This window comes from Pelodiscus sinensis, chromosome 1 (genome assembly GCF_049634645.1).
Source record: "Pelodiscus sinensis isolate JC-2024 chromosome 1, ASM4963464v1, whole genome shotgun sequence".
Taxonomy (NCBI): Eukaryota; Metazoa; Chordata; order Testudines; family Trionychidae; genus Pelodiscus; species Pelodiscus sinensis.
The window spans coordinates 227,976,597-228,103,003 of NC_134711.1; the positions used below are offsets into that span (position 1 = coordinate 227,976,597).

The 126,407-nt window shown below is 42.4% G+C and overlaps 1 protein-coding gene across 6 annotated transcripts; it reads left to right on the forward strand.

Annotated features, from left to right (window-relative positions):
* The first annotated feature begins 20,524 nt into the window (after window positions 1-20,524).
* On the forward strand, window positions 20,525-110,119 carry UBE3A (ubiquitin protein ligase E3A). 6 transcript variants are annotated; one of them, XM_075916491.1, is made up of 15 exons: window positions 20,525-20,896; window positions 59,168-59,236; window positions 60,677-60,769; window positions 62,376-62,522; window positions 64,198-64,313; window positions 68,515-68,559; window positions 77,449-77,759; window positions 84,975-86,227; window positions 90,347-90,491; window positions 96,833-97,038; window positions 98,382-98,546; window positions 105,626-105,781; window positions 105,875-105,948; window positions 107,995-108,138; window positions 108,452-110,119. In XM_075916491.1, exons 5-15 carry the CDS (start codon window positions 64,294-64,296, stop codon window positions 108,570-108,572), a joined length of 2,640 nt encoding a protein of 879 aa, XP_075772606.1. In that variant the 5' UTR covers window positions 20,525-20,896; window positions 59,168-59,236; window positions 60,677-60,769; window positions 62,376-62,522; window positions 64,198-64,293; the 3' UTR covers window positions 108,573-110,119. The 6 variants fall into 6 exon arrangements, with proteins under 6 accessions (XP_075772606.1, XP_075772624.1, XP_075772600.1 ...); XM_075916509.1 differs by lacking the exon at window positions 60,677-60,769 and adding an exon at window positions 64,794-64,859; XM_075916485.1 differs by lacking the exon at window positions 60,677-60,769.
* Window positions 110,120-126,407: the final 16,288 nt, after the last annotated feature.

Genomic DNA, 126,407 nt, shown 5'->3' on the forward strand with positions numbered 1-126,407 from the left:
AACATAGTAGATGTTTTTAACCTCATGTCCTTTAAAAAAGAAATAAACTAGGTCAGGGGTCAGCAACCTCCGGCACAGGTGCTATTTTCCTTGGCATGTGAGGTGGGAGCTCAGCCCTGCCTCTCTTCCCCCAGCAGCCGGGAGCCTGTGCCATTGTTCCTTTAATGTGCATGCCTATGTGGCGGCACACAAAAAATCTAAGCCTGCCCACCTCTGCAGCAGCACTCACTTTCCTTCTGCTCCTGAAAGGGATGGCCCAGGGCTCCATTGGGAAGGGCGGGCGAGTGGGTAGAGGACCTAAGAAGGGGGTATTGCAGCAACGGGTGGCCAGTGCTATGCTGGAGACTAGCTGCTGCTGGGCCTGAGGCTGCATTGTGGAGAGGACAGTGATTCAGGCCTAGAACATGTGGTAGCCAGGCAAGTTGCTGCCATGGCATGTTTTGAAGCCAGGGACGGCTTGGGGACTGAAAAGGGAGGGGTTTTGAAACTGTGAGTGGCCTGGGAACTGGAGGGGGGGTTTTGCAGCCACAGGCAGCCAGTGCCATGTTGGGAGCTGTCTGCCACTAGGGCTGAGGCCACATTGTGGGGCAGACGGCAATTCGGGTCTTGAACACATGGCGGCTGGGCGAGTTGCTGCTGCAGCATGTTGAAGCCGTAGCCAGGCGGGTTGAGGACCAGGGGGTGTTGAAGCTGAGGGCAGCGTAGAGATCGTAGAGGGGGTGTTGAGGCCATGGGTGGCTTTGGGACCGGAGGGAGGGTGTTGCAGCTGTAGGCAAGTAAGTTGCTGCCGTTGGGGGTTGAAGCCAGGGGTTGGATATGTATTGCATATCCTGAAAAAACTATTGCTGTTTTCATATGCACAGTGCTGACTAGAAAAACTATCGCTCTTCGACTATCTCCTGCTTCCCCCAGGTGCACTAGCCTTGTGTTATTCTGAGGAAACCAAAGCTGGAGGGAGAAGAAGCAAATCCATCAAATTAGTAAATAAAAAAAAATTACATATATCCTGAGAGCAAGAAGAATTCATTCTCAGCAACTAATGGGATACCATCTCTGTGAACTATAGGGGCAGTGATTCTTGTGGCCATTTCTCCCAGGTATTCCCAGGTTCTGCTCATATTAACCCCATGTGCAGATAGTATACTTCTGACCCTACTAAAAACCGAGTATTGTTTTCCACAACCTGGACTTACCATACTGTTTTTTTGGAACATTTTCATTCATACCCACCCCCAAACCCAGACTGTAGGAAAATGGCTGAGGTCCAGTCCCCCTTACCAACACCCTAGATGGTCAGGATATATCTGAGCTTAAGAAAGCAAAGTTAGATGTTCGCTCATTTCAGCCTTCTTGGACAGACAAAGACAGATTTGTTCAACATAAAGATCATGCTGTTTGTGTTCTATGTTGTAAGAGAGTTTGCTGCACATCAAGTGTCGAATGACATTTTCAAAGCATGAGAATCACTTCAAGGATGAGGCGGACAAGGCTGAGTCAATCAAATAGGCCATCACAAGGTTCAAAAAGCAAATCAGTGTCTTCACTAACTTCTCTGTTATTAAATATCAAGCCACAGAGGGAAGTTACAAAATCGTACATTGTGTTGAAAAACATGGAAAGCCATTTACAGACGGAGATTATATAAAAGAGGCTTTTCTCAGTTGTTGGGATATTTTGTTCAATGTCTTGCCCAGTAAAGACATAATCATCTCCAGAATAAAAGACTTGCCTTTGTCTGCCAGTTCACTGGTGAGGTGCATAGGTGAAATGGCAGAAAACGTTAACAAACAATAGATGGTGGAACTAAAAGATGCAGTGGTATTTAGTGTTGTGCTTGATGAGTGTGTGGATTTAAGTGATGTACCACAGTTAGCACTTCTTGTGAGATGCTGTGCCTCAAACAAAGTTCAGGAAGAGCTATGCTGCCTAAAACCCATGCATGGCTCAACAACAGGAGAAGATATAGTGAAGATGTTTGTTAATCATTTTGAGGAAAGAGATATTGACATCACAAAAATATTTTGTGGGACAACCAACACTGCCCCTGCTATCGTCGGAAAACGGAAGGGATTTGTAAGGATCATTGAGGATCATATTGGCCACCCAACAGTAAATTTTCATTGTATTATTCACCAAAATAATCTTTGTGCCAAGATTTCTAACTCTGAGCTTAATAATGTGAAGACTACAGTGGTGAAGATTGTGAATGTTCTTGTTGCTCCATCTTCCTTGATGCATCAGCAGTTTCAAGCCCTGCTTGAGGAAATGGACAGTGATTATAAGGCCATTCTGCTTCACAGCAATGTTTGTTGGTTAAGCCATGGGAAGGTTTTGACATGCTTTGTAGATGTTTTGATGCAATCAATATATTTTTACCTTTTTCTGACAAAAACTACCCAGAACTGGATGATAACAAATGGCTTATGCAATTAATGTTTCTAACCGACATCACCATGCATCTAAACAAACTCAACCTCCGTCTGCAGGATGCAGGCCAAACTGTTATGGGTCTTTTTGAAAAATGGAAGGCATTTGTTGTAAAATGCCATTTTTTCTCAGGACATTGACACCTCGACTTTCTGCTATTTCCAACATCTTAAAGAACTATTGAAACATCACACCATCAGTGTTGCTAAGATTAAAATGTACATGCAAGAACTTGCATCAGAATTTTCTGTCCGAGTTCAAAATTTCCAAAGGTTTTGGCCCAATGTTTTCCTTTCTGATCAAACTAGACAACTTTGCTGCCAGCGACATGGATTCAACAGTGTTTCAGTGAATGAGTGTTGAGGATTTAAAAATGCAGCTCATTGAATTGCAATGCTTAGAATTATGGGCCTCAAAGTTTAGGGATCTGCATCACACACTTGAGACTACCAAGATAGATCATGGGGTCTCTATTGGAATTCCTGTTGGGATTCCCTGCCTGTGAAATTTGACTAGTTGAAGAAAGTGGCATTTTCACTGATCTCAGCCTTTTTATCTATGTACTTTTATAAACAGATATTTTCACATATGAAGACTGTTCTTTGTCCATCCCAGAGTCAGTTAACGACTGAACACTCAGAGGCTTGTGTGCTGCTTAAAGTATCAAACTATGAGCCCAAGATCAGAGAATTCAGAGAGGCAAAGCAAGGCCAATGGTCACACTAAAAGGTAAGATCTGCATCTTAATTTATTTTTTAATGAAGCTGCTGTAAGTAGGACTATTATTGACTTTAAAAAGTATCACCGGCACTCGGACCTGTACATAAAGGTGAATAAGTCAAATCTCGGCATTCACCGGTGAAAGGTTGCTGACCCCTGAACTAGGAAATGACATAGAAAAGCACCTAAGCTCTTTGAACAGCTTTTTGTTCTGTGTTTGTGCAGCACCTTGCACAATTATTATGGCTCTTGATCCATACATGTTGTTTCAGTATGAAAAATAATGATACATCAATGTTATTTTGTTTGCAAAGTGACGCACCCATCAGGAAAACAAGACGTATGGCTCGGATGAAACCTTAAATTCTATCCTTTGTGTGACTTCATTATGATACAGGTTTTAATCCACAGTATGTTCACTGAATGCAGAAGGGACCAAATTAAAGTTGCACAGGCAACAGTAAATCTGGCATTCCCTAATTTATGAGCCCTTGACTTGATGTCCTTGATGGGATTTTCAGTGGCTCCTTTGCTAAACTTCTGCAACCAAACTGAAGCAATGATTGTGATGAGTTCACTGCTGAAGATGAACAGTATCCACTTTGGGGATATAGCTTAGGCTATGTCTAGGCTATGGTTTTATTGGAAAAAGGTACGCAAATTGCACTTCGTAATTTGCGAACCTTTTTCCAATAGTTTTGTCTGAAGAGGCTTTTCCAAAATTTGGCCTGTCTACAATGGGCCAACTTTCAGAAAAACCTCCTCTTTCAGAAGAGCCCTTCTTCCTCATGGAACGAGGAAGACAGGGCTTCCAAAAGAGCACTTCTGCTCTTCTGCAAAAAAAAAGCAGAAGAGCAGACGCATTCCCTGGATGCAGCAGAGTTTTTCTGGGATACTTCTGGTAGCTCAGGAAAACCGTGTAGTCTAGACATAGCCTAAATCATGCCAGATTTTGTTTCAATTATTTTTTGTCTTTGGAATAAACAAGGGTATGTCTACACTACAGCGCTAATTCAAACTAACTTAGTTCGAATTAGTTAATTCGAACTAAGCTAATTCGAACTAATGCATCTAGAACTAAAAACTAGTTCGAATTATCATTTTGCTAATTCGAACTAGCATGTCCACATTATAAGTGGACCCTGAACCGGGGTTAAGGATGACCGGAAGCAGTGCCGGCAGGGCATCAGAGGAGGACTTAGAGCATGGAGCTGCTGCTTCAGGCTAGCCGAGGGCTGTGCTTAAAGGGACCCGACCCCCACCCCGGACAGACAGTTCTCAGGGGTGCCCCGCTTGCAAAGCAGTCCTGGCTTGGAGTGCCCTAAGTGCCCACACTGGGCACATCACAGCAGTTGGCCATCAGACCGGCTGCACTTGCCGCAGGCTGCCATCTGGGGAGAGAGGGCAATTGGGGGGGTGCAGGAGAGCTTCCACCCCCAGAAGCCCGCAGAGCCAGCCCAGTCCTCCCCATCGGGGGCTCGTACCCCATTCCTCCCTCACCTCCTTCCACTTACCCTTCCCTAGCCCCCCTTCTTATTGATGTACAAAATAAAGATAATGTTTCTTCCAACATTGACTCTGTCTTTATTGAACAAAACTGGGGGAGACTGGGAAAAGAAGGTGGGAGAGGGGAAGAGAAAGGCTGGGAGAAGGGAGGGCAACTAAAATGATCAGGGGTTTGGAAGAGGTCCCATATGAAGAGAGGCTAAAGAGACTGGGACTTTTCAGTTTAGAAAAGAGGAGACGGAGGGGGGACAGGATAGAGGTCTCTAAAAGCAGGAGTTGGGTGGAGAGGGTGCATACAGAAAAGTTCTTCATTGGTTCCCATAAAGAAGGACTAGAGGACACCAAAGGAAAGGAATGGGTAGCAGGCTTCAATCTAGTAACAGAAAGTTGTTCTTCACAAAGCAAAGAGTCAACCTGTGGAACTCCTTGCTGCAGGAGGCTGTGAAGGCTACAACTAGAACAGAGTTTAAAGAGAAGTGAGATAAAGTGATGGAGGTTGGGTCCATGGAGTGGTATTACCCAGGGTGTAGGAGTGGTGTCCCTGCCCGAAGTTTGTGGAAGGCTGGAGAGGGATGGCACGAGACAAATGGCTTGGTCACTGTCTTTGGTCCATCCCCTCCAGGGTCCCTAGGGTTGGCTGCTGTCGGCAGACAGGCTACTGGGCTAGATGGACCTTTGGTCTGACCCAGGACGGCCATTGTAAGCTCAGGGCTCAGAGTCGGGGGTCTCAGTAGACCCCCTTGATTCTCTTGCACACCTGCTCCTGGGTGGCCAGGCTGGCAGCTCTCCTTCCCAAGCCGGCCACTTTCCTGTGCCTAGTGTGGAGATCGTGGACGTGGTCCACAATGTCCGCACTAGCCCAGGCGGGTGTCCGCCTCTTGCGGTCCTGGGCAAGCTCCCGGGAGCCGCCAGCCTGGTCCCGGGAAGAGGGGGAGGGCTGGGGGGCATCGGGTGGGTGGCTCGATCCGTGCCAGGTGCAGGGTCTGCTGGCTGGGTGCTGGCAGGCTTGCACCTGGCACGGGCACCGTAGCCAGTCCGTGCCCCTTTAAGGGGTCCGGGGCCGGGAGGGGGGCAGACGAGTTTCCCTGGTGTTGGCCAGAGTGGCCACCAGGGAAACCTGGGGAGGGCTAGCCTCCCACTAGTTCGAATTAAGGGGCTACACACCCCTTAATTCGAACTAGCTAGTTCGAACTAGGCTTAATCCTCGTGGAATGAGGATTACCTAGTTCGAACTAAGCGCTCCGTTAGTTCGAATTAAGTTCGAACTAACAGAGCGCTAGTGTAGCGCCTATGAAAGTTAGTTCGAACTAACGTCCGTTAGTTTGAACTACCTTTGTAGTGTAGACATACCCAAAAAGGGTGTTATAAGGAGGAGGGAGAAAAATTGTTCTCCTTGGCTTCTGATGATAGAACAAGAAGCAATGGGAGGGTTAAGTTGGACATTAGGAAAAACTTCCAATCAGGGTAGCTAGCCACTGGAACAAAATTGCAGTTTTCAAGTATCTAAAAGTGTGTTACAAGGAGGGAAAAAATTGTTCTCCTTGGTCTCTGATGCTAGGACAAGAAGCAATGGGTTTAAATTGCAGCAAGGGAAGTTTAGGTTAGACATCAGGAAAAACTTCCTGCCTGTAAGGATGATTAGGTACTGGAATAAATTGCCTAAGGGAGGGTTGTGGAATCTCCCTCACTGGGGATATTTAAGAGCAGGTTATACAGACACCCTGTCATGGATGATCTAGACAGTGCTTGATCCTGCCATGAGGGCAGAGGACTGGACTCGATGACATCTCAAATCCCTTTCAGTTCTAGTGTTCTATGATTCTTTGATGATATGATGTTATGTTATCAATATACTATGTATACTTTTCAGAAACATGGTGTAAGCATTGCCAGCAATAAGTGCAGATGAATGTGTTTCTTTACCACCCTGATGTCTCCTTCCTTGGTTATAAGACAATGTCTTGTTTATTTTATTATCATTTTAATAGGCAAACAAATGAACATTTCCCATTCCTTCACCTCTCCACACACAATCCTGAAATAAGGGTTTAATCACCAGCTAAGGGGAAAGAATGCTGTGAGAACACTTTGTTGAAATATTGGCAGTACATCAGGGCTGTCCTCTGATAAAATGCTTTTATATTTACATAGCGACTTTCATCTAGCTGCATCCTAAAATATGTCTGTTAATTGATTTTTATGAACTACAGGTCAGATCATATCTAGCCTTCCCATTTACACATCTCGGAGCAGAATCAGGCTGATTTACATGAAGGAAGGCAGTAGTGTCAAATTGTCATCAATTCCCCACTCACCTGCTTTCAAATCAGTACATGATTTTCCATGCACACACCACAGGGTTGGAGCTCTGGCTTTGATGTGAGGGGACGTGGCCAACTGGAGGCAAATTAAGTCTGCTGTCAGCACACTGTGCAACTTCATTCCCCAGTCATTTCAAAGAACTTAAATGGGAAATTCCAGCTGGAACTTAATACTGACTTTTCCTGTATAAAATCTTCCTCTTTTGGAGGAAAGGGTAAGTGCAGGCTGGTAGTCTGTGATAGTATGACTGTTTAAAAAAAAACCTGGCTATCACATGAGAGGGTGGCCTAGACAGCAGTTGAGGGTGACTGATTCATTTTCTACGTAGATGCCCTAAGATCCATGGACTTTTTCCCACAGAACCTGAGAACTGCTTATTTATGTACACATGTAAACTCCTTTCCCCTGTGGGGCTGATGTCCTGAGAACTCTGTGCTGTTTGCCCCCACAGAATTTCTCAATAACTTCTCCCTATCTTTCAACCCCCCCTCCAAGATTTCCCATAGAATGGGACAATTTAATCATATTATTCATGACTGAATTACAGGCAACTAACCTACATGAACTGGGGCCTAATATGGGAAAACAAGACTTTGGCACTCTTCCAAAAGTTTGCTAATTCTCTTCTTGAGAATTCTAGTCACCTCAGTTGACCTACCCTGGCAATGTGCTGTATGTGCTTTTGGCCTTGAGCCATATTCCTAGGAATGATTTCTCATGCCACAGAAGATATTAGTTAACTAGAGATTGTCATACACTAAATAACAGGCTTATAAATCTATATTGGGGACCCTAATGGTGTCAACCTTATTCATGAGAGTAGCCCAACTGACTTCAGTGAACCTACTGGTGTGAGTGAGCGCTTTCCAAAGAGTGTAAGGGATGAACAAATCATGAACTTATTATTTTTTAAAATAGTGTAAAGTTCAACTTTGCATTGCTGAGGTTGGACACCAGAAATAAAATGAAGGAACTTGTCTTTCCTCTGTTACTTAGGGTTACCATATTTCTCTATGCTGAATATGGGACACCTGGTAAAATTAGTCATATTCATGTGAGTTCAACTGTAGTCAATCAAAACTATACTGTACAAGCATTCAAATTAACATTAAGTTAACTGAGCCCCTATTAAAAAAAACTACATAATTCGATTATTTTTGTTTACGCTCTTATCTTTAAGGCATCAGGGTTCAGAAGGGGAGAGGTGACACACAGGTGATAGTCAGCTACCAAAATTTGTTTGACAAAGTCTATGATATGTTGCATGACTACCACCACATGCTCCCCTTCAAATAACTTCTAGAGAACATATACTTTTACATAAAACTTCAAGAAACAGAACCTCTGAAGACAACAGTAAAATAGCCTCCAATAAAACCATGTGCTAGCATCAGACCTCTTCAACATATACACCAATGACCAGTCTGCATAGAGCAATACAAGGAGCTTCATATACGCCAATGATCTATGCATCATGTCACAGGAGAACTTTGCCACTGTCAAGAACAAATTGTGAGCACCTCACAACCTGAGGTTATGGAATGAACGCCTATGTGCAGTTTAATGCACTGAAACAAGTCTGGAACCCCAGGAGGATCTTTCCAGAGGGGTCATAAAACTGGTCAATGTGGCAATGGCTGAACTGCCTGTGCATGCAAACTGGCAGATTAAAGACTAACATGACCAAATGGGGCTCCTCTAATATAAAAAATACATGTGGGTGCAGTAAAGTGCAGACAATGGAGCACCTGGGCATTTGCCAGCTCCTTAGGGAGACCAGTACAAAGGAGAACCCTGCTGCAACAATGGAAAGAGTCATTGCTTGTGCACAGTGTCAGCAAAAAACATCTAGTTTGTGACAAGGACATGTGAAGAAAAATGGACTCGTCAGTGGTTTCTGGATGTTGAGACAGCAGTAGTAACCAACATTGTTTTTATCGTTTATATTTGTTATGGGCATTCTGAGCTTTTCTTTGAGATGTAACCTTTGCCAACTAGCCATGGTTACTGCAATGTACTTAACTTCGAGGTAAAGACCATAGCTATTTACTTGTGATACTGATACCCATTTACTTGTGATGTCTCTCACAGGGACCACATTATAATAATACAGTAATTCCTCATTTAACAATATAGATATGTTTCAGAAAATGACCGTGTTAAGTGAAAACGTGTTATGTGGGGTCAATTTTTCCATTGAAAATAATGGAAAAGGTGGGGGTTGTGTTTCAAGCGGTGGTGTCTGTTGGGACCAGGACATAAGATTGGGGGAGAAAGGGGACTGGGTTACAGCAGGGAGGGGAGGTGTTTGGCTCTGGGGATGGGAAGGGGAGGAGACAGGAGAGGGATTGGATTGGGAGGATGCCCCTGTGACGGGTCTGCTGGGACCTGCACTGCATCCAGCGAGGGGGGGGTCACCGGGGAACGGCGCGGAGAGTGGCGAACCCTCCGCCGCTTTGCAGGGAGGCGGGGAAAGCCCCACGCAACCGCCGGCGATGGGCCAGCTGGAGAAACCCAGCTGCCAGCCTGCAAGCAGGGGCAGAGGAGAGGGAACAAGGCATCTGGCGAGGGGGAGTCAGTGTGGAATGGCGCGGTGAGGGGCAAACCCTCCGCCGCTTTGCAGGGAGGCATGGGAAGCCCCGCGCAGCCGCCGGCAATGGGTGGCTGGGGAAATCGTGTTATTCCAGGGACGGTCGTGTAATTAAAAAAACGTTCCCTAAAAAAAAATTGTGCTATCGCGAAAACGTGTTAAGCGAGCATGTGTTACACGAGGAATTACTGTACTCCATGGACTTTGCTAGTTTCTACTGTATTTTCCAGGTGCAAATCAAAAAGGTGGTTTTGATCTGTCAAGCACTGTAAGCTAAAGTGCTTACTTAGGTGAAAGCCTAGGATTAGACTACAAATCCTTCCTTATAACTCGAAGCCCAAATTTGAAACAAGTCTATGTGAATGACTAGTGAGTTATTCTACTGGCCCACTAGACCATAGTACCATAATAACCTGCTGGATCAGTTAAACCATGACATGTTAATTAAATGTTAGCAGACATTGTTTACTAAATGCTTGATAATAGAGTAAAACTGACCTCTGTTGTCCACATGCATTCTTCTAGTGCGCTTAGACTAACATTTTCAAACATATCTTTTCAAATATTATGGTTCAACCTGTTTGTATTTCATGTATCAAAATGAATACAAAAGTTAAAAATAAAAAACAAGGTAAAGATAAAAAGTTCTTCATAATTTAGTGAAAGAAATAAACATTTCAAAATAAGGCAATAGCTACATCAAACCCAGCTCTCCACACCTTGTAGGACTGCTTGCCTAAGAAGGAAAATTTGGCTCAGGAAGTTGCTGCATATAACAGAATTTTCACTTAAATGAACTCATTTCAAAAGAGTCTGAAGTTGTCATGGCCTACATATACAGTCTCTTGTTAAACTGGCATGTTATATTGCACTTGCCAGGCTAACTACACTTTTTCATTGAACAATACAATAAATGGTAATGTAGAACGTAAATCAATTGTCACTTACTGAGATGCTCTGTTCACTTTTCTCTTGGTATAAATAACATGTGACTTCTATGAAAAGGAAACAAAGGTTGTTTGCTTTGTGGGGTTTTTTTAATGACCAATGTCAATGATCTTTTGTTTCTTTTGTGAAAATTCTAGATGAAGAATTCTTCCATTGTCCTTTACTATCCTCCAAAGTGGGACTGAGGGTACGTCTACACTGCATCCCTAGTTCGAACTAGGGATGCAAATGGAGACAATCAAAGTAGTTAATGAAGCGGGGATTTAAATATCCCGCGCTCCATTAACATGATCTCGCCGGCGCGCTAGTTCGAATCACAGCTGATTCGAACCAGGAAGTGCGCGCCGGGACGCGTTAGTTCGGACTAAAGCCCTTAGTCCAAACTAATGTTACTCCTCAAAAAATGAGGAGTAACATTAGTTCAGACTAAGGGCTTTAGTCCAAACTAACGCGTCCCGGCGCGCACTTCCTGGTTCGAATCAGCTGTGATTCGAACTAGCGCGCCGGCGAGATCATGTTAATGGAGCGCGGGATATTTAAATCCCCGCTTCATTAACTACTTTGATTGTCTCCATTTGCATCCCTAGTTCGAACTAGGGATGCAGTGTAGATGTACCCAGAGAGTAAGATCAACAACTGAGGTAAATCTGCATAGCACAGATCTGGCCCTGAGTTTTTAACTAATTTTAATAAACAATATCAAAATTAGTTTAAAATGGCCTTCATTGTACTGAGGTACTCCATTCAGGATTTCTCATGTTGACCATAAATTCTCTTTATGAAGAATAATTTCGGTATGACAGATACAGTATTTTGGATAAGTATTTTCCTATCTAGTAGTTAATCCATAGGGCTCACTTACAAATACTGTATCTAAAAAGTATTGATGCCAACATTAAAAAGTAAATAGTGTTACATAGTACCCTAACAGTATGGGTACAGCTACACAGCAGGGCTAAAGTCAGAATAAGCTATGCAACTTTATCTACGTCAGTTGCGTAGCTGAAATCAAAATAGCCTGTTTCAGCCTTTGGCGCTGTCTACTCAGCAGGAAGTCGAAGGGAGAACACTCTTCCTTCAACTTCCCTTACTCCTCATAAAATGAGGGCTACCGGAGTCAGAGTAAAAAGTCCTCCAGCTCGACATTATTTCAAAATAAAGGCTTGTAGTATAGACAGGCTCTTTGTTACTTCAGAATAACATCCGTTATTCCGAAATAACACTGCTGTGTAGACATAGCCTATGATTCTAGTTTTCACAAGTGATTACAACCACTTGTTATGTCAAGCAAATCTTAATTGAGGAATCTGTATAATTGTAATTATGGTTTTGGGAAATTAGAAGCCTTGGCAGAGAAGTCAAATCACAGAATTTTAATTCAATGGTTAAAAAAAAAATGTGTACATATCTTCTTTAGGTCTAGTAATGAAAAAGCTAGCTTTTTGTTTTCAGGGCGGGGGGGGGGGGGGGGGGGAGGGAGGGAGCAGGAAGGTGTTTGTTTTTTCCAGGTCACATTGCAGTGTAACAATGTTAATTGAGAATCAGAGAAAAATGCATTGAGCAAAATAACAACATATTGAATTTAGAAATATTAATGTAAACGTTTTAATAAACAAACTGTACAAAAGTAAATGTTGACCTGAAACAATGCATTGTCTCATACTTTACTTGCCAACAATAGAGAATCTTCAACATCTTTCACTTATTTTGTTTTTAATTTCAAATGAGAAAAGGGGTACTTTATACCATGGGGTAGAAAACATCATTCTAAAATAAACCAGTGCATTGTCAAATGGATTGATTTATAAAAATACATTTTTCTTGACCTTGACCCCAACAAGACGCAAAATCAATATTTACTTTTCACCTCCCTTCTTGTTGTAGCAAGCAGTAGCTTTTGGGTTCTGAATCATACATATATAGATTTACCAGTGCTTTTAATTTTTGCAAATATTTAATTGTCCTCACCAAAAAAAATTGTCTTAATGAAATGATTTTTTGCAAGCATTTAATTGTCCTCATGAAAATTAAATCTATCACCAAGCTTCCATAAAAAAGGCTGAAAATACATGGCTGGTTTCTAGCAATATACAATAGCTCAGTAAGATGTTCCTCCAATGCAGGTAACATATACATTGATTTTCAACATCTGTTTTAAAATAGTGAAGCTTCCACATGAGCTACTTGTTAAATTCCCAGTTGCCTGCACAGAAATACTAGGCTATTACCTGCTGCTCTGCTGCTTCTCTTAACAAAAGCAAGGTCAGCTCAACCTTTCAGGATTATGACATAATCCCAAGGGCACAGAATCACTTCTAGTTTGAGTCATTAGTGCAAATATGCCAACAAAGTACTTCATATTACTGTGTGTATTTCCTAGACTCTTGGGAACATTTACTAGTCAAAAATGACTATAGGTCACATTTATGTTTTACTATATTTATTTGGCCCTGATTCTCATTTACATTAAGACTACTTTATACTGCTCTGGCACCCATTTTACATCTACTTCAAGACCCCTTTATACTCCCAGGCTACATCTAGACTAGCAAGATTTAGCGCAAATACTCTAAACACAAGAGTTTTTGCATTAGAGTATTTGAGTAAGAGAGCGTTACTCAAGCAATGCATTTCCGGAAAATCATGCCAGTGTAGACGTAGCCAATTAGATCAGCTACTAGCATAAGGGTTGTCACACTTTCTCCTGACAGTACTGTTTCCTGCTGTTTCATAAGTTTCCCCCATAATTGGAGGTTATGTGACAGAAGCCTGTCCCTTTGGTGCCTTCCCCTCTCTTCCCCTCTCTTCCCCCTCTCCCATCCCCCTCCGCACAAGCCCCTTCCTCTCCCAGCCCTTCCCCTTCCTTCTGCCTTTCACTTTACAAGGCTGAAGTCTGCGCTCTGTCCCCGGACTCTGAACCCGCAACTCAGCTGCATGGCGCAACACAGCGCCCAGCAGTTTTAAAGTCACGGGCCGTGATGTTATGTCACGCCCAGGCATCTCCCCGCCCACCAGTTTGAGCATGCTGCATTTGCGCAAGAGGGCCAGTGTAGACAGCACAGTACTGTTTTGCGCAAAAAAGCTCCGATGGCTAAAATGGCGATCGGGGCTTTTCTGCGCAAAAGCGCGTCTAGATTGGCACGGACGCTTTTCTGAAAAAAGTGCTTTAGCGGAAAAGCGTCCGTGCCAATCTAGACGCTCTTTTCCACAAATGCTTTTAACTGAAAAGTTTTCCGTTAAAAGCATTTGCGGAAAATCATGCCAGTCTAGACGTAGCCTATAGAGTATACATAGACAAGGGATTACAAGGTCTCCAATTACAGGTTACATGCCACATCACATTTTGCATAAAGCATTTTCGAGTTAAATAAATTTATATTCCAACATACCTTTCCATAAAAATATGGAGGCAACTTCACATGCATATCTCCCTTGTATGTTCCTTGGTAGTATGTTCCCATGGTTTGTACAACAAAAACTGTAGCAAGTTGGTGGAGCTTATGTTTCTATTTGGTATACTACCTTACCATCTTAAAGGTAAAAGCCAAAAGGTTCCCCTTACAAGAGTTTCATATAAGCAGCAACAGAGTCAGAGCAAAACTACAGGTTCTACTCTGGAAAAACAAAGTTAATTACAGCAGAAAATTGATAGGAAATTAATTGTTTCAAGTGGCATTAACCTGGTATTAGAAAAATCTGAACCTTGTGGCAAAATATATATGCTTTATTGCATGTGAAATCATAGCTGGACCATCTGCAAACAGTGGGAACTTGGGCTTCACCGCAGACTCTAATCAGCTTTGAAAAGTTGAACATTTCTTTATTTCATCGCTCTTGCTTGGCTCAAACTTGCTCCCTCTGAGGTGGAAGACCCAGAATCCAGTCCCCCTACTCTAAAGACCATTTAAGCATATACCAAAAGTGAAACAGATTCAGAAACCCTTGAGAAAGCCCCACAACAGAATATCCTATAATTTACTAGTCAGCACTAGTAGTGAGCACTGCTAGTGAGAGGTGGGGGAGTGGAATTGAATCAGCACGGTAAATGTTATAAAGTTGCAGTATACCTCCTTCCACTATTGTGTATGGCACGAAACAGGCATGAACCTCCTCACAAAGAAATGTTTTCGGTGCCTAAACCACCTGACTCCAAGAATTTCCTGGTTGTGAATCATCATCAGAGTTAGGAGCCTGACTGTAGCCTGGATTTAAGCATCCAATTCCATGAGAAACAGGCTTAGCACAAACCCCTTTTGTCAACATCTCCCTTTGGCTTATTTAAGTGGGTCCATGTCCATGTGTTGGCTTTTGTGGCTTATGTTCTTAGGCATTTGTCTCACTGTAGATTTGTGGATTGCCTGTAAGGGTATGTCTACACTACCCCACTAGTGCGAACTAGCGGGGTAATGTATGCATACCGAACGTGCAAATGAAGCCTGGGATTTGAATTTCCCGGGCTTTATTTGCATAAGCCGGCTGGCGCCATTTTTAAATGCCGGCTTGTTCGAACCCCGTGCCGCACGGCTACACGCGGCACGGGCTAGATAGTTCGGACTAGCAAGCCATTCCGAACTATCTGTACGCCTCGTTCCACGCCTCGTTCCACGAGGCGTACAGATAGTTCGGAATGGCTTGCTAGTCAGAACTATCTAGCCCGTGCTGCGTGTAGCCGCGCGGCACGGGGTTCGAACAAGCCGGCATTTAAAAATGGCGCCGGCCGGCTTATGCAAATAAAGCCCGGGAAATTCAAATCCCGGGCTTCATTTGCACGTTCGGTATGCATACATTACCCCGCTAGTTCACACTAGCGGGGTAGTGTAGACATACCCTAAGTTAGGAATTGTGACATTCAACATTGCAGTGGGTAAGATCCTTTTTACACTACCATGGGCAACTTCAGCTATGTTATTTCTTGTAGCAGAAGTTGACATACTTAGGTCTGATTACCATGGTATTTTCACCACAGTAAGTCGACAGCTGATGCTCTCCCATTGACTCCGCTTACTCTTCTCATTTTGGTGGAGTACCGGAGTCAATGGGATAATGCTCAGAGGTTGAGTTATTGCATCTACACTAGACTAGATGCAATAAATCAACCCCTCTGGATCTTTCACTGCCTGTTGAGCTAGCTCATAGTGAAGATGTGCCCTGTCTTTTTGAGGATGTAGGCCTAAGACCCCAGTATTGCTTTCACTGTAGTCAATGCACAAACTCATAGCTCTATAGTTATGAACAAATACCTTCAAAAGGCAAAGACCCAAACAACAGAATATTCAGAGGTCTGCACATACAAAATTTGTATCTGCATCTGCAAAAATGAGCCATGAATATATGTGAATATAACATAGATATAGATGTGCAGGATTCTAGATACTGAGTTTGTATCTGCAACTATATCAGCAAAAATGAGCCACAGATATCCACATCCACATATAAAGTGGATATCTGTGGATTTGCAGGGCTCTAAATACTCATACTAAACTTAATACATTCACATTAGGTCTAGTATAAGGTGACCACTGTTGTTGTATGGAAATAAGGGAAAACCCCACAAAAAAGAAGAGTGCTTTATTTTAAGGGACATTTGGGAAATAATATTTTAGGCCGGTTCCCCACTGCTGCTGGTGACACCTAAGCTTAATCTGCAGGCAGGGAAGGATATAGGGCAGGGTGAGTGGGGCGGCTGCCCCGGGCCCCGCGCTTCAAGAAGCCCTGCGCATGCGCCGTATCAAAGGGGGGCCCCACGAAATTGTGCTGCCCTGGGTCCCACAAAATTGTCATCTGCCCCTGCCTGCAGGCATCCTTAACTAGCTCCCCATGACTTGGAAAGGTTACACGACCTCTCATGTCAAATGAATAAGGTCAGTCTCTTAAAATAAAATATTAGCCATCCTAATCTGGTACTACAGGTTTTAGAAAATAAAACAGGTGTCGCCAACTGCTCTCCCCATCCATGGAGAATTGTGTCAGTCAATCTGTATTGTATTCAGACGTCCTGCTAGTTCCCTAGAGCAGTATTTCCCAATTGGTGCTCGGGAGAAACCCTGGGGTTCCGCGAAGCAAGACTAGGGGTTCCACGAGGAGCCGGCACTCCCCTGCCCCCTCTGAAAGAGAGAGAGAGCCGGCTAGCCAGCAAAGGCATGGGCAGCGAGTTGTATGGGCTTATGGTGCTCATGCTCCACCAATATTTGGAGCTGGAGTGAGCCCCGGCCCCCCCGCACGTCCTCCCACCCCGGCCCCAAAGCATCTCTCCCCCAGCCCCGTCCCTGGCCCGTCCCTGCTGTGCGCAACCTTCACTGAGCTCCCCCTTGCCAGCTGCTGCTGCCTTGCGCAGCGTGCTCAAACTGGTGGCCGGGGAGATGCCCGGGCGTGACATAACATCATGGCCCGTGACTTTAAAACTGCTGGGCGCTGTGTTGCACCATGCAGCTGAGTTGCGGGTTCAGAGTCCGGGGACAGAGCGCAGACTTCAGCCTCGTAAAGTGAAAGGCAGAAGGAAGGGGAAGGGCTGGGAGAGGAAGGGGCTTGTGCGGAGGGGGAGGGGAGAGGGGGAAGAGAAGGGAAGGCACCAAAGGGACAGGGTGGAGGAGAGACTCTACCAGGGAGCCAAGTGCAGACAATGAGGAAAAAAGCAAGAGGGGAGGTGTCAGTGGGAGCGGGACAGGGTGATGTTGGGAGTGGAGAGGGTAAGGACATTGGGGGCAAGAGGGGAAGGGGGAGGTGCTGGGAGAAGGCTTGAAAGAAGAGGTGGGCATGAGGAAGGCCGGGATGGCGCAAGTCATGTGTGAGGGCACAGAGGGACATGAGGGGAACGGGGGCAGAGGGTGGTGAGGGGGTGGGCATCAGGGAAAAAGAGGGCAAAGGAGGTAGGGGCAGTGAGGGAAGGGAGAGGCACCAGGAGGTTGCAGGAGTAAGAGAAGGTGCAGGTGCCAGGGGATTCTGGGGTGAAGCAGAAGGGCAGACACCTGCAGGGGAGGGACCAGCACCAGAGGAGAGATGCAGGGCTGGTTTGTAGAGGGAGGTGTTAGAAGACGGGATGAGGAGGGGTAGCTCACATGATCAGAGTGGGGCTACTGGAGGACTGGGTACAGAGGGGAGAGAAGGGATGGTGGAGGGGGGCAGGTCGCAGGAGGGCTGAGGGCAATGAGAAGGGCAGGAGTTAGGACAGCAGAGGAGGGTGAGGAGATGGGAGGCAGCAGGCACCAGGGGAGCTGATGGAACAAGGGGAGGAGACATGGCAGCAGAGAGAAAAGGTAAAGGTTTAAAAATATGTATTAATAACTTGGGTGCCACTGTGGCACACCCAAACAAGCCACATGAACTCAGTACTTGCGAGCTGTGCTTTTGCACAAGAGCATCTATGGCAGTGTGGATGTTCTCTTGCCCAAGAAAGCGTCGATGGCCATTTTAGCCATAGGGCTTTCTTGCACAATAAATTCATGTTGCCTGTTCACACTGGCCTCTTGCGCAAGAATAGTTGCGCAAAAGGGCTTATTCCTGAGCAGGAGCATCATAGTTCTTGTTCAAGAAGCCCTGATTTCATACAGTGTACTTGCATAAGAACATGCAGCCAGTGTAGACAGGAAGCAAGTTTTTGCGCAAGAGCGGCCACTTTGGCGCAAGATCGTGCCAGTGTAGACACAGCCAAGGGGAGGGCAGGAGGGAGACAGGGGCAGGGAATCTGCGCTGGCTCAGCATGTCTGCATGGTTTGGGGGAAGGTGCAGGGAAATTGAGCTCAGCTGGGTTGCAGAGTGGGGAGCTCTGGGGAGCTGGACTGGGCTGCGGGGTGTGTGTGTGGGGGGGGCTCAGAGCTCAGTTTGGCTGCAGGAGGAGGAAGGTACTGGGAACTGGGGCTAGACTCAAGGGGGGAGGGAGGGGCAGGGAACTGGCACTTGGCTCAACAGTTTTGGGGAGTTTGGGAGAGGTGCAGGGAAACGGGGCTCAGCTGTACTGTGGGGGAGACATGCAGGGAACCAGTGCAGGGCTCAGCTGGGCTGAGGTGAATGGGGGAGGGCATACGGAACAGATGGGCAGCTCAGCTGGGCTGTGAGGGGCTGCAGGGAACTGCTGCTGTACTCCCTTGGATTGTGGGGGATGGTTTTGGGGGAGGTGCAGGGAACCAGCAGGGGTGGGCAGCTCAGTTGGGTTGCAGGGGATAGAGGTGCAAAGAAGCCTAGTGGGGGGGGGGGGAACCAGGAGCCCTGAAATGACCTTCCCTGGTCCAAAAATCCCTCATCTGGGACCAGGGCAGGTCCAGAGGGTGCCAGATCAGGGAGGTCCAACTCCTACCCAAGTCCCCTCCCTGTCCCTGGCCCCAGGACCCTGCCAGTCACCTTAGTGCCCAGCAGGACCATGTCCCTGACCCCAGCACCCTGCCACCTGCCTGCCCCAGCACCCTGCCACCTGAGCCAGCATCCTTCCACCCAGCAGCACCCTCTCTCCAGCCCCAGAACACACTTTCACTCTGTCCCCTGCCCCCACCAGCACATTTGGGACCACATCAGTGAGGCTTGGGGTTTTTTGGAGGGTTGTTGGGTTTATTTTGCATCTCACTTGTGTGGCCCCAACTGACTTTTCTGTGGGTCAGTGACCCTTGACTCAAAAAAAGTTCCTTACCCCCGTCATAAATAAAGACAACGCTAAAACCTTTTGAGTTTGACATAATATTTTATTTAAAAATGAAGCCTGGCCAACAAGCCCCCAATTGGGTCCAAACCCCCATCTCACTGCAACATCATAACACGCCTGCATCACCTGACCCCAAATCTGAGCCTGTCATACACTGGAACCCCCTGTCCTGAGCCTCTTACTTCCCTAAACTCCTGCATCCCCACATCCTCGTCTTCTGCCACAACACTCCTGCCCCATCCACACATCACAAATCTGTGTCCGGAGCCCATCATTCTCACAACCTCCTTGCCCTGAGCCCCTCACATATTCAACCCAAACTCCTGCACCCTCACATCCACAGGCCTGTGACATGCTCGGCAACCCAACCTTCCACCTGAGCCCAGCACTCCCTAGCCTGGAGCCCCCTCCCTGAGCCAGCATCCCCTTCTCCTGCATCCAAATTCCCTCCCAGAGCTTGCACTTCTCACCCCTTCCCACACCCAAATCCCTCATTCCCACCCCAGAGCCCGCACCTCCTATCTCAACCCAGGGAGAGTGGATAAGGGCTGGGGATGGCAAGTGATGGAGAGGAGGGGAACAGAGCAATGAGGCCTCAAGAAAGGGGGGGGCGGGTCGTGAGGAAGGAATGTGATTTTCATGCATTGGTGGGGATTTTCCCTCCCCTCCCCCTTTTTTTTTTTGCTTAACAAACCTAGGGGCTCCTTGAAATTCTGGAAAGCTGAAAAGGGTTCCTCGGCCAAATAAAATAGCGAAACACTGGCCTGGCCTGGCGTGTCCCCAATCCCCCCTCCCCTCTCTCCCGCAACGAGGCCCATCCAGCACTTGTATGCGGGGGAGGGAAGGGCCCCGCTCTAGGCGCTGCTGCGCTCACTTCCCACGGCTGCAGCTACCACTTGGCGCTGCTGCTGCGCCGGGGCCCTGACATTTGCCGGCGGCCAGTGGCGGGATTGGACATGGCGGGGGGGAGGGGCCGAGTCTCCTGAGCTGCCCGATCTGGCAGCCCCCGGAGAGCCGCGCGGCGAGGCCGTTCCACGGGCGGGAGGGTGGAGGCGACACAAGGCGCGCGGGGCTAACGGTCGAGCTCGCGCCGCTGCAGCCTGTTCCGGCGCGCGCGCACGTCACACCCCTCTGCGCGGGGCGGGGTTTGGCACCTCCCCCCTTCCTTACCCCTCAGGGCCCCTCCCCCACTCCCGGCCCCGCTAACTAGGGGGGTGGAGGCGACTGTAAGCGCGTCTCCCCTGGCGGCAGGAAACTGCCCGACCCCAAGATGGCCACCGCGACACCCGGCAGGGCCAACTTCCGTGTCCTTCCCTCCTCCCCACCCCCTGTCCAATGGGAAAGGTGGGGGACTCTATGGTTCCGGGCGGAAGGTAGAGCGTCCTGATCAGGAGCGCGGCGCACGCCGGGATACCCTGCTATGCCCGCGAGTCCTCCGAGGCTGCGCCGCGCCGATATTCGCGTTTCGCCCAAGATGGTGGCGCTGGGCTCGGGGTGAGAGAGGCTCAGAGCGGGCCCTGCCCACCTCCCCGGCCGACCGCCGCCACTGCCAGACCCCCAGCCCGCCCCGCCGGCCTCGCCCGCCCTCCGGAGCCGCCGAGGCCGCAGCTCCCGTCCCCGCGGCGCAGCCCGGCCCGGCCCAGGCAGCAGCGGCGCCGCCTCCCCCGCCCCGAGAGCAGCGCGGGCCCCGCATGAGCCTGGGGGCAGCAGCTGCAGCGTCAGGCCCGCGCCGGGGAGCAGGCCGCAGCGCACAGGTGCGTAGCGGGGCGGGGGGAGGCGCGGCCCGGAGACGGGCGCCGCGGGGCCCAGGCCCGCGTGTCCCTGCTGGGGCAGTTTCGCTTTCGTCGCTGGGCTTTGCAGGGAGGCCTCCGCAGTCGGGGTGGGGCGGGGATGGGGCGGTCGGCGGGAGATGGGGCTCAGTGGTGGCCCCGAGGCCGGCGGGTGCGGGGGTAGAGTGCGGGGTGTCCGGGGGTACATGATGTAGGAGATCTCCCAAACATGGGGCTGCTGCTTTGTGACTGGGGACGGGGGGTGAAGTGGAAGCACGACCCAGTGCTTTGGGCAGTAGCTGGGGCGACTTCAGGGCCCTGCTCTGTCACCCACTTCCTGTGTGACCTTGGGCACGTCACTTAGCCTTGCTGGGTAAGTCTGTGCGGCCTTTTGGAACTGACCAGGAGCAAGCGTCCCAGCCCGGGAGCAACAGGCTTTGGATAGCAGGGCTTGTTCTGGTGCTTTAAAAACTGCTGCATAGACAGTGCTTAGAAGTTGTGGTGTGGGCTGAAGCTGGGTTTTTGACACCCTGGCCTCCACCCTGACCCCGGGCTTCACAGCATTGTCCACTCACCTACTTTCAGTCTGTGAACCCAGGCCATGAGGCTTTCTTCTGTGGGTTCCAAATTATAAAGAACTGAGACACAATCTTTAAAGTACAACTGCTAGAGCTATAGACAAACTTTATTAAATTGATCAGTTGTGTGTATGTAAACTATAAACACAAACCTTAAATGCTGATCTTGTTAAGGTTGTTACAGCTAAGGAAAGCTTTCCTATACTTTCTTAGTAATTTTGTCTTGAGGTTGTAAGCATCTTTGGGCTGGAAATGTGTTCTGGGCATCACTATGTGATCTGACACCTGTGTGTATGGACTTCAGTGGGCCTCTGTGTACACACACACAGGCCTGCTAGAATCAATTTGCTGGATCTTAGTCTTATTGGTACAGGACATCAAACCTAAGGTATCTGTGGCGGGGGGAGTGGTGGAGGAACAGTTTTAGGGCAGAAATCTTGATGGGTTTTTTTATTGTATTTTATTGAGACGTGCCAAGCAGTTTTTGTGTGCTACCAGATAGAACAAGTAATATAATACATCATGTGAACTGAAAACACAAAAAAGCTGGGAAACAGAATCTGTATCTATTAAACCTATCATTTTATGATACTATGAAAATGTTTATTAGTGTGTGTGAACTGTAATCACATTTATCTTGTAACTTAAATCTCTCAAATGTTTGTATATGAAATTAATTTGAATGACTTTCCAAAATAACTTCCATCATATTGACTTATCTGAATATGCAGATTTTAATTATTTCTAATTCTTGTCACTTTTATTTGCACATTTCTGTCAGAATAACTCTAGTTTTGTGCCAACTGTTCTAATATTAAACCACTCTTAAAACAATTGATAATGATATCATAAGGTAATCTAGTGCACTACTCATCACAGTGGAGTTTAAAAGAAGATATTTGTTCTGTCTACATTTCTGTTTTCCATCACTACAGTATTAATACCTCCCAAAAAATTTTAAATTAAAATGCATAAGAATGGTAATACTGGCTTACACCAGTTATCCATCTAGCCCAGTATCCTATCTTTTAACAGTGACCAGTGTTCAGGTGCTTCAGAGGGCATGAACAGAATACAGGTGTCCCCCAACTTGTGACACAGTCAATTCCCGGGGAAGTGTCACAAGTCGGGGGCATCATAACTCAAACCCTCATTTGCGATAGGTGCTGTGTGCCATCGTAAACGAGGGGCTGAGGACAGACCTCTGGGATTTTCAGCCCCCTCCACTCTTACAACCATTTTTATAAGTACAGGGGTTATAACTTGGGCGGTCGCAACTTGGGGGTTTCCTGTAGATAATCAAGTGATCCCTTTGATGTCTTCTGTTCCCAGCTTCTGGCAAACAGGCTAGAGCCATTTAAGGGCATGATATGCATACCTGCTCAGCCATTGAAGGACCTCTCCATGAAATTATCTTGTTCTTTTTTGAATTTTGTTTTATTCCTGGCTTTCAAAATCGTTTGGCAGAGAATTCCACAGATTAACTGTGTTGTGTGAAGAAATCCTTCCTTTTGTTTGTTTTGAACCTGTGCCTCTTAATTTTATTTGGTGACCCCTAACTCTTGTGTTATGAGGAGTAAATAATACTTTCTTATTTATGTTCTCCACGGCAATTTTATAGACCTCTATTGTATCCCGCCTTAGCTATCTCTTTTTCAAGTTGAAAAGTACCAGTCTTATTTTTTTTTCTTTATGTAGAAGCCCTTCAATTACCCTAATAATCTTCGTTGCCATTTAGGGGTGTGAATGATGAACTGGTATGCATCACTGTTAAGTATCATCATCGCGGTTAACTGCTGGGGGCTGGAACAGCCTTCTCCCACCCTCCACAGGAGGCTGCTCCAGCCCAGAGGGGCCCATTGTGGGTGGAGGGCGCACTAGCCCGGTCGGAGCAGCCTCTGTCCTCATCTGGCCTAGCTCAGCAGCCCCTGGGTGGTGGGGCCCCCCTACTTGCCTCCATGTAATCAAGTTAACCAGTTCAACTTAACTTTTAACTGATTAAACGGAATTTTACATCCTTATTGGCCTTTTCCAATTCCAATATATATTTTGAGATCTGGTGAGTATACATGTATGCAGTATTGAAGATGTGAGCATGTTGTGGACTTCTATAGTGACAATGATATTTCCATTCTTTTTATTTATCCCTTTCCCAATGATTTGCAATATTAGCTTTTTTGACTTTTACTAATGTTTAAGTAAAAATATTAATCTTCAGTTCTTACAATTTGAAAAATAGTTTTATTTGCTTGTAACTTATTTTTTGTTTCGATTTTAATGTGAGGGTATATGTGCTTCTGTATCTGAGAAAAGGCGTTATTGAAGGAAATGTAGGTTGAAGAAATTAGTTGGATACAGTAAAAGCTGTGTTATCCTGCCCCAAATCATCTGGAAAGTTCTATAAAACTAACATTTCTGATCTTCATTGAAAGTCCCATTGGCGTGGGGCCAGAAAATTCCCTACCTCACTCCGTGTGGCTACCCAGAAGTGGTGACCTGTCCCTGCTTCTCTTATGTGAAAAAATGGCCATGGAGGCTCTGTGCACTACCCAAGTGCTGGCTCTGCAGCTCCTGTTGTCCAGGAAATGCATCTGATGAGAGCTGTGGAGACAGCAACTGCAGGCAGAAGCAGCATGTGCAGAGCCGCATAGCTATGCATCTGCCTAGAAGTAGCAGGGGCGCGTTGCCACTTGCGGGGAGCACAACCTGAATCTAGGTCTGTAAAATCTCATTTAATTGGTTAATCCATTAGATGTAATGATTATCTGGTTAATCAATTAAAGGGAAGGTCATTATTTTGATTAACCCTTCCTAGATCTGGCACTGAAACCCCTCCTGTGTCCTAATGCCCTGCCCTGAACTCCCCCCCCTCCCCCCCCCCCAGCTAGACCTGCTTTTCAAGCCCAAACCCTGCATCCTCTTCTGCACTGCTTGGCCCTAGCCTGGAGCCTCCTCCTGCATCCTCAACTTCTCATCTCTGGCCTACCCCATAGCTCATACCCCCCCCCCCCCACCCAGCTGGAACTCTCACCCAGTCCCACACCTAACTTTTCCCCAGCCAAGATTCCCCTTGTTTTTGGCTTTACCCCAGAGTTCTCAGTCTCAGCCCAGAGCCTGGAGCCCCTACCACAATCCTAATTCTGACCACAATCCTAATTCTAACCACAATATTTGACTTATCAGCACCCCGCCCACCTCCCCCCCCCCCCCCCCGCAAATCCTCCAACATGTTGGATAACAAAGACTTTATTGTATTTAGCTCTGAAACTGGTGAGGACCGTGGTCATTATTACTTTTTGTGCGAGTGAATTCCATTGGATAAATCTAGATCCTGTAGAAATTCCAGCATTGTACCTCTTTCCTTTAAAAATGCACACCAGTTTGTTTATAACTCATTCTACATATTACTGCAGTTACTTAAAGACAAATGTCAGCGATGTTCCCTGTGATTGGCAGCTAAAAACTATAAAAACTAACTAATTAATGGGGATGTAAAAATGTGTTTAAAAATGTAACCATGTAATTGCTGAAAATCATACCAGTTACACAGTTACATGCACTGTGGGCTCTGCAGTAGGGATATTAGTTACCAATTAATTTAATAATCATGTAACTGCATCAAATCTTGGTGGTCGCACAATTATTTGATAGTCCCTTGGGGTGGGGATAGTAGCCTGGGTACTTTTGGCTCCACTCGTGGGGAGCCCCCTGTCACTTCGCATTGCTGCCAATGATACAATATTACAGAACTTTGTAGCCGAGATAGATGTTTCTGAATTGAAGCTACACTTTTTGCATGCAACTTCTTAAAGTAGAATTTTGGTTGATTTCAGAAGCTATACAATAAGGATATGATAGTGTAACCATCTACAGTAAACTTCCGATAATCCGGCACCTTTAGGACCCAGGGGGTGCCGGATTATCAGATATGCCGGACTATCAGAAGGGGGGGCTATGAGGGGTCTGGAGTGGGGTGGGAGGGGATGCCACCCCAGACCCCTCAAAGCCCCCCCTTACAGTAGTCCGGCTCTGCCCCAGGCGTCCCTGATTCAGCCGCTGCTGGTCAGTTTCAGCAGCAGCTGAATCGGGGATGCCTGCAATAGAGCAGCTAGGGTGCTGCCGGGTTGGTCCCGCAGCGCCGAGGGGCAGCGCTATGGCACCAACCCAGCAGCACTCCAGCTGCTCTTGGGGACGCCTGGGGCAGAGCAGCTGGAGTGCTGCCGGGTTGGTCCCGCAGCGCCGAGGGGCGGCGCTACGAGACCAACCCCGCAGTACCTCAGCTGCTCTGCTCCAGGCATCCGGATTCAGCCTGCTGGTGAAACTGACGCTGCTGGTCAGTTTCAGCAGTGGCTGAATCCCAACTCCTGGGGCAAAGCAGCTGGGGTGCTGCCGGGTTGGTCTTGTAGCGCCGCCCCTCGGCGCTGCGGGACCAACCCGGCAGCACCCCAGCTGCTTTGCCCCAGGCATCCCCAAGAGCAGCTGGGTTGCTGCCGGGTTGGTCCCGCAGCCCAGAGGGGCAGCGCTACGAGACCAACCCCGCAGCACCCCAGCTGCTCTGCTCCCGGCTTCCCCGATTCAGCTGCTGGTCAGTTTCAGCAGCAGCTGAATGGGGGAAGCCTGTCCGGCTGCCCCAGCACTTCCGGGTTCCTGATGGTGCCGGACCATCAGGAGTCCCGGAGCATTGGATGCCGGACTAATGGAGTTTTACTGTACATGTTTTTAACTGATGAAACTGGTTAACCTTCAAGGTTACATGCTGGCTCCCAGTATGTGCACACCAGCTCCCAGGAAGCCGCCTACCTTCCTCCCCCCACCATGCTGACTCTGTATCAGAAGCAGTAAAGGGAGAGAGGCCGGGTGGGATCCCCCCCATCCCTGTGTGTAACAGCTGAAAATTTCAGCAGTTACATATTTACTTGATTAAACACATTTGAACATCCCTACTATACAGTTGAACCCTTTAAATAAACCATGCTCACTTGGAAAAAGTTAGAAAGCATGATGGTGATGTTATTGCAAAATCTTAATGGGCTTATCTGCCCTATGATACCTTCTAAATTTTCACACCATAACTACCACCAATCCCTGATAGTTGTACTAACATAGACGGGTTATTTGAATTTTAACTAACACCACGTCAACTAAACCAATATACCACTGTTGCATTTTCAGTCCATAGACTCTGAAAAGCTGTGCATCTTGTATATGGCTAACATTTTTCAGCTTCATTTTTTGTAATAAATAATAGAGGAAAACTATTGTTCACTTATTTACTCTAGAAAAGTTTTCTTACCTGTTAATTTACACATCTCACAAAACCTGCTGTAGACATCAATGTATCACTGTAAGAAGTATTTAATAGCTTAATTTTTACTATTTAATAATCTGCCAATTTAAGTGTTGATTTACAAATGCATCATGACACGATAGGTGGGTTATTTTAATCCTGTATTCTTGCTTCAGCAACTTCAATAATCCTTTGGATATGACACTTGTAATGGTTGATAAAATATTATTTGAATGTAAAAAAATCAAGAAGTCTGGTTGATGTGCAACCACACCTTTTCTGCATTGCAAATGTATTTTCTCATCTATTTACCTATTTGTAAAATAGGTGTATACTTATATAACTTATTGAGGTATTCTGAGATATTATGTACATTACTTTGACATCTGCCATAAAAAGCAGTTTACAGTACATAAACTATTTGTGTTAAAGCATACACAAACTATAGCTGTACTTTTCTTCTTTCTCTCCTATCTCTCAAAAATATTATCAGTGAAAGCTGAAGATATTCAGAACTCATGGGATTGGGTCAGTGTAATAAATTAAGCTCAGAATGAATTAACACACAAATTCTCATGAAGGAATAAGTCCTTCCTACAGCTGGTGGTGATAATCGGGTCCACTTGTAGTTCCCTCTTAGTAGATTATTCATGTAAGCCAGGGCTACTCAACATGGAGCCACAGCCTAAGTGTGGCCCATGGCCCACGGTGCAGTTTGGGTTTATGCAGGGCTCAACAAGCAGCCCACGGGTGGGACCCTTTGAACATGGCCTCCAATGGAAACACGCTCCTCAATGGCAAGTCAATATAATGATCTTCCATTGATACGCATTTTAGTAGTTAAATTCCTGGACGGTCATTGTTCATTAAAAGTGCTGTCATAGGTGGAAATCGGGTAAATATTGCATTTTATTACTATCAGCAGAACAGACTTAAATGAGGTGTGTTCTGTAGTCTTGCTTTAATCTTTGTATTCATGCCTGTCAGTGTGGTGAAAGAAGCTATTTGCGCATATATATATATATATATATATATATATATATATATATATATATATATATATATATATATATATATATATATATAAAATTTGCAAGTATATGCAACCACACTTAAGTTGCGGTCCTCGGCATCTGCTGTATCATTGTGGCCCCTGGAGCTTCCAAATTGAGTAGCCCTGATGTAAGTAACCTGCAACAACTTTGACATAGAGCCCATGAGTCCAGAGAACAAGTACTTGTACTACTTTGGTGTGTGGTATTCCTTGGGTTATCCTTTCTGCTTTTGTCTTGCATATAATGAAACTGCCTGTGCACTATAAGGGCTTAATTTTCAGAGGTGTTGGGCATTAGCATTTCTCTCTGATGTTAATTGGACTTGCTGTTGCATGTCTTTTGATTTCCTTTCCACCACCTCTCTACAAATGAATGGAAAAGTGGTTCCACTGATGCTCCTTTGTCTCCCAGTCTTTCATGAAGTAGGGATTTGGCATCTTATACACACATACTTGGGACAGGAAAGTGACATAAGATATGGTGATATTCAAACTGGTTACTTTGAGTGGGTGCTCTATAACAAAGGAGACAGTGCAACGTCTCTGTAGGGGGTTGAACATGAGAAAGTTTAGGTGTTCAGTTTTTCTCATAGGTATGAAACAGGCCCACCCTTCTCTCCAGGAATATTCATGCATGTAGTAGCTAGATCTCCAGAGGCATTTAGGGAAAACTGCCAGTACTTTACTGTATGTCTACACTGCAGTAAAACACTCCTGTGTCTGCTGATATGCGCTCACAGATCTCAAGTTGCAAGGTTGTAAAATTGCATTGTAGCCCTTCAGGATTGGGCTAGAATCAGGCTTCTGAGGTTCCAGACCAATCTCAAATACAGGCAGTCCCCGGGTTACATGGATCCGACTTACATCAGATCCCTACTTACAAACGGGGTGAGGCAACCCCGCACTAGTTGCTTCCCCCCAACAGACCAGGGAGATAGGAAGCTAGCACCCCCCCCCCAGCAGACCAGGGAGACAAGGAGCGGCTTTTCTCAGCAGACACCTCAGCTTGAGAATAAAGGACTGAGGGAAGTGAGGTGTGGGAGAATAAAACTGAGCTCTGGAGAAATGTTTGGCTAGAGTTTCCCCTACAATATGTACCAGTTCCGACTTACATACAAATTCAACTTAAGAACAAACCTACAGTCCCTATCTTGTACGTAACCCGGGGACTGCCTGTATCTACACTGCAGTTTAATTGCCCTGCAGCCTGATACCTCGAAGCCACAGCAGCTGTCAGTGGCCAGCTGCAGGTGTTTCATTTTAGTGCAGAGAGACCCTTAAAGTTTAATGCCTCTTCTGGCTGCTACTTTGTGCTGTCATGGATGAGATGTTTCCAAGATCTACCTCCTAACTCTGCAATAAGGGAGAAGCATTAGACAAGGACCATTGCACTCTAATGTTAACTGGAATTTTCTTGAAGGAAAAAATTCCAAACGATCAATGAGATCCTGAAGAGAGGAATTTTGCTTTCATTACCAGCTTGAGGAGGTAGTCAAAAGTAGTAAACATATGTCTGGTATTGTGTAGGTAAGAGATTAAATGAAATAAAAATAACTTCACTTTTTTAGGGAAGATGACAGTACTGAACATGGAGAGAACAGATTTGAAATAGAGGAAGCTTGCAGATTCCTTAGACTGCGGCATGGAAACAGGATTGAAGGAAGCAAATGTGAGAAATAAGCCAGGGTTGAGATTTAATAGTAATCAAGATAGAAAAGGTTCTATTGCTACCTTTACTTCTATGCTGCTGCTGATGATGATCATGCTCCCTTCACAGCAGAGCATCAGGAAAATGGTGGCTTCCTGTCTGGGACCCCAGCTCTGAAGGTAGCCCCCAGCCAGAAATAAGGGTGAAAATTACCATATGCCATCTATACTTCTCCACTGCTGCATGTAGATCTGGGCCCTCAGGCAACAGCTGCCACTTCCCAACCACCCAGCTCTGAATGCAGCACAGAAGTAAGGGTGTTAATATCACAAGTCCCCTAAAATAACCTTGGGAGGGCCCCAGCATCTCCCTTTTGCATTGGGACCTCTAATTTGAAACACTGGTCTACCCCATGAAATCTGTATACGATAGGATAAAAGCACACACAAGACCAGATTTTAGGCTCCATGACAAGTATATTTCAGGGCCGTGAATTTGGTAGGGCCCTACTTGTATAAATTAATAGATCTGTAGATGCGAGTATATTAATTAATTTTGACACGTGGGGAGAGGAAGACTTTCATGTAAAGAGGAGGGGGACAGATTGTGGAGCAGGGAATAAAGGATAAAATGGCTTATTAATTAAATTATAATAAAATGAAACAGTAGTTTAAGAGAATAGATTCATTAGAATGAAGAAAAATATGTTCCAGGAAGTAGTGATCTGCTTCTGTTTTAGGCTCCCCTAAGACATTCTCCCAAACTAATTCTAAAAAAGCATTTCATATCAACTGGAGGAAAAGGCCAGTTGATTAAATATAAATGCCTCCTTTTTAACCATCGTTATGTAGGAATGAGGAGGTAAGTTGTCACTGTGTTTGACTTTTTATTTTTAAAAGTTGAGCATGCTTCCTCTTATCACTTTTACAAATCCCCTGGTTGGAAGAAACTAGAGATGGTGTCAGCTACTTCAGTTTTTTTCTGCTACCTTTCTTCCCCTTTTCCACCGCCTTTTGCAGAATTGTGGAGAACCCAGAGGAAGAGCTACAATTGCTCAGCTGAGTAGAACTATGTAGGGGGTGTTTTTGAATCCTCACCTCAGCAGCTGAGGCAAGAGGAGTGAGCCACCCACATCTTTGAAGTATCCTGCTGCCTTTTTTATTTATTTATTTATTTATTTATTTTTAGGGGTTGGGGGAACTGTGTTTAAGAGAAACTTCTGAAACTAATCTGAACAGAAGACTTGGGCTTTCCTTGGTAGGTGAAAGAGACTTTATAGCCTTGATGTGTGCATTTGTTGTTGGGGGTGTTAGGTACATGATTATTTAATTACACTATAACAGCATGAAACTTTGGTCATTATACAACTATTCAATAGTCCTTGAAGGTGGGGCTGGAAGCCAGTGCACTCTGGCCCCGCTCCCAGGGAGCCTCCTGCAACTCTGCACTGTTGCCTGCCTGTCAGAGGCAGCAGTGTGGGGTGGCGGGCAGATACACTTCATGAGGGGAGCTGGTTTAAAAAAAACAGCCTCCCACCTGCCATCCTACACTGCTACCTCTGATAGAAGGGTAGAGGCAGCCTCTGTCCACAGGTGGTCCAAGCTCCCTGCAGACAAGGCTTATCCACAGCAGCAGTCCCTGTCCACGGGGAGCTCGCGACCCCCCCCATGGAGAGGAGGAAGAGCCCCAGGCCCACCATGGATACCTTACTCCCTCCCTCCGCCCTGCACTGCTGCCTCTAATAGGAGGAGGCAGCGAGGGCGGGGAGAGAAAGTGCCGGAGAGTCTATGGAGCCGGCACACACTGAGAGTAAGCTTAAAAGTTGGCTCCCCACGTGTATTGGCTCCCACATGCCCCCCTCACCCTCTGTACTGCTGCCTCTGTCAGATGCAGAGGTAGCGGGGGTTGAGGGTGGGAAATGCATGTACAGTAAACTTCCGATAATCTGGCACCTTTAGGACCCAGGGGGTGCCGGATTATCAGATATGACGGACTATCGGAAGGTGGGGCTATGAGGGATCTAGGGTGGTATGGGGGGAATGCCACCCCAGACCCCTCATAGCCCTCCCTTCCGATAGTCTGGCTCTGCCCCAGGCGTCCCCGATTCAGCCGCTGCTGGTCAGTTTCAGCAGCAGCTGAATCGGGGTGCCTGTGGCAGAGCAGGTGGGGTGCTGCCGGGTTGGTCCGGTAGCGACGCCCCTTGGTGTGGCAAGACCAACCCGGCAGCACCCCAGTTGTTCTTGGGGATGCCTGGGGCAGAGCAGCTAGGGTGGTCCCGCAGCGCCAAGGGCCGGTGATACCGGACCAATCTGGCAGCACCCCAGCTGCTCTGCCCCCGCGTCCCCAAGTCAGCCACTGCTGAAACTGACCAGTGGCTGACTCCGGGAAGCCCGGGGCAGAGCAGCTCTGCCTTGGGCTTCCCAGAGTCAGCTGCTGGTCAGTTTCAGCGGTGGCTGAATCGGGGAGAGCTGAGGTGCTGCCGAGTTGGTCCCGCAGCGCCGAGGGGCAGCGCTACGGGCCCTACCGGCAGCACTCCAGTTGCTCTGCCCTCAACTTCCCCGATTCAGCTGCTGGTCAGTTTCAGCAGTGGCTGAATCGGGGAAGCCGGGGGCAGAGCAGCTCCAATGGTCCAGCTGCCCGGAACACTTCCGGGTTCCTGATGGTGCTGGACCATCAGGCGTGCCGGACCATCAGGTGCCGGACCAATGGAGTTTTACTGTAGTTGACAGGATTAACTGATAAACCCAGGTTTATTGGTTAATCGTGTAGATGTCTACACATTGACATCCCTGTTTGCTGTCTCATAGCTACGTGAATTGTATCTAGCAAAGCAGTAAATTAAGCTTCCAAGCTTGTCATTTGAAGGTGGTCTGTAGGGTTTCTTTGTGGACTAGAACTGAGGAGTCAGATACAAAGTGATCTCTTTGTAAAAGTGTTCACCCACCAGTAATATGGTGTGTCTGTCTTTGAGTTGTTTGGGGCAAAAAGATAAGGGAAACTCTACAATCTCATCTTCAACAGACCCAGTCCTGAGACCTTCTACATGTTTCCTAAGATACATAAACAAGGGAACCCAAAAAGACTTCCCATATCTGGCCACAGCACTTACTAAAGGAGTATTAGAACTCCTATCCTTAAACCGCTCACCAGACAAAGGGCCAGATTCCACCAGAACACAATCAACTTTCTTTGAAAACTGTAACATTAACATCTTCCATCAGAACACCATCCTTGCCACCATGTGTGTCACTTCTCTGTAACCAACATCCCTCACAATGACAGCATCATTACCTGCCTCAAATACTTACAAGATATAATGGACAACCATAAGATATCCACAACAAACTCCTCTCCAAACTTATACTCCTCTCCAAACTCATACATTTCATCTTCACCTGTAACAGTTTTACATTCATCCTCTGAACAGACAACCTAAACTTCGTCATAGATTCCCACCACCGCTTCAATAAGCACCACCCATTAAACTCTCAAAACACTCCCACATGAGCATCAACTTCCTTTGCAACTTAATCAGCTTCAATAATGGAATACAACAAAGACCCCATGAATCACCACACCTTCTTTCACAGGTCCAGTAATCCTTCAAATGCATCAACAAATCTGTTTGACTGCTAGGGGCTCATGTGTCATAGAATATGCTCTAAGAAGAAAGTCTGGTATATACTCCTTAACACCACCTTCACCAAACAAGAATGCTGCACCGGAGAAGTAGATCACATCACGGAATGTGTCACCCAAATATCATGCGTGATCTTTCTTCAGTGCAGAAATAAAAAGCACTCTGGCTATACCCATCTGGTTATCACCTACCAACCCACTGTGGAATCATGTGGCGTACTGTCAAATAGATACAACTTGTACGCAATGGGTACAACATTCTGAAAAAATCTTTCCTGAACTTCCTCTTCTAAGCTTCAAACAACCCCCAGTCACTCCAAATTTATCACACAGGGCTCACCAACTGAGGCACAAAACCTTGCCAGAACATCAGTTGCAAAACCTATGGAAATATGTGGATATTTCTCCACTGCTACAACAGTTATTGCTTAACATAACTCACCTTTCAAGATGCATTGGTTCTAAACATACCTATCACAGCCTCATCCAATGCACTAAATGATCCAGTAAAAACTACTTGGATGAAACTAGACAATCACTATGTGCTCAAAGGAACTCTTACAGAGTAATCACTTTGTGAAAAGTTCTCTAGATCTGACCTCTCAGTCCTCAGCGTAAAAAAGCAAACACTCCAAAAGACAAATCTGAAGTTATGAATTTAAGCTTTCAACAGACATTAAAAAATCATGAACTGAATAGAAACTCAGGATTTATGGCTTTCTATAACCCACTTGATTTCCATACTTCCCCCCCCCCCCGACCCCCAACCCTGCATTCCTTCACAAGTGACTGGAGAAGTGTTAGCAAGCTACTTCCTTGTATGATCCCTTGAAATAAGCAATCTGTTTCACCTTATATTTAGCTGTGATGCTCTTGATTTCCTTTCTCCACTACAAACTTATATAGACTCAAGTTACATTGATACATGGACACCAAAGTTAGCCATCACTTGTGCATGTACATACTTGGCTTCTGTCAGCAGTGTGCATATTCACCAAGTGTGCTTGTATCACTGTCAAGTGCAATGCATGATGGATAGGCATATCATTGCACAACTCACCACCATTAAGTGCATAACATTTCTGGAAGTTTTGGCAATGCATGATGGAGCCAAATGACTTGCATGGGATGACTGGTAGCATGACTCAGATTTCCAGTTTGCAGCTGCATCCATTCCATAATATTAGCCTACTATTCTTACTTTTTTTTTTACCAAATTCCACAAACTCATGAAGTCCTCCTGGCTGTTTGCCATCTCTGAAAGAATCATGGAGTTTGCACAGCTCTGTGCTATTGTCATGACTATTAAAAGCACAGGGCGTACAATCCTGGAGCACCACAAGGAAAAACAAATGAATAGGGAACAGCCTTCCTTGGAGGCTAGATGACTGTGGGACAACATAGGAATGCAGGGGCACGATTCTAAAAAGGCAAAGGCACAAAATGAGCTCAAACTACCTACGGGAATAAAGGGAAACAAGAAGAATTTTTATAAATACATTAGAAGCAAGAGGAAGACCAAGGACAGGGTAGGCCTACTGGTCAGTGAGGAGGGAGAAACAGTAACAGGAAACTTGGAAATGGCAGAGATGCTTAATGACTTCTTTGTTTCAGTCTTCACCGAGAAGTCTGAAGGAATGCCTAACATAGTGAATGCTAGTGGGAAGGGGGGAGGTTTAGAAGATAAAATAAAAAAAGAACAAGTTAAAAATCACCTAGAAAAGTTAGATGCCTGCAAGTCACCAGGGCCTGATGAAATGCATCCTAGAATACTCAAGAAGGTGATAGAGGAGGTATCTGAGCCTCTAGCTATCATCTTTGTAAAATCATGGGACACGAGAGATTCCAGAAGACTGGAAAAGGGGAAATATATAGTGCCCATTTATAAAAAGGGAAATAAGAACAACCCAGGAAACTACAGACCAGTTAGTTTAACTTTTGTGCCAGGAAAGATAATGGAGCAAGTAATTAAGGAAATCGTCTGTAAACACTTGGAAGGTGGCAAGATGATAGGGAAGAGCCAGCATGGATTTGTAAAGAATAAATCGAGTCAAACCAATCTGATAGCTTTCTTTGATAGGATAACGAGTCTTGTGGATAAGGGAGAAGCGGTGGATGTGGTATACCTAGACTTTAGTAAGGCATTTGATACGGTCTCACATGATATTCTTATCAATAAACTAGGCAAATACAACTTAGATGGGGCTACTATAAGGTGGGTGCATAACTGGCTGGATAACCATGCTCAGAGAGTAGTTATTAATGGTTCACAATCCTACTGGAAAGGTATAACAAGTGGGGTTCCACAGGGATCTGTTTTTGGGACCAAAATACAGGGCTATGTAGCACTTTAAAGACTAACAAGATGGTTTATTAGATGATGAGCTTTCGTGGGCCAGACCCACTTCCTCAGATCAAATAGTGGAAGAAAATAGTCACAACCATATATACCAAAGGATACAATTAAAAAAATGAACAGGCATTTTTGAGACCGGCTCTGTTCAATATCTTCATCAACGATTTAGATATTGGCATAGAAAGTACGCTTAAGTTTGCAGATGATACCAAGCTGGGAGGGGTTGCAACTGCTCTGGAGGATAGGGTCATAATTCAAAATGATCTGCACAAATTAGAGAAATGGTCTGAGGTAAACAGCATGAAGATTAATAAAGACAAATGTAAAGTGCTCCACTTAGGACGGAACAATCAGTTTCACACATACCGAATGGGAAGCGACTGTCTAGGAAGGAGTACGGCAGAAAGGGATGTGGGGTTATAGTTGGACCACAAGCTGAATATGAGTCAGCAGTGTAATGCTGTTGCAGAAAAAAGCAAACATGATTCTGGGATGTATTAACAGGTATGTTGTGAGCAAGACATGAAGTCATTCTTCTGCTCTACTCTGCTCTGGTTAGTTGGAGTATTGTGTCCAATTCTGGGCACCGCATTTCAAGAAAGATGTGGAGAAATTGGAGAGGGTCTGGAAAAGAGCAACAAGAATGATTAAAGGTCTAGAGAACATGACCTATGAGGGAAGGCTGAAAGAACTGGGTTTGTTTAGTTTAGAAAAGAGAAAACTGAGGGGAGACATGATAGCCGTTTTCAGGTATCTAAAAGGGTGTCATAAGGAGGAGGGAGAAAACTTGTTCATCTTGGCCTCTGAGGATAGAACAAGAAGCAATGGGCTTAAACTGCAGCAAGGGAGGTTTAGGTTGGACATTAGGAAAAAGTTCCTGTCAGGGTAGTTAAAAACTGGAATAAATTGGCTAGGGAGGTTGTGGAATCCCCATCTCTGGAGATATTTAAGAGTAGGTTAGATAACTGTCTATCAGGGATGGTCTAGACAGTATTTGGTCCTGCCACGAGGGCAGGGGACTGGACTTGATGACCTTTTGAGGTCCCTTCCAGTCCTAGTATTCTATGATTCTATAGCGAGAACCAATTAAAGGTTGTTGGAGATCACAGAGCAACTCTAGACAGTGAAGCACTGCTTCTGGGCCTGAGAAACACACTGACAGGTGGAATGGCAATCATAATGCTGGTTTGGTATGATGCGCAGCAGCTTCAGAATTTTTGGATGCACAAGGCCACATTTCTAGGTCTGCACTGAGCTCATCTCAGAATACAGGGACACCAAAATGAGAGTTCCACTAGTAGTAGAGAAGTAAGTTGTGATCACACTGTGGAAATGTGCAATTCTAGTTTGCTACTGGGGAGTCAGAACATTGCCTGCAAGGGCAGTTGCAAGTGTGCATGGGTAGTAATCAACTCCAGCTATGCAAGAATGTGACTCGGGGCTACTTGCAAGGCATAGTTGATGGATTTGTAGCACTGGTGTTCCCAACTGCAGTGTAGAGAGAGAGATGGTGCCCACCTCCTGGTTTTGCCACCAGACCACCTTTCTACTGAGTACTTCAACAAAAAGGGCTATTTTACTATGATTATGCAATCCATTGGTAGATCACTGGGGATGCTTTACAGGCGCCAAGTTGGGCTGGTCAGAAAAGATACAAAACATCTTTAAGAACATAGGACTCTTCAGAAACTACAAGCAGGGACTTTTTTTTCTTGACCAGAAGATTTTGAGTAGATAAAAATGTTGAAATGCCTTTAGTGATCGTGTGAGGGATTCAGCCTTCCCTGGCACATGAAGTCAAAATACCTGCCACCTTGACAACATCAAAGAAACAATTTCAGCTATCAACTCAGCAGATGAAGAATGATGGTTGAATGTGCTTTTAGTCATCTGAATGGTCACTGGCTTCATTACTCAGAAGATTGGACTCCCAGTGATATTTCAGAGCTGCTGTATCCTTCATAATATATGTGAAACAAGGGGGGGACTTTCCCCCAGAATAGAGGTGGAAATGCTGTCTGCTGTGTTTTAACACCCAGTTAATAGGCTATTAGAAGAACTCAACATAGAGCTGTACTGTTCCAGGAGGCTTTGAAAGACAGTAAGCCAGAGTAGTGTGTGGTGTACTATGCCTCGCCTGGCCCTGCTCTTTCTGTGGCTTGATAAGGATCATGTGGTGACTGTTATACATATAGGAATATAATGTTTCATGCACCTATTTTGTTTCATGTGATCCTGTGAGTGGTAAGTTTTCTGGTATGAACTGCTTTTCCACCAGAACAATTCAGTCAGTCCAAGAGAAAGCAGGTGGATTTTAACCATTTACTGAAACTACAATAGAAGTAAGTACAGTCTCATTGCCTGTTGAGTGGTCCAGTGAGACATAGGAGTTGCAGGCAGATGTACCATTTTTGCTATTTAGAGTTTGTCACCACTCCACCACACAGAAGCTTTTAACACTTCCCTATATAACCAGTGGGGAGGGGGGGATCCACTCTCAAGTATCACAGAGCTGGAAGAGACCTTAGAAGGCCATCAAGGCCAGTCCCCTGCCCAAGCCAGAACCTATCCCAATTAAATCAACCCAGCCAGGGCTTTGTCAAGCTGGGACTTAAACATCTCTAGGGATGGAGACTCCACTACTTCCCTAGGTAACTCATTCCAGTGCTTCACCACCCTCCAAGTGAAATAGTTTTTCCTAATATCCAACCTGGACCTCTCCAACTGCAACTTGAGACCATTGTTCCTTGTTCTGCCATCCATCACTACTGTGAACAGCCTTTCTCCAGCCTCTTTGAAACCTCCCTTCAGGAAGTTGAAGGCTGCTATCTCATCCCCCCTCACTCTTCTCTTCTGCAGACTAAATAAACCCAACTCCCTCAGCCTCTCCTCATAGGTAATATGCTCCAGCCCACTAATCATTTTGGTTGTTCTCCGCTGGTCCCTCTCCAATGCGTCCACATCCTTCCTGAAATTGGGGGCCCAGAACTGGACACAATACTCCAGATGTGGCCTCACCAGAGCCAAGTAAAAAGGAATAATCACATCTCTAGATCGACTGGCAATGCTCCTCTTAACGCAACCTAATATGCCATTAGCCTTCTTGGCTACAAGGGCACACTGTTGACTCATGTCCAGCTTCTCATCCACTGTAACCCCCAGGTCCTTTTCTGCAGAACTGCTAGTTAGCCAGTTGTCCCCAGCCTGTAACAATGCTTGGGATTCTTCCATCCCAAGTGCAGGACTCTTCACTTGTCCTTGTTGAACCTCATCAGATTTCTTGTGGCCCAATCCTCCAATTTGTCTAAGTCACTCTGGACTCTATCCTTTCCCTCCAGTGTGTCTACCTCTTCCCCTAGCTTAGTGTCATCTGCAAACTTGCTGAGAGTGCAATCCATCCCCTCATCCAGGTCATTAATAAAGATCAGGGCTCGCCACTGCACTGTCTGGCGATCTGCACATGCGCAGATAGCCCAAACCCAGCTCTTCTGGGTTGCAATCTACTTGCCACGGGTGAGTAGATTGCATTATTTGTCAAGCCCTGATAAAGATGTTGAACAAAACCGGTCCCAGAACCAAACCTTGGGACACTCTGCTAGAAACCGACCACCATCCTGACATCGAGCCATTGATCACTACCTGCTGGGCCCAACCTTCCAGCTAGTTTTCTATCCATCTTACTGTCTGTTTATCCAAGCTACATTCCCTTAACTTGCTGGCAAGAATGTTGTGGGAGACCGTATCAAAAGCCTTGCTAAAGTCAAAGTATATCACATCCATTGACATCCCCATATCCACAGAGCCAGTTACCTCCTCATAGAAGCTAATCAGATTGGTCAGGCACGACTTGCCCTTCATGAGTCCATGCTGACTGTTCCTGATCACCTGCCCCTCTTCCAAATGCTTCAAAATAGATTCCTTGAGGATCCCCTCCATGATTTTTTCCAGGGACTGAGGTATAGTTCCCTATAGTTCCCTGGATCGTCCTTCTTCCCTTTCTTAAAGATGGGCGCTACATTTGCCTTTTTCAAGTCATCCGGGATCTTTCCTGATCTCCACGACTTTTCAAAGATAATAGCTAAAGGCTCCTCAATGACATTTGCTGACTCCCTCAGTACCCTCGGATGTATTAAGTCTGGCCCCTTGGATTTATGGGCGTTTAGCTTTTCTAAATAGTTCCTAACCTGTTCTTTCCCCACCAAGGGCTGTCCACCTTCGTCCCATATTGTCACTTAGCACATTAGTCTGGGAGCTGACCTTGTCCGTGAAGACAGAGGCAAAGAAAGCATTAAGTATTCAGCTTTCCCCATATCTGTCACTAGGTTACTGCCCTCTTCCGGTACGGGCCTTACACCCTTTCTGATCACCTTCTTCTTGCTAACTTTGAATTAGCATTTGGTAACTGGTCAGAGACTGTACTTTTCTACAGTATTAATGGATGGTTCAGGGTCTGGGGTGGAATTTGGCTACAGAAAAGAGATCTGGATAGTGCATTTGGGTGCAGGAGGTGGTGTGGGTTCTGGGAGGGAGTTTGGGTTCAGGAGAAGTTTCTGATGTGCTGCACGAGTGCAGGATGAGGAAAGGGAGGAGTTTTGGGTGCAGGAAGAGGTTGAGACCTAGGATGGGAGTGTAGGAGGGGGTTAATACCCAGATCACATATTTGGGGGGAGTAGGGTTTGGGATGAGGTTTGGGTGTGGGAGACATTTCTGACCTGGAGAAGTGGTATAGGAAGGAATGAAGGGTCTGAGAAGGAGTTTGGATACAGGAGGGGATTGTGGCTTGTAGCAGGGATGAAGGAGGGGGTGCAGAAGGTTTGGGTGCACAAGGGATTGCGACTTAGGCAGTAGAGTGGAGTTCCAGATGCGAGTTCTGGCCTGGAGGCACTTACCATAGTGGCTCCTGACTGTGACCCTGTGGGACTGTCTCGCAGGCTCCCTAGCTGCCGCAGCCCCAAACACCACTCAAAGTAGCTGGCTGCTGGGCCAGCATGTATGTCTGCATGTTGTAAAGGAGCAGTAGGTTTCTGTTTGCTGCACATACCTGCAAGCACTGGCCCTGTAGCTCCCATTGGCTGGTTTCCGGGCAGTGGGAGGCTGTGAAGATGGTGCTGGGGGCAGCACGTGGCGACCCACTCCCCACTTCCAAGGAGCATGTGCCATACACAGACTTATGCTGGTCCCAGTAGCCAGCCACTTTGAGCAATGCTGAGGCACTCAAGGAGCCTGCCTGAGTGTCCCCCTGGAACACAGCAGGCCTGATCCAAATGTTTGGCAGGATGAATACACCTATGAATGGTATTTTGCTCACTCCTGATATATCCTAAGTTATGCATGCATCTTGTGTGGATATGGCCCAACTATATAGGCAAACTAGAAGGTCATCTAGGGCTATAGACTTTAACGGATACCAAATTAGACGGCGGTCAATTTTTTCTCTTTAAAAATATATTCATCTGCTATCTCTTACAAAGTATCAAATATTGTACTTGTAAAACAGTACACCATTGCCATGTCAGAAACTGAGTTATATTATTTATTTCACTTTGTGGAGAATGGCTATGTATGTAAATATAGTTAAAATATGTCACAGAATAGCTTCAAAAGAGCACCATCTGGATTTACTGCCTGGGGATGAGGTCTGGCAGTTCAGTCATTCTCAGTAGCCCCGTGTTGGCTAGTCATACAGTTGAGTCAGTGTTGCTCACTGCTTAGTGAAGGCCAGTCAGTGACCCGCAACAGCTATTCTGCCATGTTACAAGCCACGATACAGAAAATGCTGTGCCCACAAAGAATTTGTATTGTGTTGGATTTGAAAAATTGAAGAGGTTTTATGAAGATTCTAAAAGGAGAATCACAAGTACTTGTAAGGTTGTGTATTTATTGTAGACTATTACTGCTAAAGTAATAGTAAAGCCCTGATGGTTAATGTTAACAAATACCATTTAACATAAACATTCCTTCCTTTCGAATTCTAATAATATTTGATAGAAATTCTGGCCTTCTGTTTCATTTTTCAATACTTTTAAGTTAATGTTGAAATGATAAAATTAAAATTTACCAGATTTATTAATATGATGTCATTGAATGTCCAGTAACTCACCAGGAAAGATTTCAGTAGGTAGAAAGCTACATGCTCTTTTGTCCAGTGGCATTGCAAATTGATAATTTTTCCCTTTCTATGCATAATTTACTCCACGTTTAATCTTTCTTACTAATCTTTTTTATTCATTTGTCATTTAGTTTAATGTAAATAGTATTCTATTTTGTTTTCTATTTTGATAATTTAGTTGAAACACTTGCTTAAAATTTTTCAGAAAATTAACACCATGGCAGATAAAAAGAAACCACCTGGAGTTCAGTATTGTTAAAGGAAAACTGAACAGATAAAAGAACAAGCAAAACAAAAAGGTTCCTTCCTTGAAGTTCACAACATCAAGATGAAGGAAGCTTACTTCAAGTTGGAGGCAGCTCACAGCATGAAACGATCACTGAAATTGAGAAAACGTATTCATCTGTGGACACTTGTGCCAAGGTTCAGGTTTAAAAAAAAAACCTCAAGGGACCCAAAGGTTAAATGTGGAAGATGAACTTGCAAGCACCTTCTAGTATGGAGACCTTGCTACATGGCCTAGATGTGGTGATCATGTACAACACAATCTGGTGGAACATGGTTCTGAACAAGTTCATGAAATTCATTTCCAGAAGGATGAAAATAAAATAAAATTCTCTGTACAACACTACAAGAGGAAACTCACCGATGGAAAGAAAATTCATTGACAAGGGTTACAATATTCAGTATCAAGACTCATTGTTTTACTTCTGCTGCAAGCTGTTTAGTAGTCATGCAATTGGTACCTCACTGAAAACAGTTCAGAGATTGGAAAAATATATCTTCAATTCTGTCTTCTCATGAGAAAAGTCCTGAATATTTGGAAAATTCATAAAATTGGAAAGAACTTAAACTGAGATTAAAAAAAATAAAACTATTGAAGAAAATGTATATGTACTCAAACTAGAAGAAGAGTGCTGGAGCCGGTATTGGAGTGTCTGGTTACTTTAGTGTGTTCTTGGTGGGCAAAACCTGGCATTCCACAGGAGAAATGGAAAAAAAAATCCTGGCATTCCACAGGAGAAATGAAAAAAAAAAAAATTATACAGTGCAGTAATGGAAACTTTTAATGATTTTTTTTAAATAGCTAGCTTTGTTTGATCCAGTCATGAAGGAGCATCTGCGTAAAATAAGTGATTGGGAAACACGTATTCATTATTTTGGGAAAACTTCAGACTGAGATGGTTCAGTTCCTAGCAAATGCTACTAATGAAAAGCTTAGAAGCTGCCCAGTCTTCAAAATGCTTTTGAATAATTCTGGACTGTACACTAGATATAAGGAATACTAAGCAGATGACAGTGACCATTTACTTTGTAGATATACCAAAATGTGCCGTTGAAGATAATGCTGAAGTGATAATAAAGGAACATTTTGAGAGGTTTGTTCCATTGAAGGAGACTGGTACTTCTATGACTGGATGTATTCTAGGAAAGTTTGAAAGTATGTCGTCATCTGCTGGTAACTTACATGGCCAAGGCTATGATAGGGGAATAATGTGAAGGGCAAAGACAGTGTTGTACAAAAAACCATAATAGAAATGAATCACTGGGTGCTTTTTGTTCTTTGTAGGACACATTCCATGAATTTGATTGCCAATGATGCTGCCAGATGTTGTTTGTAGACCAATAGATTCTTTGACCTGGTATAATGCATTTAAGTGTTTTTTTTTTTCCAAATTCAGCACACCATTGAGAAGTTATTCGTGCCAATGTACATTCCTAACTCTGAAACCATTATGTTAAACAAGATGGGCGAGTTGAATTGATGCCTTTAAGCCTCTTTGGTATGACCTTGGAAATGTCTTTGGTGCACGAATTGAAATTTTGGGTACTACCTTAACAATGTCATTGCCAGTACATGCAGCTGCAGAAGCGTCTGCAAATGGCTTTTGCAAGATCAGATTAGTAGTTTCACTCTTTGATATATCTTGTTTTGAGATTAACTTTACCAGTAAGAAACTTCAGACAAAGGACTTCAACATACATTCTGCTTTTCAGCAGCCACAACAGACCAAGAAGTTTCTGGAGGAATGCAGGACTGATGAAGCATCTGAAAAGGCACTAGTAGATATACGTAAGCTTGTTGAAGATTTGAAATACCAACAGACTTCAAGCCAGAACCAGCACGTATTCAGAGAAAGAAGCAGCAGCAGTTAACATATAAGCAAAAGATCAATCTGTTCAGGATCCAAAACAAAAATTCTAAGTAAACTTCTACTTTTCAGTCCTAGATACTACAGTCCAGGCAAAGAATGATACAGCAGCTTGATTCAATATTTGGTTTTCTCAGTGATGTGTACAGTTTGCCAAATGAAACTTCAAAACCTATTAGAACATTGCTTGCAGCTAGAGTCAATATTACAACATGGAAATTCAAAAGATATTGATGCAGTAGAATTTATACAGTGAACTGAAGGCTATTTCATGACTTCCAAGACATCTTAATATCAAGATGTACTGAAGTTTACTTCTGAATACACTCAGTTTTCCCAATATCTTCATGACTCTTCAAGTTTCTGTGGCTAGTGGGGAACATAGCTTTTAAGAGTTAAAATTGATATTCCTTCATTCTTCCATGCTGAAAGAGAGACTTGTTGGATAGGCCACCAGCCCAAAATAGCTTCAAAACTTTGTTTCAAACAACTTATTTCTCAATTTGCAAAAGCAAAAACACGAAAGCAAAGTTCAAAATGTTTACATAATCGATGGCCCAGTGCAAAAGGGTTACAACTCAAAAACAGACTTCATTAAGTATTAAGAAATAAAGATTTTCATATTTTCAAAAAAAAAAATCAGTTCATTTGGAAGGAAGATGGCTGTAACTTGAAATGCAACTGTTTATGGCGGTGACCACAACTACTGTGTACAGCTTAAAATGGTTGACATTTTAAAGTATCAGCTGCTGGGCAATTTATCCTGTATGATTAATTGTGTTACAATTAATGAAAAGTAGAAAACACAAAATATTTTTTTATTGCATTGTTAATTTCTAATGCCAAGTAAATAAAGTTAACCTTTCATTAAGACTTCTCATTTTTCTCTCTGTTGAATGTGGTGGGGAAGGCAGCACCGAAGTCATAGTTTATCGAGGGTGCAAATAAGGCTAGGGCTGGTCCTGATCTTGTGATCGTTACAAGCACAAATACAACATGTCCACACATTACCAATCATAGCACCGCCTTCTGCTGGAAAACGTGAAACGCATGCTAAAAGTCTCAGTGGGCTAGCTGTGTTAGGCTGTAACTTAAAAAATAACAGTGGTCCTGTGGCACCTTAGAGACTAGCAAAAATATATAAATAGTATCATGGGCTTTGGGCACAGCCTTCTTCTTCAGGTGACAAAAGGTACAGGTGCTTTACTCCAGAGATACAGGATCCTTTAACAAAGTGTCTGTATGGGGGCTCTTTGGTCCCCTAACAGTTCTCACCTCTGGCCTCACTGTTGGGGGGGGGGAGGAGGGGTCACACAAATACACAGCTGTACCCATATTTTAGTGTGTATCCTGATAACCACTTCTTCCCTGCCCGGTTAACTCCTTCATAATAAGTTGTAATTCCCATGCAAATAACACTGTCCCAGCATCAACATTACAATTTTGAATTACATGTGTTACAGCTGGATCACTACCTTGAGTATTTTGAAGGTTGACCAACCCATCAGAATGTTTCATGTGACTAGTTTTTAACTGGCAGCTCTGTTGCTTTTAATGGTAAACTTTTGAAGTTGGAAAATAAGTGATGTTAGCAGCAAAAATAGTACAGTATTCCCCTCAAACTAGAGATTCTCTTAATGGATGAATTATTAAAAGGTGATTTTAACACATTTCCATGGGCTTTTTTTAATTTGGAATAATAACTAACCTTTATATTTGTAACATGTAAAATTAAGCCATTCCCCACAGTACATGCCTGCATAAATACTACAGTCCCCATCATACCAGATTTTGGTAGTTACAGTAGATACAACTGAATTGGCAGAATGGATGTTCCATGCACAAAAAGACCATCTGTTACTGTATGGTTTAGTAATTCAGTATTCTAAAACAAGTCTAGAAACATGTTTTCAGTAATGCACATGGTTCGAAGAGATTTTATTTCTCTCACTATGATCTGCCAATGAGAGCTCTGTCTGGACCACAGCCGCTCCTGAGCTGTTGAGCTCCCTGAGTGATGAATGGGTCTCTTATGTGTGCCCACTGCTACTGGGCTCAGACAATTTCAGTCATTTCTATTAATCTCATAGCCATTCCTCCTTAATGCCACATGATGTATACAAATGTTTTCATAAGCATAAAGTATGAGTTTTTTGCATATGTTTCTGAAAAAAAGAAAACAAAACCAAATAGCTTTTTGCTCTTCTATCCCTTAGAACTCTCTGATTTTTAGGATTTACCAAAGGGTTTAATTGTCCCTTGTGCTAACGCTCTAACAGTCTTCCTTTTTTAGGTAAACGTATTTGATAGGCAGAGGAATGTAGCTCATCGGCAATGATATAGGGCGTTACACAGGGAGGGAAGGATTATTTGACTCCCTACTTAAAGTTCAAGTCCTCTGTTACAGAGAAATCCTCTTTTCAGTTTCCATCTTCTTTTCTTCTGCCTGTTGAGTTGTTCTTTTGCTCACATTAGCAAATCTTAGTCCAAGAATTTAAGTAAAAATATCAGCTGATACTACTGCTTGCCACTTTTCTGGAACAGGAGTGTACCAGATCTCTGGCAACTGCATTTATCTTTCAGGAAAGTTGTTAATTAGCTGCTGCTCAGGGAGCCATCAGAATCCGTGGTAATTTAATATTCCGGTCCTTTCCACTTTGTCACAGTTTTTTTTTAAATGTCTCTCTAACTGTGCAGTTTGAGTGCTCCATGTGCCCAATTGCTAAAGAATGGGAAGGGATGTGGACTCTGCTTGATACTGGATAACTTATGTACTAATTAGCTTACATCTCCCTTAAAATGGGATCCCTGGTCAAATCCAAATTCCCCACCTGGTATTACATGTTCAGTGAGACATCTAGCAGCATTTAAAGCAGTGCTAGTTTTTACAGGGAAAGCTTCAAACCATTTTGTGAAAGTATCTTCTTACTAAGAGGTATTTATTTCCTCTAGATGTGATAGCAAAGGGCCCACTGGCACCCTAATCCATGGACCATGTAGCTCTGAGTTTAAGGGAATCTTGTTTCATCCCTAATCTGCATTGATAGCAACACACTGTAAGCAGTTTGACACATTGGTCAATATCAGATTGTACTGTTTGAATGAACAATGCTGTACTGCTTTGTCTGTGAAAGATATGTAATCTCATTTTGTACATTTTTAGCAACTACTCACAGCCACTGGTTTTGTGACTTTGCTATGAATAGAGCACCCCGTTTGGGTAGTACTCAGAGGAACTCCTACCTCCATCTTTTTTAAAGAGAGATTTCATGAATTGTTCTGCATTTCAGCAAGACTCTGTTTATTGTTTTGACTTCTTGCTACAACATTTTTTTGTGGAATCTGCCATTAGCGTCCATTTAATGTTTCCTGTTTAGGTTCAAAATTTGTTTGATAGAACCTACTGCAGAGTGGAACATTCTTTTGATGAACTTAAACTTTAATTGGCAAATTTATACCTCTTCTCCTTTTTAAAAGGGTAATTATGCAAATTTACCATCTGAACTACATATAGCATTTTCCTCCCATTCTGGAAGACATTCTGAGCCATGAAGATCCACTGAGAATTGGAATACAATTACAGATCTTTTTCTAAGAAAACATTTTCCAAAGCTCAGCACTCTGCAGCTAATTCAGCTTACTGTGCCAAAAAGATATTACATTTTCTTGCAATCATGGACAGGATCTGTAAGTGCAAAGCCCAATGTAGACTTTTCCGTTAGTGGGATATAATGAATCATCAATAAACCACACTTAACTACATTTTTTTGTTTAGGAAAAGGTTTCCCATCCTACATGAGGCCTTAGAAAGGTATTTTTTTCAGGTGGTCATTTGAAGTGAGCACTCATATGAGGTTCCCACCTACCTTTAAACATAACGCAGTTTTAGATGATCCAGTGTCTTTACTTTCAAATGTACCTATTGAATTTGCCCAGAGAAAAAAATATTTTAGAAGAATGTGAGGCTGTGTTATCTGTAAGCTGGGTGCTTGTGCTCAGGAGAGAATCAGTTAGGTGGCATCTGAATAACACAGCACCCACAGCTAAGTTTGGTTTCTACTGGTGGTGCACATTTGCATATGCCTCAGTGCACATACATTTATTCTACCCATTGATGGAAAAGATTATAGAAAACATTGGTGTGAGAAGGACTAAGGATGTTAAGAACTAATTGACTAGTCTATTTGCCCCCTTTTCCCCGCTGCCTCTATTAGAGGCAGCAAAGGGGGGGAAAGAGGAGGTACTTCAAAGCAGCAGCGCCACATGGAGCCCGTACCTGGGCTCTGTGCAGTGTTGCCTCATTGAAACGCTGCTATGACATTTGCGTGAAGCCAAGGATTAGCTGGGAGTTCCCAGCTGACCCCGGGTTCTGCGGAAATGCCATACGGAGCCTGGGATCAGCTGGGGAGTTCCCAGCTCACCCCAGGCTCGGCGTGGCATTTCAAAGCATCAGCAGAGCATGGAGCCTGCAGTCAGCCAGGGACTCTGAGTCCCCCGCTGACCCCAGGATTTATGAGAACACTTCTGCTTTGAAATGCACAAGAGTCCCCGCATGTCTCCCTGTATTCATTAACCTGATTTTAACATTGGGGCAACCACAGGGAACCTTCCTTTGTTGGTGGGACAGGCTGCCCTATTGTGGAAAGGGGGAGATCACTAGGCGCAAGTGTTGGGTTACTTCTAAGGTTCAAGCTGTCCTGCCATGCTTGCATATACAGGTCTGACAGCATTCAGCATTTTGCCCTGAATATTGTTTTCATTAGCCATCAAGACAATCCTATTAGCAATTTTTTATAGACCAGATTATCACAGTTGGCATCTGAGAAGATAAAATCACAGCCTCCCCAAAAGCAAGCTCCAAAAGCATGACAAGTCTTTCTCCCTTTGTTTTGTGTTGTGTAAGTTTTCTCCTAAGAGCGTGGCACTAGATTATTTTTAGCATATTTTAATTGTGATTTCTCATTTAGATGCTTGCCAATAATTTCAGTGGTAATAGCTGATTTGAGATTGAGTTTCAGTGAAGCCACAACCACTAAACAAAATAAATTGATGGACATATCAAGATTTTTATATTCTCTTCCCAGTTTGGAAGACAGCTGCAGTTAAAGGCCCCATTGACTGATAATGGTTTGAATTTGTTCAGGAAAAAGTCAAATGGTCTCATTTACCACTTCTTCGCAATCACCATTTTGATCGTTATTTCCCCCCCCCCCCTTTCTTTTTTTCTGATATGATGGGGTCTAGTGACCGAGACCATTGGATTAGGGCAAGGGTTCTCAACCTGTTTACCATTGTGGACATCATCCAGTACTGCCAGCAAGTAGAGTCCCGTGCGGATACAAAATTTTGTATCCACATCCAAATCCACAAAAAGGAGCCATGGATATTTGCATCCACATCTGCAGATACAAATACCAGCGGATATAAAGTGGATATCCACAATTTTGCAGGGCTCTACCTATATAGCTCTGAGGATGTCACATGGGCCTCAGCTGTGTTCTAATAGACTGACTAATAGACTGACTGCAAGAGGTCCAAGGGGCACAAATTGAGAACCACTGAATTAGGGTGACAATCTTGCTGATCTGGATCATCATGCCATAAATCATACTCATAATGTCCACTCATAATCATAATCTCATAGTTGTTACTTTGAGGAGGAGGGCGAGAACTCTGTTGCGTGGGAGCCTATAATGACAACCATCGTGTCTCGCAATTGGATTTATAATTTAGGAATGTTAGATTGCAGTCGCTGGAGGTAGCTGCCCTTTCCATCCCTGATTTTCCTGTAAGTTTGAAGGACAGATATCTTCATTCTTTTTATAATTCCCCTACTTTTTTTGCTCATGTTGTTTGCAAATTTCTTGGATAGTATCATGTTTTCATTGACTGTTCCCAGGGAGCTCAAAATGGAGGCTTGATCTGCCTGTAGACTGTTGTAATGCTGACAAGGATGTTTGTCTCCCGCCTAGTGGATTTGTAAAACCTTCAAGGCTTTTAAGGACCTGACTCAGTCTTTCATGGGTTTTGGTGCTAACTTTCCAGCATGCTTGAATGAGGATATTTAAATCTAAAAGGGTCATTAGGAAAGTTGCCATTAATTTTCCCCATTGCTCTTCGAGCAAATCTCAAAGGGAATGATTGAGAGTCTGCCATGAAGGCATCTTGAGATCAGGAAGGCACCTTGATGGAGGAGATGTAATTGAGTACTCTTCCTCTTCTCCCTCTTCCCCCCCCCCCCATCCTCTTTTCTAGAGAGATTTTAGCTCACTACAATCTGTCTTCGACAGATTAAAATAGCTTCCCCCACCTGGATTGTACGATTGCAATCTGTGTTCCCAGAGACTAAGTTTCAAATCTGGCAAGATCCACTGATACCCAGGCCATCAGTTATTACAAACTGCCTTTCTCACCGATGACCACGGATTAATTCTGTCAAGATCAAGAGAGATCAAGTGGATTTTAACCATTTATTGATAGCTTACAATAGAACCTAAATTTGATCCTAGGCCACGCTAATGCAGATAAGTAAACAATGACTCCTGGTGAAGCATACGAGTTGTAGGCAGGTGAACCTTTCTCTCTGTTTAGAATCTGCCATCCCTCCATTACACATCACAAAGAGAAACTCTAAAATATATGCTAAGTTATGCATGTGACAGTTATGTGTATATAGCATGTTTGCTCATAGATATTGACATTTATATGGCTGGTCCGAAGCTGTACCCACACGGCCGTCTCCTCCCCACAGGCCCAGAAAATGCAGTATCTCTTGTGTACTCTAGCTGGATTGCATATGGAGCATGAAGCAAGCATGATCAATTGGACAGTTGCACTCAACTATGGACAGCTGTTAGATGTGCTTGCCATGCTGGGCAGCCAATGTAGACTGTGCACAATTAGGACAAAGTAAACTGTGATGTCAAAATAATTGGGTAGTGTAGAACAGGGTGGATTTGATTTAAATCACTGGTCAAGAAGACTCAATTTAATCATGGTTTTCTACATAAAAGTGCATTCTTGTTGGTTATTTATAATCTTAATACATACTCTTCACAAATCAGATTGATGCAGGTTTCATTTTTTGTAAAGTACACAGTATGAATTCTAAATGGTGATTTATTTTTAAAACTCTTCAGATTAGTTTTACAGCTATATTAGAAAATGAATGATTGGTTATTTCATTTACCAAAGGTAATTGAAGCAGGTATTTATGAAGTCATTGGGAAGTGAACTATCTCCAATTCTGCTGGTTAATCATTAATATTTGGAGGATTTTCTTACCATACTGTATTAACAGAAGAACATCACAAAGCAAGACAGACCCAAGAAAACCAACAATAGAACACCACTTGTCATCACCTACAACCCCCAACTTAAACCTGTCCAACACATTATCAATAAACTACAGCCTATATTGGAACAGGATACCATACTCAAAGAGGCTCTGGGAGACAGACCCATAGTCTCCTATAGACAACCACCTAACCTCAAGATGATTCTTACCAACCACCACAGGACATACCACACTAATACCAACCCTGGTACCTTCTTTTCAACAAACCCCGTTGCCAGCTTTGTCCACATATTCATTCTGCTGATACCATTATTGGACCTAACCAAGTGAGTTATAAGATCAAGAACACATATTCCTGCGCATCCAGAAATATAATCTATGCTATCATGTGCCGAAAGTGTCCGTCTGCTATGTACATTGGACAAACATCTCAGACACTTCGCCAAAGGATTAATGCCCACAAAACAGATATCAGACAAGAGCACAAAGAGAAAACAGTTTCTTGCCATTTTAACCAGAAAGGACACTCTCTCAATGACTTAACCACCTGCATTCTGCTACAAAGACCTTTTACATCTGCACTTGAAAGGGAATCCTCTGAACTGTCATTCATGTTAAAATTCGACACTTTCCAACAAGGACTTAACAAACATTTGAACTATCTCACCCATTACCAAGATAGTTTCCCCAATTATCACCTCTAATACCATTAACTCACAAACATCCCACTCTCCCTACCTCTAATATCATCAATTCACAGACACTTACCTTCCTTCCTCCTCCCCCCCCCTTGCATCCTCCTCCTGTTCTGCAATGTGATTTGTCCTTTTCATATTTGTTCATTTTTTTTAATTGTATCCTTTGGTATATATGGTTGTGACTACTTTCTTCCACTATTTGATATGAGGAAGTGGGTCTGGCCCACGAAAGCTCATCATCTAATAAACCATCTTGTTAGTCTTTAAAGTGCTACATTGTCCTGCATTTTGCATCACAAAGCAGACATTTAAATTGTTATACTTAACTAAAACAATGTTTATATCATATTTTAACAAAACAAGCATTTGACTTTAGTTAAACATTCAAGCTTTTTAAAATAAGGTTTGTTTTGTTAAAATTAACTAAACTAGTTAAATGAAATATTTAAATTGACTGTCAGCCAGATCAGCGTGAGAAACTTAAAATACTGGCTTCTGCAGCTAACTCAGTAATCTTCACCTTCACTTTCCTGTTTGCTCATAACCTGAAAAAGAAAGAAAAACAAGTTTTCCTGCTTTTTCAAGTCCCTAACGATTTCTCAATTTTGAAATTAATTTGTCCAAAGGAATAAAATCTTCTTCTGCTGGTGTAAAAAGAAAGTACAGTAAACTTCTGATAATGCGGCACCTTTAGGACCCAGGGGGTGCCGGATTATCAGCTATGCCGGACTATCAGAAGGGGGGGCTATGAGGGGTCTGGGATGGGGTGGGGGGATGCTACCCCAGACCCCCTCATAGCCCTCCCTTCTGATTGTCTGGCTCTGCCCCAGGAGTCCCTGATTCAGCCGCTGCTGGTCAGTTTCAGCAGTGGCTGAATCGGGGACGCCTGCAGCAGAGCAGCTGGGGTGCTGACGGGTTGGTCCCGCAGCGCCGCTCCTCGGCGCTACTGGACCAACCCGGCAGCACCCCAGCTTCTCTGCCCCAGGTGTTCCCAAGTCAGCCGCTGCAGAAACTGATCAGCGGCTGACTCCAGAAAGCCAGAGGCAGAGCTGCTCTGCCCCTGGCTTCCTGAAGTCAGCCGCTGGTCAATTTCAGCAGCAGCTGAATCCGGAAAAGCTGGGGTGCTGCCGGGTTGGTCCCGCAGCCCTGAGGGGCAGCGCTACTGGACCTACCTGGCAGCACTCCAGCTGTTCTGCCCCCTGCTTCCCAGATTCAGCGCTGGTCAGTTTTAGCAGCGGCTGAATCGGGGAAGCTGGGGGCAGAGCAGCTCCAATAATCCGGCTGCCCGGAGCACTTCCGGGTTCCTGATGGTGCCGGACCATCAGGAGTGCCAGACCGTCAGATGCCAGTCCATCTGAGTTTTACTGTACTGCTGTAGTGAGATTATCATTTCAAGTCTCTGAATCCAAGTGCTTAAGTGACTTCCACCAGTTCACTGGTGTGACTTTCTTTAAAACCCCATCAGAACATGTATATTTCTTGAATGATTCACCCTTAGTTCTGAAGTTCATTCAATTGGCATTATGGAGGAGTGATTTCTGTGTATGCCCATGTCCTAGCCAATTCCTCCTCTTTAGCAGTTGAGGTTTGATCCTGGTACTGAATATTAAAAATATTTGCAAGAAAATGAACTGGGAATAGTGCTTGTCCCATTCAGCTTTTTAAGGCTTGTGATTTAACTGTGTTTTTCTCTTTTTAAGATCTCATGCAGTTCCTTCCAAATTCCAGCAGCGTCAGCAATAAAACAGCTATTTCCCTGCATTTTGTTCAAGGTTACAGAAATAGGTTTTAGGGTACGTAGCATGTGTCCAACATTTGTCTTCAGCTCAATGTTGAAAATTTTGTCTGTGATAGTGCCATCTTTTTTTTTTTTTTTTTTTTTTACAATTTTGTTCACAAATTGTCATTAGGTTAGGCCAAGTCTTGGTATAGTGCTCAAAAACAGTCCAATACTGAGTTCCATCACACGTCATGTGGGAGAGTTATCTTGGTTCCTCACACTTATTTCAGAGCAGCTGCTGCAAAGCAGTTATGGAAGTATTTTGCAATTTCAACAACATTAGCCTTTATTTCTGGAACACTGAAGTCTTGGCTAGGAGGTGCATCAAATGAGCACTGCAAGCATGTTATTAGCTTGGGACTCTCGTCTAAATTTCTTTTCATCTTAGATACATTTGCAGCATTGTCTCTGACCTAGCTGCATACTAGACATTTGATTTTTTTTCACAGTTTATTATAGCTTATACTGCTGCTACTTGTAAAAATTCTGATGTGTGTGCATTTCTTGATGCATCAGTTGTTTCTGTGAAGAAGATATTCTCTTTTCTGTTTGAAAGTCTCAGAAGGGTAGCACTGTTAGTCTGGAACTTTAAAAATGAGTAGTCCTGTCGCACCTTAGAGACTAACAAATATCTCATCTAAAGAAGTGAGTTGTGCCCACAAAAGCTCATATAAATAAAATTAATACATTTGTTAGTCTCTAAGGTGCTACAGGACCACTCATTTTTTGTTGGTTTTGTTTTGTTTTGTTTTGCTTTGTTAGAGGCTGATATGGTTACCCCCTCTGAGTCCAGAAGGAAGACAGGCAGTCCTTAAGAAAGAAAAAACGTAAACAACAACAAGTAGTCTGGTAGCACTTTAAAGACTAACAAAACATAGAGGGTATCATGAGCTTTTGTGGGTACAGCCCACTTCTTCGGATGACCGGAGTGTTGGAAGTCCAATATTACTAAATTGGGTCTCTATTATGGTCTGCTGCCATTGTAAGTTTTTTCCCTTCTAGTGAGAGAATGGTATGGTAGGTCTCAAATCGATGAAGTCTACACTCAGGAAAAAACTCAAGACTTACAGAATATACTGCTCAAAAAGTTTCACTTTCATTTTTACTGCCTGTCCCTCTCTTTTCACATTTATCTTCATACTTCTCCTTGTTCAGAACTCTTCTGCTCCCAACAATCTTCTGTTTGTTTGAACTTTTTGAGACTTTGCATTTTTAGACAGAGATAAGGGATTGACTCTGTGTACACACATTTGCAGAGGCACAATAGAGTTGAGATCTTTTATTTCTCACCTCTACTGTATATATTATTTATTTATAAATATTTTTGCTGTTAACAAACATGTTATATCTGGAGAGACAAATCCACAGTTTGAGAACTGGAAAACTAAGCATCTGTCATGGCTCCTTCCCCACTGTGGCACAATAAATGCAGAAGTGGGGGCCAGCAAGTACCCCAAAACCTTATCTACCGGGCTTTGGTATAAAACTTCCTGCCAAAATCTTAAAAACCTAGATTTTTGGGAATAAAACTTCTGCTGCCACTGCCCATATTAATAAAGAAACCAGGAGAGAGACCATTTGGGAAGATCTCACCCCTAAAGTAAAAAGCAGGACACCAACATTAACTAATACCAGGTTAATAAAAGGAAAAGAGAAAACTTTTATTATCACCACACTATTCCTGTTGCAAGTATAACAATTAGGTGGAAAAGTGACGAAATAATATACTCATGGAGAAATTCCATGGGCCTGGAACTTAGTTACAAAGGAAAGCCAAAATATTTTTTTTAAAGTGCAAAGACAGCAGATCCATACCCAAACCATAAAACAATGAAACCTAATGGATTTATCTAACCTTTACCCTACTTACAGATGGTGAAGGAAGAGTCTTTTCTTGAAGGGATACATAGTGTCTGTCCCCCTCAATAGCTGGAGAGAACTGCCCCCAGAACAAAGGAGGGAAAAACCAAAATTTCCTTTGTCCCAGTTTGAAATTCCTACCTACATTCCTACTGGCCACTCCACCTGGCTAGGTAAGGGACATAGTTAACCCCGTAGTCTCCAGGCTGCTGGCTAACCCTCGTGATCATGACAGCATCTCTGGTGGTATCTTCTGAGCAATGAGTCCCATTGGGTAGATTAGAAAGATTAACCTAAATAATCTCTACCAAAGCCTCTGGAAACCAATAAGATTGGGTCCCTAATTCATGAACCTTTGGAACTCATTTACAAAATTTTTCTCAAACGTTACATTAATATAGTGAAACAAAAAACAGGACTATGAGGAAGTGGGTCTGGCCCACGAAAGCTCATCACCTAATAAACCATCTTGTTAGTCTTTAAAGTGCTACATAGTCCTGTTTTTTTGTTTCAGCTACACCAGACTAACAGGGCTACATTTCTATCACTATTAATATAGTGACTCTCACTATAGAATTGAAATTTATAATCCCTGTTTAATGTATCTTAATTAAAACTATTTTAGATAGGTTTTCCCCCTTCCCCAAAAAGCTTTTTATCAAAAAATCTGATCTAAATAAAAAATGATTAAAAAAAGATTAAATCATTGATTTTTATCCATCCTGGTATAGACTTAAGCCTGAGTACACTTCTCAGACCTGAAGAGAACTCTGTGTAAGCTCAGAAGATTGTCTCTACAAGAGAAGTTGATTCAATAAAAAATATTTTTGTTCACCCACCTTGTTTCTCTGAATATTTCATAGCAGTCCCAGTGTTTAAAGTCTTGATCCTAAAGGAAAGAGTTAGGATCGCTTGTAAACACCATATGTTTTAAACTGAAGCTTATAATTACATATTTGTTGTTCTATTGCAATCAGGTATCATCTTCCCAAAAAGCTACTATGTTGAAGATGATGTAAGATAGAGAACCTAGTATAAGCATGAAATATTCCACTTGCATAGTTCTGATGTCTTTATCCTTTTTGTTAGAAAAGGGTTTACATGATTTGCTGTTCTTGAACTATAATGCTGTTTGTTCCACCATTGACTAAAGGGATGCTTATTTTAAACTATATAGGGTTTTTGTGCACATCCACAATACTGAACAGTATGTTTCTAGATTCCTTTAAAGTATCTGGAAGGGTTTTTTTAACCACTTGGTGCTGGTTGCAGTTGCACTTGCTGGTGACACTAATTCTGTCTGAGACACCATGGGAAAACTGTCTTTGTCCCCAGTTATCCCACTGTCTTTTTATATTGTAAACTCCTAGGGGTAGGAACTATGTGTTTTGTAGAGTGCCTAACATGGTAGGATCTCAACCATAATTGTACACTTTAGGAGTTATCCTTCTAATTGTACTCATAAATACGTTAATTTGTAGTACTTTTCTTGGTGTATGTTGCATTGTTAGCTGCATTCTGGATGTCCTCAAACAGAGAGGTACTGTCTTCCTTAGTTTCATCATGTGTATTAAGTTGATATGCATGGTATTGCTTTGAAGATTGCTATTTATCTTTTCAGGTTTCCAGCCACTTTGATATCTGATATTCCTATGTTCATCGCAATATTCTTGACATTCTTTCATTACTTATTTAGTCATTTGTAATCCTCTTTGTGCTACTTTTGAACTATATTGTAGCTCTTCAGGGCCTCTAGACCTCCCACGTATAGCAGTCGAGTACTTTGCTTTTTCAGATTCTATACAATGTCCCCTACTTCCAGGAAAATTGTAAACATTGCAGTCACTTCCATTTTACTCCTTTCCAGATTGAGGAATTCATGTGGCTTCCAATAATCCGTCTTTTTAAAAATGTGGACACAAAATAATAATGTGGCACACTGGTGCCAGTAAGAGTTAATTTAAATCTTAATTTCCTCATCCCAGTCACATGTCATGGGTGTCATGATAGTTATAAAAAGTATTCAGTAAAGTAGTAGCTTTGTTTCACATGTCGTCAAGCTATATTTTGAATAAAATTTGTCAAATTTTCATGTGGTTTGCATAACTTAATGAGATCGCAATTCCACTTGTGAGCACATAACCTCATACTAGAATACAGTGAGTGTGAGTGTGTGTGTGTGTGTGTGTGTGTGTGTGTGTGTGTGTATGCAAAGATAACTCATCTTTATTAGTGGAATCTGTGGGCTAATAATATTAATAACTATTTGAAATAATTGCAGATATTTGTTGCTTGTGTGGGAAAAGTTTGGTCTTGAAAATTTTGCCATATAGTTTGAAACTAAGAATATGTCTACACTAGCATTTTTGTCAGCTTAATTTGTCACCCCCTCTGAGTGACATAAGTTATGGTGACAGAATCATCAATATGGAGACAACACTGGCAATAGGAGATGCTCTCCAGCCAACATAGCTAACATTCCTCATTGCGGAGGTTTAATTATATTGATGAAAGAACTCTCCCATTTGTGTAGAGCATTCTTACAGTGGCATAGTGCATCAGTACAGCTGCGCCTCTGTGAACTTGCTACACTAGATGTAGTCTTAAAAAAACGCAGTCTTACTTAGTGAGGGTAATTTGGGACAATTTACCTAGAGATGTGATAGATTTTCCATCATTTAACATCTTAAAATCAAGAATGGATGTTTTTCTGAATGATGTGTGCTCTAGCTCAACCTGAAGTTACGGATTTGAGGCAGGGAATTGCACGGTGAAATTCTATGCCCTATGTTGAAAGTTAGACTAGATGATCACAATGGTTCCTATTAGCCTTAAAATCTATTAACAACTATAATTTCATTTTCACAGTACCCAAAAGTACTAGAGAATGTTCTGTAGTAAATTAATCATCTTTCCATTTTTTACCTATTGAACTACAGTTTCACAGCTTTAAAAGACTTGGCATTAATTCTGAGTATTTCTTTGAAGCCTAGTCCCCCAAAAAGAAAATTCTAAAAGAGTAATTTAATTGCCACAGAAATAAAATAGAATAAAATAAGGTAATAATGTGCTAGGCACTTTTTTTTTTTGTTTTATGCTTGAGTCCATTGTTAGTTACATCTCCTTGAAAAAGAAGTCATTATAGCAGTGCCCTCAAACCTGACACTTTGTCGACATGAGAGTGTAGACGCAAAGGACAGTGTAGATGCAATAACGCCTTCTGTCGACAGAATTGTTGACAAAAGGCGTTATTCCTCGTAGAATGAGTTTTACAGCCGTCAACAGAACTCAGCGGCAGTGTAGTATAGTTTTGTCAACAAAAGTCCACTTTTTGTCGACACAACCTGTAGTCTAGACACACCCTAAGTGCTCAGCAAAAACAAAAAAAATTAATTTATTTTTCTTTACTGTTGCTTTATAATGTGTAAAGGCAGCCTTAAACTTTTTTCAGTTACATATGTCAGTTTCTCGGAAAGCTTTGGCCAAGATCCTCCATCAAAGAGAGGGAAATGGATATTTATATTATATTATGTGGGTCTCTTGGGAAAGTCTTTTTACATCATTCAGGAGAATAGAAAAAGGCATTCTTTTTGTTTTGATTTTTCTGTTTCCCTTGACAAAGCATATGTTTGTAAATATTGTGTCTGTGAATCATAAAGAAGGTGCTTCTTTTGTGCACGTAAAATGCTTTGTGTTTTGAGAATGTTCATTCAGAAAATGACACTTTTCAAGGCTGCTTTGTTTTGTTCGAGGTCGTGTTCCTCATTTCAAAAACTGAAATATGTTTTGTATTATAGGTTCAAAAACAGTGGAAATCCGTTTTATAATTTGCAAGGACAAACTTCTGAAGCTGTGAAAAAAATATGGTATGTCTGCTGTTATTTTCATGTGTTGTATATGCAACTTGTCAACTGTCTTTTGAGTTGTAGTTGTTACCTTAAAAAATCTTGTATATATAAAAATGAGAAGTTGTAACAGACATTCCTTTTCAGAGAAGTACAGATGCGCAATCTCTTATTTTCAAACATTTGAGTTGCAATAGCTCTTCCCTTATGATGCACAACAGTCACTTGAGGCAAAATGTTGTAGCCTTGATGAGTCCCCTTTAAAGTAGTTTCACAAGCCTTAATATCCTGCTGTTACTATATATCTATACTTATGTGGTTTGAATCACAATTGACATAACTTTTAATTTTTATTTAACTGCTGAACACATTTGCCAAATTTCTAGACGTTTGAAATTTCAGTTTCATATTTAAAAGTTCAACATAAAAGATATACAACAGCCTTCAGTGCGAAAGCCAATATTAGATAGCATTAAGATACAAATTAAAACATCAGAAAATGCAGAAATTAAGGTTATAATGGCAGTGTTAATGTGGTCCTATTGCACACAATGTCTGTTTATACTTTTAACGATGAAATCTAGAATTGAAAATATCGTGTGTGCAGTGCAGGAAAATTAATGGTTTAATTATTAACTTTTAAAATATCTTGACGCCAATTAAAAACGTATTGGGAAAAATATGAGTAAGCGAAGAAAATCATAAAGCATTCAAAAGAGTTTCACAGCTAACTAGGTTTTCAATTGTACTATATTGTAGATACATAAAAATGTAGCTGCTATACCATGGAATTCTAAAATATCCAAGTGCAGTAACCAGTAATTGACTGATAGCGGTGAGGAAATGTTTTTTATTCATGCTGAATCTGAGTTAAGAGCAACCTACCTGAACGTAAATCTAGGAAAGAATTTGAAGTGCAAGGCTGACCGTACCTCATGTAGAGAAATAAATCAGAGTCCTCAAGGTAGCAATAGAAGATACAATTGAAAAAGTAAAAGAATCACCATATGGGGTCAGACAAATGGTTCAGTGGTTTTAACTGCACATGCCCAAAGTGTACAGAATGGTTTTTTTTAAACAGTTTAAATGTGGGGAAGATTTAGTGTTCCTGATTCAAGAACTGCTGAACACCTCTAGAGAGGGAGGTGTGTGGTGATAAGGGAGGGGAATAGCAATCTCAAAAGTGTTTTGACTGAACTCACATTTTGAAAGTTTTAGACCAGAAGGAAAGAGTTTTTGAAGAGTTTTATGAACAATGTAAAACTGTTGAAGGGTGAAGTTTATAATGAAAGTTGAGTTACAACTTTAACTATAGACTTTGCTTTCATGAAAGCTGTAACTCTTTGCAAGAGCTGCGATGTTTCCATAACACAGTTGTACTTGCAAAATTTTAGGTATTGGTCCTCTGCTCTGTCAAGCAGGTAGCAGCTAGTGACTGATCAGTAATTTTTGCATCCACAGCACCTCTGAGACCATAGACCTGCTTCTTGTTCTCCAAAAATTAGCTCTTCAATTGCAAAAAGTTTTGTGGATGGTGACAGCTCCTGTTGAAATGTAGGCCACTACTTTTATGCTGACTTTTCTCTGCTGTCCACTCTACTCTGAATGATGTAACTGTCATGGTTGGTTTTTTTTAAACATGGTTCCTAAAAGTGTACTAGACAATTTAGGCACTTAATAAAATAAGGGCATGTTCCTTTCCCCATTTCAGAACTTGAAATCTAATTTTAAATATAGCAAATACCAAGAAGGATAGTGATTACAGGAACACAATCAAATGGTTATTCAGGTGTAGTATCTGTACATCTTAGTAGCTGCAGAAAAGAAGGGTGGGAAGAGATGTGTGTGTATGACAGAGTGAGAGTGCTGTCACATCCTGCAGGTAACAGGGAGGAAGTTTGTATTTAGGACTGATCCAGGGGATGGTGAGGGCTAGTGAACAGAAACTGGGAAAGTACAGTAAAACTCCAATTGTCCAGCATCCAGTGGTCCGGCACTCCTGATAGTCCGGCACCAACTGGAACCCGGAAGAGTTCTGGCTAGCCGGACAATTGGAGCTGCTCTGTCCCCGGCTTCCCCAAGTCCGTTGCTGCTGAAACTGACCAGCGGCTGACTTGGAGAAGCTGGGGGCAGAGCAGCTGGAGTGTTGCTGGGTTGGTCCCGCAGCGCCGCCCCCTACCACACTGTGCAGTTCCCTGCCGACCCCAGACCCCTCATAGCCCCCCTTCTGGTACTCCAGCATATCTGATAATCCGGCACCCCCATGGTCCTAAAGGTGCTGGATTATCAGAAATTTACTGTAGTCTGCATACGAAGCAACATGTAAGAAGACAGGAGTGAGAGAAGGAATAAAATGGCTTGTCCTAGTGAATCAATGGCAGAACTGGGAAGCTTCGAAAAGTGTGGAGTCTTTAAGGATCACAGTGATCTGTTAAGTACTTCAATAAAGAGAATAAGTGACTATTGATAATGTTTGTCAGTTAGACCTTTTCTACAAGGGACTTTGACCTGTTAAGCTAAAAGTGGAGAGACTTAAGTGGGTGACATGTACTGAACTTTCACGTGCACTCCTTGAACATTCACCAAATGATTGTATGGTTTGGCCATTAGCAGATGTAGAATGCTGAATCCTTTTCTACCTCAGAAGGCCATTTACCTTTGTTCATTTGTGTGTGAAGATACTGGTAGTTAGAGCGCTAAGGTCTGTACAGGTCAAAACGAGAGAGCTCACTGAAAGAAATTTCCTAGCTATTGCCCAGAGCTGGTCTGTTGTGGCTATTAACTGATCACTGTTTTTGGAAGGAACTAAACTAAAATCAGATTTATTTTTTCACTCACTTAGAACATTGTTAACATATGCACATGATCAAACAAAAGACAGTGCTTGTCTTGAATAAATACTTCTGTACTAGGAGATCAAGTTACATAAATATCAGTGTTGTATTTCTTTTTCTGAGCTGACTCCATCTCAGGATATAGGATCCACATTTTTTTCCTATTCTTTACTCCTATCAAGTCCTGCTATGAATGTGGTTTTGGGGTGGAGGAGAGAATGGGGTAATTTTGAGTGATTTTGAATGGGGTAATTGTTTTTTATCCATTAATTTTGGTTTAGGGCAGATAATAGAAATAGGTAAGAGTCTAACTGGTTCCTTTTCAGACATGGAAGTAATCAGCTGGGGTGGTCCCAGGGCGCTTTGGGCACGAGTATTGCTGAGTTATCACTGGCTGCCACCTGCCTGACAGAGTAGAGGACCAACCCTACAATTTATGCCTGTGGAGCCAGATCACAGGAAACAATTGCCAGGTAAATTTTTTTTAAATGAAAGAAGACTAAAAAAATCTGTAATATAAATGGGCTTGACACAGTAATGCAGAAGTCGGGGAACCTCTTTTGGGTTGGGGGCCACACACAAGTGAGAAGAAAGCAAAAAAACAAAACCCCTCACTGATGTGGCTCCAACTAAGGAGAAAGATACTCCCTACATTATCCTTGCACACCAGAGCCTAAGGGGAGCCAGCCTAGTAGATTGTGTGCTCCAGCCCAGCAGTGTGCTATGCCAGTTCAGGCTCCCCAATGCTGGAGGTGGGGGGAAGCTGAGCCTCAGGGGGGCCCGGATCCAGGCGGCCCCTGGGCCTGAGATTCCTCACCCGTGCTCTAATGAGATGTCCAAACACTGTAAGATTTATTGCTCCTGTCAAATATCTGACCAGTTTTATGCATGGACTTTGTGCATTCTGCTTTTGACGTGTTTTTTTGGAAGAAACATGCAGCAAAAAAATAAGCTGCATGGAAGTCCCTGGAAACCCAGTAGTCTTTCTAAAAACAAAATAAAATAGTTATATTATTGAAACATTATCAAATACAATATTATACTGAGAGCTGAACAGTAATTCATGTTTATGTAATGTTTCAAAGTTTTTGAGTGTTGACTATATTGAAATAAATATCTTCCATATGTTGGTGAAGTATGTGTGTTTGTTTTTAAAGAGTTAACAAGTTTCAGGGTTAATATTAAAATTGACTTATATGGACCAGTTCCATCTGTTATAGTAAACTAGCTGGAGTTACCCCGCGTTGCTTGGGGCGGGCAGTGGGGTCCTGCCACGGGTGCCCCATGTGAGGGGCGGGCGGGAGGGGGCGAGCACAGGACCTAGGGTGGGCAGGGAGGCCCAGCTCGCGCCCAGGGCTGCAGGTGCTGCGGGGGGGCACGACCCCACCGCCCGCCCCGAAACTTTCACCCCGCTACCTGCCACACAATGGGGCCGCACCGGGGGCTCCCCTCTCCTGCAGGCTGCGGTGAACAGGTGCCGGGCTCCTCGCCATGTGACCAGGAAGCTGCACTGGACCCTGGGCCGTTCCCAGCGCCGCTGCCACCGCCTCCCCGCTGGGCTCGCCCTGCTGCGCCCACAACTGCCCTGTAGCAATGGCTGTGAGCTCCAGCCCGTCGCTTGGCAACCCTTGGCCGCCGCCAGAGGGGAGGGGTCCGGGCCGAGTGACATCGCGGGCAGGAGGGAGGAGGGGGCTCCCCCACCCAGGACGCGCCTGCGCAGTGGAACGGACTGGTAGAGGTGAGTGGGGCAGCTGCTGCTCGGAGCGCCGCCCCTCCCCTCGCACCTCCGCCACCGGAGTGACTGTCCCCACCGCTTCCCGCAGGAAGCCGCTTCTCCCCGCACTGCCAGAAGTACCTTAAAACCTTCTCCTGGAGGAAAGGTTACTCCATGCAAAGTTTGGTTGCGGTAGCTCTTATAGTGCCCAAGTTATTTGCGCACAAACATAAAAACATTCTCCCTTATATATTAGATTAAAGTAGAAATAATAGGGACGCTATAATTCTTTTTGGCAGTATAGCCTTAAGTTTATCAGCTAAACCTATTTTTTTAGTACATATAATTATTTTATGTCTTTCTGTTATGTTTATTCAGTGTCCTGGCTGGAAATATTAACATTTAGGGACGTGTAACTGTTTCTGTTTATTTAGACTTGTTAAGCCTAGGGCTTAGTTCAACTTAATGACTGGTGTGACGACCTGGTTTTAATCAGTGACTCAAAACTGTGATCACCCCGATGTCACCGAATGGCCACAGCTTGTAAAAGGTAAAAATAAAAATACTGGATCATATTTTTGTGAATTAACTAAATATTATCATTAGTGTAATACTTAAATAATAGCTGATTCATATGACCTGGACATAATTGTATAAATTGAATACAGCCTTTTGAAGGATAGTATGAAGGTTAATTGAGACTTAACGTTTGACCCTACTCTTTTTCTTGTGTTACTATGAAATTGTAATTCTCCCTATGCTCCCTTAAATATCAGCATCTTTGCACTCATGTCCATCCTCCAACAGGCCACTGTATGCCAACGATCCAAGAAAAACATTGGTAAGAAGCAGATCACTATTTCAAACTTCCAACTATTATTATAATATAAAAAATTAACGATGAAAAATATTTTGCCAGCATCTTATTAAAATTAATTTAATTAGTGAGTGTTTTCTAAAAACATTAGTCCAGGAAACTTGTTGATACTGAAATTCAGTAGACTTGCATACCTTTACTTTTCTCTCCTAGGGAGTTACAGTGGAGGTAAAAGGAGTGGCTTGCAGAATGGAGAAGTTGCTCCCAGTATTGTTGGAAGTGAGCCATCATTTGAATTTGCTAGCTCATGCTGCAGTATTCAGATTAGTTGGTGTCTTGTGATCACAATTTCTGCAATCTAATTCAAGGTTGAAAGTTGTTAGAGCATTTGCTCTGGGGTCTTGTTTAAAACTGTTATTGTAAAGTAACTTAAAACTCCTCAGATTTTTAAACAAATGGCATTTGAAAGAGAACATTTCAGCATGCTATGTATTCTTAGAAAGTTTAATGTAATTGTGTCTCCAGTATTTTACATATTTAGAAAAGTAGTACTATATTTTGTTAATTCTGTTTCATATTAAAGAATAAATAGCTGCTCATCAAACTAGTGAACTTCTGGTCCTGTAATAAAATTTGATTTCCCACATTGTTTTAATTAGTGTTAAAGCTTAGCTTGAATTTTTTGAACTTGACATGATTCTTATATCCTCTCTATATTAAAAATATATCCTGTCCTTTTTAATATCTGAAATTCTGAGAGAAAATTAATAATTCAATAAATTATACTATAAACAGGGCCACTGGGAACCTAGGAAAAATTATTATTGGGACTTATCTTTTGCACTTACTTGGTATCTGCAGAAAAGGTTTTGCGAGACCCCATACTTATTCTGAAGTTTTCATTTTTCCATAAACATAAAGGTCTCTGTTACTTAAAAATAAGCAAATTGGTCAACCTGTACAGTAACTTGGAGTTGAGTATCTACAGGTTAAAAAACTGGGACTCTCTGGTCAGACACCATCTGTGGTCTGGCATGGATGTCACAGGACCAGAGAGTCCTGGTGGAGGGCCAACAGCAGGGACCGTTATTGTAGCTTGGAATTAAGGCTATTGTTGAGAATGCAAGAGCCGCAGTAGATTAATATATAAAAAACTACTGAACCCTACTGACTCAGATCAAACAAATGCTGCCCATTCGTCTAGATGCTGCAGTTCTCCCAGTCAAGTCCACTTGTCTCTTGTTTGGACTAAAATTTAGTCAATGACTTTAATGCAGGTTCTGATTTCAGTCAGATGCTAGGAGACAAACATTTAACAATTCTGAGTTTGACTGACGGGAGGCAAAGTTAGGCATCAGCTATGCTGAATTAAGCTGCAGTACCTTATGCCTTGTCATCATCTCTCTTTGCTCTATGTAAGAGAGCATAGAGGTGGAAGAGCAAGAGGAGATATTAAAACACAGTTAATAGTATCAAAAGTTGTTTGCAAAATAATCAGCCTGGAAATGTTTGCTTTGTCTTTAATTATCTCTGTACAATGAAAGTACTTTAAATGCAGTAGTAAAGCTTTACAAGACACTGTTTATCAAATGATTAAGATGGTTTTTTTGTAAATACAAAAAAAGATTAAAGCAACTAGATGGGCTGACAGGTGTTTTTTTCCTTGAGTTTTTGGTCAGATGCGTATCACCAAGGTTCTCTCTAAGCTGTATGGTAGCAGGGCTCCACAGCTGCTCAATGAGCACCACCCAGCCAGGGGCTCACAGTTCCCTGCACAGAGTTGCCTGGCTAGGGGAGCTACCGGCTGGGAGAGACTTGGTGCTCAGTCTTTGGCAGGGAGCTGCTGCTGTAGCTGAGGGAGAAGTGCCCCATCCCCAGCCAGGCAGCTGGCTGAGCAGCGCTTATTAAGCAGCTGTGGGGCTATGCAACCACACACATTAGAGGAAATCTTGTGTATTACTGTAGTATGTAAGGGCTGATATTTGTAGTTCCAGAAGAGTGATTTGGTAATTCATATTTACTTAATAGATTTCATTTGTTTTATCATTTTTTATCATTTTAGATGAGTTTGTACACCGTTCAAATATAAATTATTTTTGTAACTAAAAATTCACTTCTGTATTTTGTTAAAACTTTTCTTCAGAAGAAAATCTCAATTGGTAATATTGTTGGTAATGATAATTAGCTAAGCATTTGGACTAAATCCATGCCTTTACTAGGCTATGTAATGCAATCACAGAATTTTCTTCTCATCTGGGAAAGGCTGATTCCCACCCTCTCAGAAACAGCTGTGAGTTGATAATTCTCATAATTAACAGTGCTGGAGAATGATTTTAGGTGAGGCAGTGTTTCTCCCTGACCCCCATTGGAGTGGAAGTGAACCTGATTGGGCTGGGCTGGGCTGGCTGAGCTATAACTAGTAAAGTGTGATGACGTATTGGGGCATGCTGGGAATGTTTACCTTCCAAGTCATCCATTTTAAGGTGGGAAGGGAGAGCAGAAAAATACCTGGAACCCCTTGGTCTCATCACCAATAGCTCTGGGATTATAGCAAGCCTATAGCTGCAGTTTATGGACACAACATTGTGAGGGAGGGGTGATTGGAATCTATATTTAGTCACTTCAAGAGGTGGGTACTTCCCACATTGCTTCTGTTGGATTGCTCTGTCTTTCTGTCCCCATGTAGGGCTCAATCATGTGCAAGATAAGGATGTTACATTGTGGTTAATTTACTAATCGACTAGTTGATAGGCACTTCCACATTCCACCTTTGAAATGTACAAGAGCCCCTGTTGGGGCTCTTGTACATTTCAAAGGTGGAATGAGGAACGCCGCGTACAGCAGCGAGAAGCCCCACTGACTCTGGGCTGCATGCGACGTGCCAGCTTTGAAATATACAAGAGTCCCCAGCGGGGACTCTTGCGCATTTCAAAGCGGAAGCACACTCATGGAGTGCGAGGTCGGGGGGGGGACTCAGAGTCCCCCGCTGACCCCAGGCTCCATGTTGTGCTGCCAATTTGAAATACCGTGCGGAGCCCAGGGTCTGCTGAGAAATCCCCAGCTGATCCCAGGCTCCTCACAGTGTTTCAGTAGAATCCAGGATCAGGTGGAGAGTCCACAGCTGACTGTGGGTTCTGTGCAGCATTTCTCCAGAACCTGGGGTGAGCTGAGTACTCCCCACCTGATCCTGGGTTCCGTGGAAATGCCACACAGAACCTGGGATCAGGTGGGGAGTCCACAGTTGACCCCAGGCTTCAGGCAGTGCTGCCCCCTTTGAATGCCACCTCTGCGTTTCAAAGGGGCAGTGCCACACAGATGATCCCGTGGTCAGCTGTGAGCGCTGCCCTTTGAAGTATTCCCTCTTCCCCTCCCCCCTTTGCTGCCTCTGTCTGATAGTGGCAGCAAGGGGGTAGGGGGGAGAGCTGACTAGTCTTCAGCATCCTTAGTGCAAGATCAGTCAGTTTGGGAGGGAACTTAAAGTAACTGAACTTACTGTGACAATTTGGCCCATAATTGACTGTAAAACCTGTAAGGGGAAAATGACTTGTAGAACTCAACTCCCTTTTGAGTCAGGGCCCGTAATTTAAGAAATGTGGGTCTCCCCTAGAAATGTGTCATCTAGAGTAAAAGCACACAAAAGACCAGATTTCATGAGGGAAGACTAGATTTTATAGTCCATGATGTGTTTTTCATGGCTTTGAATTTGGTAGGACCCTAGTAATAAGCCATGTTTTCCCTCAGTTTATCTAAACTAATGAAAATAAATAAGCAAGTTATATTTCAGTTGCTTGTTTATAGTGTTTTAACAGTAATATAAGTATTCTAGAGCACACAATATATATATAACATTTTCTGTACTGATTTTCCTATACAGTATGTTTTAATCACTTAAAATAAAGAATGATGCTTAATATTTCATTTTTGCATCTTGCAGATCACCAGGAGAACCTCACTCTGAAAACATTGAAACTAGCCGAATGTAAGTATAGCAAGCAGTAAATAGATTATTTTTGTGTACTTTGTTTTTAAAGGTGTTCTGAGCTAAATGTGATGGCCCCTTTCTTTCAAAAATAAACCTTTAAGTGTACATTTTTAAAACAAACAAGAAAATAATTTGGTTGTCTGCTTGTAAAATATGTGCTTTGTTGTTGTGGCAGAGTTGGTCCCAGGATATTAATGAGTCAAGATGAGTTAAGTAATATCTTTTTATTGGATGAACATCTATGGGGGAGAGGTGCTTTTGTGCTACATAGAGCTCTTCTTCAGCCCTCTGTATAGCTCAAAAGTTTGCCACTCTCAGGATCCACTCTCAGCCCAAAAAAGATGCCACCTCATCCAGCTTGTCTGCAAGACCTATGCTTAATTGGTATTTTGCTCCAAAGAGTAATATTTCCTCAGTCTATAAGTTTAATTATCACTGAAATAAAAATATTTTTAGAAGTTTCATTTAGTATCAACCAGCAGGTGGTAGTATACTACAGGATCTAAAATTTACAACCTTGCATTTTGACCTAATAGCATGTCATATTATACTCCTGAAGACGAGCTCTATGCAGCTCAAAAATTTCACCTTACTAACAGAAGGGGATCCCATAAAAGGAGTTCTCACCCACCTGTATCTCTGAATTACATTCCTAGAGTTTTAACACCTCATTGCACACATTCGAAAACAAGTTGATTAGTCAGATACTTAGAAAGCAGCAGATTTTGCATATCATGGCAAGAAAGTTGCAGAACTACAGAGAGAGAGAGATACCTGACCTGATATGGACAAATGTGTGTGTGCTTGTCCATGTTGATTATTGCAGCTTGAAAGTTAGCTAAATTTCAAAGCAGTTTTATAATAATTAGATGTGTTTCCTGTTTCTACAAACTGAATAGATTCTAAGGATCTGTCTTTATTGGCCCAGGTTGTGATTATTTCCAGTTTAACTGGAAGCACAATGAAGTTATGCAGAATATTCATTCATATTTCAAAATGAAAAAGAAATTTGAAAGCCAGTAAAACTACTCTAAAGTGAATAGTTTAAATTATTTTCTAAATCAGCTCAAGGGGATCCCTTTAAATTCTCTTATGGTTGGGGAGAAAAACTCCAGAATTTAAAAAAACAAAACCACAAATATTGTATATAAAAGCCTAGCTGACATATGAAGAGAGATGGTCTAAATGTATTTAATGGAGGAAGGATGGCTCGGTGGTTAGGGCCATAGCGTATGAGTTAGATTTATGTTCAATTCCTTATCTGCCACAGTCATCCTCTGTGACGCTGGATAGTCTCTCTCTTGAAGGATGCCTCTTTCAAAGCTAGTGTCCTGTCCTGCTGTGTTTGGTTTCTGTTACCCCTTCCTCCTTATTCTTTCCAGCGTGAGGACTTGGAAACCCCAGGGGTTTTGAGTTCTCTCATTTCCAACCACACAGTTTTTCTTGGGGTTTTACTTAGTACATAGTCATCTCTTTTGATGCTGCATTTTTGTCATCACTTTTGAAAAAGTAGAGGAATGAAGACTCCAATAACTTCCAAATATATGCCCAAACATATTCCTTACAGATAGGCATGAATGCTACTTGTCTGGTCAAGGACCGGGTGGATATACATTAGGTCATCTCTTTTTCAACTGTCACCCTATGCCTTCAGTCCTGAAGAGTGGGCAAAAGCCATCCTGGACTCTTCCAAAAATGAAAGTAAATCCAACACATAGTTAACTCAAGACACTCTAGCCATAGCCTCTGAATTAAACATCCACACTTAATAAAAAGACTGCATTGGCACAAGTTCCTTCATTGTAGGCCTAAAGACAGGTTATGTCTACAGCAATACAGATTGGATCTCCCACGTCCAGCACGCTCAGGACATGGCCAGACCAGAAAAGGTCAGTGCCCTTCCACTGTGGACCTCTGGGTTCCAACCCCAACCCCCTGCTCTGGCCTCCAGGCTCCAGCCCCAACCCTAGCCGCCAGCTCCCTGCCTGGCTCTGTCCTGACCACCATCTCTGGCCACCAGGTTCCAGCCCTGGGCTGCCGACTCCATGTCACCAGCTCTGCTACCCCTGGTTCAAAGACTTCTTATGAAGAAAACCGTCATCTGTCACATTGGAGAATAACTGGGCTCTATTGTTAGTAGCATTCATTCTCCAGTCTATATCTAGGAAGTTAATTCCTCATTATGACACAATTCCAGGTAGTATTTATCTTTCTGATAATATTAAAGAGATCTCTGTTCATATATGATGCCAGCCATAGAGGTCTGTAGCAGACACCAACTGCTATCCCATAGAACTTCTTTTATAATCCTTTTCTTGAGTGACAGATTTGTTTTGTCCATAGTATCAGTTGAAAAGAACAGTCTTTCTGTGAATATCTTCCATGGTCAATAATCCCAAAATCTTCCTCAGAGCACCAGTCCTTGAGCCATCAGTGCATTATCTTGTCACACTTTCTCCCTCCTTCTGTAGAGCCTGATTGAGCTTCCACATGTTTGAGCATCTTCTGGAGCCTAGCATAAATTACTCTTGATCTAGTTAATTGGGAATCTGCAAGGTAATTCATCCTGATATGCAACACAGTCAGTGGATTTTGTCCCCACTTTGATCAGGATCCTATGAGCTTTATGTCCAGATCTTGTTGTATCTTACAGATAAAGAACTCTTCTGTCTCTTAGGTCTAATGATAGGCCTCTCGGGGGTTCTTCATATGGAGTCTCTGGTCACATAGACCTGTCTCTTCCTTAGATGTTGGTGTGACTTTCATATTCTTTCGCAGACCCTGTATCTCATCTTTATTTGTCCTTGAGTTCCAGTCTTTCCAGTCATGTCCTTCCAGTCCAGGCCATTCTCTCATCTGCAGAGATTAGCTTCCTTGCTTTTCTTCCTGACCATCCCATCGTCCTTTTTCTTTTCCTTGTTCAATTCTGTTTCATCTCCACAGTGGTGAAATAGCTGGTCTTTTCCTATTCTTTGTGTTTATAGTCATGTTCTTCTTTGGATCACTCTTCTCTGCTGGCAGTCTGCAGTCCAAGTTCCTTTGTGGACACCTGATGAACAAATACTGAGTTGTTTTTGTACTGCCACCTCCTTTTAGATTAAATCATCACATCTCCTTCTGAATTCAATTCTCCAGCTGCAACTCCAATCTGTGAATCTTCTCTACCATGAATCCATCATGTAGCAATTCATGCAGAAGGAGCTTCCATCAGATATATGTACCACAGCTACCACATTTGACCATCTTCTTTGTCTCCTCTTAACTTTGGGGCACTTCTAGTGTGCTGCCTCAATAGCTATTGCTGTCATCACTTCATAGTTCTTACTTCTAGGGGGGAAAAAAGAATAAAAATCCCTGTAAATGCCTGCTTCCAAACTCCCACAAAAATTCACTGTAAGCTGCTAGATGTTCATGTTTCAGCTACAGTTATTTAAAGAAGTGTTTTCTAAAAATATTCCAGTTGTATTGGGGATTTAAAGTGTTGCCTTACAAGATCATCTATTTGCACTTTATTGTATAAATAAAATGGATTACGTATTTATTTTTCTTCTGTTTTACATAGAAAATTGACACTGTTTTCCTTCTTGTTCCATAATTTCCATGCAGTTTTTCATTGTGCTTATTTAAGAAAGGAATTGGATAAAATAGTGTTTCCTTGTTACTTTGAGTTCCTATTAAGCACATTAGTATAGGAGATTATAAACTTTAGTAAACATTAATTCATATGTTTCCTAAAGGTATTAAGATACTGATGCTGCTCTGTGCAAAAGAGTACATATGCATTTTTAAGAATACTCGCTATAATTCATAATGTTATGCTACATTACTACAAAATCTCTTGCTTCATGCCAAAATCTGTGGCTATGTAAATCAAACACTTAAAGGTTGTTTTTATGCACCACTTTATAACTGAGGCTAACATTAGATAACAAAACTTTGAAATTTTAATTGTGAATTACTTGATGTGGTTTTAAATTTCTTCTGAGGCTGGTAAAATATTTATACGTCTCTCACTTGACTTAGCTGGTTGCCTGGTTATGTATGTGTTGCACTTATATGTTTAGCTTATTTACCATTTCTGTGCAAGTGTTTGAGAAATCTAGATTCATGTACTATGTATTTAAATTATATGCTCTCTTTCATTAAGAGGAAAACTGTTCTTGAATTCTTCAATAAAACCAATTATCCCCCATAATCTATTCCACAGTTTGCATACCAGCCTTAGATATTCTTTATGCTATGCTCTTGCAACCCAAATCATACTATTGATCTGTAGAAACTTACGAGGCTAGTTCCTAATAAAAATTGAAATACCTCTGAACTTGAGGTTATTTGTAATTTAATTATGACATATTTATAAAGAGATGTCTGTAAACATTCCCTGTTTTTCTACAAAAACGGTATAAGTGAAAGTTTATTTACAATAATAGCCAAGATTTCCTATATCTCTTTGTAATATCCAAAAGTAAAATTGTGTGTGGTTTTGGGAAAATTTACACACACACATTTCTGGAAGATACTAGACTTGCCAGAAAAATTATGGTTATGGAATAGTATGTTTCATTAAACAGTGTACAGTTGTAGCTATTAATGTATAATAATTTTAATCTGAGGGAAGTCTACATAGGATTTCTACTGTTTTGTTTGACTTAAGACTTTTCTACATTGGGGAATTTACTGATATTATCATAACACTGTAGTTGTACTAGTATAATTCCTCATGTGGATGAACATTCCAAAATAAGAGTGCCTCTTTCCCTATTTAGCTTATGTCACTTCCACATACTTTTTGCTCGACAGAAAAATAGTTAAAATAGAAATATATTTAAATTGGTACAAAAATAGTGTTAGATGAGTCTTTAGTGTCAACATTAGCAATTTCATTGCTGATCTATCTCCAGATAGGTATTTATATTGCCTCTCCATCATGAGATTTTTTTGTCATTATTCTCGGATGTTTAAGGATGTTTCATTTAGATTAATCAATTAATCAAATAGTCGATGTAATTTGCATTCCCTATTTGATTAGTTGATAAGGGCGCCTCCACCTTTGAAATGTAGCAAGAGCCCTGCTGGCTCTTCATTCAATGTATGTAAGGTTAGATGTATTTTGTCATTTTTGAGAGAATTAGAAAGTTATAGTTCTTCCCCTCCAGTGGGAATGTCCCCCTTCCCTCCCCAATGGGGATTATGCTCCAGATTCTAGGATACACTGCTCTACAGCCAAAATGCTTCTGAAATAAATGTAGTCAAACTTTACTAATTCTGGGTCACTGAGAACGAAATTGATGCTTAAAATTGTTGATTGGCTCTAGTTTTCAAGATATGCTATTGGGTCAGTATATACGACCCTTGACTTGTGAATGGCGGAGGATAAGTGAGTTATAAAGGCAAGGGATCTCAATTTAAACCAGAAATGACTAAAATACATCTTTGACTGGATCTATGAATAAATCTATGACTGGGTTTGGACAGTGCATCATTCATTGTTTTGCCTAAAAAGCAAGTAATCTGAAGCTGGTATTGCGTCATACATAATATGAATTGCATCATGTTATACCTAGAAGTCATGGATGATGCAACCATAACGAAGCTTACATCACACTGCTGAACAAATTGCCCTATATCAGCTCTAGAAATCATACAGTGTCGTGCTCTCTTATTTGTCAGTGTTTGATTTTGCAAAGGGACACATTTCTGTTTAGCCAAAGTGAGCAGAGATGCCTCATACTTGTGTGAACAGTGCAGATAACTTCTGCTATGTTTGTGGTGAAGTGACTTTTGCATCATAAAAGCGCAGTAAAACCACTATGGTTAAGAAAGCCTATCACCTTTAGTTTGGATGCAAAATTGGAGATCAGGACAAGAGGTGGGCCCCACACGTATGCTGCAACACTTGTGCAATAAATCTTCGCCAGTGGTTGAACAGGAAAAGGAAATCCTATGCCTTTTGCAGTGCCAATGATTTGGAGAGAGCCAACAGATCATACCAGCAATTGTTACTTCTGCATGGTGCCTCCAGTTGGGAAAGGTGTGTCAAAGAAGAAAAAGAGGACTGTGCATTATCCAAACATTCCATAAGCTATACGCCCAGTACCCCACAGAGAAGGACTGCCGGTTCCTGATGCACCAGAATCATTCTCACTTGAGTCAGACGAGGAAGAGGATGAAACTTCTGGTCCTGAACCATCAATGTCACAGGACCCACATTTTCTCCCATCCTCCTCCTCTGAACCACACCTCATAACACAAGGTGAACTGAATGACTTTGTCAAGGATTTGGAACTACCCAAGAGTAAGGCAGAGCTGTTGGGCTCCAGACTACAGCAGTGGAATCTCCTGGCAGGTGATGTTAGGGTTTCCATGTTCCGTGACCATCAAAAGGATCTTGTCCCATTCTTCTTCATGGAAGGTGATCTTGTAGTCTGCAACATCGATGGTGTGATGGCAGCCCTCAACATCGTTCACGATCCAGATGAGCGGAGACTGTTCATTGATTCATCGACGACAAGTCTTAAAGCTGTTTTGCTGCATAATGGCAATGTTTTACCATCAATTCCAGTTGGTCATGCAGTCCATATGAAGGAAACCTATGACAACATGAAACAACTTTTGAGGTGCATAAACTATGACCAACATCAGTGGCAGCTTTGTGGCGATTTGAAGGTTGTTGCTCTCTTGCTTGGTCTGCGGACTGGATACACAAAGTACTGCTGTTTCCTCTGCGAATGGGATAGTCGTGCAAGAGATTCCCATTACATCAAGATTAGCCACTCCGACAGTGGTTGGAGCCTGGGAGGAAAAGTGTTCAGCATCCACCACTTGTTGAATCAAGGAAGATTTTGTTACCACCCTTACACATCAAGCTGGGTCTGATGAAGAACTTTGTCAAGGCCATGGACAAAACACAAACAACTTTCAAATACCTCCGTAGAAAATTTCCAAAGTTAAGTGAAGCTAAGATAAAGGAAGGTGTCTTTGTTGGTCCTCAGATTCGTGAACTTCTTCGAAATGATGCATTTGACCATGCACTGTGTGGCAAGGAAAAGACGGCATGGAAAGCCTTTCAGTTAGTGGCAATAAATTTTCTCGGAAACAACAAGGCAGACAACTACAGGTTGTTGGTGGAAAACCTCCTCTAGGCATGCAAAAGCCTTGGTTGCAACATGTCACTAAAGATACATTTTTTGCACACTCATCTAGATTTTTTTTTTTCCACCGAACTGCGGAGCAGTGAGCAACGAGCATGGCAAGCGATTTCACCAGGACATTGCAACAGTGGAGAAACGCTATCAGAGCAAATGGAGCCAATCAATGCTTGCAGACTATTGCTGGACAGTGACAAGAGATGCTCCATTTAATGAATACAAGAGACAAGCCAAGAAGCGCCGAGTAGATACTGAATAGGACTAAACTATGTACATAATAGTTTTTTGCCTTTTGTTTCATAAAAATTTTATTTATGTAACCCTTTTGCTGATTTTTAAAGTGTTACATAAACAGGACAGGTGAAATCTTATCTTGTAAAGCAACCATAAACACATGAAAAGACCTAGGTTTACAATTTATGATTAAAACTCTACTATCTACACAATATACATAGACGTAAAATGTAAAAACTTAAATATCTTGGAAACAGTAGCCAGTCAGTTGTTTTAATTGTCATATTTGAATTCAGCACATCAAAATACATAATAAATAGCACATTTTATCTCTGAAGCAGACAACGTCTAAAAAATTGTAGACCAGTGATATAAAAACTTTCTCCTGCCCATGTTCATTCTCTATGGGCGATGAGCACCGGAAGTGTCTTTGATGCCATGGCACGGCACACATTGGGGCTCACCGATCCCTCTGCAAATCCTTCCCACCTCAAACCAAGGAAGCTTGAGAGCTTTCCCTCTGTAGGTACTTGATGGAAGAAGCCATGAGCCAGAGCCCCTAATAAAGTGTTACTGGTGGTGAGTGCCCCTCTGAGCACCACCTATCAGGGATATGAACAGGAAGCTGGGAGGCCTATGGGGCTGCCAGCCCTGCTGGTGGGTAGGGGCTGCTCCAGTCTGGGGGGGATCCCATTTAATCAATTATCTGGTTAAATGTAACATTTAACTAGTTAATTGGTTAAACGGGATTTTACATCCCTGTCTCCTATGCTCCATATCCATTAGTACCAAAGAGAAAGGACAAGTCCCAACATAGGACAGAATTCTGTCTTGTTTCTAGAATGCTGTAAAAATGGAAATGTAATTTTTAAAGAATCTACGTGTCTCAGGTTTCAATGGCAGGGGAAGGTGCTCGGCACCTAAAAGGTCCTAAATTAATCAGTTTCTCAGCTTGGACAGACTTAAAGTCTGTCACTCTGGTTTGTTTGTTTTTTAATAAAAATATTAAACTTACAAGATCGTGTGACAATGCTTTCAGATTATGAGACAGTGCTTATTCAAGATGCTGATAGGGTTTCAAAGAGAAATGTTGCCTGTAACATCACAGAACACTAATTCTAGATTTGGAAAATCGAGATACTTAGCTTCAGTTAATTTATACCTTGGTTTTAACAGAATGACCTAATTTTCCTCAGCAGAATTTTGATAGTAAAAAAATATCACATTTGAATATAGATCTAAGAACTTTTAGTGCCAGAGAAACATTATAAAATCATGCTTCTCCTTCAGTTTAAATATAACCTGCAACTAAATTGTGCATTTAAATATACTTTCTTTTGTCAAAATAAGAATCCTAAGTTTTCAAAACCACCTGGTGTGTATCCTGTGATTTAGAAGTGTTTTATTTCAGTGTCTGACTAATCTCAGCTTTGATAATTTGAATGAGCTTGTGTGTTGAAAGCCATACTAATCCTTGTGCTTACTGTTTGAATGTTTGGTACAGGAAGCGAGCAGCTGCAAAACATCTAATAGAACGCTACTACCACCAGTTAACTGAGGGCTGTGGAAATGAAGCCTGCACGAATGAATTTTGTGCTTCCTGTCCAACTTTTCACCGTATGGATAACAATGCAGCAGCCATTAAGGCCCTTGAGCTTTATAAGATTAATGCAAAACTGTGTGATCCTCATCCCTCCAAGAAAGGAACAAGTTCAGCTTACCTAGAAAACAATTCCAAAGGTGCCCATAATAACTCCTGTACTGACAGAAAAATGAACAAGAAGGAAACGCAAGGCCCGAGAGATGACTTTAAAGGTAAGGCATTCTATAATCTTAACAAAATAAAAATTCTGAAAAACTGTGTTGGAAGTTTGTAGATTGGTTGTTCTCATGTCAAGTATGTAGAGCTGAAATTATAACTCTAGATAACATCTATAAACAGTTATACAGAACTTTGGGGTGGAAGTAGATACTATAATATAAACTAGTGATTATAAGGATGTTTGGAATTGTTGGGTAGCAATTAGTGGTTATGAATATCTAACTGCTCTTACAGTGGATACTGGTAGCTTTTACAGAGGAAGAGAACCGTGCTGGAATAGGCTAGATATTGCAGGAAACTGGATGAAGATTTCTGGAGACAGATGGGTTATATATGGAAGTAGAAGGCATAGAATTCAAGTATTGTGAATAAAATTCTAGAAAGGGAACCTAAGGCTTTCAGTGGATAAGGAGTACAGGTTTGGTGTGGAGGGGAAAGAAGCCAGGCCATATTTAAAGTGATTGTTGCTACAAAACCATTAAAGTATTCAGTATCTGGGCTGCATATTAGAATAAGATTTGTATAAATAATATAAAATAGCTGGATTCATGTCCAGAATTTATTCCAAGTTTGAGTATTCATTGCATCCCTGCTAAAATATATCTATGAAATAGATTATTGTAGAAACATATTTTCTTTTGCCTTAAATTTCAAAAGTTGGTGTTTTCATGTGTTCGTGTAATAGGTACTTGAATACTGCCAGTTTACTGCTCAGTCACGTGACTCTGCAATTGAATAGCTTCTCAAGATTGCACCTTTCATTTTTTGCTCCTGAATTCTGTGTTTGGGAACAAACAGGGAAAGGAGGAAAGGAACTGCAAAAAAGCCAGCTAGGTTTCATGGTTTTTAGGCTTGGATGAGGCAGAGCCAGTTGAAATTGTGTCTATTCTAGAGTCTGGCTTTGGATTATACCTCGCCTTGCCACTAGGATGAGGAGGATTTATGGCCAAACTCCAGAAAACCAGCCAGCCCTTACAGTGGCTCTGTGTTGAGCCTGTCAATATTCCACATGTACAAATCATTAACCTACAGATAAGTTTGCTACAGTAAACACAAACTTGCTGGCTTAATGTCATGAATTTAAAAAAAAAACCTGAGGGTGTAAAATGTTAAGGCCTGGGAGTTAATGGGAAAAATACCTGTCTTGTGGAAAGATCTTGTTTAAGACCTATGTGTATAGAAGCTAAAATGTGCTAAAACAAATTCATTTGTTAGAGATCTGGAAAAAAATAACATCCCTTGTCACTTCATACTCTTTTGAACTCTTAAAGTTACAAGGTTGGGAGACCATTTGTATTGGTCACTATAAACAAGAACTTAGTGAGAAATGGACTTGTCCCCTAATTGCTTATGGGGTTGAGGAAGGGGATCCAAGGTCTAAACAGAGAGATTGTCACAAGTGTCATGTTCTGCATTTTGTGTTGAGGGAACATTCTGTCTAATCTATATCTTTAATATTTCTGTATTTATATTTAACAGTATGTTTTTAGTTTCTCTGCTTTTTCACAGCCATGTGCACAAATTCTAGACAATGGTTTCCTTTGAACTCTGGAGGCAGACCAATCCTGTGAGTCACTGCTTCAGGCTAGGCCCCAACCTCTGCAGAATACGCCAGTATTGACCTGTCTCCATAGCTGCTTGGACAGAGTGAGTGCTGCAGAGCATTAGTGCCTAGAGGAAAAAAACTTCTGAAATCCATTTGAGGCTCCCAACTAGCTTTGGAACCAAAATTTAATTCTGAGGAATTTGAAATCCTGAATTACTTCAGTGGTCCTTCTGCAGCTGCAGTTGCTGAGGTAACAGCAATCAAACTTTAGAATGCCAAGGAAAAGGGTAAGCAGTCTGCTATTGCATTTGATTCTGAACAGCAACTTTGAAGTGACCAAATTCAAAATCTGAACTTCCCCAAAGCAAAGCCCACCAAGTCCTTTGTTAAACAAGCACCTGTGTTTGCTTTAGCTATCTGAACTACTGTCTATAAACCCAACAGTGAGCTTTCCCCTAACTAAGGCTAGCTTACAAAAGGAGCAGCCACAATTAATAGAAGAAAGTGGGGGAGCTTTGTTTTATTTAAGAAGTGAGACCATTTTCTATTGGTCAGAACACTTCAGGAAAACAGTCACATCAGCTTCGGTCTCTTCAGCTAACTCTTTGGAAGGTTGCTTCTTTCTTTTGGGCTAAGTGTTCAGAGTGACGGGGAAGAGTTGTCAACCACTGCTAGAATTTCTTCTGACTCATTGCTGAAAATTGTCTGTGGATATGCTTCATGTTACTGCTACTGACCATGGCCCCAGCACCATGCTTTTTCTGCTCTGGGACAACTCTCAGTAAGAACACAACATCTAGCACGGGGGGGCAATAATTTTTGATGGGGGGCACTACAAGATTTTGGTAAGTGGTCAAAGGCCACGCTTTTCTACAGCAGGAGTGTGGGATGTGGGGCGGAAGCTGGATGCAAAAGAGAGCTCGGGGAAGGGATCTGGGGTGCAGGAGAAGGTGTGGGGTCTGAGTGTGTTTTGGTGAAGGAGAGGGTTGTGATTTGGGGCAGGGGCTTGGAGTGCAGGAGAGGATTCTGGCTTGTGGGAGGCGTATTGGAGGGGGTGCAGAGTCTGGGAGGAAGTTGTGTCTTGCGGGAGGGGGGTGCAGAGAGTTGGGGTGCTGGCCTGGAGGGGAGAGTTGGGATGCAGGGGTGGGAAGAGATGCCAGAAGCAGGCTGTTACCAGGAGGCGCTTACCTAGGCACAGTGTTCCATGTAAGCTGCATGGCCGCACAGCTTCACAGGTGAATAATCAGCCCTGCCCAGTCAGTCAACTCTGCATGGAGCCCTGAGCTTCTGACCAGGTGGGGCTGCTTAATCACCTGTGAAGCTGTGTTGCCCCACAGTTTAGAGGGAATGCTGCCTAGAAGTCTCCCGGCCAGCAGCCCTGCAGAACCCTGAGGCAGCCTTCCTGCATTCCAGTGGCCCCAGACCACTCAAAACGGCTGGCTGTTCCCTGTGGCTCTCTGCTCTAAGGTGGTGTGTGGGGGGGGGAAGGGGGAAGTCTCAAACTGCTCCTGTCTCTCCCCCTCTCTTCCGCCCCCCCAACAAAATTTCTCCAGTTGTCAGCCAGAAACTGGCTGTTTGAGCTGATAGATTTTGCTGTAGGATAGGGACAGTGTGCAAAGCCTCGCCCTCTCCCCAGTGCCCAGAGCAGAATGCCACGGGAAGCAGTCAGCCACTTGCTGCTTCTATGCCTGAGCGTCCCGGCGGATCTAATGGCTTGGGGGCCAGATCGGGCCCATGGGGGCCATATGTTGGCTGCCCCTGATCTAGCACAATTAACAGAGTAGGAACAATTTAACAAGGCAGAAGACTTGTAATGTAGTATCCCATGTTAGGATTGTTGTTCTTTAATATATATATCTTCAAGATCTGAGAAGCAGGGTAAATAAAATTTGTATCAGAAGGATGCAACAAGGATAGGTAAATGAGTAACGTAGTAGCAAATATATCCCTGTTAAAAATGGAAAGTAGCGTACTTAGAAGAAATAATATGAACTACTTATATTGCTGGGTCCCAAGATGTAAGCGACTAGTCGACTACCCAATAAGCAAATGCTTATCGGGTAGTCGACTAGGAAATTGACTAGTCACTTCCCCCCCATCTCTATCCGAGAGAGGCATCAAGTGAAGGAGCATGAGTCAGTGCTAAGGGGAGCTGGCTTAAAAGCCAGTGTCATCCCGTCCCTCCCACCCCCCAAGCTCTGCCTTTGCAAGGAGCAGCAGGGTCCCATTGCTGCTCCTCTCCCTTTGAAATGTATAAGAGCTGCCTGTGGTTCTTGAACATTTAAAAGGAAGAGGCACAGAGGGGAACCCAAGCCAGCTTTGCTCCCTGCTGGCGTGGGTTCCCGCTGCTTCTCTCCCTTTGAAATATGTTTAATGGCTCTCAAAAAACAAACCATGTGTAAAGATATATAAAGAATACCCAGCAAAATGTTTCCAAAAATAATGCCACTGAAAATCAGTGGTGCATTCTCATCTGGAAGGCTGAATTCAGTTCTGATGGCTCTCTGGGCTCATCTAGACTATGGGGAACGGTCGAAAGAAGATACGCAAATTCTGCAGGAATTTGCATATCTTCTTCTGATCGCACTTTCAAAAGTGAAAGTAGTTAAGACGTGGCTTTTTCGGCTAACCCCGAACCCCCTTGTCAAAAAGCCTCTCTTCCTCAAAAAAGGAGGTTTACGTGGCTTTTCGACAAAGCTCTGCTTTCGAAAGTGCAATTGGAAGAAGATATGCAGATTTCCACCGAATTTCATATCTTCTTTCAACCGTTCCCTGTAGTCTAGATGAGCCCTCTCAAAATAATGGTAGAAATAGCTGTCCAGAAATGACACATAGTTAGAGGCCTAAAAAAGCTTCCATATAAAGAGAGAATGTTTTGTTAAAGAAACTCCTAGTAAGAAGGAAGATGATAGAGAGAAAATAAAGAATGGTACAAAAGTGAGTTATCTGGTGATCCTATTTACACTTTTCATAACATAGGGACATTCACTGAAATTGAAAGGCAACACACTTAATGCTAGAAGGAAAATATTGTGCATGACACACAAATGGAACTCATTGCTGTAAGACATTGAGATCAAGTGTTTAATATGTGTCATCTGTCTATATTGGTTGTGTGCATGATCCACAGTTGATTTAGAAAAGCTGAAGGTGAAAAAATTTAGACTGCTTATGTAATCTCATGCTACTGATAGAAACTTTCCTGTGGTCATTTTATTCTGTAATTGTTCACTGTGGGAATTCTTGCATCTGTTACTGATAATTATTTGAGAAGGTATTGGAGTGATCCAGTATGATAATTACTATGTTACTAATAATGTTACCAGTATGTAAACAAATTAACTGGCTTCCTTAATAAGGTATGAAAATATAAAACTTGTGTTAAGTGTCTGGAATGCAAGCTATTTTTGTCAGAAACATGATGCATTCATTAGGGCTACGTCTAGACTGGCCCCTTCTCCCTTTTCTTCTCTAAGGAATAAGAGATCCTCCGGAAAATGGCTTTATTCCGGAGGATCGCGCCAGTCTAGACGCGCTTTTCCCCAAGCCGGGAAAAAAAGCGGCAGCCATGTTTATTTAAATCCCGCGGGGGATATTTAAATCCCCCACGGATTTCCCTATTCTGACTTGCCTGCTTTGCATGCCTCTTCTGGAGAAGGGGCCAGTCTAGACGTAACCTAGATGTGTTTTTATTATGTTTTTCGGATGTTTATGTACAATACAATACATGTGTCCTTACTGGAAGTGGAGGAGATTTGAAATGCATTATATTTCAACAATAATCAGTCATGAAATGATCGATTTGTAATACAACTAATAACCTTTTTACACCAGAGCCAGTGAATTTAATGGTACATAAACCTGGCTTGAGATTTTTCATGTGGCATATATCTGAAAATGTATGAGATAGTTGACTAGCGTTTTGTTTTTATATCACAATTTGATTTCTATATGTATGCTGCAACAAACCTAAAGTATATTTCTTTTAGTTAATAGAATTACTTTATAGAACATTCGGTACTACAGCTTTATTTTTTACCAGTGTAATTTTTATGCGAGGAATGAATTTGCTTCTTTCCACATGGACAAGAAATTTGAGTCCTTCCTTTATTTTCAGAAACACAGTTCCTATAGGAACTTCCACAGAATATTAGAAAAGTTTAATTTTGTTTTTTCTGTACACACTTCTATAACACTTATATGTTTGCAGTTTTCTCAAGTCTGCAACATAATCCTTAGAAAGTTAACTTTTTTTCCATTTTTCATTCTCTGTTTTGAGTAGCATAACATGAACTTAATCTTTTCCTTTCTCATGTACTATAGTAACTTCTTTGGTAAAACTGTAAGGTGTGAAGGGTTTTTTGGTCTTTCACTTACACCATTTATTTTACCTGCATAGACCTGTTAAGACTGGGAACTGATATTATGAAATAATTTAAAAATCAATATAATTTAAAAACTTTATAACAGTAATTAAATGATGCATGTATTATGATCCATAAAGTTAGCTGCAGCAGATTGTTCTATCATGTAGCAATACATTTTAATGAAAGCAGTGTGAATACTAATGTAACACCATTTCCAGTTTGTCGTGAACAAGTAAGTAGTCTTTGGAGAAGAACCCTAACTCATAAGAATGTTAAACAGTAATTACATAAGTTTAGACATTTCTTAATTATCAGGTCTGGATAACCTGAATACAAGAGTTTTAAAAGAGCTGGCTGCTGTCCTTCCTGAGCCATTGATGTTGATTTTCACTAAGTATAGGAACCGTGGGAAAGTTCCTGAACTGGAAGAAGGCAAATGTTATCAATGTTTTAAAAGAATAAACAGGGATGGCCCATGGAATGATAGGTCTGACAGTCTAATGTTTATCCTAGGCAAGATAAAGTGATACAGAGTGATCTGGGTCATCTCATAAGCTGGTCATAAGCAGCAAATATACCTTAATTATTGATGTAAAAGGTTAACCAGTTATCTGGTAAGCATAAGTCTTACCAGCATGCTTATCCGGTAACCAGTTATCTATCTTATGAAGATCTCTATTTTTTTTAAATGTTAAAATTTCTCGTGGTACCTTAAAATAGTTGCTGCTGAACAGTGACCATGCTCTTAGTAATTTTCAGCTTAGTTACTTTAATGTGCATTTGATCAACAGATGTTTAACAACTGTGCAAAGATTAATTAAAAACAGTGGTATCCTGTCCTATACCACCAAATGAGGGCAGTTTTATGAAATTACACAGGTGGGTTGGTCTTACGGCTTTAAAGTTTTTAATGTGTTATAAGTTATGCACATTTAAACATTTTACTGACTTTGTTTCCAGGATATAATACTATTATATGTTATCAAATGTATTTCATTTTTCCCACAATTCTGCTATCTCATTAGTGCAATTGACTCCTAGGTCCCAGAGCTCCATAGAAGTAAGGAGTAAAACATTAGAGTATGATGGATGCTATAGTAGATAAGTTTGTGTTTCTTTATTAATAAAATTACATAGTAAATTTATCCTAAACTCATTCAAGACTATCAGAATAGAAGGAATTAAATGTGAGGTTCTGGTAAAAACATTGTGTACGTCATTGCAACTTGATAAAAAGGGAATGTATTTACTGAGTCAAGTACATTTCAAATCTGGTCTCTTTTTTAACTTTATAGATGTGACTTACCTAACAGAAGAGAAAGTAGATGAAATTCTTGAACTGTGTAGAGAGAAAGAGGATTATTCTCCTCTAATCCGTGTCATTGGGAGAGTGTTTTCTAGTGCTGAGGCATTGGTACAAAGTTTCCGAAAAGCGAAGCAGCACACCAAGGAAGAGTTGAAGTCTCTTCAAGGAAAGGATGAAGATAAGGATGAAGATGAAAAAGAAAAAGCTGCCTGTTCAGCTGCTGCAATGGAGGAAGATTCAGGAGCATCATCATCTTCATCAAGAATAGGTGACAATACACAAGGAGATAACAACCTACAAAAATTAGGCCCTGATGAAGTATCTGTAGATATTGAAGCAGTCAGACGGGTCTACAATAGATTACTTTCTAATGAAAAAATAGAAGCTGCCTTTTTAAATGCACTTGTGTACTTGTCACCTAATGTGGAGTGTGACTTGACTTACCATAATGTGTACTCTCGGGATCCTAACTATCTGAATTTGTTTGTAATTGTTATGGAGAATGGTAATCTTCATAGCCCTGAATATCTGGAAATGGCTCTGCCATTGTTTTGCAAAGCAATGAGCAAGCTACCCCTTGCTGCTCAAGCAAAACTAGTCAGATTGTGGTCTAGGTACAGTGCAGAGCAGATTCGGAGAATGATGGAAACATTTCAACAGCTTATCACCTACAAAGTTATAAGCAATGAATTCAGCAGTCGCAATCTAGTGAATGATGATGATGCCATTGTTGCGGCTTCAAAGTGCTTGAAAATGGTTTACTATGCAAATGTAGTTGGAGGGGATGTGGACACAGACCACAATGAAGAGGAAGATGAAGAGCCTCTCCCAGAATCCAGTGAATTAACTCTTCAAGAGCTTCTGGGTGAAGAAAGAAGAAATAAGAAAGGGCCTCGAGTGGACCCACTGGAAACTGAGCTTGGTGTAAAAACTATAGATTGCCGAAAACCACTTATCCCATTTGAAGAATTTATTAATGAACCACTGAATGATGTTCTAGAAATGGACAAAGATTACACTTTCTTCAAAGTAGAAACAGAAAACAAATTCTCTTTTATGACATGTCCCTTTATATTGAATGCTGTTACCAAGAACCTGGGATTGTATTACGACAATAGAATCCGCATGTACAGTGAACGACGCATAACTGTGCTCTACAGTTTAGTTCAAGGACAGCAGTTGAACCCATATTTGCGACTCAAAGTAAGACGTGATCACATCATAGATGATGCTCTTGTCAGGGTAAGTCATTCAATAGTGTAAAACTTAAATATGTTGTGATGTAATAGTAGCTAGAACCCTTCACTACCTCAAAAGCAAAAATGTACTTACTAGTTATTAGGTTTCTTCAAGGTGAAATGCATCCTACAAATTTAAGGTCATATCCTGCACACACTATTGGGGGTATAGCATCAACGGATTATTGATATAGTAAGCATAACCCTTCTGATGTTTGAAAACTTTGAACTTAAATTTCTCAACATCTTGTCCATTATTAGTACAGTATCCAGTATTGAATGCAACCATTGCTACGGGATGTTGGCATGCCAACTCTGTTCATAAGTATTAAAGCTCCTTATTTTCCCTTATTTTATTTAAATTATCCTTTAGGCTGAAACGTTCTTTGGACTGCAATGAAGTATAGGTGAATTTTATTTTCCAGGACGGAGCTTTAACAAAAGCTATTTGATTGTTTTGTCTCTCTTATTTAAAAAAAATGTTTTGAATGCGCAATGAGTAAATTAAAACATTCTTTTGGCTTTATCTAAGTATATTAGTAAACCACAGCTTGTAGTGCAGAAGGAAGAGCGGTGACCCTGTTGAAGCTTATTACTGTAAGGAAATGGTTTATTAAATTAAAACCCAGTATAGAAACAAATTGCTAGAACAGCTTTTGAGCATAAACGTATTAGTAGATTATGCAAGGCATTCACTATAGTCTCTAGTAGATAAATAAAATGTTTTATTTTATCTATACTGGATCAACCCAAGGCTCACTCATCTCCTCAAAATAATGGATCAACCCAAGGCTCACTCATCTCCTCAAATCACTTTTCCCCTTTCAATTCTTTCCATGTGCTCTGCTGCTGTTTCCCTGTACAGGTTGCACTTCTAAAAACCAGAACACTCTGATCCAGAAATTCCAGGATGAGAGAGTCCCAGTGCGCTGCTGGGAGTAAAGGGGCAGGGAGCCTGGCACGATGCACAGGGCTCCCTTGCACCCTTCTGCATCATCTTAAACCACGCAGTCTCTCCACAAAAAAGTGTGGCCCTTGACCACTTTTGAAAATTTTGGAGTGGCCCTCCACCAAAAATTACTACCCAACCCTGATCTACATGGTGCTTGGTCCTGCCGTGAGGGCAGGGGACTTCACTCGATGACCTTTCGAGGTCCCTTTCAGTTCTAGTACTTTATAATTATGACCAGACTGGGAAGAGACTTGTTTCAGCACTGAGAAACAGCCATGTTGCTGTAAAACATAAATTTACTCTGTGTACCCATCTTTTCTCATTTGAGTAAGAATGTGCTTAGTGATTTCACTGCTTGAATGGTGGTTTATAGCTATATCCAAATATGCAGTTTTGTGTTAACCTAATAGAATTATTGCAATAACTCCAGGTGCTGCCCCACTGCAGGACTTGATTACATAAAATCTACTAGGTTGGGCCTACCTAGGCTCTGGTGTGAGAGGGGAATGTGGGGAATGTCTTTCTCATTAGTTGGGGGGCACATCAGCTAGGGTTTTTTTTTTTTTTGTTTGGTGGTGTGTGTTCTTTTCTTTTCACTTGTGTACAATCCCCAGTTGACTTTTCTGTGGGTCAACAGCCCCCGAGCCAAAAATGGTTCTCCACCCCTGTGTGCATAAACTGCTGGAGCTAGCGGGAGGCAAAGTACACTTTTTCTGTTTATAATATTGTTTATAATAATGAGAGGATAGCCTAAAACTAGATAGCAGTCAGTTTCAAAGGATAGAAGCTTCAGAGGGTAGCCGAGTTAGTCTGTACAGGATAAACATAAACAACAAATGGTCTAACAAAACACGTAGATGGTATCATGAGCTTTTGTGGGCTCCGCCCACTTCTTCAGATGACCGGAGTTTGAAGAAGTGGGCTATGCCCACGAAAGCTCATGATACTATATACATGTTTTGTTAGTCTATAAAAGTGATTCCCAACCTTTTTCCCATGGAGAAACCCCTAAAATAATTTTTCATATCCCGAGGAACCCCTGCCTATGAAAACGTTTGTTTGGCTAGAAAAAGTTGACAGCGGGGAGCGCAATTCAGTTACTGCTAAATTATTGACAAGAACATTTATTTGTAAAGAGCTGTTTATATATAAAAATAAATGTCAGCTTACATTGTAAGAAAAAAAATTGGAGCATTTTTCCTGTCTTTTTTTTATCTGTTTTTTTTTTCAAATATAAATATATCCATACAAAGTGTGACTTTTCATTTTTGTGCAACTTGCTCAGTTACTAAATAGCTTGCTTCTTCAGCCTTTTCACTGATAGTTACCTTTTTCTCAAAAACTTTACGTTGTTTTCCTTGTGAATCCAAAAGTCATTGAAAGTAATCAACTGTTTTATTTGACAAGTGGCCGTTGTTAGCAGTGAAGTGTCGATTTAACTTGGCCAGGACCGTGGGTGGGTGTTTTCCCCGCAAACAATGCACAATGGAATGGGGCAATTTTCATCTTCAGTTCATGTAAAACCCATGGCCAAGTAACTATGATTCTAAAGGCAAATTTTTTTAACATCAGTCACTTCTCTTCCTGTTTCACTCGTACTTGCTTCTGATGATTTTGATTCATTTTCACTGCCCCCTCCTTCACTGACATGCCTTTTCATATACTTCCACATTTTTTTAATTTTCAACGGCTGTATGAAAATATTGTTACGTAGATGAGATTTTAGATACACGAAAACAACCAGTTTCAGTAAAAATGTTAATTACAAGACTACAAATCTATAAAATAGCGAATGATCATAAGGTGAACTAGAAAAGACTAGAAATGCAGAGAATTCTGGGAAGCAGAAGGGCAGACACAATACAACTAAATATAACCTTAGATATGAACCAACAAGAACAAAACAAAGAGGCAGTTGGTAACGTATGAAGATTACTCCAGTATTGCCAATTGCCGGACAGAAATTCCCATGATATTTTGAGGGATATTTGGAATTGTTCATGGCATTTCAAAATTTTTATTTATTCATTCCACGATTTCTCACGGAACCCTGGTTGGGAAACTCTGGTCTATAAAGTTCTACCAGACCATTTGTTGTTTAAGTTTCAAAGGAGTATTACATGCTGTACATTCATGAAGGAAGATCTGATTGGGGAGGAGAAAAAAATACTGTATATACTCGAACATAAGCCATTTCGTTTATAAGCCGACCCCCCAAATTTACAGAAGAAAAAAATGGTAAAAAGTCACTGACCAGTTTATAAACCAAATCCAGAGGCCAGATTAAAATAACCTTTTAAATTTTCCTATCAGCAGATTCAATCATTCATTTAATGTAAAATCCATTAGTATGACAAGAAAATCTCAGTGGAAAGATTCTTTGTTCCTCCTAACTTCTGTGATTCATAAAACTTACAATACAGTGTTCCTTGCCAGCAACAGTTTACTTCAAATTCACTTACGCAAGCCCCGTGTGTAAAATACTGCACACGTGTACAGTTATTTACACAAGTGTGGAAACGGCACTAAGATACACCACTGTAAGCTACTCCTTAATTTCATGCATCTGCATGTATTTCTGCTGATATCAAAAACTCCAGTGTAGGAAATCCATAAGGCTAGTTGTTTCTATTTTCTCCAATGGTGAAAGTAACTTGCAATAGGACAGTACCTGTAATACATTTTATCTCAGGTCCCTGCCAGGTCTTTAAATAACCCCCTGCTGGCTTTTGCTGCAGCTCAGCCAGATTTTGCTGGAGCTGAACACCAGCACGTACCTGCTTGCTTTCACCTCTGGTTTTCTCAGGCCAAAAGAGTACTCGTTAGAAAAGTGATACGGTCCTATTAAAGATTCTTGTATAGAAACCTCTCAATATTTCACAAAGATTCAATTATAGGATGAATGAATTTACATGTATATGAAATCAGTGTATTTGTTTTGTTAAAGAAACTACATAAATAAGTACAAGAGACTTCTTAAGGGTTCTTCAGTAGATTAATACTGGTGAGTCTGATTCTCTCAGTCCTTCCCTTTCTGTTTTTATCTTTATTTTCATTTTTTATGCAGCGGGATTTAAATGTGGCAGACTGTTGAATGTAATGATGATTTTCACTGAAAATTAACAGAAAGGGAGGTGATATACTAATGACATGTTTGTATTGACCCAATAGCTAGAGATGATTGCCATGGAAAATCCTGCAGACTTGAAGAAGCAGTTATACGTGGAATTTGAAGGAGAGCAAGGGGTAGACGAAGGAGGTGTTTCCAAAGAGTTTTTTCAGCTAGTTGTGGAGGAAATCTTCAACCCAGATATTGGTATGCAATTTAATTTTCTCATCTCTATGAAATCCATGCATACATAGCTTCTTCCCATACCTACTTCCTTATTATAGGTATTATACTTTTTTTTTCTTCTGGATCCCTCGTTGAGCCATAAGGGCATCTGATTCAGTTTGGGATCCTGTATCTGATACAGCCACCGTCTAAAGGGCAACTAGAATGACTGCATTATTTTTTGCCACTAGTTGAAAGTTACCATTTTGTTTTCCATTAAGGAAAGCAATATTTTTATTTCTGCCTGCTTCTTAAAACCTGAATCTAAACCTTCTTTCAGCTTGTCCATTGGCTGCAAGTTTTACTTCTACAGCTAGTAATCAAACCTTAGAAATAAAAATAAAATTCCAAATGCTGAAGGCAAACCCAAATAAATAGATGGGTTTTTTTTTTCAAGTTTTCAAGATTTGGCAATATAAAAGGAATTATTTTTGTTCTCAGATAGTGATACTGATTTTAATTTTTGTTGACAGTTTATAAATAGTGTAAAATTCAAATCAATTTAAAAGAAACTTTAGCAGTAGTTTCTGGTATTACACCTGCCCCTGAGTTCCCCTACCAGTTTTTGTGGTTTACAATTACATTTGCCTTGTGTGTGGCTTTTTAAAATGTTTTTATGTCCTCATCTCACTTCGCTCTCTACTGCTGTGTGAAAGATCCACTCAGAGAGTACTGACTAAAGAATATACACACTTCTACCCAAAAACATAAATTGAACTTGAAAAAAGGTCTGTCTAGTTGCTTAGAATTGTTGTTTGTTTTAAAATTCATACATGTATGATTTATCTAGTTGAACATTCCCCTTTAAAACTGAATATAACAGAAGGGTATTATGTGAGGATGAGGAAAGGGAAGAAATGTAAAAGGGATTGTTGGGTGTCCACTGTATCTCCTAATTTAGGTTTTTAGAAAAATGTTTTTACAAAATTTAAAAGATCACTAGAGACTTTCGCAAAAGTTTTAAAAATTGTAATAAAAATAGTTTGATTACACAAATATTACCTTGTTATAACACAATCATTGCAAAACTTGAAAATGAAACTGAATAGAAACAATGATAGAAATGATAGAATAGAAACAAGTATGAAATTGGCTAGTTTCTTTTCATTGTCAAAAGTCAGAATAATAACAGAAAATAAGTTTTTTGGGGTGCTTTCAGTTTCACTATTACAATGCATAATGTAGGAAAGGAATTCACCTCATAAACATGCCTATTACAGTTTGAACTGTTTTGTATGTAACAACTTTTATATAGCTGTTGTGCATGAAGTTTTTAAAATTAAACATTTCAGGAAGTCTGTTTCTTTATCTGGTGCATTTCAGTGGACTTATTTCATGCATGCCTTTATGACCTATTCGGTGAACCTATATCCCTGTGTTAACGTCTTCATCTAAACGGATGTCTTATTTCATTAAACTCACACTTTGAAGAGTAAATAGAGATGCAGTTTTGGCCGCTTTTTCATTCATTGTAATTTAGTTTGTTTTGAAATCTAGTCCCCCCTCTTTTTTTTTTTTTTTTAAACGGAGGAGGGGGGAGTGAGAGGAAATTCCATGCCCTTAGTTATACAGTCAACATTGATGGGATCAGCAACTAAATTGTCTGAAAACAAGCTTCTCATGCCAGCAGCAACCCTAAAAGGACCTCAAGGAGAGAGAATGTATTTTGAGTTACTAGTAGCCGAATTAGAAGGGCAGAGAACACACTACTGCTGAGGAGCATTTGGGTTTGGCAGGCATCAGAGCTGGCAGTGAGATACCTAACTCTTGTCATTTTATAGAGCCACTTCTCAATTAAATGTATTTTCAATTAATTTGTCATATTTCATGTTGTGCCATACCATAAACCTGCACCAACCAAAAAGGATCACATTCACAATCACCATCACATATGTATTAGATTGAAGGTTTTCTCCTTTTAGTCCCCTTTATGAAATCAGTGCAAGAAATATATAGGTTATTGGTTTTTATTGAACAAATATTTAGAGAGATTTTTCAAAGACATGCCATGTAGTAAAGTGGAAGTTAATGGGAATTAATGACTTTGTGCCTTTGAAAATCTTTAATATAACAAAAACCTTCCGTGTATAACTGTGATATCTAGAAAAATTTAAGTTGGAATCTTCTTTCATTTGATAGCAGCAGTTATTCCAAATTTTATCATGTTCCTTACAAAAGTGCATTCTTAAATGTTGATGTTTTATAGATATTTTTTTTTAGTTGAATAAAGCACAAACCTCCGAAAGCTAGCAAAATTGGTTACTCTTTAAATAAAAGTAAATTCAGTTATACCCATTTTCTGTACTCTCCACATAAACTAGAAGTACATATAAAAGTGTCATAGTTAACATAGCAAGCTTCTGATGCCTTCCTAGTTTTTCAGGACTCCAGGCAGCAAATTTATCTCAAACTCTGTGTGTGTTTTGTCCTTGTCATGTGATGCTAGATACTTTAAGCATTGCTTACTGCAGTTTATGCAGCAGGTATACCAGGTTTAAGATATCTATAGCCATAGGAATTTAATCATTGCAGAGAGTCAAAGGTTTAACAGGATGAAATTATCCAGACTCTTGCGCAGGAAAAGTATATTATGAAGGTAGCACCGGAGTCATGTAGGACTTTTGATTTGAATGTGAAGTGTGATATGTCCCTGCATTTTTTTCAGTGTCTTCCATTAAAGAAACTCATCACACTCTACAAACTCCCGTTAGTTTGGCTTTAGCTCTCCCTGAGAGTTAAGAATTATCTGCAATTTGAGAGAGCTGAAGAAGTGAAAGAGAGAATATGATTTCACCAAGGTCACAGAGGAAATCTATCCTATTACGGGGTGGAGGCCACCTTGGTCCCAAACAGTGAAGTTTGCCAAATCAAGGGAGATCAAAGTTCTCCTCTGGCCCTGCTTCCTGCTGCTGGCCCCACTGCCCCCATTCCTGCCAGGGCAGTGCTCCTCACCACTGGGGGCACCACTACAGCTGCTCTCCTGGCCTCCAGCCCTACTGCTTCTGGCGGGGCTGGAGTTCCACTTCTCACAGTGCTAGCTCAGGCAGGGCTGTGCTCCCTGCCCTTGTTGGTTGGAGCTGTGCTTGTATGTGCCAGCCCACTGCTTTCAGCTTGAGCGGGGCTGCGTTTCATACTGTGCCAGCCTCACTAGGCTGGTGCACTCTCGGGCACCGGTCCTACTGCCTTTGTCCTATGTAGAGGTGTGCTCCCTGCCACCAGCCCCAGCAGGGGCTGTGTTCCCCACCATGCCGGCCTTGCTGCCACTGAGGCTTCACTCCCCACTGCTACTGAGGCTGCACTCCCTACTGTCAGCCAAGTTCCTGAACCTGGCCAGCTGGGGCTCTCTGGTCCAGCAATATCCATGGTACTGTTGCTGGACGAGAGTCTCAGATTTTAGAGGTTTAACCTGTAGTGGGAATGGAACCTAGACCTTGGATCATCTTTGCTGCACTTCTTCCAATTTGTGTAGTGAATGAGACAAGATGAGTTTCATTCACCCACCACGCTGTGCGCTGATGGCCTGATTACAATGGGATTTGGATAAGGCTCTGAATTAGGATCACGTCCTATGGGAAAAAATATTGATTATGTAATTAAATACTGCCAACGCTCAATCGGACAGAATTAAGGTTTGTCTTCAACAGCATAGATGAGTATTGATAAATTATTTCCATTAATTCCCTTTATAGAGATTTATAGTGGATAACTTTAGACTTTTTCCTGTTTTCAGTTTGCACTGGATTTAGACTAAATATGATTCATTGGTGTTCAGAAAATATGAGAATTGGTATGGTATGATGAGATTATTTTTTGTTGTTATAGCGCAATTCTATATAATATGTCCTGCAACTAGAAATACAACTAAATAATTTCAGATTTTTCTACTTGCTTTTGTTTTTTGCATTTTTTAAGAGATAACATGCCATTGTGGCATCACAGTTATGACACTATATGGCAGGGCTACTCAACTTTGGAAGCTCTGGGGGCCACAACGATACTCATAGTACATGCCAAGGGCCACAACTTAAGTGTGGTTGCATATACATGTAAATATATATGCAAATAGCTTAGTTCACACTGATGGGCATGAATACAAAGGTTAAGGCAAGACTACACAACACACAGGCCCCAATTAAATCAGTTCTGATTATATTAATAAATGCAATATTTACCCAATTTGCACCCATATGACAGCACTTTTAATGAGCAATGACAATCCAGGAATTTAACTATACTAAAACACATATCAACAGAAAACCATTATATTGACTACTTTTTTATTTTGGCTCCCATTTGCAGGCTGCGTGTTGAGCCATGCGTAAACCCAAACTGCACCGTGGGCTGCAAACATACACCCACTGGCCACGTGTTGAGTAGCCCTGGTGTAAGTTATCACTTCTGTGAATTTGAACAACCTCTGGAAGTGTTAGTGTAAGAAATTCTCAAAATCAGAATTTAGAGTGTTTGAGATTTTTGTAATAAGTGTCATAAAACTAAACATGTATTTATTAGGAAATTAGTAACAGATGAGTTATCTTGCCTATTCCATATTAAAATCTGTTTAAAAGTCAATTTACAATAGCCATGAAAAATTGTACTCACGAATAAAGTGAAGGGGAGTAAAAATTATTAGGTTTGTTATTGAAAATCATTATAGTAAAGGGGATGAAAATAAGTACATTTTTGTGCTGAGAACTGAGTTAATTATGATGACTTTTTAAAGCATACTGCAATCTTCATTGTTTACAGTGGCTCTCGTTGTTTTGTAACAATCTTAATGTGTTTTCCATCTAATTTTTGATTGGTGAATAAAAATATTAAAGTAACTTCCTTTTTTGCCTTATCTGTGGTATCTTATGTATGTGGATGTGGATAAACTAATGTTCTAAATTATTCTCCCAACAGCAAATTCTGCAAGAGTTGCTCATACTGTATGTTTTAAAACTGTTCCTTTTGCCTACAGAATGTATATGCCACCATTTTTCTTGCAGTGGTAATCTAGAAGACCACTTGATTCAGAAACTTCAGTGATTCAGAAAGCAGAATGCAGCCTTCACTTTACTTAGTGACGTGTTTCATAGAGAAAATATACTTGTTCCAAAAACTGCTTGGTGTTTCCAGTTCATTGTGTTGCTGTCTGAGCGCTTGTTTACATTTGAAAATTAATTTGGATTAAGGAGAGTCCACCTCTGGAATTATTCCTGAATAGGTATTCAGGAATAATTGCACATATTGACAGTCCCAAAGACTGCTTCTCTCTTTTATGTACCCTCCAACTGATTGAGATCTGTTAATATCCTTTTACAACCCTAGTTTCTGCAGGTGGACCAATTTTTGTGAATGGTCACAAATCTGGATTTGGAATTCACTTGCTCTGTTTAGCTGGAATTTGTTGACCTTCAAGGTTTTGTCAGTGGGGGACTGCTTTAGTGGGATACCTTGTTTTGTGATTTGGGGAATGTGATATTGCACTCGGCCCAGGGTCCCTTCTTGAGACCTCCGGATTCTACCATACCAGGGAGAAGCAGAACAGAAGTCCTCCAAATGACCTAGAATGTTTGGAGGGAAGCAGCCAAACGGCGCTGCAGGGCCCGTGTCAGTCAGTTGCTGTCTAGAGCTGGAGGAGTGAGAACTGTGTTCCTGGCTGGCTAACTGAAGGAGCAGCAGAATCATGGACAGATTGGTTGCTGGCAGGGACTGAGGGAGCAAGAGGGAGCTCCTGGCTTCTAGGACTGAATAAGGACTGGGTCCAATGAAGGCTGCAGGAAGACAGTATTTACAGGGAAGAAGTCCTAGAGATACGCCCCATGCTAGGCTTGGGGACTATTTAAAGACAGAGGGTTACCGAGATACTAACAGAGAGATCCTGGGATAGACCTCTGTTCGTCTGTATGCCCTAAAAGGGGTCTGTTCTGTTTGACATATAGACTGAGAGAGAAACTCGGCTGGAGGGCTGAGTTGTTGAAAACCCTCCTGAGAAACCACAGACAGGGTTCACCACAAATTGAGAGACTGCAGGATATGCACTCAATCAGAAGGCATGCAAGTGAGGTGGGTGCCACCCCACTGCAGGGAGACTTTGGGAGATTGGTTATATAACTGATGTATGTGTTACTGAAGGCTGGGATCATCACATTTTATAAATCTGGGACAATAAGTTCATGCTATGAATATGTAAATTTTTTGATAAAATGAGACTAAATTTAAAATGTAATTTTAGTTGTATATCTGGTGTAGATTGATTTTTAAGATGGATTTTTAAACTGCTCTACATTATTGTTTTTCTAAATATAAAAGTAATCATTTAAAATCATTTCTTATAGGTATGTTCACATATGATGAGTCTACAAAACTGTTTTGGTTTAACCCATCCTCTTTTGAAACTGAGGGTCAGTTTACGCTGATTGGCATAGTACTGGGTCTGGCTATTTACAATAACTGTATACTGGATGTACATTTTCCCATGGTTGTCTACAGGAAGCTGATGGGCAAAAAAGGAACTTTCCGTGATCTGGCAGATTCTCACCCTGTAAGTTCATTATGTTTCTAGAATTTATTGCTACAGATTACAGGAAATATATGTTAATTTAATTTAATTTTTCAACACAAACTGACTCTCAGAATAAGAGAAATAACCACAGAATGTGCCCACGAATGAGGTATGTGTCAAAAAGTAGATGATGGTATCAAGCACATATAATTTGGAAGAGTATGCATTTTCAAGCAATAGGATAGCTAATAGCTAATAGGTCTGGAGATCAAGCATTGCTGACTCTGCCTCACTGTATGAATATGGGCAAATCACTTAACATGAGCAACAGCAAACCAGTCTTTAAAATGAGAAATATTGGTAAATAATCTTTTGTAAATCATTTGTTAGAAATCCCTATGAAAGTGCAAAGCTGTAGTGACAGTGGTGGTTTTTTGTTTATTTTTTTAAGTATAAGGCAGTTGTGGCAGGTTGTGATAATTCACAAACTCTGGAAGCAGTTATCGGTTTTCTCACATGATCTTTGTAGTCTCACCATCTTAAAAACAGTAGAGATAAAGGAGAGAGGGAGGCTGATGGCTGTATAATAGCAATAAACCACAGTAAGTATGTGGTGTTAGATGGTTAAGCACATCTCACATATTGGGACTCAGCTGTCCTGGCTCGCACCTTTGGCAGCTCTTACTACATTTAAAAAGCAGAGCTGCAGCGAATCCCCTTATCGACTAATAGAGTAGTTGATGGACATTCCATCAACTACTCAATTAGCTTCCTAACCACTATTTAACATCCCTAATAGTATCATGAGCTTTCGTGGAAAAAACCCACTTCTTCAGATGAGATGATCTTGAGACACATATGGGGAAAGTTCACTGTACTTTCTCTAACCTTCAGTTTGTATCTTTGAGCAATTCATACCTGTCACCTCATGGCAGTCCTTGAACTCTTGCTGCATATTCCCTGCTGCTGCGGGCAGGTATTCCTAGGCAACGACTCAGAGGTGTAGGGCTTGTTACTGCTTGAGCACCCGGACTCAATGCTCCCCAAAACCTTTCAAATAACTTAAATTATTTTTTTTTAATTCCACTTATGCAAGGCAATTACTGACCCTAACTTGTACTTATTTTCAACTTGAGGATTAAGTATTTAGTAATGCTTTAACTTCCTCTTCTTTGTGTTATGTACGCAAACATTTTTCCCTGGTATTTTTAGTAATTAAGTTGGGATTTGATACAAAGTTGTGACTTCCCCTAAAAGGGTATAGCTGACCATCCAAGCATGTTTTTGACAATCCGTATCTAAAGCCCTACTTTGATTATCGTTGGCAGTATATAGTTGAACTTGTATTTTACAACTGTCATCAAATGTTTTTATTTTATTAGGTTCTTTATCAGAGTTTGAGAGACTTGTTACAGTATGAAGGAAGTGTGGAAGATGATATGATGATAACTTTCCAAATATCTCATACGGATCTATTCGGCAATCCAATGATGCATGATTTAAAGGAAAATGGTGATAAAATCCCTATTACAAATGAAAACAGAAAGGTAACTCACAGGGCACTCTTGTCAGTGGAATGATCTTTGTCATTATGTGTAGCTCAGAATTTCAGTCGTTCTTTAGGCAAGTTACAGAAACATTAATTTCATCTAGAGATAAATAGTTAAATTTAAAATTCTAATAGTCCAGTGTAAGAAGCAGAAGAAAATACTTTTGTAAAATTCTCTAGCATGTATGATTTTGAAAATATCAGTTGAATATACAATTGCTGTACCACACATGTCTATATATAACAAGTCAAATATTTGAGACTCTTTAATGTCAAGCAGCTATCAACCTAGATATCTTTTCAGGATTAAGTTGTGCATATACAGATTGCTGCGTAATCAGGCTATAAAACTAATATATTGAAATATGCATACCAAATTTTACATTATATGTCTCCCCAAACAAGTTTTGGACTCCGTATCAGGATCATCTTATAAGAAAATGTGCCAGACCAAAAGACCATCTACTCTATCCTTTAGTTGCTGAATGGTCTTAGATTTCATAAAAATGTAGATTTCTTCTTCGAGTGATTGCTCATGTGCATTCCAGTATAGGGGTCTGCGCGCACAGTGTGCTCGCATCGTCAGAAGCTTTTCCCTCAGCAGTATCCTTAGGGCCAGCAGGGAGCCCCTTGGAGTGGCACCAGTATATCAGCACATATATACCCCGGCTTGACCCCTCACCCACTCAGTTCCTTCTTACTGCAGTGACGGTCATTGGAACAACCCTCAGCTTGCCCTCGAGTTGTTTTCCTTTGCTAATTCCTCTTCTTTGTTATCAACGTTCTTCAGTTAAGGACCCATAAATCTATCTGAAAAAACTTTCCTTTGTGTTTACTCTTTCGCCCTGCTGCACCGCACCGTGAGCCCGCAGCAGGGCATGCCTGTCCCGCAAGACTTCAAGCCCTGTAGGAGGTGCAGCAAGTCTATGCCGTGTAGTGACCCACACTCCTCGTGTCTGAAGTGCATGGGGGAATCACATATAACATCTGTGTGCAAGATTTGTAAAGTGTTCAAGCCCAAGATCAAACATGAGCGTGAATCACAGCTCAAGGTGCTTCTAATGGAGGTGGCACTCCGGCCGGCACCGGGTTTGGCACCAGGGCCCAGCACCGCACAGGGCCAGGCACTGCTCCCACTCGCCGGCACCGTCTAGGAAGAGGCAGCCTGCTAGGGGTCAGTCCCTGCTCAGGCACGCGCCCTCCATTTACTCTACAGTGGGGCATGTGGCGCCAGTCAGTCCACAACCTGGACTGACGGGCAACTACCCTTCTCGTCGACGGGACGCCAGCCCCCAAGACGACTTCCTCGGCCCGTCTACCCCGGAGGCTTTGGAGGCGGCGGGAGTACTCATCAAGTTGTCTCTCTCCCCTCCACCCACCTTGCCACCCTCTAGACGTCACGGGGATGCTTGGCACTGCTCTCCCTCCACGGCACCACAGGAGTCGGCGCACAAGGTGCGAAGACATTTGCCACATGCGGCACCGCACACAGAGGGGCACCAACACCGGATGCGACCCGCGTTACCTGCCAGATGCCTGTACCGACCCCTGGCACCACAGCCCCATCTCCACCCGGGGACCCTGCCACAGACATGCCCCCCGCCCCCTTCATCCTGGCACCGTGGCAAGCCTGAAGCCATGTCGCGGCATGCCACAGCACATTCGACATCTGCACCACCATAGTCTGCATTGGACTATTCTTCTGACTCTGAAGCGGAATCAGCATGGTCATCAAGGGCCTCCAGGTCCCACTCACAGCACCTGTCCCGGCACTGCTCTTCTCCACAGCGCTTCCAACAGCAGTGGGGCCGCTGATCCCGGTTCAGATGCTGCAACAGACTTGGCCTTCCCAACCACCTGGGCAGTGGCCTTTTTGGATTCCCTGGGCGTACCATCAGAGCCAGGGCTCCATTCCTCCCAGACCACCGGCCTCCTTAACTTCAGACCCGCAGGTCCCTCCATCGGCTATTCCTCTGGTCCGATCTCCCACCTCAACGCACTCATTGCCTCCGGGCCAGTCATCCCCGAGCCCAGCGGGGAGTATGGCCCCTTTAAGCCAACCTCCCCCTCCTCCCTCTGGGGCCACCTCAGAGGGCTCAGGAAGTATGGATGCCTCGGTGGGTGACATAGCAAAGGAGTCATCATCCTCTTCCCCGGACGAAGCGCTGGCCGACGACGACACCCTGCCTCCCCCTTCCAATATGCCATCGATGGATACAAGGGCCCATCAGGACCTGTTCCGCCACCTGGCTCAGAGTCTGGGGGTCCAGGTGGACAAGATCGCCAAGGACTCGGATCCAACCGTCAACATCTTGCACGCCGATACCCCATCCAGAGTGGCATTGCCTATCAACAAGATGGTCGCCAAGATTTCGGCAGCCCTGTGGCAGACCCCGGCCTCCATCCCACCCATGGATAAGTGTGCAGAGCAGAGGTATTTCGTCCCTCAGGAGGGTAACGAGCACTCTCATACTGGCTCTCTGGTCATACAGGCGGTAAACCAGAGAGGCAGGGGCAACCCGCAGTTACCCCAAAAAACAGAGAGGCCAAGAAGACAGACTTATTGGGCAGGAAGTTCTACGCCTCTGGGGGCATCCAATACCGTATTGCCAACCAGCAGGTCCTTCTGTCCAGATATGCCTACAACACCTGGGCGTCGATGGCCAAATTCACGGACTTACTTCCCCAGGACTCCCGGATAGAATATAAGGCCCTTCAAAAAGAGGGGAGGGCAATTCCTTGAGCAGCATTGCAAGCAGAGGTTGATGTGGCTGATGTGGCTTCCCGAGTCATGGCCACTGGGGTAGTCCTACCCCGCAGCTCATGGCTCCAGGGCTCAGAGGTGCTGCCAGAGGTCCAAAATACACTCCAGGACCTTCCTTTTGAAGGCACCTCTCTCTTCTCGGAGCACACTGACCAGCGGCTACATGGCCAGAAGGACACGAGAGCCACATTGAAGTCCTTAGGCCTACACACTCCTGCCACTCAGAGGCGTTCGTATGTTAACAGGCACGCTACTAGAATGCCCCCGCAGGGTCTATGCCCCGACATCACCCGACGTTGGGGCAGGGGTCATAACAACAGGAACAACCGACGCCACTCCCGTCCAGCCCAGGATTCCAACCAGGGGCCCTCCAGCAAACCCCCCGAACTCCGGCAGGGCCTCGTACCAGTCTCCCTATTCCCCTTCTTGGACTGCTTATCCCACTTTCTCCAAGCCTAGCAGTTAGTTACATCAGACTGATGGGTCCTGGAGATAGTGGAATCAGGCTATGCTATTCCCTTCCTCTCTCCCCCATCTTCCCAGCCCCCTACACTGTCCCTTTTCAGAGACCTCTCTCATGAGCTTCTGTTACAGGAGGAAGTAATTCACCTCCTCTCGTTAGGGGCAATGGAATGTGTTCCTCCCCCCCCCCCCCCCCAAGCTTCAGAACAGGGGCTTTTATTCCCACTACTTTCTGGTCCCAAAAGCAAAAGGCGGTCTCTGCCCTATCCTGGACTTCAGAGCCCTAAACCTTTTCATCATCAAGAAAAAAATTCAGAATGGTGACGCTGGCGTCCATTATTCCCTCCCTAGCACCCTGAGATTGGTACACTGCCCTCAATTTGAAGGATGCTTACTTTTACGTTTCTATCGCACCCTTCCACTGCAGGTTTCTACCTTTTGCCGTGGGTCACGACCACTACCAATTCACGGCCCTTCCTTTTGGCATTTCTGCAGCTCCCCGGGTCTTCACCAAATGCATGGTGGTAGTGGCCGCCCCGCTCAGAAAAAGGGGAGTCCAAGTTTTCCCTTATTTGGATGATTGGCTGCTTAGGGGGGAGTCCGATACCCAGGTGAGAGACTACATCATCGTAGTCCATGAGCTCTTTCAAGAACTCTGTCTCCTGAACCTGGACAAATCCACCTTAACTCCCACCCAGGCAATAGAATTCGTGGGTGCCACCCTGGATTCCTGGTCCCAGAAAGCCTCTCTACCCAGCTCCCATTTTCTCACGCTGCAGTCGGCGGTCAAGTCACTTCAGAGCTTTCCAGTGACCACCGCCCAGACTTGCACGCGCCTGTTGGGCCTAATTGCCGCCTGCACTTATGTAGTGCAACATGCCAGGCTGCGCATGCGCCCACTACAGACGTGGCTATCGCAGGTCCACAGGCCGACTCCACTCCTGGGACAGGGTGTTAACTGTCCCTGCGCATGTTCTCGCTCTAGAATGGTGAACTCATCAAGCGGAAGTCTGCTCAGGGTCCCGTTCTCCTTACCAGTCCCATTGATCCGGCTTGTAACAGATGCGTCGGACACTGGCTGGGGAGCCCACCTTGGAGAGCTGCACCCCCAAGGTATGTGGTCCCCCCACGAAATCTCCCTGCATATCAACGTCAGGGAACTCCGAGCTGTCCGACTGGCTTGTGCGATTTTCCTTCCCCAGTTGAGGGGTAGGTCGGTCCTCATCCTGTTGGACAACACTACAGCAGTAGCATATATAAACAAGCATGGTGGGGCCCGATTTTTCCCCCCCTCCCACCCTCCGCCTGTGCTCTGAAGCAGTCCTCCTATGGAAGCTCTGTATCAGGGCAGATATCCACCCAATGGCCTTGTACCTCCTGGGCTCACAGAACATCCTGGCGGACACACTGAGTAGGTCATTTGCGAGCCACGAATGGTCTCTGCACTGGGACATCACCCAAATTATTTTCCGTGCCTGGACCTGTTTGCCACAGGACGGAACACCAAGTGTCCCCGCTACTGCTTCCTCATGGGTCAGGGTCGGAGTTCCCTGGGGGATACTCTCCTGCTTTGCTGGCCTCAGGGCCTCCTATACGCTTTCCTGCCATTCCCACTAGTCCACAGGGTCCTGTTGAAAGTGCGGGAGTTTAGAGCATTATTAATCCTAATCGCCTCAGCGTGGCCCCAGCAACATTGGTTCTCGACGCTCCTCAGCTTTCCTCAGAGAAAGACCCATAGTCCTCCCATTAGTTCCGGACCTCATATCCTAGGACTTGGGCAGACTTCACCACCCAGACCTCCAGTCCCTCCATTTGACAGTATGGAAGCTCCATGGCTAACGGCTCAGGAGCTCCAGTGCTCTCAATGAGTCCAGGAAGTCCTTCTGGGTAGCAGGAAACCCTCCACTAGATCCATGTACCTCGCTAAGTGGAAGTGGTTCTGCTCTTGGGCATCCCAAAAGGGGGTACACCCAAGATGGACTCCAGTCCCCTTGGTCCGGAATTACCTGCTGGACCTCAGGTTCCAGCATCTCTCTCCCTCCTCCATTAAGGTCCATCTGGTGGCCATCTCAGCCTTCCACCCAGGGGAAGGGGCCAAAACGTTGTTTGCTAACCCAATGGTTAACAGGTTCTTAAAGGTATGGACAGGCTCTACCCGCATGTCCGACAACCCGTTCCCCAGTGGGACCTAAATTTGGTCCTCTCCAAGCTTATTGGGCCCCCTGTTTGAGCCACTGGCCACGTGCCTTACTCCTTAACCTATCATACAAGGTCTCCCTCCTAGAGGCAATCACATCTGCAAGGCGGGTATCTGAGCTTAGGGCACTGACAATAGATCCCCCTTACACTGTGTTTTTTAAGGACAAGGTTCGGCTCCGCCTCCATCCGGCTTTCCTGCAGAAGGTGGTCTCTTCATTCCACACTTCCCAGGATATTTTTCTGCCAGTGTTTTACCCGAAACCGCATGCATCTGGGAAAGAACAAGCCTTACACACATTAGATATATGTAGGGCGTTAGCCCTTTATTTAGATAAGACAAAACCATTCCGAAAATCACCGCAGCTTTTTGTAGCCATCGCAGAATGTATGCAAGGCCAACCCGTATCCACCCAGAGAATCGCCTCATGGATAACTGCCTGTATCAGGGAGTGCTACTCCCTAGTGGGCATATCTGCCCCTTCCCTTAGAGCACATTCCACAAGGGCGGTGGCGGCATCCACTGCCTTCGCAGCACAGGTCCCCATCCTGGACATCTGCAGGGCCGCCACATGGTCCTTGGTCCACACGTTCACCAATCACTACGCACTCCCCCATCAGGCCAGGGAGGATGCTGCCCTAGGAAGGGCGGTCCTTATCTCTCATATGTGGTTTCTTCCTCCGGCCCTCCGCCTAGTTAGGTTCTGCTTTGGAGTCACCTATATTGGAAAGCACATGAGCAATTACTCGAAGAAAAAAGTACAGTTACTTACCTCGTAACTGTGATTCTTCGAGACGTGTTGCTTATGTCCATTCCAAATCCCCACCCACCACCCTTTCCGGAAATATACCGGTAAGAAGGAACAGAATGGGTGAGGGGACCAGCAAGGGTATATATGCGCTGATATTCCAGCACCACTCCAGGGGGCTCGCTGCTGGCCCTAAGGATACTGCTGAGGGAAAAACTTCCAACTATGAGTGCATGCTGTGCGTACACACCTCTGTTGGAATGGACATGAGCAACACATCTCGAATTATCACAGTTACAAGGTAAGTAACTGTTCTTATTGACAAATTTACACAAAATGTGTGTGTGTGTGTGTGTGTGTGTGTGTATATATATATATATATATATATATATATATATATATATATATATATATATAATGTGAGTTTTTTCTTCTGAATCCTACCATTGTTTATGGTAGCTTAATATTTATTTACTGCCTGCTGTGTCTTCTTACAGTCCTTCAGATTGATGGATGTGTATGTAGTAGGAAGAGAAATTTTTTTCTTATTCATAAACTTGGTTTCTCAATGAAAATGTCCACCAATGGGGAAGAATCTACCTGAACTATTTTTGCGTGCATGAGAATAATTTCTGCTTAAAAATCTGAGTACATGTGAAGTTGACAGACTTGTCCAATCAGATCTTAGTTAGATCTCTGAGCTTGGTTGTAGGTGGGCTAAGTCCAGCAGTACACTTTGGCTTCTTTACATTTGTTTTCTCATTACTGGATACAATACCATGCAAGATTTGTTTTCCTTATTTAAAGCGTTAGACAAAAATGTCTTGTTGGATGTATCTTGTTTTTTGAAGGGAGTAGGGTTTGGCTTTTAACTATTAAATAATTTTTGGGATTATTGTTTTATAGGAGTTTGTTAATCTGTATGCAGACTACATTCTCAACAAATCAGTAGAAAAGCAGTTCAAAGCCTTTCGGAGAGGATTCCATATGGTGACCAATGAATCTCCACTGAAATATTTATTTAGACCAGAGGAAATTGAATTACTTATTTGTGGAAGTAGGGTAAGAAAGCTAGAATGTGCAACAAAACAAATTGCTGGTTTTCTTATCCCAAAGATACAATTATGGTGGTGATAAAATGTCTTACATTTACAGAATCTAGACTTTCAAGCACTAGAGGAAACTACAGAATATGATGGTGGCTATAGCAGAGACTCACTTATTATTAGGTAAGTTCTCTAACTTTTCAAGGAATAGGAAAGAAAACTATTTTACTAAATTTATGATAAGGCAGCATCTGGAGTGTTAGACTTTGTACTTCAAGAAAACTAACCTATCAGGAGCTATCTGTTGTTGTTAATATCAATAATAGTAATGAATTATCTGTAATTTCACTACAACAAGAGTATTTGAATAAAGTCAGCAAATGATAAGATGCTTAACATGCTGTTAATAAGATCTTTAAACAAATACAAAATTATCAAAACCTGTAGAAGAAGCTGATGGGTAAAAGTGATGGTTACTTTGCTTTTGCAATTTTTTTACTCTTTTGCTTTGTTGTGGAGAGATGGAAGGGACTCATTAGGTAATCCCCAGTTGGATAGGAGTGTTTCTTACACTGTGCTACTTTTTTATTTGTCTAGTTTAGTAAAAATGTGTCTCATAAATGTTTAGGGCCTTTTCATCTTGCAGACTTTCCAATTAATTCTTCTCTTAGGATGAGGGAATATGAGAGAGCTGTGCTGATGAAATTCCCCAGCAATTCATTAGCCAAGCCTTCAAGAGAGAAGTTTCTTAGTACACAGCTGGGGAAGCAGGTAGATTAGAATCCTTTGTGGTTGCTCTTAGGGGATCGATGCTACTGTATGCTCAGCCACATTCTTCTCACCCACAGAGCCCACGTTGCACAGAACAGTTCTGTGGGGTCAGAAGTGGAATAATGTTATAGAGGGTTTTCTGTCCTCCTCTGGGTGAGGTGGGCATAATTCTTATCTTTGGCTGTCTGACTTTATCTTCTAATCCTTCTCCAGCCTTCCTACATCATTCTGGTATTGAGTTCCCAGATCTGAATAAAATATTGTGTGTGTAGGCTCTCTCATAAGTATAGAATATATTCAGATGATCTTCAGGACCATGAAATAAGAGATGGTGATGTTTTTGCTCAGTGATGAATTAGTCTAATAGGGTGGAAGTGTCATAAATTGTTATGATAGGCCTTTAGTGGGTACATTCATGATATCATGTAATCCAAGTAAAAGGCCTTGAAACCATGCCATTTGTCAAGAATGAGGAAGTGCAAAATATTGTGTTTACCATAGTTATGATCAGGGCTTGCCAAGCGGCGGTGAGCCCCACTCGCCAGCCACATGGTTCTGCGAGCTGCACATGCACAGATCGCGCAGAGCATGCGCAGATCGCATGGTGCCGGCTGTGCCGTTTTGTAATCTACTTGCCACAGACGAGTAGATTACATAATTTGTTGAGCCCTGGTTATGATCATGAGAAAATGTAGTGGCTCAAAAACCTTCTGCATTGATTGTTTTACATATAATCATACTGACACTTTTCTGATAAATTACTGGTTTTGTTCCTCTAATATTGCAGGAGTCATCTTTTCTGATTTTTATTTTAAGCTCAGTTTTTATCTTAAAACATAGTTGTTAAATTGACCATGACTTCAACTGCTTTAATCTAGCTAATATTGATGTGGTCACTGCATCATGTTTTGTTAGTCTTTAAGGTGCAACTAGACTATTTGTTGTTTAAGTTTTTCCTGTTACAGACTAACTTCCCTTTGAAGCTTTTTAATATTGATGTGTTTGGTATTATGATAGAAGGAAGAGAGAAACAGAATTATCAGAGAATAGACAATGAATGGCAATAAGGATAGTTGAAAAATATAGAAAATAAAAACTATAGAAAACACATGGCAGCCTCTGCACCTATTTGCTAATTTTAAAATAGTCTGAAACACTTCTGAAAAGTTAACAATTTAACCTTCAAAGATTTTGAAATGCTTCATCTGTATTTTCAAAACTACAGCGGTTAGCAAATGTTTGAATGTAATTTTGTTCTGTATGCTCAGTTTGTACACTGATGTGCTAGAGGATTAAATGTGGTGCCATATTTGATGATCATCTCAATTAACAGCTGCAAATTGCATAATTCTGACAATTGTGAAAGTTGCATACAGAGGGAGTAGTCTTGTTTGTATCAAATACTCCTAATTTTTCTCTTGCTTTCTTAACTTTTTGTTTTTAATTTCCCCTCTATAGGGAATTCTGGGAAATAGTCCATTCGTTTACAGATGAGCAGAAAAGACTATTTTTGCAGTTCACAACAGGCACAGACAGAGCACCTGTAGGAGGACTTGGAAAATTAAAGATGATTATAGCCAAAAATGGCCCAGACACTGAAAGGTAAAATATTGACCTTCTGTTGGGGGGTTGCGGGGGAGGAGGAATATTTTGACTTCCTAAAAATTAAGACAAATTCTGCAAAGTGAAAATACCAGACCTCAAATCTTTAGGTTAAAGCTAAGTATCTCTTATATCAGTGTTTTAATAACCTTGCGGTCACTGCATTATAAAGTATCAATTTAAAATCAAAACGGAAGTATTGTTCTTTCATATGTAAGCAGATGAAATAGCATGGTATTTTTCAAAGATGATGCTTATATGCATGTGTTGCACATTCCAGTGACTGAATTGTTCCTTTTCTTTTTTTCCTCAGATTACCTACATCTCACACATGCTTTAATGTCCTTTTGCTTCCGGAATACTCAAGCAAAGAAAAGCTTAAAGAGAGATTGTTGAAGGCCATCACATATGCCAAAGGATTTGGCATGCTGTAATAAATAAATAAATAAATATAACAAAAGGGATTAAAATTGGTGGTGATGATGTCCCTGTCCAAAAAAGGCCATAAGATAGTGAGCTACAGTAGTCACCTGTGTTTGTGCCTCCCTTCTTTACTGGGGACACTGGGCTGGAACAGCAGATTTCAGCTGCTTATATGAACAAATTCTTTATTTTTTCTTTTAGCGTGAAAGTATTACATATTCTTTCACTTGTATGTACAGAGAGGTTTTCCTGAATATTTATTTTAAGGGTTAAATCACTTTTGCTTGTGTTTATTACTGCTTGAAGTTGAGCCTTTTTGAGTATTTACAAGAAAACAAACTGTACTCTCCCAAGGAAAATATTGCCATCATTTGTAGACCATGTAACCTTCAAGTATGTGCTATATTTTTGTCCCTGTATCTAATCAAATCAGGAACTGTACTTTTTTGAAGAGTTTGCTTTTGAAACTTGAAGTCTTGGAAAACAGTGTGATGCAATTACTGCTGTTCTAGCCCCCAAAGAGTTTCTGTTCAAAATCTTAATCAATAAAGATGGAAGGGAGAACTTGGAATGTTAAACTACAGCCTTGAGAACTTTACTTTAGTCACAGCACAACAATTAAAACTCATTTCACTATGTGTTGTCTTCACATGTCTTGTAATATATTGTGTTTTAATTAGCAAAACTTATTTCTTAGACTATGAAACGGTAGGAGTTTTAGTTACATTGTTTTAAAAAAAAAAGTTTACTGGGGAAAGTGCATTTTCAGCCAAACAACTTTAGAGTAGAGAGTGAAGTGTGTTGAAAAAAGGATAGGAAGTTTCTGTACTATAAACAAAAAGCATGTGGAAGTGCACTTAAAATGAAGTTTTATTAATTGCCTATTACGTTGACATTTTAAATAGACAATCCAAAGTCTTCCCTACATGTTATGTCATCATCCTTATTTAATGAACTGTTGTTCCTTTATCAAGGCACATGATCAGTGTTGCAACAGAATCAAAAGGGATGGCTACTGTACCTTATATGTTTCATCTGACAGTAGACAAAATTGAAACGGACTAAAACTAACTTTTAAGGTCTACTTTAAATTGTTTATTTCCCACTACAAATATACCATTAGAAAGGAAATACTAAGATTTTTCATCTGCTACATAAAATATACAGTAGATTTTTAATTTAAATCTACAAATCATATCAACAGTAAATCCTTTACCCTTTGTAGTCTGTATGTGTAATGTTAACTTCTCCTGTTGCAATATAAAATAAAGGGATTATGCATTTTTAATGAAAAGGACACAATTGGCATATCTCGTTTGTCTGCAAGCAACAGCAAATGTGCAGAGCTGAGCTTGTGCCTTGACAATTGTTATGACTACTACAGATCAAATCCATTTGATGATTTGTGTGAAATTGGCATTAAAAGGCATAGTTTTGAAATCATTGGAGGGAGAAAAGATGTCTTTCAGGATTATTTTAATAAATTCTTTCTAGTAATAGAAACACAACTGTTATGTAACTATAATGCTGAATAAAACAGTGACATTTTTCACCATGGTTCAGTAAAAAGAAGATAGTGATTTCCTTACTTTTATAAATTAACAAGGGACATCATTAAACTATTTATTTTGAAACCCTATTTAAAGTATGCTATATGCTGAGGATTATACAAATGTAAAGCTCTCCAGCAATGACATAACGCAGTGTTGTCAATCCTGAGTATTCTAAAATCATGAGCCAGGCCCCAAACCAGGAAAATTGTCTTAAAAATGAGCTTATTTTAAAAACGGATTATTTTTATCTGGTTTTTTGAGCCTTGGGGCTGCACTACAATATGTTTTAATGATTTTTCTCCACTGCTATGTATTTTGTTTAAATGAAAGCTGAAATTCTTACCTCATCACATTTGCAGGCGCCCGGGCTTTATAAATTCAATTCAAACATTGCAAATCTCTCACTAGAACACTGCCTTACTGTATCATTTGGGCTCTTTGCCCTCTTCCTGTGCTGTAGATGGGGAGAATAGATGATATTCCTGATTGCCTTGAGGTAGTTCATAAGTATGAAAAGTTCTCGGTACCACATGTTTATCCTCGAGGTGTTCAAACTATATCCCTTTAATGTGATTTGCGTAGGAAAAGCTCTGAATGATATTTATGTCCAGTTGTCTCTGGATAAAATTTCTGGTGACGGTTATCTTATATAGCTCCAAAAACATGCGAGGCATTTCAGTCAGGTAAAAAGTCTGACTGCAGGTTCTTGCTCTGCATCTTGCTCTGCATCAATTACATTCTAAATAGATGAGAGCTTTATACTTTTTTCTGTAGTATACATTCTTTTAATGTTACTTTATAATTGTACTAGCTTTCAAAAGCATGAATTGCTTTTGAGGGGGCATTACCAGACACATAGGATCTTTCTAGAATTGCCAGTCCTCTCGTTTAAAGATACTGAATCATAGACTTGAGTTTTATCTCCTTAGCACAGCGCTGGTGGAATTCTCTAGATGGCAAGGGAGGGTTTTTTGCTTGTTTTTTACCCTTGAGGGAGATAGAAGTAGCAGTAGTAAACCAGAACCCTCTCTGATAGAGATGTCCACCATAAATTCTGCCCAAAAGTGTTCAGTCAATTTCGTTTTCTGACCCTGTTAAGAATTTCCCTCAAAGGACTGACTTTTCTTTCTTTGGCTTTTCAAGATTCCAATAACATTGAATATCCTTCACATTAATTATACTAGAGTGGCCTGGGAGTTAAGTAAAGTCCTACAACATTTATATTGGGAACTTGGTACACTTGTACAGTACTTCAAGACCTGTTCCTAAACATTTTGGTGCACATCTTTTTTTTTCTTTCCCAGAGATGGTGAGGAGGGCATTTTGGAATCTCCTCTCTTCTCCCCCCCCACCTCCAACACCTTGGTGTTTTTACTAGATTCACAGAGCTCTAGCACTACCTTTGTCCTCAGTGCACACAGATACCATCATATCTTAGGCACCTGAATGCCCTACAGTCAGACACCTACCCTGATTCACTGTCCTGTTTTGATGGCACAGAGGGAAGAAAAAACATTGCTCATATGCTTCAAATGCTTGCCAAGAGGGCTCACCTCAACAGTTGGGAACAAGAAGCTTGAAGTCCGTGATACTGACTTCTACCTTATCATATGCAGAAGGCAGGCAACAAGGTTAACTGCTCCCTGAGGTATCACTGACTTAAAGCAGCCTATATTGAAGTTTCCTGACTTTGCTTCAAAGCAGTTAATACAGAGGAGGAGAGATGACATTAGTTCCTAGTGTCACTCTTCCTGACATGTAGTCATTCCTATCCTCTGCAAGGAAGCCATGAACCTTTAGGCTACGTCTACATTGTACTCTTGTGCAAGAACATAAGCAAATGAGCTCCATTTTTGCACAAGGGGCTGTTGCACAAGAAGGAGCAATGTTGGGGCTTTTGCTCCTTCTTCCGCAAAAGCCCCTTGTGCAAAAAAGGTGGCTCCTTAAATATGCAAATGAGGCACGGTGATATTTATCGCTGTGCCTCATTTTCATATGTTCTTGAGCAAGAGAGCACAATGTAGACGTAGGCTTAGTGTCAAATTAGAAACACTCCTCTTGCATGAGGTCAGCTGGGCTCTTATCTCAGTGCTGCAAGTTTACACATTGAGTCAACACTTCAACACAAGAAAAGCTTAAGCTTCATCACTGGTGTTTATAGTACTCAGGCTCCAGTGTTGGTACTTTCTAATCTAGAGTATTTTGGGATTTCACAGCTTAGCCAACCTGCCATTACCAGTGCTCTGCTGACTGCCAGCAGCACTCTGGGACCTTTTGAAAAGATATGGGCAGCTGGTTTCCTCACACCCCGCTCCTAGCACTCTGTAGGGTGGTCAGGAAGGGTGCAAGATCATGTTTTCAAAAGATTGCCCTATGCACAAAAATGCTCCTGTGTTTTTTGGTAACATGAGATGCTGCAGGAAATTCACTTCCTTCTGGTACAGAAAGTCATCAAGACAAAGTCTTATGCTAGAAATGAATTATGAAATAAAAGCTCAGGGTCGTTACCCTGAGCCATTATGCTTTAGGATGGAGGCCATGTGTATCCCTATTGGACACCTGCATGCACATGTAGGTACTCCCCAAATGCTTCAAAAGATTTGAAGTCCTAGTTTCATATGTTACCATTGGGGATACTATTAGTGACTCATGTTTTTACAAAATGGCTGGAGGGCGGTTAGTTGTGTCCTATTTCACAGCCTAGCAGCACATGTGTTCCCCTCCTTGTGCTGATTGCTCCACTCGGAAATTTATCAAAAGATCAATCCTTGTCATGGGGTGTTGAAGCAGGAATATGGACGTCACAAAGGTTTATGGTAAATTACCCAGAGGCCTGTTACTTACCTAGAAGACAATTGGAGTACATACTGGGTAAAAATTTCAGAAGTACCTAAGGCTTGGTCTACAATGCCAACTCATGACTATATAGCTGTGTCACTCAGGGTGTAGAAAATCTATACCCTGAACATAACTTAGTTTATACTGTCATAACACACCAAGACTTCCCCTGTCGACACAGCTTACTGCTCCTTTGGAGAGGGGGAGTATATATGCAAACTGGAGAAACTTTCCTGTCACTAAGTAGTGTCTTCTCTAAGGCCAGGCCTATACTAAAGTGGAAGGTCAACTTAAGATATGCAATTCCCACTACGTTAATTAAGTAGTGGGGGTCAACATACCTTAAATCACCATCCACACAGCAGGAGATCAATGGGAGAAATGGGGTAAACAGTGAGGTGGCAAAATTTGCAGATGATACCAAACTGCTCAAGATAGTTAAGACAGAAGCAGACTGAAGAGCTTCAAAAAGATCTCACCAAATTAAGTGACTGGGCAACAAAATGGCAAATGAAATTTAATGCTGACAAATGCAAAGTAATGCACCTTGGAAAAAATAATCCCAACTATATATACGATATGATGAGGACTAATTTGGCTACAACTTCTTGAGAGAGATCTCTGAGTCATTGTGGATAGTTCTCTGAAAACATCCACTCAGTGTGCAGCGGCAGTCAAAAATGCACATAGAATGTTAGGAGTCATTAAAAAGGGGATAGAGAATAAGACAGAAAATATATTATTGCCTCTATAAAACCATGGTACACTCACATCTTGAATAGTGCTTGCAGATGTGGTCACCTCATCTCAAAAACGATATATTGGCATTGAAAAAGGTTCAGAAAAGAGAAACAAAAATGATTAGGGGTTTGGAACAGGTCCCATATGAAAAGAGATTAAAAAGACTTGGACATTTCAGTTTAGAAAAGAGGATACTATGGGGGGATATGATAGAGGTCTATAAAATCATCACTGGTGTGGAAAAAGTGAATAAGGAAAAGATTTATTTATTCCCACAATACAAGAACTAGAGGTCACCAAATGAAATTAATAGGCAGCAGGTTTAAAGCAAACAAAAGGAAGTTTTTCTTCACTTGGCGCACAGTCAACCTGTGGAACTCCTTGCTAGAGGATGTGGTGAAGGCTAGAACTTTAACAGGGTTCAAAAAAGAGCTACATAGATTCATGGAGGTTAGGTCCATCAATGGCTATTAGCCAGGATGTGTAGGAATGGTGTCCCTAGCCTCTATTTCTCTGGAGGTGGGTTACAGGGGAGGGATTATGTGAGGATTACCTGTTGTGATCCCTCCCTCTGGGGCATTTGGTATTGGCCACTGTTGGCAGACAGAATACTGGGCTAGACGGACCTTTGATCTGACCCAGCATGGCGGTTCTTATGAGAGAAAACTCCCGTCGGCTTCCCTTCCTTGTGGGGAGCAGGAGTACTGGTGCCAAGATGTGCATCCTCTGAGTTCAAATTAGCAGGTCTTCACTAGACCTGCTAAATCAAACCCTGGAAGATCGACCACGGCAGCATCTATCTTCTGCGTAGACATGACGCAGTGCAAGGGAACTAGTGTTAATATAGGCAAGCCCCCAAATTTCTGAAAATTTGCCATGTTAAACATTAACTCAGACTTCTTTGCCTTGGATGGAATCAACAACATCACTATTCCCTTAGAGGTAAACCATGTGCCCCCAGGATATCTTCTTGTACTATGAATATTTTGGCTCACAGCCTCAACTGTGTTTGGGATAGCTATGGGCTCTCTTCATGTGAAACAATCTCACTGGACTTCATGGCAACAAATATCCTTGACTGCCACATCATATCTGGGCATCAGCTGAGCTCTGGACTTTTCCACCCTGTTGGCATTCCACTGACAATCGCCAGTCTAAACAGTATCATAGACCAGAGACCCACCTAGCATTCAGTGGAGAGACCACCTCAGTATTTAAAGTTCCGTGGGATGGGCTCGTCAACAGCAGGATCTGTTTTCTGCAAATAAGGATGGCTCTGTATGTTCTAATAACCTTAGAGACCAGGTATCCCAGAAAAGGGGGCCTCATTGGAATGGTATAATGAGGCACAAGTTACACTTCTGTTGGCAGGAAGTCTAATGGATGAGGAGGATGACTTCTGTCTCAAGATATCTCTATATGCCACATACCTAGCATGGAAGAAGAATGTTGCGGCAGGCAGGCAGTTTCTGATAGAAATCTTCTCCCCAGGGGACCTAGATCAGGAAGCAACAAACAAGCTCTTTCTCCAGTGGAGAGATATATTGATCCATGGAGACTTCTCCCTCCATTTGTTATTAAAAGGTCTTGAAAGTTCTTTTTAAATCGTCAATTTTTTTCCAGTTAGTTCATTTACCAGGCGTTGCTGTTACTTGAAGAACCACATGAGAAGATCTGGAGGTTCTATCTGTGGGTATGTTAAACTACGGGGTGACGGTTGAAAGAGAATATGCAAATTCCCAAAGAATTTGCATATCTTCTTCCAATTGCTTTTTCAAAAGCAGGTCTTTCAAAAGTGAAAGTAGTCTGGACGCAGGGGGGGTTTTGGGAAGAAACCCTTTTTTGAAAAACAGCGTAAACCTTTTTTCTTAGGAAGAGTGTTTTTTTTCAAAAAAGGGGTTTTTTTCCACACACAAAAAAAACCCACACCCAGACTACTTTCACTTTCAAAAGACCCTCTTTCAAAAAAGCGACTGGAAGAATATATGCAAATTCTGCAGGAAATGTATATGCAAAACGTTTTTCAGGGAAAAAAACGTAATTTAGACATACCCTGTGTGATTTATAAATTCTGTTCTGAGTAGTTAAGCCATAGAATATCTCTACTTCTGAGGGAAAGCCCTGGTGGGTAAGCCTGAAAGGACGCTGTAAATAAATTGGGGACAGCAGCTGATGATTAAGGGCTATCAGCTCCTGAGTAGAGTCTGTCTTACAGAAAACAGGAGTAACTGAATCCTAAGGGAACCCAGCTCTTCCTGCCTTCCCTCTGCAGGAGTCTGATGATAGGAAGAAGACTGGAATAATCCTTAAGAGAGACAGAAGAGACAAAGCAGGAGTGTGAAAAGGAAACACAGGAGGAGGAGAACACAAGTGTGGGAGGACCTGAGGAGGAGATGGATACCCAAAGCCACAGTAGGCATGCTGAGGAGAGAAAGCTCCATGTTTCAAAACACAAACCATGCACTGGAGACAGTCCAGGAGACTGACCACAGCCCAAAGAATGCCTTGACATACTGAGGAAATGGCGGCAGGGGAAGTGAGTGTAGGGTTTATAATTTTTGTGTAGATCTGTTTATTTCTAATGCTATTGAAGAGCAATGCTATGTTTGTGTCATGTGCAAAGTCTGTGTATGTTATATGCTGTGCCTCTCATATGGTCCCTTGAGGTAAACCAGAAGGCTCACACCTTTGGCTAGAGTCCTGAGTCAGAAGAAAGGTAGTCGGCTCTATAGCACACTGGCTTAGTGTACAGGAGGAGAGGTTTTTTTTTTTTTTTTTTTTTTTTTGAAAGCAGATTCCTACTCAATCAGTAGAAATGCTTCTTGAAAAAAGAGATAGTATGAACTGCTTAAAAAACACAGCAATATCCTACTCTGGCTCTCAATACTATTGCAGTGTATCTCCTGCCCCAAGTTTGCACTTCATAAATGCAAAGTTTTATCGTTCCAGAGACTGATTCTAAAGGACAATTCTGTTTCTAAATTTCAAAGAGCAGAGCCACTTGTGGCTGATAGAAACTATGATGGAAGGGCCAAAAGGTGTGTCATTTCCCTGTCCAGGTCTACAGTAACTGGGATTTAATATATATTTGTATAGCTTTAATTTCACATACTTCAGTCCATTAGTGGCTATTAGCAAGGCACCCTCAAAGCTGAATGGCAGTCCAGCCCCACAGCTGCTTAACAAGCCTCGCCCAAGGGCTCAGGGCTGCTGCATGCAGAGATGCCTGGCGGGCGTTTCTCCCTGAGCTACAGCAGCAGTTCCCTTCTGGGAGAGACTAGGCTGCTTTTGCACACAGCTTAGAGGGAACCTGGGCAGGAATGGTGCCCCCAGCCTCTGTGTGTCAGAAGCAGGGAACGGGTGACAGCAGAGGGATCACTTGATGACCTGCTCTGTTCATTCCCTCTGGGGCACCTGGCATTGGCCACTGTCGGCAGACTGGATACTGGGCTAGATGGACCTTTGGTCTGACCCAGTGTGGCTGTTCTTATGGAGGGTTATCATAGGGTACAGGATGAGAATGTAGCTGCATTCTTTATCTAAACACAGGGGAGTTTCAAGGCCAGTGTCCAAATGGTCGGCGAGCTTGAAACTTATTTTAGGAACAAAGGAGTGGAAGGGACCTCCTAGCACTTTGAGGTCAGTCCTTTGTTGTTAGCAGGCAGTCCTGTTCATATTCTTCTATGTATATAATGCCATAAACGCACATGGGTCCAGTCAACCTCTATTCATGTTAGGGTTGTAAAGGGTAAATTGGTTACCCGATTGTGTGATGCTTTCCAGATAACCAGTTAAACAGTGGCCTGGCCAGACCCACCGTGCTGTGCGTGGGAGGGGTGCTCCAGCCCGCCAGGCCTGCTGCACCATGCCATGGGTGGGTGGGCTCCAACTGTGGCACAGTACAGCAGGCCCGGTCTCTACCAGCAGTGCGGCAGGCTCAGCCCAGCTGGGCCAGAGCAGCCTGTGATGCAGGAGGCTGCACCAGCCCGGCCAGGCCCACCACAGCACCGGCAGGGGGCTATTTCAACCTGGCCAGACCCATTGCAGGATCCTGGTTAATGGGTTAAACCCAATGTTTAACCTGCTGACTTTTAAAACGGGATTTTAAATCCCTCATTCGCGTGAATGGCAGGTCTGTGGGCAGGTGGCCTCCAGTCTGCTGCTGTCCAGGGCATTAACAAAGCAAACCATGAGTGTGTCTGCACTGTTGCTGTAGTTTAGATTTAACCTCCAGTCAGGAAGCCAGCGTTTGCCTATGGTTGTTAATGTCGGTTTCCAAGCCTAAGGGGACCCAAATTCATGTGACTACAAGTTTATTTTAAGATTTTGCCATTTTGAGGCAAGCTCCCTCCATATATATGTTATAACGTGTTGCTTCACCTTGTTCTGTCACATGTTGCTGGTTTCTTTTTCTTTGCGGGATAGCCAGGAAATGTTGCACTGTTTATGTGAGAATCCATTGAGAGGTAGTTTAAGAGCAGGGGTAGGGCTCAGGGTCCCCGCCCCAAACTTCGGGGAGCTGGTGCTCCAGCCCTGAGCCCTCTCATGAATTCCTCCCCCACGCCCTTCTGGGGGGGGGGGGGAGGAGAGGCTGGAGCAGCAGCGCAAACTCCCCGCTGCAGGGGGAATTGGGGAGTCTCATGGGCTGGCAAGCCCAGAGCCAGATCCTGTTTTATAGTAGCTGTTATTGGCTGGAAAGAGGGATTGTTGGCCTAATGAAATTGTCCAGACGTGTTATGTGTAGAGTAACGCCTCTAGAAAAGCTGTTTGGCTCTGTTATGTTGTGCAACATTAATAACCAATGACCATATGAAGAACTCTTTGTGGGTGAGAAGGTTTGTGGTTAAGAACTATTGTCTGATACATCTTTTGTGCTTTTATCAAAGGCCCTCTAGTGTGCCTCTGTATTGTGCCAATCAAAATTTCTTTACAACCAAAATCTAGTAGTGCTACATTCTTTTGGAGCTCAATATTTTTCCCATGCTTCTTTACACCCTGCCTGCTTCCAAACAGATATCATTCCAATGTAACATGCACACAAAAATGACTAATGTCTTTGTAATAACTTCCTTGTACATTCATGCTATAATCTTGGAGAGGTTCGATTCTTTGCAATAATCACTTCAGAACACCTGGAAGGGCTGAATGATTCTGTGTTGTCATCAATCTTATCAAGAACAGATCTTTCAAATACCAAAGGAAGGGAACAAACATGATACAATGGAGGTATTTTCATAATTCCTAAAATAAGTTATTAACTTTAGTATTTTACAATAAAATTTGGAAACTCAAAATTGAGATCAACTTCCTTCCTCAAAATATTGGCTTTCCTTTATTGGCTATGAGCACTAGTTCATTACTGTAGTGTTGCTTTTAGTGAGTGGGTTACTAGTTTGATTTTTAAAAATGCTTAAACACATATGAAGAATTGTAAAATTTTAAAAACCAATTAGATTTATCACCAAACAAATAGGTCATGTTATGGACCTACCCACTCAACAGGATCCTTTTGAAACAAAAGCCAAAGACTTTTGTGTGATCATGTGACAAGGATTGTTGTTTGGCCAGTTTCTCTCAAGCTGGTTCTCTTCGGTGAGTATCTCGTTGTAGAATTCCCAAATCAAAAGCTCTGCAGAGATAGCCTTTCTGTTAAAATTCCTATCCAGCTTCTTCATAGTAATACTTCGGTGGTTGGGTTCTGCCCCGAACAGGGTTCATTTCCTCTGCTCCTGCTTCATATCCAATAGTAAGCCCTGATTGGCCTGGTGTTTTCTCTCTAACTTCTCCAGCAGTCTTTCTGAATAATAATCTTTTAAAAAAGAGTCCTGCTGCTGCTTCAGAGCTTTGACTTTTTAGACAAAAAGTTTGACTTTGTCATTAAAACCAGCTTCTACATTGGCCATGACCTGTACCTTGGCAAAGGGGGGCATTTCCACAGGTGTTTCATGCAACCCTAAAAAAAGATTCCTGGAGCTAGGTCTCAGTGCATGCTTTCCTGTGCTGCTGCCATCGCTGTTATTTGGGTGTCTTGGAAACTTCCCTTTCAGTCTCCTGCTCTCTGCTCTTGCTTTGGGGAAAACTGGTGCACTAAGATCAGTGTTGTTGGCTTCAGGGTCCTGGTGCTGTGTGGTGGTTGGCACAAAAGACATGTCTGGTGTATAGTCACCTACAAACTGCTTTCTGTCATATTCCTCATCTTTAGCAGTGTGGTATCCTGGGTCATCCAAATGAATTCACTTGTCAATTCCCCACCACTGTCTAGAGTCCGGAAAGGTTTTAGTATCTGGATTATGCTCTTTTTCGCAGTTCTTCCGTAGCTTGGCCACATCTAGTTTTATTTTATTCTCTGAGCCCTTCAGCCAATTTACAGATACGTCCTCATTCTCTCCTTCCTTGTCTTGATAGTCTCCATAGTCTTTCTGCCCAGCAGATGAGATTGGAGCCCCTTGAGTCTACACGGAGCAGACTTCATGCTGGGGCTCTATCTGTGCTGTAAAACGGCTCTTACAGTGTTTTCTCTATTACCCGTCATGGTGGGGTGGAAAGTGGAAAAAGGGGCGCTCAGGGTGAGCTGTTTGACCAGGTCCCAGTTGCCACGCAACTTGGCATGAGCCAGTTCTGTCCTCCTCAGCTTGGAGGCAAATCGAGTGTACAAGATTTTCTAATCAAGCGTTAAGGAGTTTGCTGCCTGCTTTTTCATGGACTCCAGGATGCTCTGTAACAGGACCTCTTCTCTGCAGTTGAAAGCAAAAGCTAACTGGGATTTTGCTCCTTTGGACTGAATTTTCTCCCCCATTCTAGAAAGAGCAGTTTAAAACTGCTCTTGGCAAGTGAATCGGCTTTTGCTCTCTGCTGACTGCCGTCTGTCCTTTCCACGCTTTCCCACGTTTAGTTTTCTGTCCTCACTGCTGCTGGAGTTAAATATTAGCAAAAAGGCTTTTAAATCTGTCAGCCCTGAAGTCCTACACTGAGGCCCCAGAGTTTGTTGACAGACCTGGCCCATTACATGTTGTCAAGGAAAGACTGAAGCCTTTTAGAGAGGAGGGATGTGCTGTCCTTTTAAATGCTAGCTTTAATGCTTTGGTAGCCCAATGGATAGGCCCACATCCAGCTGCGTAAATGTATTTTGTAACAGGAAGCCACATAATGTCTACAAACGGTGCCTTCAGAAACAAGCAGAAAGAAGAAGGTAAAAAGTAAATGCATCTTGTTGTCAGCAACAATCTTACTGGAAACCTTAGGGCTCTTTTTCACTGTAGCTAGTTTCAGAGTCTTTAGAGTGCCACAGGACAGTTCATAATGTGTAGCAGTTTGTTTTCAGACTCCTTAAGCCTCACACATACATCTGTCAGGCGACTGAAGCAGTAATAAGAGACAGGGTCTAGATCAGGGCTACTCAACACATGGCCCGTGGGCCAAACCCACAGCCCGTTTGTTTGCGGCCTGTGATGCAGTTTGGGTTTACGCGGGGCTCAGCCCGCAGCCCGCGGGTGGGAACCAAAACAAAATAGTAGTCCATAGAATGGTTTTCTGTTGAGATATGTTTTAGTAGTTAAATTCCTGGATTTTCATTGCTCATTAACAGTGCTGTCATATGGGTGGAGATCGGGTAAATATTGTATTTTATTACTAGAACTGACGTAAATGGGGCCTGCGTGTTGTGTAGTCTTGCCTTAATCTTTGTATTCATGCCCATCACTGTGAAAGAAGCTATTTGCATATATATTTGCATATATATGCAACCGCACTTAAGTTGCTGCCCTCAGCATGTGCTGTATTATTGTGGCCCCCAGAGTTTCCAAAGTTGAATAGCCCTGGTCTAGACTGTGAGGATTTTAAATAGCGTCGAAAGACATTGGTCAGCACTGGCCCCTTTCCTTTATTTAGCTTGTGGCAGAGGCAAAGGGCAAGGGAACTGACCCTCCCCCTATGGTTACCCACTGTGGTGAACATGTAAATTGATGACTAAGGATGAGCTCTATCTGTCCAAATTATTTTAAAAATCAATATCAAACTGCTAAGCATAAGCATATGGTGCTGAGGCAAAAGCCCCAGTTAGGCTAGTCCCAGAGTCCAGGAGATAATGAAATGGGGCTGATGTAGCTGTTGTCATCCTGACCATGAAGTTCCTAACAATAAAGTGATACAATTTTCCAAGCCCTGCAACATCCAGACAAGTTTGGAAAAAGCAGTTAGACTTTTGTGGGGGGATTAGGGAGATGTTATATTAGGCAAAGGCCTTTCTCTTCCTAAAATAATGCATGGCTGTTGTCCACTAAAACTTACTAATGGCAGACCTCCACGGACAGGACCTGAGTTTAGGGAACAACCTTGTGAGCAACCTCATTGTCCATCTGTCCACACAGTATGCTCTTGCTATTCCCGCTTTTTAGGTCTAATTTTTTTGTAAGTCTCTGCTATGGGATCTCCATTAGGCATAGCCAGAAATTATACCACTACCAGTGTGACATGTAGCAAAGTAAAACAGTATTTATTCCTAACAGGCACAGCCAGCTTAGAAAGTAATTTGGGTAACACCGACAGATGGAACAACAATATTTTGCTGCTATGCAGCAGCCCCGGCGGCCAGCTGGGGAGAGGGGTGTTTCTTCTGCCATACAGTGATCACACCACTGTGCTCAGTGAGGCGTGTTTCACAAGCAAACCTGGCACGAAGCTTCCTGATGTTATTGAGGGAAACAAAAAAACACAGCGACGTGCCTCCCGGGATGGCGCATTCAGCACAGCAGCAAAGAGAGAGGGTATGAAGTTGAGGTTGTAAAGGTTTGATATAAACAGCGGTAGCGCTCATGGGCTGGAGAGAGGGGCAGGGAGGGAGTGTTCATTTCATCACCATTGTCTTTCATGTGGCTTTTTTAAAAACAAGCACTAAAGTTATTAAACGCCTGTTAGGATGCAGACACCCCACTTCTTGTATGATTGGCCATTATGTAATAATAAAAATTTGCTTATGTTAATTGCTTATCCATGTAGAAACAAACTGAGGCCTTAACACAGCAGCAGCACAGGAATTAAGAGGTAACATACTGAAGACAAAATGTTTTAAACTCCAGGGAAACCAAATACCACCTAGTTGTCTGTCTGGGCTGTCACACACCACAGTAGTTCCAGAACAAGGCTGTCTTAAAGCAAACTGCTCCCTTTGCTTCTTCCCTAGTCTGGGCATAAACCTTGAACCAAGCTTGACCAGCCTTTTGATGAGTGCTGCTGTCAGTGGCATTGGGGGGAGAGGCGTTGATCACACAGCATGAGAGTGTGGTTAAAGAAAGAGGGAGAGGGAAAAGTTTCAACCTGGCACTAAATGTTGAGTGGCTGGCCTGGGTTTATTTGAACTGTGCACACGCATGCACGCGCGCATACACACACACACACACACACACACACACACACACACACACTATTTATAGCTAACTTATGGTGTTTTGCACTTGGCAAATCAGGCAAAGAAATTGCCCCATGGGTGCTCCTTCGCAATGTGCTAGATCACTAGCAGAAATAGCCCAGTCCAAAGCCAGTGCTTTGCTATAGCAGTGCAAATCAGTATTCATATTAAGGTGGCTACCAAGCGGGCCTAAATTTTAAGAGTGGTGTGTGTGTGGTGCGTGTTCACACATACACAGCTTTAGGGAGAGTGGCTCCTTTTTGAACAATGCTAACTTGCACTATTGCAAGCAGCCATCACCCCAAAATCCCTTATCACTCTCTCACAGGCTACGTCTAGACTGCAAGCCTCTTTCAAAAGATTCTTTCGAAAAAGCCTCTTTCGAAAAAGAGTGTCTAGACTGCAAGCAGTATTTTCGAAAAAACAAGCTGCTTTTTCGAAAGAGAGCACCCAGGCAGTCTGGATGCTGTCTTTTGAAAAAGCCCTGTTTGCATTCAAGAACGCCTTTTTTGGAAAGAGCACTTCCGAAAAAAGGCGTTCTTCCTCATGAAATGAAGAGTACTGCCGTCAAAAGAAAAGCCGCGTTCTTTCGATTTAATTTTGAAAGAACGCAGCGGTAGTCTAGACACAGGTGAAGTTTTTTCGAAAAAAGGCTACTTTTTTCGAAAAAACCCTGAAGTCTAGACACAGCCACAATGTGTCAGGAAACAGCCATGGCTAATACATCAGCAAGGACAGTTTCAGGAATCTGGCCTCGTTAAAGGTTCCTGACATTTATGGTGTGTTGAAAACGATGCTAAAATTACAACCTATCACTTTCAGGGGGTTCCTAGTTCTGCCTACAGGCTCAGGGGCTCTCTAGGAAAGCCTGCAAGCTATATTTCCAAAGTCAGCCTACAAACAAGGAGCCTGGACTAAGGTGTCTTGACTTGTACCTTGTTGCCAGAGAAAGCAGCCTGCTTTATCTCTTTGGGTGCGTCTACACTGCAGGGCTAAACTCGAAATAAGTTACGCAAATTGAGCTACGTCAATTTTGTAGCATATTTCGAAATAGGGAGCGTCTACACAGCAGTTATTTCTAAATAGAGCACTCCTCCAACTTCCCTTACTCCTCCTACAGTAAGGGTTACAGGAGTCGGAGTAAGAAGCTTGACAGTATTTTAACACTGTTTCAAAATAACTGCCTGCTGTGTAGACACAGACTAAGTTATTTTGGAATAGTGTTGCAGTGTAGACATACCCTTTCTGATTTGGGTTGTAGTGTGGTAGAATTATGGTGTCTAAGAAACAATTTGGTTACATTGCAACATTCCAGGAATCATATTTTATGTTTTTATCTACCTTCTCTAGGTGTATGCCATGAACACAGCATACATTCTTCTAGAAACCACGCTACTAGTATAGGTCTGGTCCAATAATACCTCCTGTCTCACTAGTCAGGACAGCTTGGAGGCAGAGGGACAGGAAAGGGAATGAGTACTTGCAAGGGACAGGATGAGATTTTTTTTTTTTACTGGTAATAGAGGGTTTTATGTTTTGTTGCTTTTTTCTAGGCCACTCTCATTGCACACACTACAACTCCTTGCATTCCTTCTACCATCCCATGCACTCCACCCACACCCTAAGCTCCCAGTGCACCATTTTCCCATCTCCTACTAGTATAGGCACATCCTGCAACTCTCCCATATCATGCCAGAGGTGCTGTGTACCCACGTGCCTATAACATCCCCCTGCCAGAGACTCTGACTCCCATACTCCCATTTTTACTTCCTTTCTTCCTGTGTTGATAAATTATCCAAAGTGTCAACATTTTATACATCAGCTGGATGATGGGCAGAGCTGAGGTAGGGGCTATCATTCTGGAAGGTGGGCTTGAGTGTCTGAGTGCTAGCAGTCTTGTTTGGTTGGATGGTTTTGTGTTGATTACTGAGCTAGTTGAATTTGATAGGGCTGTGAACCAGGTACTGAGACTCTATGTGCCCACCATTTCCACCTTCTGATTTTTCAGCAAATTCAAAAGGATTCTGCCTACTGATGACTGGAACATTTCTTGGAATTTTTGAATTGGTCAGTATGATGCTCTGTGATTGAAATATAACCATTTATAGCATTAATAGTGCCACTGTTAGACAATTACAACAGAAAAAGTACAAAATATATCCTATAAAATGTCAATGGAAAAGTTATGATTTGCTAAAGATGATTAGCCTTGTACCATCAATGTACCTAAAATTACGAATTTCACCTATAGATCTGTATCCCAAATGTGTTTGTGCCTAGAGTAACACCCACCATGTAAAATCTACCTTGACATCGGTCAGCTTTGTGTTGATGTCCCACTAAAGACAATTAACTCTCCCAGTGGGCCACATAAGAAACTCGTCCCACCCAGCATGTCTTCCTGTGGATTCCTTAGCCCCCAAATGGCAAATGACTACCAGAAGCGATGTAAGTGTATGTGGCATGCTAATATGAAATGTGCATGTGACCCTGGATTCCATCTTGTGTACTTTCTCATGAATTGTGCTGTGTTTTTGGGGGGACAATGAAATTCCACTCACATGATAGAGGATATAAAAGACTCTAGAATCATTACCATGTTTCCTCTTTCCTGCTCTGATTCTATGGATTAAGAACACGAAGGAAGATTCCAATCTAGGAACAGAGGACCTTGCAATCTTCTGGAAGTTCCCAGCAACTTTACAAACCATCAATCTATGGCACTACTGCTACAGGAACTTTGCAATGATTGTATGTATATAATCTATTAACCATTTTTAACTCTCTTCTTTTTCTTATAAGGTTTCTTATAAATAAACCTTGAGATTTTAGGTTACTAAAGAATTGGTAAGATCTGAGTTAGATATTGACCTGGCTATGTGGCTAATCTCTTGAGATCAGGAGAAACCTTTATTTGGAGACATTGGTTTTTAGTAATCACTCATCATGCAGCCTAGTGGTGGAGATAGGGGAGGGGTGAAATAAGGGCTGGACTACCTAAAAAGACTGCATTTTTGACGACTTATTAACTAGTATAGTAAGACAGAAGTTTACTTTTGTTACTGGGTTGGTATATCTATGAAAAGAGTAACAACTTCTAAATATGATTTAAGAGACCATATTTGTTCCAACATGAAGAAAAATTGATTTTATCACCACAATATATTAAAGATGCAAACTTTTATGATCCACAGTTGTGCACATCAGAGACATAAAACATTAATGAAACAGTACCAACACAAAGATTGAAGCTGAAAGAACTGTCATGCAGTGACTATTAAAATAAGCAGAAACTAATATAGGCTAAATGT

What these genes read in the sequence shown, in the direction of transcription:
- UBE3A (XM_075916491.1), top strand. Translation starts at nt 64,294, where the DNA reads ATGGCCACAGCTTGTAAAAG. An exon ending in CCCGAGAGATGACTTTAAAG is followed by an intron (nt 77,760 to 84,974) that starts GTAAGGCATTCT and finishes TTAACTTTATAG; the next exon opens with ATGTGACTTACCTAACAGAA. An exon ending in AATGGCCCAGACACTGAAAG is followed by an intron (nt 108,139 to 108,451) that starts GTAAAATATTGA and finishes TTTTTTCCTCAG; the next exon opens with ATTACCTACATCTCACACAT.